This window comes from Oncorhynchus tshawytscha, linkage group LG01 (assembly GCF_018296145.1).
Source record: "Oncorhynchus tshawytscha isolate Ot180627B linkage group LG01, Otsh_v2.0, whole genome shotgun sequence".
In the NCBI taxonomy this organism is placed as follows: Eukaryota; Metazoa; Chordata; class Actinopteri; order Salmoniformes; family Salmonidae; genus Oncorhynchus; species Oncorhynchus tshawytscha.
Genome location: NC_056429.1, coordinates 27570868 through 27715046, shown reverse-complemented (window position 1 = coordinate 27715046; position 144179 = coordinate 27570868). Strand labels below are relative to the sequence as shown.

Genomic DNA, 144179 nt, shown 5'->3' with positions numbered 1-144179 from the left:
TAGACATTTGAAGTACAGTTTACGCACTGTCTTCCGCCGAAAACACACAGACCCCCAATAGTGTAGGACAGGAGAGAAGGAGAGGGGGAGAGAGAGGTGGGAGGTTGGAGCACACACAGTAGCCCTCTCATTCAGACTTATACACCCCACCTCTCCTCCCTTTCTCTCCCTCCCCCTCTCCAACAACAGCACGGGTGATGTGTGAGAGCGAGTGATTGTGTGAATGAGTGGAGCAGCTGGATTATTTCTCCACCTCTCCTTCTGTGGAGAATGTTGAGGCTCTACTTCCCCTCCTCTGGTTTGATGGCCTGGGGCTTGATAGGGCCGGTCCGGATGGGCTTGCCCACCGACAGAGAGGATTTGTCGGGCTCAGGGCGCTCCACGACTCCTATGGTCTGGTGGTTGGGGGGCAGGATGTCGAGGGGGGGTTTGCATCCCCCCTGGTCGAGACGAGTGGGTTTGGAGACTGACGGAGCCTTGAGCTGCTGCTCTGAGAAGAACTTATGAGTTGACTGGAGCACCTCGGCTCGCTGCTTCGCCTGAGGAACCGACAGGAGATCAACCAGTTAATACAGCTATCAAATCAATCACGTCGTACTGCTGGATTCATTTAGGATACATCAGGATTTCACCACCAGGCACATTCAGGTTCAACCAGTCAACTAATCAGCAAGCAGGACTAGAGCAAAAATGTGTCACATTGGGGTTACTCAAGGGCCGAAGAAACACGCTTGTACAGAGATCACCACCCATGTAGAGCTCAAATACATCTGCACTACAGTACCCATAACCCTTCAGTACTATACCTTGAGGTCCTGCTCTGCCTGGTTGCCTCTGGGACCTGGTGGGCCTCGAGGTGCGAGGGGAGGAGGAGGCCCTCTGGGGGGGTGGGAGAGGTGCTGCTGGGGGAACTGCTGCTGCTGCGGTAGCGGCCGGGGGTGAGGCATCAGCCCTCCTCCCAGAGAGGGAGACATGGGTGGTGGGCCCATTGGCGAACGCTGCATCCCTCCACCAAATGAGTTAGCATGTTGGGTGTGGGGGGGAGGGCGCACCAGAGGAGAGACCATGTTGGGCTGAGACAGAATCTGAAAGGAGGGAGAGAAGGAGAAAGTGTTAATGTCAAGCACTTTTTCTTTGGATTTCTTTCTAATAAAATGGGTCAGTGTTAGGCTCTGGTCTATCCCTCTCCAGTGTGTGTGTCTAATACCTGTGGGTTGAACTGTCCAGGGAAGTGCTGTGTGACCCTCATGGCAGCAGAGCTGGGCTGGAACTGTTTCTGGTACAGCATGCTGTTCATCTTACTGGACTGGCTGCTGGGAGATGTAGAGCTGGCCCTGACCAGACACAACAAAACATCAGCTCTTGGCACACTCATAAACAGGTAGAAGGTGTGCATGTTACCTGTAAGGACTAGATGTAGGAGTAGTGTGTGTGTTACCTGTAAGGACTAGATGTAGGAGTAGTGCTCCTAGCGCTGTGAGGAGGAGTTCCAGGCTTCATGTCCATCCCACTGCCAAACAGCTTCAGGTCCATCTCACACATCTGGATAGAAACACACAGAGCAGACACATTACGTCATGTACTGCTAGCATCTCACCAACACAATGCTCACACACAGAACACAGGCAGCTACAATATAATAAGGCTTGAAGACATACAAACAAGCATCTCTCTCTCACATACGCAGAGCTTTTGATTGGTTCCCTGGTGTACCTTGCTGGAAGGAGGCTGCATCATGCTGTGTGTGGGCCCGGGCCCGAATGGACCCCTGTAGGGCTGGGAGATGGGGGGCTGGCGGCTGAGGCTGGGGGGCTGAGCCTGGGGAGGGGTGGGGGGCAGCGCCAGGAGGGGTTGGCCACCCCCAGAACCATAGTTAGGAAGACCTAGCTGGGAGCCCGGCAGAGAGACTTGCACCTAGAGAGGAGAGAGCGAGAGAGGTGAGTTAGTCCCAATGTCATGATTGTCTGTTTTGACAATCATCTGTTTGAAAGTGTGTAAATAAATGTGTATACCTGCTGCATGGCAGAGCTAGGAGACTGTGTGTTACTATAGTAACTGCTCTGTCCGTGTTGCTGCACCTGCCCCGAGTACAGGTTAGAATGCTGACTCATCCCCTGACGCTGGAGAGGGAACAGGGGGGGGGGTTGTTAAGACAATATTCCTTACAAAGCTCTCAAGCTCTTGTATAGTCACATAGAACTCGAGCATTTACCAGGATAACATGAGTTCTCCCACTTAACAGTTATAAGAACGTTGCTGCTACGTTGTGTGTACCTTTTCCCATACCTGCAGTAGGTGTGTGTCTATCAGCTGGGATCCTCCCATGCCAGAGGGCTGGTTGAGCTGTGGTTCAAACATGATCGGGATGTGTGTGTTGGAGGTCTGCTGGTAGGCCAGGCTGGACTGAGGCTTGCCCAGGTCAGGGCCCCCAACCCCAGGGTAGCTGTGGAGAGACGGCCCTGATAACATCATGGGGCTGGGCTGGGACAGGCTGCTCTGCATAAAGGCCTGCTGAGACCTACAGGACAGAGGAGTGAGTTGAAATAGTGTGTGATCAAACACACACACACCTCTTACCGGTCAGAGTGACTACACATCCCCCAAACAGCATTGTTGGATAAATACACAAACATCAACATATCCTGCTGAGTGTGTGTTACCTGTAAGGCTGCAGTGAGGAGCTGAAGAGGTCCTGTGGCTGGGAGACGGGAGGTCCGGTGCTGAGGCCTAGCTGGGCCTGGTGAGAGTGTGTGTGTTGGTGTGTGTGTTGGTGCTGGCCCTGCAGGGGAGCATAGATGGGGATTGGAATCTGCTGCACCGCTGCCTGCTGGAGGGGAGAAAATAAGGCCTTATAAGGCTTCACAAGGGAAGAATAAGGTTTTATAAGGGGAGAGTAAGGCTACATAAGGGCAGTTTAAGCTTTAAGACAAATTAAAGAGATCCTTGTAGTGTTTACCTGTGAGAGTCTAGGCTGGTAGCCCTGCTGCTGTGCCAGAGAGGGAGGTGCCAGGCGGGGGTTGCTGAACAGGTGACTGGTGTCCATGTAGAACGCTGGAATCTGGGCTGCAGAACCCACAGAGACAGAACAAGAGAGAGAGACAGAACGAGAGAGAGAGAGACAGAACGAGAGAGAGAGAGACAGAACGAGAGAGAGAGAGACAGAACGAGAGAGAGAGAGACAGAACGAGAGAGAGAGAGACAGAACGAGAGAGAGAGAGACAGAACGAGAGAGAGAGAGACAGAACGAGAGAGAGAGAGACAGAACGAGAGAAAGACAGAACGAGAGAAAGACAGAACGAGAGAAAGAGACAGAACGAGAACAAAAGAGACAGAGAACCAGAGAGAGAATGAGAGAGCGACAGAACGAGAGAGAGAACGAGAAAGAGAGAACGAGAAAGACAATGAGAAAGAGAGAACGAGAAAGAGAGAATGAGAAAGAGAGAACGAGAGAGAGCGAGAACGAGAGAGAGCGAGAACGAGAGAGAGAATGAGAACGAGAGAGAGAATGAGAACGAGAGAGAGAATGAGAACGAGAGAGAGAACGAGAACGAGAGAGAGAACGAGAACGAGAGAGAGAACGAGAGAGAGAACGAGAACGAGAGAGAGAACGAGAGAGAGAATAGAATCCGGGAGAGAGAGAAAGAGAAAAGGGATCAAAACTCCTAAATTCACAAACTCACCAGAGAACATTTGAATCACTAGCATTACCTTCAGTAATAGCAGAGCTGTCTCCATCTCAGATCACATAAGGATTGTGAATGCAGTGACCTTTCTCTGTTCCTGTGGGCTCAGCTCTCTCTCTGATAGACGCTAATAGCTGACCTCCCTACGGGGCCTACTGTACTGCACTGTAGTCAGTTCTATAGCTAGCATACCAACGGGAGGGTCACTCAGCAGTCACTGATACGACAAGAGAGGAGCACAACACTCAATGGCTGTCTCGTCATAAAAAGCTAATAAGCCTCCATACCCACTCAACAGAACTGTTTTCATTCAGGTTTAGTAGTATCTGCTACACTAACTAGGTACACACTTTTTCCTGGTGAGGTCACCTAGTTAGGTAAAAACCTTGGCCCTAGTCATTATCTCTAAGTGCATAAAAGCTTCAGATGTGTTGGAGGTCTCACCTGCTGCAGACTGGGAGACGTAGACCTGTGGAGTCTGTTGCTGCTGGGGAAGCAAGGGGGCCACACAGCCCAGCTGGGAGAAGCTGGTCCCACTCATGGATCCAGTCTGCAGCTGCTGGGGTTTCACCTTGCAGATGTTGGGGGGGTCAGAGGCCGTGGTGGTCTTAGTGCTCAGAGAGGACGTGGTGTAGGTCCCAGCACCTGGGCAGGGGTGGGAAAGGAGATGTCACTACACCTGGTTGCTGTTGCAGTTTATGCGGGTGATGTTGCCCACCAATCCATTTATTAGACGGAAAACTATTTTTGTTTAAAAAAATATTAATGTAACAAATACTTGTGTAAAAGCATTGTATAAAAAACATTAAATCAGACAGAAATATAAACACTGTACCTGTCAGAGAGGTGCTTGGCGTAACAGAGGCCACTGGTATCTGAGGCATGGAGGCAGAGGAGAAGGAGGAGTAGGAGGAGGAGGTGCAGGAGGTGATGGGAGAAGAGGAGGTGACAGGAGAGCTCTTCTCTACCAGGCTGGGGGAGTTCTCCCACGCTTTACGAGCTGACTCCATCTAAACAGAGAGAAGGTCAAATGAATTCATTAGAAGACCTTCTGTCTGAGGTGTGGTTCAATGTTTCCTCTGTTTTCCATGACTGAAACTGATCCATGACTGATCTCAGATCAACGGGGAAACGTTTTGGCTCGAGTGCCAAACATTTCTTTATGACCGATTTGTCAAAAACTATTTGCGGGCATGAAAAAGGTCAGTTATTTAGAAATATATAGGTCCATTATAATTTCGACACACTTTCTATCTAGTTTAGACTTTCATAGTGTGGAGTTACTCAAACCTCACATGTTATCCATATGAGGGAAATCTGTTGCAGTGACAGAACTTCAACCTCTGACATCTGAATGTGCACCACTGCACCGTAGGGAGATGATGGGGAGAAAGTGGTAGCCGTGTGCTCGTGGCTATCATTTGCGCGTCACTGCTCGCTCTGTTTGATACTAATACACGTGGTAAATCAGAGGTTCCCAAACCTTTTTGGCTCGTGACCCCATTTCAATTTTTAAAAAAATGTTTTTTTTTTTTAAATCACGACCCCACTGTGTAATCAAAAGTGATGTCAATGAACAGCCAATGTTATCTTTCTTATTTGCAGCAAGGACAGTCTTCTACAAATCAGTCTGACAGTACTTCAATCTGAAGCGAGTATGGTTTGAAGTGAGTGAAACTACAACAGAACGAAATTGGGAAGTTCAGAAAACCAGGCAATAATTGTGTATGATGTTTTTTCCGCCCAGTCTGATTTGGTGATGGGTCCTGTCCACTCTGTTCTAATGAGTCCTGCACAGCTAGTGAGCACAGCTTGTCACAACCACATTTCTGTCCACTCTGTTCTAATGAGTCCTGCACAGCTAGTGAGCACAGCTTGTCACAACCACATTTCTGTCCACTCTGTTCTAATGAGTCCTGCACAGCTAGTGAGCACAGCTTGTCACAACCACATTTCTGTCCACTCTGTTCTAATGAGTCCTGCACAGCTAGTGAGCACAGCTTGTCACAACCACATTTCTTCCACTCTGTTCTAATGAGTCCCACAGCTAGTGAGCACCCCAACCACATTTCTGTCCACTCTGTTCTAATGAGTCCTGCACAGCTAGTGAGCACAGCTTGTCACAACCACATTTCTGTCCACTCTGTTCTAATGAGTCCTGCACAGCTAGTGAGCACAGCTTGTCACAACCACATTTCTGTCCACTCTGTTCTAATGAGTCCTGCACAGCTAGTGAGCACAGCTTGTCACAACCACATTTATGAGACCAAGCATATAAACCCCCACCAGTCCCGATACGAGACCAAGCATATTAACCCCCACCAGTCCCGATACGAGACCAAGCATATAAACCCCCACCAGTCCCGATACGAGACCAAGCATATTAACCCCCACCAGTCCCGATACCAGACCAAGCATATAAACCCCCACCAGTCCCGATACAAGACCAAGCATATTAACCCCCACCAGTCCCGATACCAGACCAAGCATATAAACCCCCACCAGTCCCGATACAAGACCAAGCATTTAACCCCCACCAGTCCCGATATGAGACCAAGCATATAAACCCCCACCAGTCCCGATACGAGACCAAGCATTTAAACCCCCACTAGTCCCGATATGAGACCAAGCATATAAACCCCCACCAGTCCCCGAGACCAAGCATATAAACCCCCACCAGTCCCGATGAGACCAAGCATATAAACCCCCACCAGTCCCGATACCAGACCAAGCATATAAACCCCCACCAGTCCCGATACGAGACCAAGCATATAAACCCCCACCAGTCCCGATATGAGACCAAGCATATAAACCCCCACTAGTCCCGATATGAGACCAAGCATATAAACCCCACTAGATCATGTAGAAGATATGGGAGGTTACTATTTTGATTATTTACAGATGGTTGGACGTCTGTGACCACGCTGTCATACATCACCGCAACGAGCCATCACATTGATGAGGACTGGGACATGAAGCACCATGTACTGACAACTGAGAACATGGAGAAGCACAGAGACCCTAAAACAACATTAATAACATTGTTGCTGAGTTGGTGGGGGACAGCAGTAAGGTGAGTGCCGTCTGGTAGGTTGCCAGGACTGCAGCAGACTGAACTGCATTGCCCCATAGTAATCACACGCAGGAGCATGTCTGAATTACATCATTTTATGATATCCTTTAAACAATAACTTTTAACCCGCCCAAAAAATGTAACATTTTAACATTTGTCACATCCCTAGTAACTAACCCTTGGACCCCTAGTGAGCGCAACATTATCCGTAGGCTAGTTATGGGTTTCGTAACATTACCTTCAGTGTGAGGTCAACGCTAGCAGGAGAGACCGTACTGAGGCTGGAGCTCTGCTGTAGCGCCTCTCTACGAGGGAGAGGCAGAGAGTGGGGCAGGGGCACGTTGGCTACCAGGCTCTCCTCCATCTTACTCCCTCCAGTAGGAACGCTGTCAGCCAGAGACGACGAAGGGGTGGTGTAGTCAGTCACTGACTCCTGACGTGGGGTGAGAAACAACATTTCGTCAATATAATCGCAATGAATGGAACAGGTAACTGCCAAAATAATGGAAACACTTGATTATTTGAGGGATACACAGTATATTGAAAGCAGGTGCTTCCACACTGGTTAAGCAATCATCATCCCAACATGTATACAATGGGCAGGCCGTTATTTTGGATACGGTAATTATGCCCCCATAGGATGACAAAACCCCCATCCACAGGGCACGAGTGGTCACTGAATGGTTTGATAAACATGAAAACGAAGGAAACCATATGCCTCGGTCACCAGATCTCACAACCCAATTGAACACTTCTGGGAGATTCTGCAGCGGTGCCTGAGACAGCATTTTCCACCACCATCAAAAACACCAAATTATGGACATTCTCGAGGAAGAATGGTGTCACATCCCTCCTATAGAGTTCCAGACTCTTGTAGAATCTATGCCAAGGTGCATTGAAGCTGTTCTGGCTCATGGCGGCCCAACACCCTATTAAGACACTTTATGTTGGCCGGGGCGGCAGGGTAGCCTAGTGGTTAGAGCGTTGGACTAGTAACCGAAAGGTTGCAAGTTTGAATCCCCGAGCTGACAAGGTACAAATCTGTCGTTCTGCCCCTGAACAGGCAGTTAACCCACTGTTCCTAGGCTGTCATTGTAAATAAGAATTTGTTCTTAACTGACTTGCCTAGTAAAACAAAGGTAAAATAAAAAATAAATAAAAATGTCCTTTATTTTGGCAGTTACCTGTACATTCCTATTTAAAGCAGAGTTCTGAGGTGGAAAGACTGGTTGCCATATCGGGTATACCATTTCAACCAACCAACCCCATCCCCTCTCACCTTGGAACTGCTGCCATACTCCGCAGAAGCTATGGTGATCATCACCTCGATGTCACCCCCCAGCTCAGGAACAGAGGTGTCGGTGTTGGTGGGGCTGGAGTCCACCGCTCTGCTGGCCCCTCCTCCTGGTACTATCCCCCCATCCAGACCCTCTCCCTCCCCCCCGTGGATGTCCTTAGCCTTGCGGTTACGGAGGGAGCGTTCTTTACCGATAGGGCCAGGCTTGTACTCCTTAGGCTCCATGTCAGGGAGCTGGGGAGGGAGAGGGGAGAGATACAGTTAGAGTTTATAAAAAACTATGAAGAACCATAACTTATCGATCTATTGATTTTCTGAGGATTTCAGTCAGTGTGTGTGTGCACACACATGTAGTACCCTACCTTCTGTGTTTTGATAGGTCCAGCACGGGGCTGTTTCTGTCTCTGTTCTTTAGGAGCAGGTAGTTTGTTGTCAGGTCCTGTCTCTAGCATGGCTGGTACACCATCACTGTCTGTACTGCCAGCTGAGGACGGGGCTCCAAACTGGATCCTGTCCATCCCCAGATCCACACTGCCTTCTGAGCCAGGTTTGACTCCCTACAACACACAATACTTTCTTTAGATCCACAATGAAACAGAACAGACCCAGAGCTGGTCAGTCTGTTATACAAAAGGTTGTGAAACACTGTGCAAGATGGCTACCAGGCAAAGAAAGAGGGAGGTTTGTACCTCAGGAGTGACGGCCCCAGTGAAAGTGGTGAGAGGTTTGTTCCAGGCACTGACTGAAGGAGGCTGAGGAGGGCTGATAGGTCCAACTGAAACACACACAACATGTAACACCAAGCCTATATATGAAACACTAGCCTACCTAGTCATAAGTTGGAACGTTTTCACTAATAAAATGCTTTGGTGAAATATGACTGTGTCTTGAGGTTGTTTGACTCACGTTTCTTGACGTCGGGCAGGACGGTGGATCCGGCCACCTTGTTTTCCCAGAGTTCCGTACCCAGAGTGCTGTGGGGCTGCGTGGCCAGGGCCACAGCTGGCAGGGAGGTCTTAGAGCTGAAGTCCACGATGGTAGGGGTCAGGGCGGAGGGTAGGGGGGTTAAAGAGCCCTCCAGAGTCTGAGGAGAGGCAGCAGGCTGGGAAGGGGGAGGGAACTGGGGGGCAGAGAGATGTGGCTTGTTTTTTTTGGGGGGGGGTGGAGGCTGTGGCTGTGAGGCTTGCTGTTGTAGCGATGCTTGTTGCTGCTGCTGCTTTTTGGCGAATCTGGGCGGCAGCTTGCCTCCTCCTCCTCCTCCTCCTCTCCCCTTCTCCCCTGATCCTTTCTTCCCGTAGTGCTGTAAACAGACACACAATGCAACATACAGGTTAGGGATGTCAGATGTTATGGTCCTCAGTTTGAATAGGAGTCTTGTGTCAATGTGTCCCTACTCAATAAAGGAGCAACTGCCTCCCAGTGGTGAAGTGCATACTCCCTCTCTCCCTCCTCCTTCTCACCTGTGTAGTCTGTTCTTCTTTCTTCCTCCTCTCCTCGTCCTGTAGTCGTTTCTGTTGTTTACGTGAGACCACTTCAGTGAAGCCGTCGTCTGCAGTGTTAGACTGGGTGTCCTCTAAGGTAGTCACCTCTGGATGGTCATCTATGATCACCACACCTACAGGACAGCACACAGGAAGGGACATCACATCAGTTCCACAGACATGGTACAAGTTCTAGAACAATAGAATCGGAAGAATTCTGTATTGGGCCAATATGATATTACAGTACTCGTGGCATATTGGGAAAAAAAAACATTTCAAGATGGACACTAGATAGCCTCAATGGGTATGAGCAGGTGTGTGAGACAGGTGTGTATAGGAGACGTGTGTGTGTGTGTGTGTGTGTGTGTGTGTGTGTGTGTCTCTCTCACTGGCATAGTTGTTGAGGTCAAACTGCAACAAAGCATTCTCCTTCTCCTTGGGTTTCTGTTTGGTCTGTTTGGCCTCGTCCTTCCTGCGTCCAGATGGATCTTTACCCCCGGGACGCACTGCTCCCCCACCTGAGGCTGAATCTGGGTTAGGGGCAGCTCTGGAGGAGAGGAGAGAAATGTTAGACACACACAAGGCCACTGTATAGAGAAGCAGCAGCTTCAATAAAAAAGGGTGTCTAAAGACTACAGGATCATCAGTGGTCTACAGTCCAGGATGTAGTGATGTAACGGAGGACATTGCTTTCACATCAGTGAACGTGAAGGAGAGGAGACGAGGAAAGGAAACCTCTTTAGACTACTGTGATGCCACCAGAAAGGGAGCGATGATGAGTACCCAGTGTATTTCTCCTCCAGAGGCCACAGTAGAGGGTAGCAGTCTGAAAATACACCCTGACTCGCTTCAACAATTAAAACAGGACACGAAAAGAGATGAAACATTTGTCCTTCAGGAAGATCATGTTTCCACACCTCTCACTCTCTCCCACACACACACACAGCCTATGGGTTGTATAATATGATATTGTTCAATATGTTAACCGTGAGTAGATCTAACATGCAAACAGTCAAGGCATAAGACTTAAGGCCAAACCAAATCAGTGTGTATGACTCACCCTCTGCGTCCAGCCTTGGCACCTCCTCTCCTCTCTCCCTTCCCCCCTGTGTAGCCGCGGCCTGGTTTGGGTCCGCTGTTCCCCCTGCGGTTCTGCCTCTCCACCGGACGCTGACTGGAGAAACTCCTCCTGGCCCAGGCAGGCCCCGCTGCTTCGCGTTTGGGCGTCATCCCTCCCTCGGTGGGGGTCCTACTGGGGGGTGCTGAGCCTTGAGGGGGTAGCGGGGCTGGGGCCGAGGGCTGGGTAGCTGCGTTAGCAGCCTCCAGCGCTCCCCTCCTCTCCTCTCGTTCTCTCCGTTCGTTAAAGTCACTGCTCTCTGACGCCGTCTCCCACTCCTCGTTGGCCTGGTCAGAAGAGTTCTGGTTGGAAAAGTCAGGTGACTTGGTGCCCATGGCAGAGGTGGTGGGAGGGGTGGCATCAGGCAGGGCTGGGTCAGAGGTCAGGTGCAGGTCAACGGCTGTGGGTCCCCCCTCTACAGGCATGGTGATAGGGGTCCCTGAAGCTCTGGAGAGGGTAGGGGACAGGGAGACAGGGCCAGGCCCAGAGGCACGCACTAAGGCTGGGAGGGAGGCAGTGGAGGTGGGTCCAGGTCCTGTCTCTCCTCCAGCTAAGACAGCAGCCTCTCTTTCCTTCAGCCTCCGGAAGCGGGGGGGTTTGTCCTGTCTGGGGGGTCGGGCTGGGCGAGGACGACGGGGCCTCTCTCTGTCTCTGCTACTCTGGGGTCCTCCCTCCCCAAACTTCTTCACCTCGAAAGGACGGTCTCTGTCCCCTCGTACAGGCCGTCGGTCAGAGTGGGTGTCCCGATTGTCGTAGCGTGATGAGGGTTCTGTGTCCTCAGGGCGGAAGGTCTCCATGGGTTTAGAGGGCCACTGGGAGGACAACTCTCTGGTTCCTGGTCGTCTGAGAGGAGCTGACCTAGGACCTCCTCTCTCCCTGGCTCCCCCTCGCCTGCTGTACAGGCCCCCTCTCCCCCGCCGTGACGGCTCTCCTTTGAGCAGGAAGCCTGGCTTGGGCCTACCCTCCTCGTCTCCTCCCCTGAGCCCTCCTTTCTCTCCCAGGTGAGGGGGTCCAAAGCCAGGTTTGTATGGTCCGGAGCGGGGCTCTCCTGGTAGTTCCCTGCGGAGCGGTCGGGGTGGTTTCGCGCTGGGCTCACGGTCTGAAGCCCCCGTGTCGCTAGCGGACTCCCGTCCTCCTTCACTCTCCGATTCGGTATTGGAGCCACGGCGCCTCCTGCGTTTGGGCATCACCTCGAAGTCAGAGCTCTCGCTGCGCGTCTCACTCTCTTCACGGCAGCAGCGGAAGGCAATGCCGCCACCGGTGGTTGGGAGGTCTGAGCGCGAGCGTGGCTCCCGGTAAGGGTACTCCCCTCGACTACGACCCCGGCCACCTCTATTTCGACCACTGTAAGTCCCCCGGAAACTCCGTCCTCGCGAGTAGTACTCCCCTCTGCCTCTGGCTCGAAAACCATCAGCCGGCCAGTCTCTCTCTCTGTCCCGCTCCATCTCTCTTTCCCGATCCCTTTCTCTTTCTCGCTCCCTCTCTCTCTCCTCACGGCGGTAGGCCCTTGGAGGAAGGTTGGACTCCTTCCTACAGGATAGTTTAGGTTCGGGGTGTTTATCATTGGTCATTGGTTTGTCTGTCTTGTTGTCCTGGGAGGCTGGTGCCTGTGCTCCTGATAGGGCTTGTGTGTCTCTGGATCTCTGGGGGCCATTCACAGGCCCTTCCTCAGTCTCAGGGGCCTCCCTCTTCCCATCCCTCTCCCTGTCCCTTTCTCTTTCTCCCTGGGGCCTGTCCCTGGGACCCCCAGACACTGCAGCAGGCGCGAAGGCAGCTTTTGCTCCTCCTCGCTCCTCCTTCTTGGGTCTCTCCCCTCTTTCCCCTCTCTCTCTGTGTCGCTCTCTCTCCTCCCGCTGCTCTCTCTCTTCCTTCATGTCTCGGAGTACAGGTTTCTTAATGGGTCCAGACCTGCGTACAGGCCTCTCACCCCCTGGCCCTTCCCTCCGGCCGGCCACTGACCTCCCTCCCAAACGCAACTCAGCCTTCTGCTTGCTAGGGACTGACAAGGGCAGCTTCTCTGGCTTGTGGAGGCTGTCAGATGGAGGGGTGGGCCTGTTGTTGGCCACAGCAGCCTGGGAGAAAGGCTCTTTCCTAGGCTTCAGTTCGTCTGGGCCTGGCCTCTCCCCTGCATCCTGGAGCTCAAGTGTCTTTGTGCCCAGGGGGAGGCTGTCGAACCTAGGCTCGTCCAGTTTGAGTGAGTGGCTGGAGCCCTGGGAGATGGTCCTCTGTAGCATGGCCTGTCCCAGAGCCTCAACTTCCTCTCCAGTGGGCAGGCCAGGCTCCTCTGGCTCAAAGGGGGACTCACCAGGCCCTCTCTCTGTCTGCAGGGATCCTGGAGCCTCCTCGGGGCCCGGGCCAAATGCTGACAGGGGTTCTGTGGGATTTCTGAATAAGTCAGTCTTGCTGCGGGGTTCAAGAGGACTGATATCCTGGCTGGGGTAAATAACTGGTAAACCCCGGTCCAGCTCCAACCCAGAGTCCAACCTGGGGAAAAGCGAGAGAGATGTTTTAATCAAAAACTCTGCAAACAACAGAAGTGACTGCCTCTCATTCATATGCCCTGTGGAGGTGAGGAAACCAGGTGTGTACTGAGATGTAGCCTGATTGGTGTGTTGTCCCCTCACCTGGTGTCCTTGTCCTCCCATCCTTTAGGGGGAGTGGCAGAGGTTAGGGGATCAGTTTGTGCGTACGGGTCAGACCCCCACACTGTACGTGGTTCAGAGGGGAGACTGTGGTCCCGTATGGGCCTGGTCAGGTGGTCAAAGGAGTCAGAACTGGAGCTGGACTTGTCCCCTGCTTCTCTACGAACTATCTGCTTAGGACCCATCCGCCCTGGAAACCAGATAGATAAGGGGACGGCCGGTCAAAATGATGACCTTTTACAGTTTATATACACTATACGCTATTATAAATATATGTCTACTTACAGCACAACACACACAGGGCAACAACACCCACAGAAGACAAGCAAAACTAAACTCTGAAAACACACAGGGCAACAACACCCACAGAAGACAAGCAAAACTAAACTCTGAAAACACACACAGGGCAACAACACCCACAGAAGACAAGCAAAACTAAACTCTGAAAACACACACAGGGCAACAACACCCACAGAAGACAAGCAAAACTAAACTCTGAAAACACACGTATCAGTATATCATTATCTCCGTACCAGGTCCAGGGTGCATGTTTGGCATGTCGAGCGGTGGTCTTCCAGACATTATGCGGGGGTCCATGTATGACTGCATCATGAGCCAGCGGGGGTCAAACCCCATGTTAGCCAGGTGCTGCTGATGGTGAGGGGGGCCGATGGGCTGGTACAGGGAGCGGTGCTGCTGCTGGGGGGCAGCTACACTTCCTCCTCCACCCGCACCTCCTCCTGATGGGGACACAGTCCCACCACCACCTCCTCCACCACCCTGCTGCTGTTGCTGCTGCCACTGCTGCTGCTTCATCTGCTCCTGCAAGGACAGAGAGGTAAGAGTTGGATTCAGGGCATTTCTCTTCAAAATAACATGGACAACATTAAAAGTTCACAATTCCATAGTCCAGAGATTAAATTGAACTTCATTTGGTAACTTGACTTTTCCCAAGAGGAACATTGGATGTGACATTGGGTATAAAAAAAATCTAAGCAACACCAGTCCAATACCTGCTGCCTGAGGAAGCGTGGGGGCAGAGACTTCTGGAATTGTTTGGAGTAGCCCGAGGTGAGAGAGGGGCGTATGGCTGCCTCTCCCTCCAGGTCTGGGGGGGCCACCGGGATGTCCTCTCCAATGGGGGGGTCCATACGGGGCAGAGACAGGGGCACACGCCCCTCCACTAGAGAGAGAGAGACAGTAGTCAGTCACACTGTAAACCTTCATTGAAATATATAGAAAGTGTTGCTTTGCTGGGAGTGAAACTGTGGGAGGTGAAGCAACTGGTTCATTTATGTTGGTGCAAACACAGGGCTCTGCCAGGGGGCTCACCTCTACTCTCATCGGTGCTGAAGTACTCTCGGATAGGCATGGGAATCAGTCTCTCAGTCTGGCTCTCATCCACCAGGGGGCTTACCTCGCTCAGGGGGCCCACCTCACCTAGGGTGCCCTCTCCGAGCTGAGGCTCTGGGGGTATGGACTCTGGTCTTTGAACCGGAGGGCTTGGCTGGCGAGGCACAAACTGACTCTCCTCCGCACTAGGCTCTACTCTTTCCATCCTCTTGTTCTCGCTCTCCATCCTCTCTCTTTCCATCCTCTCTCTTTCCATCCTCTCTCTTTCCATCCTCTCTCTGTCTTGGAGAGGGGCTGGTATGGTCAGGGGCTGTGGGAGAGGGTCAGCCTGAGAAGGTGCAGGGCTAGAGATGGGGGGAGGAACAGACAAAGGGGGTGTGTCTTCACACACAGCTCCCATCTCTTCATTGGTTGTCTCCCCGGGAGGGACGGACGTGGCCTCTGTTGCTGGGCGGAGTTTCTCGTTAAGGCGCTTGAGTTTCTCTGCGCAGGCGGCGAGTCTCTGCTCTTCCATCCTCTTCTCCTCCTCTTCTCTCCTCCGCCTGGCTCTTTCTACTGCTTCCGACAAGTCCTGCTTCTTGCGTTGCTGGCGCCAGGCCTCTGACTCCTCCTCGCCAGAGGGAGCTGCGGTGGGGGATTTGGCCACGCGAGGGTCTCTGCTGCCTACCAAGCGCACACCTGGCTGACCCTGGAGAGACGGAAAGAGACATGACATAAGTTCTCTAACATCCAAAAGGAACTTGTATAGTAAAGCTATTGATGGCGCATCAGTCCAGGATTCCCTCATCAAGCCAAAGATACTCAGCCTCACCTGGTAGTCCTGTGGTGGGCCGGTCTTGTACTGCCCTATACTGCCTGGGGAGGGCGCCCTGGGGTCCCTTCCATCTACCCATGAGCCTTTGCTGCCCTCCTGGCCATCTGAGGGGCGCAGAGGCCTCATCCGCTCCACTTTACCGATCCACTCCCTGAGAGAGCGAACATGATGGTTAGTCGTTTGTTAGTGCTACATGGTAATGCCTAGGCTTAAGCTCAGCGGGCTAACAGTCTCGAGGAGTACAGATAACCCAGGACAAACACAGTCTGTCACATCCAGATAGTGAGGCAGAAAACGAAGCACCTTCGTCAGTGAGACTCACCAGTTTTCTCCTTTCTCCTTGGCGGCTTGGTTCTCCTCATCGTCACTGAAGTTGAGTTTCTCTGTGTAGTCTACCTCCATCTGAGCTCCTGGATAACAGACCGGGAGAGATGAGGGTTACCATTACATGTCGTTCAAATTCAATTCTATTAAAACGTCATGTAAAAAATGGTTTTGTATAAATACAGATGAGTATTACCAGCCCAGCCCTCGTCAGCTTCAGTGTCCAGGTTGTCAAGCTCTTTGAGCTCTGTGGCGCTGATGATGGAGGGTCTGTCTGGATCCTTGAGCCAGGCCTGGGGGGGCCCCTGCTGGGGACGGACCCTCCTGGGGACACAACACACACAGGAGCGTCAGTCCACTGGGGACTGGATGAAGAGAAGTCTATGAACTCAAAGTGATGTGGTAATAATGATGAGTGTGTATGGATGTAGCAGTGTGTGTGTGTACACTCACCTGGCTCCATCCTGTGGAACAGGGTATCTTATGTTCCCTGGCAATGGAGCAAAGGGCATTCTGGGGTATGCGTGGAACATCTAGAACAGGAATACAAGGCCATTACCAAGAGAATCCTACTCTGCAAAGTCATAGAAATTTCTGGCAAACTAGCAACTACTGTCAAGACAACAGCCCATATCAGGTAAGTAATTCCATGTTTCTTTATACCCCAAGTAAAATCAATAACCCTAGAAATCAATACAGCATTCGTTCCATCACTTACATAGGGTGGCATCATGCCCCTGAACTGGGGGTGGAACTGGGGAGGCACCCCGGCAGAGGCCTGCTGGCCCCCGTTGAGTTTAGGCTGGGCAGGCACAGAGGAGGAGGATTGTAGCTGGGGCTGGGAGGAGAGGGGTGCAGGCTGGACAGACAGGGGCAGCCTCTCCCTGACTTCTCCCTTTTCATTAGGGGGCACCCTGCCACCCTCCTCCGCCTCCCCAGGGGGTGAGGGGGTGCTGAAAGCCGACCCTCCCTCCTCTGGCCCACGGCTGTCCATCTCAGAAGGGCTGGCTCCTGTGGTCAGATTCCTGCCCCCGCCCTCTCGCCAACTACCAACATCTAGGAGAGGAGAGCACGGTGGAAAATGTACTTTTTGTTCCACCAGCCACTTAGATTTTTTTACCAGGTAAAATATTCAATATTTCTCGGCATAATTACACACAACAAAAAAGAAACCCACAAAATCGACGGATGAAGACGCTACGTAATTTTTTTGTTTGTTTGTTTATGCTTTAGAATGTTCCTAAAACAGGAAATGTATTACTAGTAAGAAGTAATGTGATATATAGCTCAATTCAATAAAATGTTTGTGACCCAAGTCTTTTAACCCATAACAGTCTAAGCCGGGGTAGAGTTTTAGCCAGGTCTAAGCCGGGGTAGAGCTAAATGGAATTGTTTTAAGAAGGTTATACCAAGGCTCATTTGCCCATTTGATTTTGAATTTTAAGACCCCTTGAAGTATATAAAAAAAAAAAAAGCTTTGTAAAAAAACAACAACAAAAACAGATTCACTGCAACGGAACAACAGATAGTTCCCCACCCAAAAATTTGTGAAGGGTCTGTCCTATATCTGAGACAGTGTCTAGACTTGACAGTTTATGTAGCTTTAGTATTTTGATCAGAGTTCTGATCATGGAATTTCAAACGCGTCATGCATCTACACCTACTTCTAAATGCGTCTAGTGTGTCCGGAATCACTATTCCCACGCTATACTCAAATGCCAGTAGGTATTCTACAAATGGTGGAATAGGCTAAATATGATAACACAACTGATGGCAGTAGCTAACTAGCCAGTCAATCTCTGTAGCTAGCAAGCAACGCTAAAGGGATTGCAAACAGGTTAACATAACTCTAGCCAAACCCCAATTATTATTTTGTTAATTAGCTAGCTGGCTAGCATTTATGAGGAGGCCAGCAAACACGTTCCTCACACACTAGGAACGCATTTCCTCCAACGTTATAATGAAAAAAGTGCCTCTCGGTCCCAAAACACAAGTTTTCTGGAGACTGGTGGAAGGAGTGCTGGTGACGCAGCCCAATTGATCCAGACTGAGGAGAAATCTGCACAATGCATCCCTGAACACCTTCTGAAGTTGTCAGCCTGATCTGAACACAATAAGACAGCAAAGCGACTTTTGTGTGTATTGACTCGTCTTTTCAATTTGATCTTTGTATTTTTGATAGCAGAAGTCGCATGTACATGTCAAGTGTAGACACAACCTGAGAGGTATAAGCAAGAGCAGGAAACGTTTGATGAAACATTTAAATTTGGCCTTACTGCTATTAGCCCATTCAAATGCATTGAATAACAGATTCACAACATGTAACAAAAAGATAGTCCCCCCCAAAAAAAATCTAAAGGAAGTCTGTTCTGAAGTGTCTGTCCTATATCGGAGAGATAAGAAATATAAGGAAATACATGCATACATATCAATATATATATACAGTGGGGCAAAAAAGTATTTAGTCAGCCACCAATTGTGCAAGTTCTCCCACATAAAAATATGAGAGAGGCCTGTAATTTTCATCATAGGGACACTTCAACTATGACAGACAAAATTAGAAAAAAAATCCAGAAAAATCACATTGTAGGATTTTTAATCAATTTATTTGCAAATGATGGTGGAAAATAAGTATTTGGTCAAAAACAAAAGTTTATCTTAATACTTTGTTATATACCCTTTGATGGCAATGACAGAGGTCAAACGTTTTCTGTAAGTCTTCACAAGGTTTTCACACACTGTTGCTGGTATTTTGGCCCATTCCTCCATGCAGATCTCATCTAGAGCAGTGATGTTTTGGGGCTGTTGCTGGGCAACACGGACTTTCAACTCCCTCCAAAGATTTTCTATGGGGTTGAGACCTGGAGACTGGCTAGGCCACTCCAGGACCTTGAAATGCTTCTTACGAAGCCACTCCTTCGTTGCCCAGGCAGTGTGTTTGAGATCATTGTCATGCTGAAAGACCCAGCCACGTTTCATATTCAATGACCTTGCTGATGGTAGGCTTTGTTACTTTGGTCCCAGCTCTCTGCAGGTCATTCACTAGGTCCCTCCATGTGGTTCTGGGATTTCAGTGAATTCTATGCGTTACAGCTAGATGAGTTAGACGTGGCGGGCCTGGCACAGCTCCTGGTATACAGTGGGGCAAAAAAGTATTTAGTCAGCCACCAATTGCGCAAGTTCTCCCACTTAAAAAGATGAGGCCTGTCATTTTCATCACATGTACACTTCGACTATGACAGACAAAATGAGAAGGAAAAAAATCCAGAAAATCACATTGTAGGATTTTTTTTATGAATTTATTTGCAAATTATGGTGGAAAATAAGTATTTGGTCACCTACAAACAAGCAAGATTTCTGGCTCTCACAGACCTGTAACTTCTTCTTTAAGAGGCTCTTCTGTCCTCCACTCGTTACCTGTATTAATGGCACCTGTTTGAACTTATTATCAGTATAAAAGACACCTGTCCACAACCTCAAACAGTCACACTCCAAACTTCACTATGGCCAAGACCAAAGAGCTGTCAAAGGACACCAGAAACAAAATTGTAGGCCTGCACCAGGCTGGGAAGACTGAATCTGCAATAGGTAAGCAGCTTGGTTTGAAGAAATCAACTGTTGGAGCAATTATTAGGAAATGGAAGACATACAAGACCACTGATAATCTCCCTCAATCTGGGGCTCCACGCAAGATCTCACCCCGTGGGGTCAAAATGATCACAAGAACGGTGAGCAAAAATCCCAGAACCACACGGGGGGACCTAGTGAATGACCTGCAGAGAGCTGGGACCAAAGTAACAAAGCCTACCATCAGCAAGGGCATTGAATATGAAACGTGGCTGGGTCTTTCAGCATGACAATGATCCCAAACACACCGCCCAGACAACGAAGGAGTGGCTTCGTAAGAAGTATTTCAAGGTCCCGGAGTGGCCTAGCCAGTCTCCAGATCTCAACCCCATAGAAAATCTTTGGAGGGAGTTGAAAGTCTGTGTTGCCCAGCAACAGCCCCAAAACATCACTGCTCTAGAGGAGATCTGCATGGAGGAATGGGCCAAAATACCAGCAACAGTGTGTGAAAACCTTGTGAAGACTTAAAGAAAACATTTGACCTCTGTCATTGCCAACAAAGGGTATATAACAAAGTATTGAGATAAACTTTTGTTATTTACAAAATACTTATCTTCCACCATAATTTGCAAATAAATTAATTAAAAATCCTACAATGTGATTTTCTGGATTTTTTTTCTCTCATTTTGTCTGTCATAGTTGAAGTGTACATATGTTGAAAATTACAGGCCTCTCTCATCTTTTTAAGTGGGAGAACTAGCACAATTGGTGGCTGACTAAATACTTTTTTGCCCCACTCTGTCTGTTACGTTTATGGGGGTTCAATTAAGGAAGACATCTTCTCTGCAAACCACTGGAAATCAGGTCAACAGGAAAGGATATTATTTAAGTACTCAACAGCTTTGTGACATCAAATGGACTGGTCAAGATGTGTTGGTATCTGTAGTGATGGTGCAAAAGCCATGAGAGTGAGACATAGTGGAGGGGTAACGCGCTTCCAAGCAGTTTCTCCCGTCTCTACTTGGGAACACTGCAGCATCCACTGACAGGCTCTTGCTACCAAGGGAATGCCTGACAGCTTGAAAGACATTTTGGATACTACAGTGAAAATGGTTAACTTTGTTAAAACAAGGCCCCTGAACTCTCGTATATTTTATTCATTATGCAATGACATGGGCAGCGACCATGTAACACTTTTACAACATACAAAAGTGTGCTGGTTATCAACTGGATTCATTATCCCTTTCATGCCCTGCCTCCAGTCCATTTACCGATATCTGAACAAGAAATCCTCATCGAAATTGCAACAAGCGGTTCTGTGAAAATGGAATATAATCAGAAGCCACTGCCAGATTTCTGGATTGGGCTGCGCTCAGAGTATTCTGCCTTGGCAAAACGCAGTGTTCAGACACTGACACCCTTTGCAACCACGTTCCTGTGTGAGAGTGGATTCTCGGCCCTCACTAGCATGAAAACTAAATAGGCACAGACTGTGTGGAAAATGATTTAAGACAGACTCTCTCCAATACAACCCAACATTGCAGAGTTATGGGCATCCTATCAAGCACACCAATCTCATTAACCTGTGTAGAGTTACACAATTTTCGATGAACAAATCAAGTTTTATATGCAAGATGAATAAATAAAGAGCAAAATTGACTATTATTTGTGCCCTGGTCCTATAAGAGCTCTTTGTCACATCCAACGAGCCGGGTATGACAAAAACTCACACTCGTTTTTATGTTTAATAAATGTATCGAATGGTGTGTGTGTGTGTGGCATACTTACGATGGCAAAAAACAACATTTGAGAGTGCATTGACCCTGGTGCTAGAGGGGGTACGCAGCTGGAGGTTGAATGTTTGAAGGGGTACGGGGACTATATCAAGTTCGGGAACCACTGCTCTAAGGGGTTAACCCATGTTTGTTAAAATAAACAATTCAGATACAATAGTAACAATAGTAAAAACAGAAACAGTTCTACAACTAAACATCAAGAATCAAAAAATTGCCTGACACAAAATGCTGAGTGATATGGCTTATTATAATTATTATTATAGCTTTGGGCTCTACACTGACATTTAAAAAAATAATAATAATTACAAGGAGTACATGTGCTCCTAAGTTGAAATTTAGGAGAACACTAAAAGTATGTGTTTTAATGATAAAAAATAACTAACTAAAAGTTCACGAATTAAAGGTTTTTGGAGTGTTCCATGCTCAACAGGACAAAGACCCTAAGCACACAGCCAAGACAAAGCAGGAGTGGCTTCGGGACAAGTCTCAATGTCCTTGAGTGGCCCAGCCAGAGCCCAGAGTTGAACCAGATGAACATCTCTGGGAAGACCTGAAAATAGCTGTGCAACTTCCTGTTTCCATCACAGCTGTCACGACTTTTCTGGCATAAAAACTGAGGATGGAAACATGGTTTGAGTGAGGGAAATGCTGTAAATTAAGAAGACTACAGTGCATTTCAAAGGTATTCAGACTTCCCCAAATTTTGTTACATTACAGCCTTATTCTAAAATGTATTCAATAAATGTTTTTCCTCAACCTACACACACACACACACACACACATACAATACTGCATAATGTTAAAGCGAAAACAGGTTTTTAGAAATGTTTTCAAATTTATTCAAATTAAAAACAGAAATACCTCAAATAAATATTCAGACCCTTCCCTAACATACTCGGATTTGAGCTCAGGCGCATCCTGTTTCCATTGATCATCTTTGAGATGTTTCTACAACTTGGAGTCCACTTGTGGTAAATTCAATTGATTGGACATGATTTGGAAAGGCACACACCTGTCTATGTCAGAGCAAAAACCAAGCCATGAGTTCGAAGGAATTGTCCATTGAGGCACAGATCTGGGGAAGGTTACCAAAAAAAATCTGCAGCATTGAAGGTCATCAATAACATAGTTGCTCCAGGGTTCCTCTGTGGAGATGGGAGAATCTTCCAGAAGGACAACCATCTCTGCAGCACTACACCAATCAAGCCTTTATGGTAGAGTGGCCAGACGGAAGCCACTCCTCAGAAAAAGGCAGGACAGCCCGCCTGAAGTTTGCCAAAGGCACCTAAAGGACTCTCAGACGAAGAGAAACAAGATTATCTGGTCTGATGAAACCAAGATTGAACTCTTTGGCCTGAATGCCAAGCATCACGCCTGGAGTAAACCTGGTACCATCCCTATGGTGAAGCATAGTGGCTGCAACATCATGCTGTGGGGATGCTTTTCAGAGACATTGACTAGAAGACTAGTCAGGATTGAGGGAAATATTAACAGAGCAAAGTACAGCGAAATCCTTGATGAAAAGCGCTCTGGAGCAGGTTAGGAGCTCAGACCGGGGCAAAGGTTCTCCTTCCAACTGGACAACCACCCCAAGCACACAGCCAAGACAACACAGGAGTGGCTTTGAGACAAGTCTCGGGAATGTCCTTGAGTGGCCCAGCCAGAGCCCGGACTTGAACCCCCTGGAGAGACCTGAAAATAGCTGTGTAGCAACGCTTCCCATCCAACCAGACAGAGCTTGAGAGGATCTGCAGAGAAGAATGGGAGAAACTGCCCAAATACAGGTGCGCCAAGCTTGTAGCATCATACCCGAGAAGACTCGAGGCTGGAGTCGGTGCCAAAACTGTTTCAACAAAGTACTGAGTAAAAGGGTCTGAATACTTATGTAAATGTGATCCGTTTTTATTTATTTTTATAACTTTGTAAAAATGTCTAAAAACCTGTTTTTGCTTTGTCATTATGGGTATTGTGTATAGACTGCTGAGGGGGAAAAAAACAATTAAATCAATTTTAGAATAAGGCTGTAACATAACAAAATGTGGAAAGAGTCAAGGGGTTAGAATACTTTACAAATGCTCTGTATGTATTTTGAAAGGTGAGATGTTGAGGATTATAAATACCACTTAGATATCATACAAGCAAACAACCATGAGTCCAAATGTGCACTTCACATTTCCATATCATAAACTCATGTCATATAGTGTCAACGCTTATGATCACTATTCTTGATGTACAATTAAATAAAATGACATGTCATACCCTGGGTTGTTTTGAACAAAATGAGCCTGTGCTTGTCTATTGTGAAAAAAAATGTACAACGGCACACACACCTGAATGCACTCAAGACTCGTTTCTATGCGCACCAAAATGATTTGTTTCCCTGAATTGCACTGTGAAAGCCTAACATTAATACCGTATTTTATAATTTGGCTGGTCATGTTGGCAAAATAACGGGTTTTCAAATTATGACCACCTGCTCCAGATTGCAATTTATAATGAACTGTTTTTGGATTGCGTAAACAGTAATTGTGTGATGGTGGGAATGCAGGGTTGTGTTCCAAACAAAAGAAGAGAGCTAAAAAATACATTTTAAAAAGAGACTGACCAGGTAAATCCAGGTGAAAGCTATGATCCAAAATTGATGCCACTTGTTAAATCCACTTAAAATAGGTGTAGATGAAGGGGAGGACAGGTTAAAGAAGGATTTTGAAGCCTTGAGACGTGTGTGTGTGTGTGTGTGTGTGTGTGTGTGTGTGTCAAACAGAGGGTGAATGGGCAAAACAAAATATTTAAGTGTGGAACGCTTTTGACACCTTGGAGTCTATGCCCTGGCGAATTGAGGCTGTTTTGAGGGGCAAAAGGGGGTGCAACTCAATATTAGGAAGGTGTTTTGTACACTCAGTGTAGTTGAATGTTATTTAAGCCAAAAGTGCAATGAAATGACTTAGGAACTGTGCACACTTGAGGTGTGTGGCCACTTACAGATACCAATTAGTACTCACTCAAACCTTTGTAATTTATTTGTCTAATTTTGTACTTGCCCCACATATTCCAGGAAATATGTTACTGAATGTATCCAGAGTATTTTCAGATTTAAACAAATGAGGCGAAAAGGTAAAATGCACATCAAATCAACAGTGTGATGATTGGATTCAGACTTGTGTCAGGGAAACGGTTGTGTCCTCACCTTTGGTATAATCATTCTCCCATTATCTCCAAACTGTTCCCTTTCAATTGCTACTATTGTTATGCATATTTCTTCTGTAAGAAATATTTCAATTTTGCCCTAACTATTTAGGTCAATTTCCAGGAGTGTAAAGTGTTAAGTAGCCTTTTGGGTCAATTAAATTGATAAAGAGTGTTCCCAAACGCTCTGTGTGACCACCCGCCAACGTGGCTGGTGAAATAGACATTCTTACTCGCCAACGCCAAAATCTACCTGCATTTGGCAGGTGGTGGGTGTTAATTTCCCACCCTGGATGAGAGACAACTCAAGACAACACAGGTGAGTCATTTCTGTTGTAGAGTGACAACTTTTGGGTCAGGACGTTTGGTCCATGAGTAGCAGGTAGAAAGGAGTAATGCTCATGTTCTGAGGACTGAAACTGGGGAATGTGCGTGTGTGATTATGTGAGTGTTCATACTCTGAGGTCTGAGACTGGGTCCAGGTCCATAAGGCTCCTCCTCCTGCCCCTCCCCTTTCTCCGCCTCCCCAGCCGCCTGCAAACTGGGGAACTCCTGGTGGAACTGGCTGCTCACACGAGGGGCTCCTCCTTCTAGCTGTGGTGGTGGCTTGCTGTTGGCCCAGGATCTGCTGCCCCCTATAGAGGACGAGACCTCTGGGGGTTGGGGGGCAGCGGGCTTAGGCTGGGGAGGGGGGGTCTCAGACTGCCTGATACACACAACAAAGAGGAGAGAGAAAGAGATAGTGGAGAGAAGTAGTTTATTATTATTATTATTATCATCATCATCATTAGGGCTGAGAAACAACCTGAGGACAGGCATGGTATTAGTGCGTTTAGATTTCATTCAGGGGCAGCCCTGGTATCTCACCTATCGTCTCCTCCCTCAGGTCTGGAGGCCCAGCCACTGCCGTCCTTGGGGACGATGTTAACGTTGGGGTCGTTGCCCTTATTCTCTGCCTTCAAACTGGGCAGGTTGGCAGGGGGGGGCATGCGTCGACTGACGGCAACCTTTCCCAAACTCTGGAGCCCATGTCTGGCAGCAACTGGACCGAGGGAGAGGAGAGGGCATAGAACATTTAGACATTAAGCTAGAAGCTGAATTTATTATAGCAATCCCAAATCGACCCCTAGCCCCTGGACAAGATGAGGCAGACATGAAGTGTGTATGTGAGTGAGTGTGTGTTTAGCTTGAGCATACCTGCAGTTTTCTGGGTCTCCAGAGACTTGCCCTTGTATGTGTTGAAGAGGCTAAGGGTTGCATACTTGGTCTTGCCATCCTTTGCCTTGGTGCTCTGCCCTGACTTCTCTGACATTTTCCTGGAAACTCATTGAGTCTGGTCCTCCGGTCTCACCTCCAGAACCAGCCTCCTGCAATAAAATATCAAAAAATGTATTTAAACACTGATGAGTCTGGTTTTATTATTACTCATTGCAGATTGATGGGGCATGTCGTGTTCTCATGCCAACCTCCCACAAGACAACAGGGTTAACCAATGATGTGTATAAACCCTGGATGACTGACTGACGGGGGGGGGGGCGTGCATATTGAAGACACCTCACAGCAATCTTGGCACTCCAACTACATTGTATAGATTTCATAGATTGTATAGATTTGAAGCTATAGAAATGTTTTTATTATTGTCTGCATACATTGACACATTTTATTACAGACTCCTTAATACATACTTTTAAAATGTGAGCTAAACATAAAAATGAAAGTATAACATTTTTTTCTTAAAGTATGCACTGCTACATTATGATGTAGTCAATGCCCAAATGGTAATTCAGGAACCACTAATTGTTGTGGCAGACATCTTGAATACAAAACCTAATGTTTTGATCTACTGAAATTGAATGGACATCTCCTCTAGGCATTGAGCAAACTCACTGTATAGGAGCAAAAGCAAACTCGCATAAACACACAACTTCCTAGCCACCCTAAGATAGCAGACGTCTGCCAGCTGAGAATGCAGAGGAGCTGGGAGAGGGAAGGAGTGAGTGAGAGATAAGAAGCAGAGCCACTTCCTCCACAAGGCAGCCCGGGCCAGACCCTCAGCCCGTGCGTGCCAGAGCCACAGTGGGAGGTGCCCCAGAGAGGGACAGTCAATCAAGGACACAGAAAGCAGCCTAAACAGACACTATTTTCCTCTCCTACTGTCATTTCCATCCCCCCTCTCCCTAGGATTTTCTGACAAGGTGGTATTGGTGTAGATCTAAGCAGTGGTGGAAAAAGTACCCAACTGTCACACTTGAGTAAAAGTAAAGATACCTTAATAGAAAATTACTAAAGTAAAAGTCATCCAGTAAAATTCTACTTCAGTAAAAGTCTAAAAGTGTTGGGTTTAAAACATACTTAAGTATCAAAAGTAAGAATAATTCTTAAAAATCCTTATATAAGCAAAACCAAACAGCACCATTGTCTATTTTTTTTTTACAGAAAGACAGAGGCACACTCCAACACAGACATCATTTACAAACAAAGCACATGTGTTTAGTGAGTCTGCCAGATCAGAGGCAGTAGGGATGACCAGGGATGTTCGGTTGATAAGCGCGTGAATTTGGATTATTGTCCTGTCCTGATAAGCATTCAAAATGTAAAGAGTACTTTTGGATGTCAAAGAAAATGTAAGTAGTAAAAAGTACAATATTTTCTTCAGGAATGTAGTGAAGCAAAAGTAAAAGTAGTAAACAAATAGAAAGTACAGATACCCCCAAAAAACGACTTAAGTAGTACTTTAAAGTATTTTTACTCAAGTACTTTACACCACTGGGCCTAAGGAAGTAGGATAACTTTGTTTTTTTTAAACCTGCAACTGCTATTTCCTAAATCCTAGAGTATTAAATTACATCAAACAATATCGCCAACACAAAACATTTCTCTAGGTAAAATGGGGTAATGATTATTCTAATTAAAATAGGTGTCTATGTGGACATTCTGGTGAAAATGTAAACGGTCAAAATGTTGTTTAAGAAGCAATTCTTTAGAATAATTCAATTACTGGCATTGAACGTTTCTGCAGACTTTTAGCCCCCCCATAACTGGCTACGGGACTATTGCAGCTCCTGGGAAGAAAAGCTTGTTTTATAGAGAGGATGGGATCCACCCAAATCATTTGGGGTACTGGATCATTTCACAGATTATAAGGCTGAGTTGAGACAATGACCCAAGCCCAGCTCAATTAATCCCTACCATTGTGCCGCTGAGTTGTCATAACGCTTCAGCAAATGTACATTATCCCAGGGGCGTTGGAAGACAACGTAAGTAACCTAATTTATGTCTCTCTGCTGATCCTACAGCTATTGTATGCAGTAATCATGTGCCTATGAAACACAGTTATACTGTTAGCACTGAGGCAGTGTGCCCTAGTAGGACATCCACTGTGGGTAGCTCACCCTGCACCAACATAAATAGCATGAGCACATCTACTTCTGCTAAGCTTTCCAGTAAGTTGGGAGATAGCTTAGCAGTTAGAGCGTTGGGCCAGTAACAGAAAGGTTGCAAGATCAAATCCCAGGGCTGACAAGTTAAAAATATGTCGTTCTGCCCTGAACAAGGCAGTTAACCTATTGTTCCTAGGCCGTCATTGAAAAAAAAAAAATTGTTTGCCTTGATGACAGCTTTGCACACTCTTGGCATTCTCTCAACCAGCTTCACCTGGAATGCTTTTCCAATAGTCTTGAAGGAGTTCCACATTTGCTGAGCACTTGTTGGCAGCTTTTCCTTCACTCCACAGTCCAAGTCATCTTAAACCATCTCAATTGGGTTGAGGTCAGGATTGTGGAGGCCAGCTAATCTGATGCAGCACTCCATCACTATCCTTGGTCAAATGGCCCTTACACAGCCTGAAGGTGTGTTGCGCCATTGTACTGTTGAAAAACAAATGATAGTGGGACTAAGCCCAAACCAGATGGGATGGCGTATCGCTGCAGAATGCTGTGGTAGCCATGCAAAGCAACCCCACACCTCCATGCATCACGGTGGTTACCACATGCAGAGATCATCCATTCACCTACTCTGTGTCTACCAAATAGGGATATCTTCTGTATACCACCCCTACCTTGTCATAACATTTATTGGCTCAAATGCATTGATAAAAGAAATTCCACAAATTAACTTTGATTAAGGCACCCCTGTTGTTAATTGAAAAGCATTCCAAGAAGCTGGTTGAGAGAATGCCCAAGAGTATGCAAAGCTGTCATCAAGGCAAAGGGTAGCCACTTTGAAGAAATACAGATATAAAATATATTTTGATTTGTTTAACACTTTTTTGGTTACTACATGATTCCATATGTGTTATTTCATAGTTGAAGCTTGACTATTATTCTCTAATGTTTAAAATAAAATCAAACCCATGAATGAGGTGTGGCCAAACTTTTGACTGGCACTGTATGTAACTTAAGAAACATGGTTCATGAAATAAAAAATGTGCTGTAGTAACAGATGACATTCATATTCTGACAATCTCTGAAACGCACTTAGATAATACTTTTGATGATACAGTGGTAGCAATACATGGTCAAGATCTACATAAAAGACAAATGCCAAATGGTATTGTCGTTTATATTCAGAACCACATTCCTGTAAAGCTTAGAGGATCTCATGTTAAATACTGTTGAAGTAATATGGCTACAGGTACATCTGCCTCACCTTAAGCCTATTCTTGTGGGAAGCTGCTATAGACCACCAAGTGCGAACAGTCAGTATCTGGATAACATTTGTGAAATGCATGTGATATCAACAAAGAGGTATATTTTCTGGGTGATTTAAATATTGGCTGGCTTTCATCAAGCTGCCCACTCAAGAAAATGCTTCAAACTGTAACTCATTCCTGCAACCTGGTTGAGATTATTAGTCAATATACCAGGTTAGCTACAAACAGCACAATAATTAAATAATCAACATGTATTGATCACATCTTTAATAATGCTGCAGAAATTCTCATTAAAAGCAGTATCCAAATCCATCAGATGTAGTGATCACAATATAGTAGCCATATCTAGGAAAGTTTGGACCTAATATAGTGTACAAGAGGTTATATAATAAGTATTGTAGTGATTCCTATGTTGTTGATGTAAAGAATATTTGTTAGCCTGTGGTTTGTAATGAGGAGCAACCAGATGCTGCACTTAACACATTTACAGTGCATTCGGAAAGTATTCAGACCCATTCACTTTACAGCACGATCCTAAAACATATTATTTCATTTTTTCCCCAACAATCTACACACAATACCCCATAAAGACAAAGCAAAAACAGGTTTAGGAATGTATTACAAATAAAAATGAAATATTACATTTCCATAAGCATTCAGACCCTTTACTCAGTACTTTGTTGAAGCACCTTTGGCAGTGATTACAGCCTTGTGTCTTCTTGGGTATGGCGCTACACGCGTAGCACACCTGTATTTGGGGAGTTTCTCCCATTCTTCTCTGCAGATCCTCTTAACCTCGGTCAGGTTGGATGGGGAGCGTCGCTGCACAGCTATTTTCAGGTCTCTCAAGAGTTCGACCGGGTTCAAGTCCGGGCTCTGGCTGGGCCACTTAAGGACATTCAGAGACTTGTCCCGAAGCCACTCCTGCTTTGTCTTGGCTGTGTGCTTAGGTTCGTTATCCTGTTGGAAGGTGAACCTTCGCCCCAGTCGGAGTGCTCTAGAGCAGGTTTTCATCACAGCTCTCTGTACATTGCTCTGTTCAGCTTTCCCTCGATCCTGACTAGTCTCCCAGTCCCTGCCGCTAGAAAACATCCCCACAGCATGATGCTGCCACCAACATGCTTCACCATAGGGATGGTGCCAGGTCAACTCCAGATGTGACGCTTGGCATTCAGGCCAAGAGTTCAATCTTGGTTACATCACACCAGAGAATCTTGTTTCTCGTGGTCAGAGTCCTTTAGGTGTTTTTGGCAAACTCCAAGAGGGCTGTCATGTTCCTTTTACTGAGCACTTCACTGCCTGATTGGTGGAGTGCTGCAGAGATGGTTGTCTTTCTGGAAGGTTCTCTTATCTCCACAGAGGAACTCTGGGGCTTTGTCAGAGTGACCATCGGGTTCTTGGTCATCTCCCTGACCAAGGCCCTTCTCCCCCGATTGCTCAGTTTGGTCAGGCGGCCAAATCTAGGAAGTCTTGGTGGTTCTAAACTTCTTCCATATAAGAATGGAAGGTCACTGTATTCTTGGGGACATTCAATGCTGCAGAATCTTTTGGGGCACCCTTCCCTAGATCTGTGCTTCAACACAATCCCGTTTCGGAGCTTTACGGACAATTCCCTTCGACCGCATGGCTCGGTTTTTGCTCCAACATGCACTGTCAACTGTGGGACCTTATATAGACAGATGTGTGGCTCTCGAAATCATCAATTGAATTTACCACATGTGGACTCCAATCAAGTTGAAGAAACCTCTCAAGGATGATCAATAGAAAAAGGATGCACCTGAGCTCAATTTCAAGTCTCATAGCAAAGGGTATGAATACTTACGTTATTCAGGCATCTGTATTTTTTTTAACATATTTTTTATATATATACACATTTGAAGGAGAGAAAAAAATCACTTTGTCCTTATGGGGCATTGTGAGCAGAATCCATGTTAGAATAAGGCTGTAAAGTAACAAAATGTTACTAATAAGCATGGACCCATTACAAAAATGACTAAAAACGGATACATCCCTGGGGATTGATGAGGAATTGAACAACTGTATGGTTGAGAGGGATGAGGCAAAATTCTGTCTGCACAACAGATAGGCAAACGTGCTGAAAATTGAATAATCAAGTGACTAAACTAAATTATATAAAGAATGATAGTAAAAAGATTAAGCACCTTAACTTTTTATGGCTGCAGGGGCAGTATTGATTGAGTACCTTGGATGAAAGGTGCCCATATCAAACAGCCTGCTCCTCAGTCATAGTTGCTAATATTTGCATATTATTATTAGTATTGGAAAGAAAACACTCTGAAGTTTCTAAAACTGTTTGAATGATGTCTGAGAGTATAACAGAACTCATATTGGCAGGCAAAATCCTGAGTTGAAATCAAAACAGGAAGTCAGAAATCTAAGCTTGTATGTATTCACCAGAGTCCCCAATGAAATCCCCTTGAGATGCCTTGCGAAAGTATTCGGCCCCCTTGAACTTTGCGACCTTTTGCCACATTTCAGGCTTCAAACATAAAGATATAAAACTGTATTTTTTTGTGAAGAATCAACAAGTGGGACACAATCATGAAGTGGAACGACATTTATTGGATATTTCAAACTTTTTTAACAAATCAAAAACTGAAAAATTGGGCGTGCAAAATTATTCAGCCCCTTTACTTTCAGTGCAGCAAACTCTCTCAGAAGTTCAGTGAGGATCTCTGAATGATCCAATGTTGACCTAAATGACTAATGATGATAAATACAATCCACCTGTGTGTAATCAAGTCTCCGTATAAATGCACCTGCACTGTGATAGTCTCAGAGGTCCGTTAAAAGCGCCGAGAGCATCATGAAGAACAAGGAACACACCAGGCAGGTCCGAGATACTGTTGTGAAGAAGTTTAAAGCCGGATTTGGATACAAAAAGATTTCCCAAGCTTTAAACATCCCAAGGAGCACTGTGCAAGCGATAATATTGAAATGGAAGGAGTATCAGACCACTGCAAATATACCAAGACCTGGCCGTCCCTCTAAACTTTCAGCTCATACAAGGAGAAGACTGATCAGAGATGCAGCCAAGAGGCCCATGATCACTCTGGATGAACTGCAGAGATCATCAGCTGAGGTGGGAGACTCTGTCCATAGGACAACAATCAGTCGTATATTGCACAAATCTGGCCTTTATGGAAGAGTGGCAAGAAGAAAGCCATTTCTTAAAGATATCCATAAAAAGTGTCGTTTAAAGTTTGCCACAAGCCACCTGGGAGACACACCAAACATGTGGAAAAGGTGCTCTGGTCAGATGAAACCAAAATTGAACTTTTTGGCAACAATGCAAAACATTATGTTTGGCGTAAAAGCAACACAGCTCATGACCCTGAACACACCATCCCTACTGTCAAACATGGTGGTGGCAGCATCATGGTTTGGGCCTGCTTTTCTTCAGCAGGGACAGGGAAGATGGTTAAAATTGATGGGAAGATGGATGGAGCCAAATACAGGACCATTCTGGAAGAAAACCTGATGGAGTCTGCAAAAGACCTGAGACTGGGACGGAGATCTGTCTTCCAACAAGACAATGATCCAAAACATAAAGCAAAATCTACAATGGAATGGTTCAAAAATAAACATATCCAGGTGTTAGAATGGCCAAGTCAAAGTCCAGACCTGAATCCAATCGAGAATCTGTGGAAAGAACTGAAAACTGCTGTTCACAAATGCTCTCCATCCAACCTCACTGAGCTCGAGCTGTTTTGCAAGGAGGAATGGGAAATAATTTCAGTCTCTCGATGTGCAAAACTGAGAGAGACATACCCCAAGCGACTTACAGCTGTAATCGCAGCTAAAGGTGGCGCTACAAAGTATTAACTTAAGGGGGCTGAATAATTTTGCACGCCCAATTTTTCAGTTTTTGATTTGTTAAAAAAGTTTGAAATATCCAATAAATGTCGTTCCACTTCATGATTGTGTCCCACTTGTTGATTCTTCACAAAAATACAGTTTTATATCTTTATGATTGAAGCCTGAAATGTGGCAAAAGGTCGCAAAGTTCAAGGGGGCCGAATACTTTCGCAAGGCACTGTATTATGTTGCACTGCCTAGGGGTTCCACTAGATGTCAACCATCAATAGAAATTATAAATGAGGCTTATATGTTGTTGTGGGAGTGAATGAGAGCAGAATATATCAGATGTCCATCAAGCAGCCATTTTGTGATCGCATTTTTTCCTCATGGTATTTACTTGCGTTCCATTACTCACGTAGACATGAAGGAATATTCTGGTTGGAACTTTATTGAAGCTATATGTTAAAAACATGCTAATGATTGATTCTGTACTTCGTTTGAAATGTTTCTTTGACCGGTAATATCACTTTTTGAAGTTTTTGTCCGATATAACGATGACCAGAATTAGCGTTTGGATATGTATACCAAACACACTAACAAAAGAAGGTATTTGGACATAAATAACGGACATTTTCGAACAAAAACATTTATTGTGGACCTGGGATTCCTGGAGTGCTTTCTGATGTAGATCATCAAAGGTTAGGGAATATTTATCATGTAATTTCTTGTTTATGTTGACGCCATCTTTGCGGCTGTGGTGTTTTTACTTTTGAGCGCCGTCTCAGATTATTGCATGCGTTTCTTTTTCCGTAGAGTTTTTAAAAAATCTGACACAGCGGTTGCATTAAGGAGAGGTATATCTATAATTCCATGTGTATATCACTGAATCTATAACTTGTATTGTCATCTACATTTATGATGAGTATTTCTGTTGAATGATGTGGCTATGCAAAATTACTTGATGTTTTTGGAACTAGTGAATCTAACGCACCAATGTAAACTCAGATTTTTTGATATAAATATGAACTTTATAAAACAAAACATGCATGTATTGTCTAACATGAAGTCCTATGAGTGTCATCTGATGAAGATAAAATTAATCACTAACCTAACCCAATTATCTTTATTTCTGGTTTTTGTGAATGCTGTATTTTGCTGGAAAATGGCTGTGTTTATTGTGGTTTGGTGGAGACTTAACAATCGTTTGTAGTGCTTTCGCTGAAAAGCCTATTTGAAATCTGACACTTTAGTGGGATTAACAATAATATTACCTTTAAAATGATATAAGACACATGTATGTTTTAGGAATTGTAATTATGAGATTTCTGTGGTTTGAATTTGGCGCCCTCTATTTTCACTGGTAGTTGTCATTATCGATCCCAGTATTGGGATTGCAGCCATAACAGGTTAAATGGAATTCTGAGCAAAAAGGCAAACTCCACATCATCATTGATTGAATCAGCTGACTCATTCATCACAAAACCCACTGATTTTGACAATTACTTTAATGATTCTTTATTTGGAAAGATTAACGAATTTAGGCATGAGACGCCAGCAACAAACACTGACACTACACATCCAAGTACAACCGATCAAATTATGAAAGACAAGCATTGTAATTTTCAATTCTGTAAAGTGTGGAAGAGGGGAAAAAATGGTTGTCTACCAACAATGACAAGCCACCGGGGTCTGACAACTTGGATGTATAATAGCGGACGATATTGCCACTCTTAATTGCCATAACTTCAATCTAAGCCAACTAGAAAGTGTGTTCATTCAGGCCTGGAGGGAAGCAAAAGTAATCCCAATACCCAATAATAGTAAAGCCACCTTTACTGGCTAAGTTAGCCAACACATCAGCCTGTTACCAACCTTTACTAAACTTTTGGAAAAAAATTGTGTTTGACCAGATACAATGCTATTTTCATGGCAACAAATTGACAACAGACCCCATAACAGTATGCTTATGGGGAAGGACATTCAACATGCATGGGACTTACACAAATGACTGATGATTGGCTAAGAGAAATTGATGATAAAAAGATTGTGGGGGCTGTCTTGTTAGACTTCAGTGCAGCCTTTGACATTATCAATCATAGTTTGCTGCTGGAAAACTTGTGTTACGGCCTTATACTCCTTGCTATATTGTGGATAAAGAGATACCTGTCTAACAGAACACAGAGGGTGTTCTTTAATGGAAGCCTCTCCAACATAATTCAGGTAGAATCAGGAATTCCCCAGGGCAGCTGTCTAGGCCCCTTACTTTTTACCAATGACATGCCACTGGCCTTGAGTAAAGTCAATGTGTCTATGTACACGGATGACTCAACATTATACACGTCAGCTACTTCAGCGAGTGAAATCACTGCAACACTTAAGAGCTGCAGTTATTTTCAGAGTAGGTAGCAAGGAATAAGTTAGTCCTCAAAAAAATATTTCAAAAACTAAAAGCATTGTAATTGGGGCAAATCATTCACTAAACCCTAAACCTCAAATAAATCTTGTAATAAATGTGGAAATTGAGCAAGTTGAGATGACTAAACTGCTTGGAGTTACCCTGGATTGTAAAATGTCATGGTCAAAACATGTCAAAACAACATGAAGAACAGGAGCTAAGAGGAGAAATATGTCCATAATAAAACACTGCTCTGCCTTTTTAACAACACTATCAACAAGGCAGGTCCTACAGGTCCAAGTTGTCGCACCTGGACTACTGTTCAGTTGTGTGGTCAGGTGCCACAAAGAGGGACCTCGGAAAATACAACTGGCTCAGAACAGGGCAGCACTTAAATATACACGAGAGCTAATATTAATATGTCAATCTCTCATAGCTCAAAGTGGAGGAGGGATTGCCTTCATCACTACTTTTTTTTGTAAGAAGTGATGACATGCTGAATGCACTGCGGTGTCCGTTTAAACTACTAGAACACAGTTCAGACACCCATGCATACCCCACAAGGCATGCCACCAAAGGTCTCTTCACAATCTCCAAGTCAAGAACAGACTATGGGAGGAGCACAGTACTACATAGAGCTATGGCTACATCAAACTATTCCACATCAGGTAACTGAGGCAAGCAGTAGAATCAGATTTGAAAAACAGATAAAAAAATACACCTTATGGAAGTGGGGACTGTGAAGAGACACACACAGACACATAAGACAAGCAATCTACACACAGGTGCACATGGATTTTGTATTGTAGATACGTGATAGTAGAGTAGTGGCCTGAGGGAACACAATTTGTTGTAAAAAGTGGAATGAAATAGAATGTATTTAAGTTTCCCCATTACAAGTGATTTCAATGGGTCTTTCTCCATTCTGTTTGTGTTATACTATTCAATCAAAAAGTCAGCATTTTCATCCATTTCTGCACTTATTTGAGATCATTTCCACGTAGGGCTGCACAATATGGGCAAGCTATCTGGGGCTTATTTTTTACCAAATGTTGCAATTGCGATTTGACTTGCGATTTAGAGCAAAACCCTTGGGTGAACTGGTCCTTGCTGCTGTTCCAGTTTCAACTGTTCTGCCTGCGGCTATGGAACCCTAAACTGTTCATATTTACTCGAGGTGCTGTCCTGTTGCATCCTCTACAACTACTGTGATTATTATTATTGGACCCTGCTGGTCATCTATGAACATTTGAAAATCTCAGCCATGTTCTATTATAATCTCCACCCGGCACAGCCAGAAGAGGACTGGCCACCCCTCATAGCCTGGTTCCTCTCTAGGTTTCTTCCTAGGTTTTGGCCTTTCTAGGGAGTTTTTCCTAGCCACCGTGCTTCTACACCTGCATTGCTTGCCGTTTGGAGTCTTAGGCTGGGTTTCTGTACAGCACTTTGAGATATTAGCTGATGTACAAGGGATATATAAATACATTTGATTTGATAGAGGACTGAGGGTCTTTCAAATATTGAAAGTGTGTAAATACACTGCTCAAAAAAATAAAGGGAACACTAAAATAACATCCTAGATCTGAACAAAATATTCTTATTAAATATGTTTTTCTTTACATAGTTGAATGTGCTGACAACAAAATCACAAAAATTATCAATGGAAATCAAATTTATCAACCCATGGAGGTCTGGAATTGGAGTCACACTCAAAATTAAAGTGGAAAACCACACTACAGCCTGATCCAACTTTTATGTAATGTCCTTAAAACAAGTCAAAATGAGGCTCAGTAGTGTGTGTGGCCTCCACGTGCCTGTATGACCTCCCTACAAAGCCTGGGCATGCTCCTGTTGAGGTGGCGGATGGTCTCCTGAGGAATCTCATCCCAGACCTGGACTAAAGCATCTGCCAACTCCTGGACAGTCTGTGGTGCAACGTGGTGTTGGTGGATGGAGCGAGACATGATGTCCCAGATGTGCTCAATTGGATTCAGGTTTGGGGAACGGGCAGGCCAGTCCATAGCATCAATGCCTTCCTCTTGCAGGAACTGCTGACACACTCCAGCCACATGAGGTCTAGCATTGTCTTGCATTAGGAGGAACCCAGGGCCAACCGCACCAGCATATGGTCTCACAAGGGGTCTGAGGATCTCATCTCAGTACCTAATGGCAGTCAGGCTACCTCTGGCGAGCACATGGAGGGCTGTGCGGCCCCGCAAAGAAATGCCACCCCACACCATGACTGACTCACCGCCAAACCGGTCATGCTGGAGGATGTTGCAGGCAGCAGAACGTTCTCCACGGTGTCTCTAGACTCTGTCACATGTGCTCAGTGTGAACCTGCTTTAACGTCCTGCATGGTGTTGGGCTGTAAGCACAACCCCCACCTGTGGACGTCGGGCCCTCATACCACCCTCATGGAGTCTGTTTCTGACCGTTTGAGCAGACATGCACATTTGTGGCTTGCTGGAGGTCATTTTGCAGGGCTCTGGCAGTGCTCCTCCTGCTCCTCCTTGCACAAAGGCAGAGGTAGCGGTCCTGCTGCTGGGTTGCTGCCCTCCTACGGCCTCCTCCACGTCTCCTGATGTACTGGCCTGTCTCCTGGTAGTGCCTCCATGCTCTGGACACTACGCTGACAGACACAGCAAACCTTCTTGCCACAGCTCGCATTGATGTGCCATCCTGGATGAGCTGCACTACCTGAGCCACTTGTGTGGGTTGTAGACTCCATCTCATGCTACCACTAGAGTGAAAGCACCACCAGCATTCAAAAGTTACCAAAACATCAGCCAGGAAGCATAGGAACTGAGAAGTGGTCTGTGGTCACCACCTGCAGAACCACTCCTTTATTGGGTGCGTCTTGCTATTTGCCTATAATTTCCACCTGTTGTCTATTCCATTTGCACAACAGCACGTGAAATGTATTGTCAATCAGTGTTGCTTTCTAAGTGGACAGTTTGATTTCACAGAAGTGTGATTGACTTGGAGTTACATTGTGTTGTTTAAGTGTTCCCTTTATTTTTTTGAGCAGTGTAGTTACCCATGTTATTTTTAAATGTATATATTTTTTTCTTCATATTTTTTTTCAATTTTTGGGGGGGTGTGTTAGAATACTATTTTGGCATTTTGTATATAGTTATTTGTTTCTAAATGTGTACCTTCACCAATTTGGCCACTTGGGTACATGATAAATGTCATGTAGCACACTCATTTTGGAAGTTATCATTCTGAAACTTTGCACAAGTACTGTTGCCCTCTTATGTTTTTCACTGAAATTGTCCCCATCATCCTATCTGAATGTTTTTTATTTTTTTTATCTTGTTCATTTTAAAGATACAACAATAAAAATAAAAAACGTATGTTTTTTTCCGCTGTATTATCTATACCAGATCTATTGTGTTATATTATCCTACATTCAATTCACATTTACACAAACTTCAGAGTGTTTTCTTTCAAATGGTACCAAGAATATGCATATCCTTGGTTCTGTGCCCGAGCTATAGTCAGATTTGGGTATGTCTTCAGGCGGAAATAGAAAAAAGTAGGGGGGGGGGGGTAGCTCTAAGAGGTAAGCAAAGTGAAAATAGCATTGTTGCATTGACCAGACTCATGTGAGGCTCCCGAGTGGCGCAGCAGTCTAAGGCACTGCATCTCAGTGCTAAAGGCGTCACTACAAACCCTGGTTCGATTCCAGGCTCAATCACAACCGGCAGTGATTGGGAGTCCCATAGGGCGGCTCACAATTGGCCCGGCGTCGTCTGGGTTAGGCCGGAGTAGGCCGTCATTGTAAATAAGAATTTGTTCTTAACTGATCTGCCAAGTTAAATACAATTTTTTTAAACTGTCTCGCGGTTCAGGAACAACACATGTGCTCGAGTGACAGGGGGCGGGAATAGGTCTGTGTGGAAAGCAGCATAGAGAGAGAGCGCAGTCAGCGATGACTCAAGTAGCGAAGTAAACTATAAAAATAGACGTTACACATGTCGTATCACATTTAACAAACCAAACATTCAAATACCATTATAGAAGGTAAAGTAAAAACACAAACCGGTCCGTGCAGCAATACAGGTATATCATAAAATACCCTAATCAGTGGTAACAGACAAAGTGGAGAGCTTTGATTTGGATCCCCGTTAGCGACAGCTACTCTTACTGGGGTACGACACAACGATCTATCTGCAATATTAAAGCTGATCTACCAATAATAAAAATAAAACACTGCCTTATTCTGTCAAGTCCCACATAACCCAGCCAAGCAGAGGTTGTTGCCCACCTGCTCTATACAGCCACAAACCCAGCTTCAGTTCAAATCATGTCCAGTAGTTTCTCTCTGCAATCCAGTCTCCAGCCTTACCTTGCCTTATATTTGGATTAAGACGTTTTTATCCAAATTGACACATACACTGAGTGTACAAAACATTAGGAACAACTTCCTAATATTGAGTTGCACTTCCTTTTGCCCTCAGAACAGCCTCAATTCATCAGGCCATGGACTACAAGGTGTCAAATGGTTCCACAGGGATGCTGGCCCATGTTGACTCCAATGCTTCCCACAGTTGTGTCAAGTTGGTTGGATGTACTTCAGGTGGTGGACCATTCTTGATATGCTCCAGTTTCTTGTGTATAAGAAACACAGCAGCGTTGCAGTTCTCAAACCGGTGTGCATGGTGTGCAAACCGGTGTGCATGGCACCTACTATACCTCGTTCAAAGGCATTTAAATCACACCCTGAATAGTACACACACACACACAATACATATCTTAACTGTCTAGGCTTAAAAATCTTTCTTTAACCTGTCTCTTCCCCTCATATACACTGATTGAAGTGGATTTAACATCAATAAGGGATCATAGATATCACCTGGTCTGTCATGGAAAGAGAAGGTATTCCTAATATTTTGTACACTCAGTGTATAGCCCTTATAACAGTAACCCTGTCCCTTTGCCTCCAGGGAGAGCTGAGAGAGGAGAGGAAAGATGAGGAGCAGAAGGAAGGAATGGGATGTCACCTCTAGGCAGTAAGCAGATAGATGTCCTGAATTATTCCTTTGTTATTTGCTTTCACCAAGTACTTTCAGATTGCTGGAAATTATGGAAATGAAACAAGGAACCCCTTTTAGACTATTGAGATGGGCCCTATGGCAGGAAGCTACAGATGGACATAAAACTGTGCAGTGCACTGTGCCAGTTGAGGAGGTGGATAATCAGCTGAGTCACCACTCACTGCCTCACAGTGATACAACAGCAGTCAGATGATAGAGATGTGCACCTTTCCCTTTCGAGGCAATTAAATATGCATCTAAATACATGGGCTCCGATACAGGAACGATAGGTTTTAGTTTGAAACGATACAATTGAATTGGAGAACAAATCGATGCAATACACTAACATTTGTTGCATAAACACATTCATTTTCCATTCTAAATTAAAATCGGCTGCTGAGCTGGATCTGTCTGAGCTGACTGGTGTGTGTAAATTATGTATGTCTATGGTGTATGTAATATATAGGCACCTGAGCTGAGCCATATCAGATTAGGGGAGGGAAATGTAGTCTATTTTTTTAATCACCATAACCCACTACTTGTCATTTTTTTGGTTAAGTGTTTACTAGTAATGTATCAATATTAATAATTTACAAATTAGCTATGACATAGACAATGAATATAATGCACAACTTTGGATTTTACCCTTTTGGAAGTTTACGAAGTAATCTCTTCTCGCTTCGGCCATGCGCCCCGCAAAAATGATTGACGTCCTGGTTATGAAATTATCGATTTGACCCTACATAAAAAAACATGAGCATATACACTGTTTAAATTAGGGGGGAGCTTTAAACGGTAAAACGAAATTAGGCTCCTTGGAAATCCCTAACTTAAAAGATACATTCTTCACAAAATATAACTAACAAGTCCCGATCATTACCGGAAAATAAAAATTCAACGAATTCCTTTGCCACACAGAGGCTCTAGTTTTATGACTGTAGCCTAGTGCCGGTTTGATGACTTGTTATTGGACAACAACAGCAAGCAAAACACATCACCCGTGAAAAGCAAGAACACCAGCAGCCTAAATGATTAAATTCTCTCTCCCCGCGGGAAGCGCGATGTAGACTATCTGCATTGTGAATTCACATGGAATTTTCTATATTTCTGTTATCGCTTTAACAGAAAAATTATTTAAAGACTGTTTAAACATTAACAAAAATTGTCCATCCGTTACTTCCCTAGTTCAAAGCAAAACTACCAAAACTATTGTTGATGGTTAAGTTGTGCAATCAAAATCAAATCTATTTAAAGCCCCGTTCAGCAGGTACAGTATAGCCAGATGAGTGTTGTGTGTCTGGTAGCTTACTTTTATTCTTGTAAAACAAGTTTACAGCACATTATAACAATGACCTAGGCAAATTACATAGGTTGTCACTCAACTAATAAAGCCTAATATCACGCAGGCCATATTAGCATTTGAAAGCTGGGCACAGTGCGCAGTTTGACTAGGCTACTAATAATCGCCTGGGGTTGTTTGGCATGCAAAATGACTTGTAGATCAATTACTGTCAACACAGTTACATGTAGTTTGACACTGAAAGTTTTCACAAAATCGGAGGTATTTTCGAAAGGTAAAGAATGCAATATGAGCCACAAAAAAAACGGAACCAGTGATTCTAACGTTTGAATCGATTTTCTGACCGATGCATGCTACATTTTGATCGGTTTGGGGTCCGCGGATCCACGTACTTGAATAGGGGATTACCGATACGCCATTACATGCCTACCAGAAAGCCATGCTGAACACACAAACCACACACCTACACTGATATTAAATAAATGGGGCTAGTAACAGAGTCCCACAAAGGGCTTAACCTGCAATTTTGATTTTATCCATCTTGGTTTAAAAATCAGTAGACACAAGGGAGAGGAGATGCAGTGATGTAAGCCACTTTATACTACTATTGCGATGCAGCCCATCCATAGTATTGAGCTGCAGCCTCTTGGGAGGAAGGAACATCAATATCTCCCAGTCCGTAGGGGGATGGAATTAGATGGTGCCTATCTTTCCCAGTAATTATGGAATAAGGCCTGCAGTCATCTTCATATAACAAATGACAGAAAATATGTAATTAAATATGGACTTAAACCTACTTTTGAGCAATAAACAAAGTTGACCTATGGGTGAACTATACACACTTTTAGGATTTCCAATGTGAGACAATCAGTTGAAACAATTTACTCTCCTATGAAATGGCCTCAACTGACCAACTCTGGAGATTCGGAAAGACACGCACACAAAAAACCTTGGTCAGACAGGGAGGATGAATCACTTCTTTTCACCATCTCCTCTGACACCACAGTCTGAACATTCACAGATGCACTCACTTCCTCATACACCCAAGGCCAGGTCAAATCGCTGCCTGGTCATTTGCATACCAGTCACATAGCAGAGTGCTCAATAAATACATCTGCATCGTCAGTCATTGGGATCACTGGTACCTGAGGTTATCAACATACATTGTGGTTCATATAACTTACTAATGGACATGTCCGGCAGTCAGGATCATTGTCAACACAAAACATGTTAAAACCGGTTGACTGTGTGGTTACCAATTGTCTAGGTGAACGTGTTTGAGTTGTGCATCATCGATGAAAGGATAGTCAAAAGAATAATAATTTCTAAACTGGGGGGGGGGGCATAGACACAGTCACGTTCAAACCACAATAGTTAAGGTAATGTCTATGCAACGTGTTCAACCCTCAAACACAAATTTGTAATATCAGCAATGTTCAAGGCTTAGAGATTTTTGTAGAATCTCAGCCAAGTAGTGAAATGGTAACTAGTTCACCGGCAGGAAGATGCCTGGCTTCATGGACCATTTTAGGCAGGGTGGGTCACATTGGCCCGACGCAGGGGCCTCTTCTAGCATAAAGCACCAAACCTAATCGAACACAAATTCACGATATCAAACATGATTCCTCAGCCCAGTAACAGTATATTGGATTGTTAACGGGCTTCAATCGTTCAGATTTAAACTACACACTGCAGTATGGTGGGTTAACCATCTACCTAGTTGAAAATAGTCCGAGCGTTCAGTTTCGGTTTTGAATTCCATTTGCCATCACATCGATATTCGGCTTCGCTAACCTGGCTTTCACCACTAACTATTTAGCTAGAACATCATTGACATGGCGACCTACCCGTCACCGCCGGTCCCTTTCTTCTAGTCTGTCGTATGCCTCGTCTGGGTTCGGCCTGTTTTGTGCGAGTGTGTGTGTGGCCGGCGGATTACAAAAGCTACCTTGCTAGTTCGGCTAACGATATTAGCTAGCGTGGAAGCTAGCATCCAACAAGCTCCTCTCGACTTGCACGGGCCTGATGCGTTTCTGTTGCCTACACCGTGCCCTTTCTTCTTCCCCGACGTGTCCTCCGTTATTTGGACGTTAACAGGCACTCGGCTTGTGTTTCTGTCTTCTTGCACACCCGTTGTCTCGTATGAGACAGTATTGAGTGAGTGAAGGCGCCGCGGCCTGTCGCACAATCAAAGATGGCAGACCGCCAGTCCACGATCGTCACTAGTTACCACAGCCACAAAGTCAGAATTATGTCTAAACTCCGCCCTTTTCTACAATTTATCTTCTTAAAATCTGACTTTAAACCTTAACCACACTGCTAACCGTATGCCTAACCTTAAATGAAGACTAAAAATCGAATTTTTGTTTTCATAATTTTTTACGATATAGTCAATAAATACTTTGTGACTGTGGTAACTAGTGACAACCCCAGTTCCACGGGTGTCTGACATCATCACCCACCCACAGAAGACGGCGGCTGCGGAGCAATTCAATTCAATTGCGGAGCATCAGTCTTGAAAAATATTAATGATATACTGACAAGATACATGTCTCTCCGTCCTAACAATGGGAGTCGTTGTCCACAAAGCGGCACGGCGGTACTAGCCTCATACCATGAATATTCATGGTCATCGAGACAACTCCGTTATATAAAGAGTTTCTTCTAAAAGTGGCCGGGATCTCACGTATCCTACATATCAGTACATTCCTAACAACTTTATCATTACGAAACATCCAATAGATCAAAAAAACATCACGTAGCAAATAAGCCATACATTTTTCAGTTGACTAAATTCGACACTCTCATTGACCTCCGTACAAAAACTCCTTGCTTGGTGAGCGAAACAACGAAAAAGCGCCACCTGCTTGCTGGAAGAAGACAGTTATTCCGCTGAGTTTGGCCTGTTCTTCTTCCTCTCTTGTTACATTTTAAAACTCTGTGGTAGGATGAAGCCACAGGTGAGCAGACACTGGCCGTGTTCGAGAAGATCAAAACCGTAATGTATCATGGGTAAATTGTGACTGACTGACAGATTTACAAATAATAATGATCTGTAGATTATTATTTATGATGCAGGGTTCTTTGCGGATCTGTCAGTCTGCAGTTGCCTGCAATGTCGAACAAGCCCACTGCAGTAAGGTTGGTTTGTCATTTTCACTATTTAAAAATTAAAGACTAAGGACAGTGTCGGGAGAATGAACGGGCAACTTCTAGCTGGAACAAATTGTTTGGAGTGCTTGGCTTGGTACCCTACTGTACCTCATCTCTGCACCATTAGCCCACATGTGATAAGAACACCCCGCTGTCAGGAGTGGATTGGACATCTGGCAAATGGCAGATGGGATAGACCATTTTTTTGCTGGGTGGGCTGGTCGAAATTGACACACACACAAAATATTTGTATATACACTACATGACCAAAAGTTAAACACGCCATCAGCAAAGAGACCTTCTACGACTTACAAAAAAACATAAAGGGTGCATATAAATGTAGAAAGAGCACGTTCTACGTTGTCACTTCACTCTCCTCTCCCCCCATGCACTCAAGATTTGTTTTTATCAGATCGTATAACATTTCATAATGCCATTGCAGGATAAACACAGCTTTGGAAGCCTTTCTCTGTTGAAGATAGGAGGGTCTCAGCTTTCTGTTGGTATAATTTGTATTTCTCAACTCTCAATATTCAGCTAAATAGCAACTATTTTACAACCTTGATATTTGATATGGCTTTGAGATGTGGAGTTTTTTGTAGGACATTCACTGTACTGTTGGATGAATACATACATGGCTACTAGCAGTGTGTATTATATTTAGAGTTAGCGATCTAGTTAATGTGTTTTGAGTTTCCACTTCCTAAGGTGTTGAACCCCAAATGAATTAGCCTATGATATTAATTAGTGCACATAAAGATGTATGTAATTCATCTCTATTTTGACAGTAAAATATAGCAACTATGGTCCAGATTGTCAACTCCAAATTCCTGACAATCTGGACTATGTTGCCCATCAAAATATCTTGAATCATGCATGCCTGCTTAGACTTGTTAGATTAAACAATTTAATTATTGAATACCTCAGGAGTCAATTTATTATAGTTCTTTATTATAGCACTATGAATGACTTTACAAATCATGGGCTGGCGCCACCAACCATAAAAGTTAGTGGCATCAGTGACACCAGGGGAAATGTTAGTGTAGAGCCCTGTAATCGTAATTAACACCTAGGGTAAGTGTTGATTCAGGGGAGCACATATGACAGCCATTAATTTGCAATGGAGCCTAAGTCGTTAGGTTTAATTTTAGAACGTGTATGGCTTAAGCGTACAGACAGAGAACAAGAAGACCGTGTGGATAAAATGCCAGTGCCAAATTCTTGTCCAAGTCCGCCCATGCCTCCTGTACAGTTACAGTGGTTGTTTCTAGTGAGGGGATGATTGATACATACAGGAGCTCCTCCTCCTTCTTCTTCCATGGTGCTTTAGAGGTGCTTGATGCCATCTACTGTATGGGCTGTGTCTTGCCTACTGTCCTGGAGTGTAAATTCATTACACTATGTGACACAAAAAGTGGAGGGAAAAAGGAAAAACAAATTGCCCTACCAACTAACCCTACACCCATTAAAACATCACCACTATTCCACTACTTGGCCCTATTTGATCCTACACCAGACCTGCACACTATCGTTTAACACACCATGTAACTCTTCTGCAGTAAAATCTTGTACACTCAAGTATTTCTCTGCAGCTGCCACCACAAAATCTATTTTCTATCATTTACGTTCCATTTCTGCAGTACAGTTGATAACCATGACTAGGAACGCTAAGAAGCCAACCTTACTGAATCACATAATTATTCCTATCACTCTCGGCCTCTGCCTACTCACAGGGATCCTCTTAGGACCCATCTTCCTCTACTACTCTCTTCACTGCCTCAGCATACAATACATTCTGTACTACTCTGACCCTGGCAACCTCAACCTGCCTTTCTCTCACCGGACAGCAACATGGGTACCCCTACAGTTAACACACACAGCTTTTTCCACCGATACTACACATTCCTTTGCCTCATGTCCTCCTGCATACTTCTCACATCCAGGAATCTCCCTCCTACAAATTGCTGCAATATGCTTGGCACTTAAAACACTGTAATGGGTTCGGGACAAAGCTCTCACGGGATAACTGGCACATCCTAACTTGACTTTGTCAGGTAAAGACTCTGCTACAAAACTCAGCAGGACAGACAGTGACTTCTCTGTTACACCACACTCTCCACCGGGTCTGCTTCGCACCAAATGGCGGGTGTCACAGACACTGGGAATCTTACAATTCAGTTGGTCCTTCTCAACACTTAACACCACCCCAGTTATCACTTCTTTCAATGGTGCCCTTCTCTGGAGAGCAAACCCAGCTAACAACAAATGTTCCCACAACATTAGAGAACGTTCCCTTAAGAGTCTCATTAGGTCATAAACTAAAATTTTCATAGGAATGTTCCCATGAATTCCAAGGAACGTTTCCAAGAGACCATTCACTTAATGTCAAATAGAACTTACCCAGAATGTGGTTACCATGTACTCATGTTCTAGACACGTATTATGGTAACATTGCAAGAACATTCATGTGTCCAGTTTTTTGTGGGTTAGGAGAATATTCCATCAACGTCCCACCTAACATACACAGAACAAGTGTGTAGACATGTGTCATGGGAATGTTGCAAGAATTCATTACACATCACATATTGTTACTGTTGCCAAGCCAATCAAGGCCCTGATTGGTAAACCACTGATTCATTCATAGCTTTTTATGTTACAAATTACAATTCGTATTATAAGTTATGAATTTGCAAACGTATGATATGTTATGAATTCTAGCTAGGTGGCTAATGTTAGCTAGCTGGCTAACGTTAACTAGGCTAGGGGTTAGGATTAAGGTTAGGGTTAAATTTATGAGTTGAAAAGTTGCTAATTAAACTAAAGTTGTCCGTAATGATTTTCTAACTCACAACCTTTGGGTTACTAGACATTCGCGATATACATCCACCCAACCATCCTACTTTTGTTTTTGCCTTAAGTAAGCATCTGTCTTATGTAACCATACCAAACTTGACATACTAATTTGAGTGTCCCTGGATTTACATTTACTATGTAACATCTAGTCTATGACTCCAGGTTGTACTCACACAGTGTTATCAACTTACATATTTGATATACATGATCACATTATACATGTTCATTTATACAGTAATTATTTTTCAACATGTCCTCATCTGGGAGTTGAACTCACAACTTCTTGGTTCATGACAATCTGATGTTCACGCTACACCACCATGTAGCAGGTAGCAGAAAATCTGTCTATTCTCATCATTGATTTCATTGACTTATTTCAGAAATTAAAGGGCTTTCTGTATAGTTGCCTAAAGTTGGCGGGGCAAATAACCTGTCCTAATGATATTCCTGAATCATTATGATCAATCAAATATTTTCTCGAGTGTACTTTTAACAGAGCTGAGATTTACTTCAAAGTGCATTCACCCTATTGCTTACATCTATCAAGTTGTTTCGTAACTACACTAGCGCATAGGGAGGTGGGTTTAGGGTTTCTTCTGGGCAGGGCCTAACTATACTGGCCCAATAAGCACATGCCCTAGAGATATCCCTTATTGGGACAGTGGTTAGGGTGTTCACCACTTGTGGTGGTGGCCTGGGTCTGAGACCCGCAAGGGGTGTCAGCCTACTCTCACATTTTTAGCAATATATGTTATTGTCGTTTTGAACTGCCTTTATCAGACATTTCGATTGTTGATATGGAACGTTATTTATAACACTTGGTAATATTATTTATGCATCTTTGTTTATTATCATAATCTGTGTTTAGATTACTCCTCTCACTCATTTCTGGAACTTTGTGTCTTTGTGCACGATCTCCAGATGCTTTTTCAGGTTTGATGTGATGTTTCTGGATGAAGAGATCATTCAATGTTTGCATTTGACTAAAAATGTTATCTTTCTCCTCGATTAACTCAAAATAATAGGAGCATTTAGACAAAGAAAAGGTTACACGGGGTAACAAAACAGCTGCCATTTTTCTTTGATTTTTGGCTTGATTATATCCTACTGGAAACTGGTTAGCCTACAGCATGAATTAGCGTGAGACAAGATTTGAAAAAAATATATATATATAACACACCGGTAGAGATATGCTTCTGAAAGTAATATACGGGTTACTTGAAAAGATAACTGTAATAATACAACTATATTTGAAGACAGTACCTCGTTATAGTACTCTGTTACTCATACAAGTAATATATACTGAACAAAATATAAAACGCAACAAATCAAATCAAATTCAAATCTAATTTTATTTGTCACATACACATGGTTAGCAGATGTTAATGCGAGTGTAGCGAAATGCTTGTGCTTCTAGTTCCGACAATGCAGTAATAACGAACAAGTAATCTAACTAACAATTCCAAAAAAACTACTGTCTTATACACAGTGTAAGGGGATAAGGAATATGTACATACGGATATATGAATGAGTGATGGTACAGAGCAGCATAGGCAAGATACAGTAGATGATATCGAGTACAGTATATACATATGAGATGAGTATGTAAACCAAGTGGCATAGTTAAAGTGGCTAGTGATACATGTATTACATAAGGATGCAGTCGATGATATAGAGTACAGTATCTACGTATGCATATGAGATGAATAATGTAGGGTAAGTAACATTATATAAGGTAGCATTGTTTAAAGTGGCTAGTGATATATTTACATCATTTCCCATCAATTCCCATTATTAAAGTGGCTGGAGTAGAGTCAGTGTCATTGACAGTGTGTTGGCAGTAGCCACTCAATGTTAATGGTGGCTGTTTAACAGTCTGATGGCCTTGAGATAGAAGCTGTTTTTCAGTCTCTCGGTCCCAGCTTTGATGCACCTGTACTGACCTCGCCTTCTGGATGACAGCGGGGTGAACAGGCAGTGGCTCGGGTGGTTGATGTCCTTGATGATCTTTATGGCCTTCCTGTAGCATCGGGTGGTGTAGGTGTCCTGGAGGGCAGGTAGTTTGCCCCCGGTGATGCGTTGTGCAGACCTCACTACCCTCTGGAGAGCCTTACGGTTGAGGGCGGTGCAGTTGCCATACCAGGCGGTGATACAGCCCGCCAGGATGCTCTCGATTGTGCATCTGTAGAAGTTTGTGAGTGCTTTTGGTGACAAGCCGAATTTCTTCAGCCTCCTGAGGTTGAAGAGGCGCTGCTGCGCCTTCCTCACGATGCTGTCTGTGTGAGTGGACCAATTCAGTTTGTCTGTGATGTGTATGCCGAGGAACTTAAAACTTGCTACCCTCTCCACTACTGTTCCATCGATGTGGATGGGGGGTGTTCCCTCTGCTGTTTCCTGAAGTCCACAATCATCTCCTTAGTTTTGTTGACGTTGAGTGTGAGGTTATTTTCCTGACACCACACTCCGAGGGCCCTCACCTCCTCCCTGTAGGCCGTCTCGTCGTTGTTGGTAATCAAGCCTACCACTGTTGTGTCGTCCGCAAACTTGATGATTGAGTTGGAGGCGTGCATGGCCACGCAGTCGTGGGTGAACAGGGAGTACAGGAGAGGGCTCAGAACGCACCCTTGTGGGGCCCCAGTGTTGAGGATCAGCGGGGAGGAGATGTTGTTGCCTACCCTCACCACCTGGGGGCGGCCCGTCAGGAAGTCCAGAACCCAGTTGCACAGGGCGGGGTCGAGACCCAGGGTCTCGAGCTTGATGACGAGCTTGGAGGGTACTATGGTGTTGAATGCCGAGCTGTAGTCGATGAACAGCATTCTCACATAGGTATTCCTCTTGTCCAGATGGGTTAGGGCAGTGTGCAGTGTGGTTGAGATTGCATCGTCTGTGGACCTATTTGGGCGGTAAGCAAATTGGAGTGGGTCAAGGGTGTCAGGTGGGGTGGAGGTGATATGGTCCTTGACTTGTCTCTCAAAGCACTTCATGATGACGGATGTGAGTGCTACGGGGCGGTAGTCGTTTAGCTCAGTTACCTTAGCTTTCTTGGGAACAGGAACAATGGTGGCCCTCTTGAAGCATGTGGGAACAGCAGACTGGTATAGGGATTGATTGAATATGTCCGTAAACACACCGGCCAGCTGGTCTGCGCATGCTCTGAGGGCGCGGCTGGGGATGCCGTCTGGGCCTGCAGCCTTGCGAGGGTTAACACGTTTAAATGTCTTACTCACTTCGGCTGCAGTGAAGGAGAGACCGCATGTTTTCGTTGCAGGCCGTGTCAGTGGCACTGTATTGTCCTCAAAGCGGGCAAAAAAGTTATTTAGTCTGCCTGGGAGCAAGACATCCTGGTCCGTGACTGGGCTGGGTTTCTTCCTGTAGTCCGTGATTGACTGTAGACCCTGCCACATGCCTCTTGTGTCTGAGCCGTTGAATTGAGATTCTACTTTGTCTCTGTACTGGCGCTTAGCTTGTTTGATAGCCTTGCGGAGGGAATAGCTGCACTGTTTGTATTCAGTCATGTTACCAGACACCTTGCCCTGATTAAAAGCAGTGGTTCGTGCCTTCAGTTTCACACGAATGCTGCCATCAATCCAAGGTTTCTGGTTAGGGAATGTTTTAATCGTTGCTATGGGAACGACATCTTCAACGCACGTTCTAATGAACTCGCACACCGAATCAGCGTATTCGTCAATGTTGTTGTCTGACGCAATACGAAACATCTCCCAGTCCACGTGATGGAAGCAGTCTTGGAGTGTGGAGTCAGCTTGGTCGGACCAGCGTTGGACAGACCTCAGCGTGGGAGCTTCTTGTTTTAGTTTCTGTCTGTAGGCAGGGATCAACAAAATGGAGTCGTGGTCAGCTTTTCCGAAAGGGGGCGGGGCAGGGCCTTATATGCGTCGCGGAAGTTAGAGTAACAATGATCCAGGGTCTTTCCACCCCTGGTTGCGCAATCGATATGCTGATAAAATTTAGGGAGTCTTGTTTTCAGATTAGCCTTGTTAAAATCCCCAGCTACAATGAATGCAGCCTCCGCATAAATCGTTTCCAGTTTGCAGAGAGTTAAATAAAGTTCGTTCAGAGCCATCGATGTGTCTGCTTGGGGGGGATATATACGAAGAGATTATAATCGAAGATTATAATCGAAGAGAATTCTCTTGGTAGATAATGTGGTCTACATTTGATTGTGAGGAATTCTAAATCAGGTGAACAGAAGGATTTGAGTTCCTGTATGTTTCTGTCATCACACCATGTCACGTTAGTCATAAGGCATACGCCCCCGCCCCTCTTCTTACCAGAAAGATGTTCGTTTCTGTCCGCGCGATGCGTGGAGAAACCCGCTGGCTGCACCGCTTCACATCAGTGGGAATACAGATATGCATCTGTTGGTCACATCTACCTTTAAAAAAGGTATCAGACAACCAGTCAGTATCTGGTGTAACCACTATTTGCCTAATGCAGCACAACACACCTCCTTTGCATAGAGTTGATCTGGCTGTAGATTGTGGCCTGTGTAATATTGTCCCACTACTCTTCAATGAAGTTGTTGGATATTGGCGGGAACTGGAACACATTGACATAGACGTCGATCCAGAGCATTCCAAATATGCTCAATGGGTGACATGTCTGAAGAGTATGCAGGCCATGAAAGAACTGGGACATTTTCAGCTTCCAAGAATTGTGTACAGATCTTTGAGACATGGGGCCGTGCATTATCATACTGAAACATGAGGTGATGGCGGTGGATGAATGGCACGAAAATGGGCCTCAGGATATCGCCACGGTATCTCTGTGCATTCAAATTGCCATCAATAAAATGCAATTGTCTTTGTTGTCCGTAGCTTATGTGCCAGCCCATACCATAACACCACCATCTCCATGGGGCACTCTGATCACAACGTTGACATCAGCAAACAGCTCACCCACATGACGCCATACACGTGGTCTGCGGTTGTGAGGCCGGTTGTACACACTGCCAAATTCTCTAAAGCAATGTTGGAGGCAGCTTATGGTAGAGATATGAACATTAAATTCTTTGGCAACATCTCAGGTGGACATTCCTGCAGTCAGCATGCCAATTGCACGCTCCCTCAAAACATAAGGCATCTGTGGCATATTTTAGAGTGGCCTAATATTGTCCCCAGCACAAGGTGCACCTGATCATGCTGTTTAATCAGCTTCTTGACATGCCACACCTGTCAGATGGATGGATTATCTCTTGGTTAAGGATAAATAATCACTAACAGGGATGTAAACAAATTTGTCCACAAAATTTGAGAGAAATAGCTTTTTGTGCATTTAGAATATGTCTGGGATATTTTATTTCATCTCATGAAACATGAGACCAACATTTTACATGTTGTGTTGATATTTTTGTTTAGTGTATTGCTATTTTTCCACATTAACACTTGGAGATGGAACTCTGTGTTGTGTATTATTTTATATAACTTGCATCATCATTGTTTAAATGATAAATGTAAGAATGTTCAGACATGCTACTGTAAATATAGACATTTTACATATTCTGTTCCTCAACTTTGAAATTAGATCCAATAAGTCAAATGAAGTAAACGAAGACAACAGTTGTCTTGACTTTAAATGTCAAGTCAGGATAACTACAAATCTGTACATTGACTTAACTTACAAAATTAAGTTAAATCGGCTAAGACCTATGTCTTTCTTTAACTTTTAAGTCAAAACCAAGAAGTCCAATCAGTGGTCTGTGCAACTGCCTCCGGTGCACATGTACTATTGTGTGGGTTTGAACTTCTTAATTGTTGACCTTATAGTGTACCTATTGTTTAAAAGTGGAAACCATTTTTTTATTTTTGAATTTGTGAGTGTTTTTGCCTTTCCACATTGTGATTGGTGAAATATGCTTTATTTTTATACCCCAGTTAAAGGGAGTCATGGAAGTTCATTTTTTCATAAGTAAGAATCCCTATGGAGTGCCAACAATTGTCACAATTGTCATTTTGTGGATCAGTTTGTTTTAAATGGAATTTGATGGGGGCAACTTTACTGGAGTGACTTCCCCCATATTCCTTGCAGCCAATAAATTTATTTTTTGTCTCTGAGGGCAAAAGTCACATGCAATATCTCTTTCTCATTTCTGTCACCACTGCAGCAAATGTTGATGAATATGGAGCCGCATAGCATGAACTGTGCCAATTGTATCGGCCATGGGTTCATATTGTGTTAGCTGAGGGTTACAGGTTTTTACTGCATGAAGGTCTACACATGTCTATCTAAGGCCAAGCTGCTTGATTAGCAAGTAGGCCTATTGCTTATTCCTGTAAGACTAATTGTAAGTCACTCTGGATAAGAGTGTCTGCTCTCTGAATAAATTGTAAGAGAATGATTTACATTTACTATTTCTCTGTGCATGCACATCTACTGGGCCTAAGCTTTCATGGTTAGCCATTTTTTTTTTTTTACTAGGCAAGTCAGTTAAGAACAAATTCTTATTTTCAATGACGGCCTAGGAACAGTGGGTCAACTAACAATTCGTGTTTGGGGAATGCCAATGTAGTGTAAGTAATATGTGTAATGTTACAATTGGTTATAAAAGAGATGAACTACAACAACATAAAACACTTGGAATGCATCAGATGACCTATCCCATGGTGTGATGTTTGTGTAGTTTGCTCCTTGTTTGCACATTGATAGGGGATACAGATCAAACTTAATTTTGTTTAGCACTTGCTCCTTGTAATTCTAGTAATCAATTCATTCTCAAACAGAAGTGTATAATGTTTAGAATCAAACATATTTTTTATTTACTTAAGCCTTGTCATACTAGCACAATTTATTTTAGAACTCAGTGGTCATTTTTGGCAGGGGTGCATTTCAGGAAGTGGCTTGATCAAGACCGTGCTTCAGCAACTCTACTGCATTCAACAGCTTTCCAAGCGGGAGTGAGTAGCTTGGCAAAAGCTGAGTATCTCCTTTAAAGAAATACAACCACTAGCATGTTATTTACCTACTTGGTTACCTACACGGTATACATATCTATATTTATTGGGTAAGTTAACAAGTACCCTTTATAAAAAAAAGAATGATAACTTTTCAGCACAATAATAGCAAGGGCCACTATGTTACATGCTAGTTAGCTGGTTAGAACCGCACACACCAAACCATGTTATAAAAATTCATTTTGCAGTTAGTAAACAGGTTTACCTAGACAGCACTTTTTATGTAAAGATTATTTTTTAGATTCTTAGAAATCCAAAAGCATTATTCCTTCAATGGATGAAGTGAAACTGTAAGTACTGCAGATTTGACACATCAAATCAACACATCCTTATTAGACATTACAAATTGAAGCTGTGGACATTATGAAAGAACCTGTCCATTACCATGGATCCACCAAGACTGTCCCTGCACCTTTAAAACAGAAATAGCACCCAAGAAGCATTTGACTCAACTAGAGGTCGACTAATTAATTGGAATGGCAGATTAATTCGAGCCGATTTCAAGTTTTCATAACAATCGGAGATTGGTATTTTTGGGCGGCGATTTGCCGATTTAAAAAAAAAAAAATTTTTTTTTTAGACCTTTATTTAACTAGGCAAGTCAGTTCAGAACACATTTTTATTTTCAATTACGGCCTAGGAACGGTGGGTTAACCAATAATTATTGTTATTGCTCAATACAATTGCAGTTTTGACATTTGAAGTGTGTTTGTTATTTGTAACTATGCACAGCCCGTTACTTGCAACAAGTTAACATTTTATGATGTGTGAATTCTATAGTCAAAATTTGAGTAAAAAAGATTACAGAGATTCACAGCACGAGAACGGTTCGTCGGGAGCTTCATGAAATCAGTTTCCTTGGCCGAGCAGCCGTACACAAGCCTATGATCACCATGCGCATTGCCAAGCGTCGGCTGGAGTGGTGTAAAGCTCGGACTCTGGAGCAGTGGAAATGCGTTCCCTGGAGTGATGAATCACGCTTCACCATCTGGCAGACCGACGGACAAATCTGGGTTTGGCGGATGCCAGGAGAAGGCAACCTGCCCTAATGCATAGTGCCAACTGTAAAGGTTGGTGGAGGAACAATGGTCTGGGGCTGTTTTTCATGGTTTGGGATAGGCCCCTTAGTTCCAGTGAAGAGAAATCTTAACGCTACAGCATACAATGAAATTGTAGATGATTCTGTGCTTCCAACTTTGTGGCAGAAGTTAGGGGAAGGCCCTTTCCTGTTTCGGCATGACAATGCCCCTGTGCACAAAGTGAGGTCCATACAGAAATAGTTTGTTGAGATCAGTGTAGAAGAACTTCACTGGCCTGCACACAGCCCTGACCTCAATGCAATCGGACACCTTTGGAATGAATTGGAACGCCAACTGCGAACCAGGCCTAATCGACCAACATCAGTTCCCGACCTCACTAATGCTCTTGTGGCTGAATGGAAGCAAGTCCCTGCAGCAATATTCCAACATCTAGTGGAAAGCCTTCCAAGAAGAGTGGAGGCTGCGAAGGGCGGACCAACTCCATATTAATGACCATGATTTTGGAATGAGATGTTCGACGAACAGGTGTCCACATACGTTTGGTCATGTAGTGTCTCTGATGCTGTCTGGTCCAAAAGAGTATGACATTGTTGCCGCTCGTAGCCTTGAATGCAAGGAAAGCCATCGAGAATTTGGCCTCCCTTGATTAAAAAAAGTTTTAAAAATAATAACCAATCAGCGTTAAGCTAAACTGAGTGAGCTCAACTGTGAATGGTCCTGGCACACACAAAAAAATTGTCACGGGAAGCCAGTTTGGATTTGGCTTCACTCCAAACGCATCGAGTGCATACATTACTGACAGAAACTCTTTGTGCATCTTGTTGTGTTGTTGTCCTCCGGTGTCTAGCTAGCTAGCTAAAATGGTCCCTTTCCTAAATTAGCCATGGATGGAGATAGGGATTTGGACTTATGGTTTTACTTAATTCCCTGTACTGACCAATGATTATAACGGCAATTCTGATCCAACCATAAATTCTGCCCCTGGCCTGAGAGGGTGGAAGTTCAATATGTAGCTAGATGTAGAAGGCTAATGTTAACTAGCTAACGTTGCCCATGAAAGGAAGTTAGGCTAGCGAGCAAGCTTTTTAGCCAGGACAATAAAAAATGAAAGCGTGTACTGTATGACAGAGTGATAGACAGTTTCTTCAACATTAAAGAGGGTGAGTCAACATGTTTCTTCTACTTGCACGCACACACCAGCGCACACACACACATAAATCAGAACCATGAACAGCCACATCTTATTTTGCTTACGTTGATTAGACTAAATCGTTTTTGGTATCTTAGTTGTCACTGTATTAGACTAAGCAGAGGTGATTTGAAGTTGAAATGGTGCTGGAATAATGGAGGCAGCTAATGTTTTCTTTGCGACTTGTGGTAACTCTCCGTGGTTCTAAATCAATAGTTTTTTTAGTGGTCCGGAAATGTGGGAAAAATTAACTTGCTTGACCGTGCTGTAGGTTCCATGCAATATGTTTTATGGACTTCACCAGACAGAGGATGCTCTCCGGTTTTGTGATGAAACAAAGGGGGTTGAATTTATTCTGCCACTGTGTCTTCTTATTGTCTCTGCTTTAGGCTTAAATATCAAGGTCGCAAGGCATATGAACGAACAGGTTATAGAGCAAACAACGCAATTATCACAACACATAGATTGTAATATGGCTTTTTTTCTAGCTTGGCTTCCCCAGTGATTTTACCCATGCACAACTATTAGATTAGAATCTGAGTGTTTTCTTCCTGCCTTTTGTGTTAACTAACAAAGTGCAAAGAAATGTTCATTCAAGATGGGAGGACCTACTTGAATTTGGTTAAAACCCCCTAAGGTCGATGTGCACGCCCCCGTGGAAAATCAAATTAGCATAATAAAAGAATCCCCAGAAAAATCTGTCATTTTAAACTAGAGATATGTTTTTTTGCATCTGGTGGTGGATTGAGACGCATATCTATGCATCTGCGATGAAAGGTGACAGAGCTGAGTTTGTTAGACCATGACACATCCCAAAAATCTGTCTTCTCACGAAATTGTCTGTAGTGTCCGAATGGTTTGGCAAACTACAAACTATTATGACCCCTCTATGGAAAGATGAGACTCTCACAAACACGATGGTGTTCTCGTTTTGCTTTACAATCTGACAAGCGTCTCGGTACTGCCGATCTGCCAACTTCTGTGTGTAGTGTCCGAACAGTTTGGGCTACATCTAGGATGCCCACAGGCCTCACAGGACTTGTCTGAAGGTCCCCCGGTACCAGTTGAGAAAATTAATGGAAGTACTTTATATATGGAGACTGTTTAGTGTCAAAAATGAGGGGTTAAATACATGTAAAAAATAAATGTTTCCTGATCTTCCTCTTCCTCAAATATAGGACGGACACTTCAGAACAAACATACTTTAGATTATTTATTTTTGACTATCTGTTCCATGTAGTGAAACTGTTATTCAATGTGCGGGCTAATAAGGCCCAAAAATATATATATTTTTGATACTTCAAGGGGTCTTCAAATTCCAAATCAAATAGCTAAATTATCCTTGGTATGACATTTTAAAAACAATTCCATATTGCTTCGAGAACTTGCTTCCAACTTCCTGTGTGTATTTTCTCTTAGAGGTTATTCTGAACTGAAGACACATTAAGTCTTATTTAGTTGATAGTCATTTACTCTGTGTATTCTTTAAGGTGTCATGTATTTCATGAACACTAATTGTTTGAGTATTAATTATTTCAAGACTTTTAGTTGAACTGAATAAATGCATTCCTTGTTTTACTGAGTAAATCTTTGATTCTTTAATTTAGTAGGTCTATTGTTAAATATTATTTACACTATACACTTTTATTTAACTAGGCAAGTCAGTTAAGAAGAAATTCTTATTTTCAATGATGGCCTAGGAACAGTGGGTTCAAGGGCAGAACGACAGAATTGTACCATGTCAGCTCGGGGATTTGAACGCTCTAACCACTAGGCTACACTGCCGCCCCACATATGCTTGGGTTCCACCTTGATGTCCCTGATCTACTTGACTCAATAAATTAATGCTAGAACATCGGTCGCCAAGGTTAGCTATTTGTAACTAGCCTCTTAATAATTGCATAACAGTGCAAGAGAGACATGTTCATTATATTCATACTGAGTGTCACTACCTTGACTAGATGCTCCAGAGACACACGGGGCCAATTGCATTTATTCACATAATAATGGATTCAGATTGCTGAATGTAGTTTATTATTATTAAACATCGTATTCATTCATCTACAACAGCAATCCATGCTTTGGTTAAATGGCGGCAGGTAGTCTAGCGGTTAAGGGCATTGTATCCGAGAGGTTGCTGGTCCTAAGCACCACTAGGTAAATAAAATCTGTCTGTGCCCATGAGCAAGGTCCTTAATCCTAATTGCTCCTGTAAGCCACTAGCATGTGGAAACAGTGCCGGGGAAACCAAAGCATGAATTGCTGTCATACCTTGTCCATAGACTGCTAACATGGCAAGGAAACCAATGTGTAATTTAGGTGAACTATTCCTTTAAGACAGACTGATAGCATAGCTAGCCATAGCTAGCATTCACTGGTAGAAGTAACTTTTGTGTGTAATGGAGTTGACTGGTGACTATGAATATATATATATAATTCACAACATTTTGACAGGAGCTATAATCCAGTTGTAATACAAAAAAACTATGTAAACTATGTGTGTCGTCATTGCTTGAATTCAAGCGTGTCTGCATTACTTTCAATGGGGAAAGATTGCTACCCGGCTTCTGTGATTTTAGTTGAAAACGTCACTTCCCCGTCTGGAGCTATACTCGCTGTCTTTTTTGTTGACAATGACATCAGTGAGGTACAAGTGGGGGAATCGGAGCACAATGATGATAGACAAGTTTTCCACCTGTAATTACCAGTTGGAGGGTCATTCAACTAGATTCTTCCCAGTTGTATGTGGTAAATAATACCACATTCCTACTTGGTTATGAACGCAGGATGAGGTTAGTAACAACTGGGGTTAGAGCGAAAACATACAGGAGGGAAGCACTTCAGGAAAAGGGTTGGAGAACCCTGCTTTAATCCATTCTCTTGTACTATTAGTATTAGTCCAGTTGTCTTTCACACACCTATAGTGCATTCGGAAAGTTTTCAGACCACTTGACTTTTTCCATATTTTGTTACATTATAGCCTTATTATAACATATATTAAATACATTTGGTTCCTCGTCAATCTACACACAATACCCTATAATGACAAAGCAAAAACAGGTTTTTAGAAAATGTATTGAACAATTACATAAGTATTCAGACCTTTTGCTATGAGACTCGAAATTGAGGTCAGGGGTATTCTGTTTCCATTGATCATCCTTGAGATGTTTCTACAACTTCATTGGAGTCCACTTGTGGTAAATTGATTGGACATGATTTGGAAAGGCACACCTGTCTATAGAAGGTCCCACAGATGACAGTGCATGTCAGAACAAAAACCAAGCCATGAGGTCGAAGAAATTGTCCATAGAGCTCCGAGACCGGATTGTGTCGAGGCACAGACCTGGGGAAGGGTAACAAAAAAGTGTCTGCCGCCTTGTTGACTCCTTGCTGTCCCCAGTCCACCTGGCCGTGCTGCTGCTCCAGTTTCAACTGTTCTGCCTTATTATTATTTGACCATGCTGGTCATTTATGAACATTTGAACATCTTGGCCATGCTCTGTTATAATCTCCACCCGGCACAGCCAGAAGAGGACTGGCCACCCCACATATGCTCTCTCTAATTCTCTCTTTCTTTCTCTCTCTCGGAGGACCTGAGCCCTAGGACCATGCCCCAGGACTACCTGACATGATGACTCCTTGCTGTCCCCAGTCCACCTGACCGTGCTGCTGCTCCAGTTTCAACTGTTCTGCCTTATTATTATACGACCATGCTGGTCATTTATGAACATTTGAACATCTTGGCCATGTTCTGTTATAATCTCCACCCGGCACAGCCAGAAGAGGACTGGCCACCCCACATAGCCTGGTACCTCTCTAGGTTTCTTCCTAGGTTTTGGCCTTTCTAGGGAGTTTTTCCTAGCCACCGTGCTTCTACACCTGCATTGCTTGCTGTTTGGGGTTTTAGGCTGGGTTTCTGTACAGCACTTTGAGATATCAGCTGATGTACGAAGGGCTATATAAATACATTTGATTTGATTTGATTTAGATCAAATAAACAGCAAACCTGGATTCAAAAAGGGCGGGCTGCAGCATTGAAGGTCCCCAAGAACACAGTGGCCTCTATCATTCTTAAATGGAAGAAGTTTGGAACCACCAAGACTCTTCCTAGAGCTGGCCGCTCGGCCAAACTGAGCAATCGGTGGAGAAGGGCCTTGGTCAGGGAGGTGATCATGAACCTGATGCTCACGTTGACAGAGCTCTAGAGTTCCTCTATGTAGATGGGAGAAACTTCCATTATGATAACCATCTCTGCAGCACTCCACCAATCAGGCCTTTATGGTAGAGTGGCCAGACAGAAGCCACTCCTTAGTAAAAGGCACATGACAGCCCGCTTGCCAAAAGTCACCCAAAGACTAAGACCATGAGAAACAAGATTCTCTGGTCTGATGAAACCAAGATTGGTCATGTCCAAAGGAAACCTGGCACCATCCCTACGGTGAAGCGTGGTGGTGGCAGCATCATGCTGTGGGGATGTTTTACAGTGGCAGGGACTGGGAGACTAGTCAGGATCGAGGCAAAGATGAACGGAACAAAGTACAGAGATCCTTGATGAAAACCTGCTCCAGAGTACTCAGGACCACAGACTGGGGGCGAAGGTTCACCTTCCAACAGGACAATGACCCTAAGCACACAGCCAAGACAACACAGGAATGGCTTCTGTTCAAGTCTCTGAATGCCCTTGAGTGGCCCAGAGAAACTCCCCAAGTACAGGAGTTGGACAAATCATGCCCAATCAATTGAATTTACCACAAGTGGACAATGAAGTTGTAGAAACATCTCAAGGATGATCAATAGAAACAAGATGCACCTGAGCTCTCATAGCAAAGGGTCTGAATACTTATGTAAATAAGGTATTTCTGTTTTTAGTTCTTTATACATTTGCGAAAATTTAAAATAAATAACTTTTTTTGCTTTGTCTTTATCCATTTTAGAATAAGGCTGTAACATAACAAAATGTGGACAAAGTCAGGGGTTCTAAACTTTTCGAAGGCACTGTATACCTTGAATTTGACAAAAACAAAGATTACATTAAATCAGTCATGATTGGCTTGATTTAGTTACACAATTTCGATATGGACAATTCAGGGATATTTGGTTTTGTCCTCTTGATCAGAAATAACCATAGTTAATAAGACAAGTTGTAATTAATGGACGACATAATTTGGGAATTAAAAAGTAATGAGTACACCAGCATTTTTCATTCATATTAGCCAGAGTTTCCCAAACTTGGTCCTGGGGCCCCCCTGGGTGCACATTTAGGTTTTTCCCAAGCGCTACACAGCTGATTCAAATAACCAACTCATCATCAAGCTTTGATTATTTGAATCAGCTGTGTAGTGCTAGGGCAAAAATTAAAACATGCACCTAGGACCCTAGGACCGCGTTTGAAAAACCCTGATATAACCTGTACGATGTATTGCCACAGTATAATTTCTAAACAAGAAAATGCTTTATTTTAGTTGCACTGAATGATTGTGAAATAGTTCAATCACCCCTTAGTCTGCTCGGTTTCCAGGTTTTATTTCTACCGAAGATAATAAATAGCCTGTCTTGGAAAATGTTTGAATAAAGCGAGGCTAAGTTAACACTGACGTCACATGTAGCTCGGCTTTTAGAGAACAGTACATTTTGGAAGCAATTAAGATCAGCTGTGCGGGTGATCTTAATGTGTATTGATAGTTTAATGAGAGATAAAATAGTGGCCAACAGTGGATGCAATAGGACCATAGTGTTCATTTCCACCCCCATATGATCTCAGGTAGACTGTATATCTTATAGAGGAGGCCTGTGGGGAGTGATGAGAGACTGTGTCTGGTATAGAAGGTTGTTAGTAGAACAGTGCCAGACAGAGTCAGTATCAGACTAGATGAGGCTCTGGTTCTGCTCTCTGGTTGTGGCGACATCCTGGTCCTGAAGGGCTGGGCTACACGCTCCCACTGGGTGAGGATGGCCTGTCGGGCTCCGTCCCACTGTCCTGGCCCTCTCAGACGGTACTGGTACGGGGTGCAGGGCCCCAGTAGCACACGCAGCCCCACACCAGGCTCCCTCAACAGGAGCCCTAGGAGATTAGGACGAACCCCCAACTCCTCTGCCATGGAGTCCATGTAGGGGATATGGTCCACCTGGAGAGGGTGACGCTCCAAACAGGCAAACCTGGAGGGAGAAGGAGGGTATACACACGCAGGTGTTTTGAAAGTGCTTATACCTCATTTAAAAAAATAGTTTACCTATTGGCAAACGAATTACAGTATGTGAGTGTAATAACACATGGATGTTGTCCCACCTGTTTTGCAACGTGCTGGTATCTCTCTTTACGTCCTGCAGCATGGCTTCTTGTGAGGGTCAGTGTTAGTAACCCTGGAGCAAGAAATCATGTATTCATGATGTACTCCTGACCCCTCCTGTCTCAGCCTCCAGTATTTATGCTGCAGTAGTTTATGTGTCGGGGGGCTAGGGTCTGTTTGTTATATCTGGAGTACTTCTCCTGTCCTATTCGGTGTCCTGTGTGAATCTAAGTGTGCGTTCTCTAATTCTCTCCTTCTCTCTTTCTTTCTCTCTCTCGGAGGACCTGAGCCCTAGGACCATGCCCCAGGACTACCTGACATGATGACTCCTTGCTGTCCCCAGTCCACCTGGCCGTGCTGCTGTCCAGTTTCAACTGTTCTGCCTTATTATACGACCATGCTGGTCATTTATGAACATTTGAACATCTTGGCCATGTTCTGTTACAATCTCCACCCGGCACAGCCAGAAGAGGACTGGCCACCCCACATAGCCTGGTTCCTCTCTAGGTTTCTTCCTAGGTTTTGGCCTTTCTAGGGAGTTTTTCCTAGCCACCGTGCTTCTACACCTGCATTGCTTGCTGTTTGGGGTTTTAGGCTGGGTTTTTGTACAGCACTTTGAGATATCAGCTGATGTACGAAGGGCTATATAAATACATTTGATTTGATTTGATGTATTCCACACATTACTATTGACACAAACCTCATCTTCCATCGCTCGCATTCAAATACACTAGGCTACCCAACTTCAGACACAGAGCTCTGGGATGAATCAGGAAAAGGGGAGTTAGTGAGGGAGTTGTTATTTATTTATTTTTATTTCACCTTTATTTAATCAGTTAAGCCAGTTGAGAACAAGTTCTCATTTACAACTGCAACTTGGCCAAGATAAAGCAAAGCAATGTGACACAAACAACAACACAGTTACACATGGAATAAACAAACATACAGTCAATAACACAAAAGAAAAGTCTGTATATAGTGTGTGCAAATAAAGTAAGATTAGGGAGGTAAGGCAATAAATAGGCCGTAATGGCGAAATAATTACAATTTCACAAAAACACTGTGTTGATAGATTTGCAGAAGATGAATGTGCAAGTAGAGATATTGGGGTGCAAAGGAGAAAAAAACAAAAAACAAATATAAATATACAAAATAATATGGGGATGAGGTAGTTGGATGGGCTATGTACTGGTGCAATGATCTGTAAGCTGTTCTGATAGCTGATGTTTAAAGTTAGTGAGGGAGATATGAGTCTCCAGCTTCAGTGATTTTTGCAATTCTTTCCAGTCATTGGCAGCAGAGAAATGGAAGGAAAGACGACCAAAGGAGGAATTGGCTTTGGGGGTGACCAGTGAAATATACCTGCTGGAGCACACGCTACGGGTGGGGGCTGCTATGGTAACCAGTGAGCTGAGATAAGGTGGGGCTTTACCTAGCAAGAACTTTTAGATGACCTGGAGCCAGTGGGTTTGGCAACAAATATGAAGCGAGGGCCAGCCAACGAAAGCATACAGGTCACAGTTAGTTGTTACCTTTAAAGACCTGGGTGGCCCAGCGGGCCTGCATCTCAGCCAGAGGGTTGATGGCTCCCAGGTTACAGATGAAGCCCACTACAGCCAGACTGGGCCGAGCCAGCCCCGGGGGGAACACATGACGGTACAGACACAGGCGGTGACCACCATTAGTCAGCAGACCCGAAGGCAGGAAAGGAAAGTCATAGTTGTAGCCAGTGGCAAACACCACAACATCCACCTAGGGAAGAGAGGGAAGGTAGGGTAGAGGGGTTAAGGGAAGAGAGAGTGTGTGTGTGTGTGTGTCTTCACCTTTTCCACGACGCTCCCATCCTCAAACACCACACTGGAGCCTTTGATCTCCCTGATGTTAGGTTTGACCAGAACACGACCAGAGATGATTCGACCAGGTAGATCATCATTCAACACTGGGATCTGGGCAAAGAACCTGAAATAGATGGATGGATCAATGGATGGATCAATCAATCGGTCAGTAAGTCAGTCAGATATGTAGAGATTTTACCTGTGTTTTGGTTGTAGGCCGTACAGTCTGTGGTCGAAGGTTCTGTTCAGTTTCTTCTCCATCATCATGGTAATCCAGGAGGGGAAGAGCTTCTGCACTAGCCTGTCCAATCTTGAAGTGCCCACCAGGTCACCTGGCAGTCCCCCCGGCCCCACCCTGCTGACCACCCATGCCCCTTTCCGTGTGCTGAGGTACACCTGTAGACCAGGAGAGAAAGGGTTAATGATCTTTGGCAGAGATGGCCAACTCTATTCCTGTTCATGCTAGCTAGTAGTTTTTCATACTTCCGTCAGGGTTTCTTCAAAGACGGGACAATCTCAACTTGGCTACGCCATTTCCTAGTTGCTAAAATTCTAATAGTTTGCCTAATTTATCTTTGTGACAAAACAAGTAACTATAGTGTAGCTCAGGTATTCCCAAACTGGGGTACGCGCAATGCAGTCCGGGGTACGCCAAATAAAAATGTGATTCAAATTTAGTGTTCAGCAAAAAAACAATACATTGTCAAATACAGGTAGCCTAGTCAAATAATTAACATCCAATCACATTAACCGTTACTCTCTCGCGGGAATTCCACTAACGGTCCGTAATGCGTCCATAGAGACACATACCTGCTCTACTGGTAGTACTGCTACTACCTGCAGTACTACACCTGCACCTGTCGGCGACACAAGTTGTTCTGCTTCCACGAGCACATCCAATGCTAGCATCAGTAATTATATATTTGTTGTAGCAGAGCTGGTTAGGCTGTTTTCATGTTATCCAGGGCGTTGGTGACTAACTGTGCTGCTGGCAACAATTGAATAACTTTTTGTTTTGCCGACGTTTACTGACACCGGTCATGTTCAACGGGTGTTGAGCGTTCGTAAATTCATCAGTTATTTTGTGCGAGAGTGCTCTGAAATCGGAGTAGATATGCAGAATTAACTATGTCCATTGAATAGCAAGACTATACCACTTAGCTAATGATGTGCATAATCAAGTCAATAAACGTTGGGTAGTTAGTTAGATAGCAAATAGTTAATATACTGCCTGGCAAGTTCAATGTAATAGTAGCCAACAAACATTAGGTAACTCGCAGTACATACTGCTGTAATGCTATGCGGTACGTAACTTATTTGAAAAGTCATTACTTTATTACATTGCTCAATATTTTCTTAACATTTGTCACAATTAGTTAAACCATTGAATTTGTATTTGCTCTCGTCGGACTTCCGCAATTTTCTTCCAATCTGAAAAGTTATGAAGCCACGCCCCTTTTCAGAAGAATTGGATTATGGGCCCTAAAAGCACAACAGTGTCCACTACATGTATACTTCGTATTTTGCCAAATGTAGTATGACATCCGGGAACTTTTGGCACGATAACTATATCCATACTATGACAAAAACAAACAAAAGTTTTATTAACAACAAATCAATACATAAAGCACATGCGGGAACACAAGCATACATAGATTACAAACAATGGACAATCGAGGTAGGAGGTACAATATCACATTACAATTACACAAGGACCTTAAGGGACATGCATATACTTACAATTCTAACAGCTTTTTTGTTAGTAGAGCATTTAACCGTCTTAAAATACAGTTCAATTTCTTTTTGTAGGGTACGAAAAATGTACATTTGTGTATATGAAATTTGGCCAAAAGAATAATGAAATCAATTGCATAAAAATGTTTCAGCTTATTTCTATTGTATGTAAAGAATCAAAACAGTACATCTCTCCACAATAGTGTAAAATCTTCATACATGTGTTCAAATAAGCATACTATATACTCAATTCACATCATAAATAGTATGGTTAAGTGTGAGTATTCGAACACAGCTATAGAGAAGGGGTCCTTATGGTATAGCTGACCCTGCTCATTCCTGATTCATTTTAGACAAATCTGATGGAGTTGATCAACTCTTTGGACACAATTTTTAGGATTCAATAATATTTTAAGCCACAGAGGGCTATTTCAAGAAACTACACAATATCCCATTTTCAGTTAAATATTATCGCCATAATAATTATTTTTTTAAACACTTTTTTTTGAGAGTTTGAAATTGGGATCCTTTGCGCTGAATAAGGGCATTTATGGGCATAGTGCTGACATGAAAATTAATAATATTGAAAATATTTAAATTCCCAAAACAATTACTTTTTTATTTATTTTTATTTCACCTTTATTTAACCAGGTAGGCCAGTTGAGAACAAGTTCTCATTTGCAACTGCAACCTGGCCAAGATAAAGCATAGCAGTGTGAGCAGACAACACAGAGTTACACATGGAATAAACAATTAACAAGTCAATAACACAGTAGAAAACAAAGGGGGGAGTCTATATACAATGTGTGCAAAAGGCATGAGGAGGTAGGCGAATAATTACAATTTTGCAGATTAACACTGGAGTGATAAATGATCAGATGGTCATGTACAGGTAGAGATATTGGTGTGCAAAAGAGCAAGTAAATAAATAAAAACAGTATGGGGATGAGGTAGGTGAAAATGGGTGGGCTATTTATCAATAGACTATGTACAGCAGCAGCGATCGGTTAGCTGCTCAGATAGCTGATGTTTGAAGTTGGTGAGGGAGATAAAAGTCTCCAACTTCAGCGATTTTTGCAATTCGTTCCAGTCACAGGCAGCAGAGTACTGGAACGAAAGGCGGCCAAATGAGGTGTTGGCTTTAGATTTCCCACTCACCTGCTCCGCTACTCTGCTGGCATCCACAGCGATGTCACCTCCAGAATTCCCAATCCCAACCACCACCACCCTCTTCCCCTGCAGCCCCTCAGCACTGAGGTATTCCCAACTGTGAAAGTACCTGCCCTCAAACTCTTCTATACCTGGGAGGATCAGATAATCAAATTATAAATAATGATACTTGTGGTAATTGATTGATGATGATGATGATTGAGCATGATATTCAAATGATACTTTGTGAGAGCTATGAATGGGATATACAGTGCCTTCAAAAAGTATTCATACCCTTTGACTTTTTCCACATTTTGTTATGTTACAGCCTGAATTTGAAATGCATTAAAGTAATATGTTGTCACTCACCTCACCTCCATAATGTCAAAGTGGAATTATATTTTTAGACATTTTTACAAATGAATAAAAAATGAAAATCTGAAATTTCTGTATTGACTCCCTCATCTCTGTACACCACACATACAATTAACACAGGTACAACCACAAAGATCAAGGAGGTTTTCCAATGCTTCATAAAGAAGGGCACCTAGTGGTAGATTTAAAAACAGAGCATAGAATATCCCTTAGAGCATGGTGAAGTTATTAATTACTCTTTGGGTGGTGTATCAATACATCCAATTTACCCATGACTCCCTGGAAAATAGTGGCAGTTGTTACTGAGTGAAGTATCCTGGCTAAATAAATTAAATGAGTCACCGCAAGATACAGGCATATCATGTTATGGGTATGCTTGTCATCAACAAGGACCAGGCAGTGTTTTAGGATAAAAAGAAACAGAATAGAGCTGAGCTCAGGCAAAATCAGAGGAACACCTGGTTCAATCTTCTTCCCAATAGACACTGGGGGACAAATTAACCTTTCAGCAGGACAACAAGGCCAAATATACACTGCACTTAACTTACCAAGATGACATTGAAGGTTTTTGAGTGACCTAGTTACAGTTTTTACTTGAATTGGCTTGAAAATCTATGGCAAGACTTGAAAATGGCTGTCTAGCAATGATCAACAACCAAGTTGCCAGGAGTGTGAACACTTATTTCTGAGAATAGATATTTCTGTATTTCATTTTCAATAAATTTGCATTTCTAAAAACATGTTTTCACTTGTAAATTATGGGCTATTGTGTGTAGATCGCTGAGAAAAAAATCTATTTAATCCATTTTGATTTGAGCCTGTAACAGAACAAAATGTGGAATAAGTCAATGAGTATGAATACTTTCTGAAGGCACTGTGCACATGATGTATGTATGCATGATGAGAATAGGATTTGAGTCTATATATCTCCAGTGATAGTAGCATATAAATGGGAAATAATCAAATACACAATGACAATGGGGACTATGATAGGGATAGCGAATTTAAAGTTACCTGGGAAGTCATTGAGAGGCAAGTGTGGTTGTGTAAAGTGACCGGTGCAGACCATCACAGCATCAAAGACCTGAATCTCCCTCTGACCTTCTCTCCTCTCTGTCTCCACCTCCCACTGGCCTGACACTGGGAAGTCTGGCCTCTGACGCACACTCACCACAGTGGTCTGACACATGCAGGCACGCACGCACACACACATTAAATGAATCACTATTTACCGTCGAAAGGGATCCTAACATAAGATGTGACTGAATAAACATCCACTTCCTTCCTTCATGCCCTCTGACCTGGAAGTAGATGTGCTTGAAGAGGTCAAAGGTCTGAGCGTAAAGTCGTAGGTAGCTCAGCAGCTGGGGGTGGTGCATGTTGTTGTATGACGCTGTAATCGCTGTATGACATCATCTCCTTGGAGCTGTTGATGATGACAGACTGGTAGATGTTGGCCCTTCCTGGGTCTGGATGCTCCTAAAGGACAAGGACAGACTGAGGATACGCACTAATATGCCCAATACATTAGATATTGGAAGAAAGCCAGGGTAATTTATACTGGATAAACGTTAGATATTGAAAGAAAGCCGGTGTCATTTAAATATGGATCTCCAGCAGTAGCAGACACACACTCTCCCAGTGACTGAGATGTTCTCCCTGTATCTTCTTACTGAGACAAACACTCTAATCCACTATACTGGTTAATCAGGCACCAGGTTCCTCAGCCAGCTCCTTCACCTTGAACCTCCACAGTCCCCCGATGTCATCACTGCCCTCGAAACAGGTGGGCTCCAGACCCTCATTCAGACAGCTCTTGATGCTGGTCAGACCTGAGGGACCCGCCCCGATCACTGCTACTGTACACACCATGATGGAACTACAGAGAGAGAGAGAGAGAGAGAGATGGTTAGTACCAATGAAAGTGCCATTGGAATAACTACAACCAATAACGAATACATAAGTTACAATATCACTCTCACTTCTGTCCACGCACACCATCACACATGTCCACTTGTGACGAGATTGAGGAACCCTGGCCTGTACAGGCAGGGGAGGGTCGTGGTCAGACCAAATCAGTGTCTGATTGGTTATTGGGGAGTGGCAGTGTCTCAGGGGGATGGTCATGAAAATGTTCAGCTCGGTGCCAAAGTCTTGACCCCTTGACTATAGGCCATGGTGGGGGGAAGGGCATTGGAGTGAGGTGGGGATGAGAGAAGCACAGCACCACTGGAAGTGGAATTGTCAATGCTTTCTAATTAGTTGTATTTTAACCATGTTGTTATGTTTTAACTGTGAAACAGAGAAACAGGGAAAAAAAGCTTGAAACAGTCATTTGCTTTTCTCTGAAGGCGCTGATTGGCTTTTCAACCCATACACAATTTTCAATCAATAAATGATTGGCTTAGAGACCTACAGCTATTTAAGTGGGTTTGAGTAAATCTGTACTATAACTGTACATTCATCTCACCCCTTTAACCTTCATCTGAGAGAATGTATACCTTAACATGTAGTTTATCTACAGAGAGAAGCAGCAGTTATGTGAATGTGAACTTTGGGCTATTTTCTTTTATAGCTTCTGTCCTGGTCTCCACTCCTTGAGGGCATGAGGCAGCGAGAGGTTAAGGGGCAGTCTCTATTGCACTCCACACTGCCCTCTCCCACCTGGACACCTGTGTGAAAATATTGTTTATAGACAACAGCTCAGCCTTCAACATCATAGTGCCCTCCAAGCTCATCACTAAGCTAAGCACCCTGGGACTGAACACCTCCCTCTGCAACTGGTTCCTGGACTGCCTGACGGGCCACCCGTAAGTGGTGAGAAGTAGGCAACAACACATCCGTCACGCTGACCCTCAACACAGGGCCTCCTCACGGGTGCATGCTTGGTCCCCTCCTTTACTCCGTTCACACACGACTCCAACACTATTATTAAGTTTGTCGACGACGATGAGGCCTGGCAGTGTGGTGCCAGGACAGCAACCTCTCCCTCAATGTCAGCAAGACAAAGGAGCTGATCGTGGACTACAGGAAACAGAGGGCTGAGCACGCCCCCATTCATGACTTGTGTTTGTTAGTGACAGAGACATGGTTGTTGCATTCAATCGCTTTCAATGGCCTTCAGCAAGTGAGGGCCTACGTGAATATGTTTTAATTCAAATTAAACTCTTTATGACATAACAAATACCTTACGGTCTTACGTTGACAGTCTAGTTTTACTCTAGCACACTGGGCCCGGTTTCCCAAAAGCATCTTAAGGCTACGTTCATCTTTAGAACCTTCATAGGAACATCATTACATCTCTGAGCTGTTTCCCCAAATCATTGTTACTAACATTGCACCACTTTAACAGCTTAGTGTGTTATTAGATACGTTTGTTCTCTACCGAGTCACTTTATACACAGAAGATATCTGCTAAACAAAGAATCAACATGTTTATCTGTCTCTCTGTGACTTCTGGTAGCTTCACAATGAAGCTCACTACAAATAGAAAGTTGCCAATGACACACCTCCTCATTCAATAGTTCTTCTTAATTTTTTTGTCTTTTCTACATTGTAGAATAATAGTGAAGACATCAAAACTATGAAATAACACATAATGGATCATGTAGTAACCAAAAAACTGTTACACATATCAAAATATATTTTATTTTTGAGGTTCTTCTAAGTAGCCACCCTTTGTCTTGATGACAGCTTTGCGCACTCTTGGCATTCTCTCAACCAGCTTCACCTGAAAAGCTTTTCCAACAGTCTTGAAGGATATGCTGAGCACTTGTTGGCTGCTTTTCCTTCACTCTGTGTTCCAATTCATCCCAAACCGTCTCAATTGGGTTGAGATCGGGTGATTGTGGAGGTCAGGTCATCTGATGCAGCACTCCATCACTCTCCGTCTTGGTCAAATAGCCCTTACACAGACTGGAGGTGTGTTGGGTCATTGTCCTGTTGAAAAACAAATGATAGTCCAGCTAAGCCCAAACCAGATGGGATGGCGTATCGCTGCAGAATGCTGTGGTAGCCATGCTGGTTAAGTGTGCCTTGAATTCTAAATTAATCACAGACAGTGTCATCAGCAAAGCATCCCCACACCATCACACCACATCTATGCTTCACAGTGGGAACCACACATGCGTAGATCATCCGTTCACCTACTCTGCGTTTCACAAAGACACGGCGGTTGGAACCAAAAATCTCACATTTGAACTCCTCAGACCAAAGGAAAGATTTCCACTGGTCTAATGTCCATTGCTCGTGTTTTTTGGCCCAAGCAAGTCTCTTCTTCTTATTGGTGTCCTTTAGTAGTGGTTTCTTTGCAGTAATTCGACCATGAAGGCCTGATTCATGCTGTCTCTGAACAGTTGATGTTGAGATGTGTCTGTTACTTGAACTCTGTGAAGCATTTATTTGGGCTACAATCGGAGGTGCAGTTAACTCTAATGAACTTATCCTCTGCAGCAGAGGTAACTCTGCGTCTTCCTTTCCTGTGGGGGTCGTCATGAGAGCCAGTTTCATCATAGCACTTGATGGGTTTTGCAACTGCACTTGAAGAAATGTTCAAAGTTCTTGAAATGTTCCGTATTGACTGACCTTCATGTCTTAAAATAATGATGGACTGTCATTTCTCTTTGCTTATTTGAGCTGTTCTTGCCTTAATATCGACTTGGTCTTTTACCAGATAGAGCTTTCTTCTGTATACCACCCCTACCTTGTCACAACACAACTGATTGGCTCAAATGCATTAAGAAGGAAATTACTACATTATTCCATATATGTTATTTCATAGTTTATGTCTTCAGTATTATTCTACAATGTAGAAAATACTAAGAATAAAGAAAAACCCTGGAATGAGTAAGAGTGTCCACACTTTTGATTGGTACTGTACGTAACAAGTATAGGCTACATAAGCCTACGCTGTATAATTCAATAATATTGAAATCAATTTCATGTTCATTCCATTTAGTCATTATTTTGCTAATTGTAGGCTACTGTCTGTAATTTTGACTCATATATTTCATGATGTGTAACAACACAACAACGCAATTATGTGCCAAATCTTGATTCAGTGCATCATTATAGGGTAAGCATTAGAATAACCTCCCTCAGTATTTGCAGCCATAGGTGATGATATCTGTGATGATATCTTTAAAGGAGCTGATCCATCATCAGTATTGTGGAATAATTATAATGTTAATTCTTTGGAGTCTAAGACGTTGGGGGAGGGAGGAGGCAGTCCTAAGCTGACAATATTGTTTTAAGACAGTCATACCATGGATCCTTTAGCTATTTGATTTGGAATTTTATGACCCCTTTAGGTATAAAATGTGTTATTTAAAAAAATGTATTTGTTAAAATATTGATTTTGGCTTTTACTACTAAAGCCCATAGAAATGCATTTAATAACACATTTATAAATGGCAAAAAGGATAGTCAAAACAATGTATCATAAGAAGCAAGGTTTTGAAGTGTCTGTCCTAAATCTAGGAGATATATATTTTTTTAAATCAGGAAATATACATTTTTGACACATATTACACCTTCATACCCCTTTCTTCATAGTTGTATTATTATTATTTTAAACGGTACTGATTACCTTCAGAGGAGTCCTGTGACACGTGGGGGTCCTAGAGACAAAGGGAGAACACCATTTTGTTCGTGAGAATCTACCCTTTCCACAGTGCTGTCACAGTACTTTTGTAGCCCTAACAGTATGAACGCTACCAAACAGAACTTGGCACATCGACGGTACTGACTTCAGACGACTCTCCTGACACTTGTGGAGGTCGTATAGCAGAACAGAGAACACCATCATGTTCGCGAGTCTCTATTTCCATAATAATGTAGATCAAACCGTTTGGACGCTACAGACATTTGCATGAGAAGACCGATTGATTCCGTACAATTGTACAATTGATTGAGATGCACAATGCAAACCCCCGATATCACTAGCTTAAACTTGACAGATTTTGATGGGGATTTTTATATTATGTAACTTACATTGATGTATTGGATGGAAACATTAGACAATTGTATGTTATTGTATGTTTGTGTAGCATAAAATCAATCAATGTAGATGTAAAGCACAGATTTTGAAACAAACAAAAATATCTACCTGAAATAGATCATAACGGTTATTAACACCAACACATGGGTTCTTATACACCACTAAGAGTTCATTTAACTCCTGAATCAACTCTAGAAATGTTATAATGAACATTCATCACTAAGTAACACTGGCCAATTTGTTGTGTACAAATATTCCCATTTTACAGTCAGGTCAAAAATTATTGGCAAAGATGAGCAAAAAAGCTTCAGTTTTCCCGATGTCAAACTCACTACTAGTGTGAGCGACCAAAGAGCATTTGACCTTAGCACTGCCTTTGGCCACGCACACCAGTGGCAGGTTTGGTGTCAAAAAACTGAAGCATATGCTGAAAAGTACCTCAGACCCACTGTAAGAAGATCCCTCCCAATGTGTTCTCCAACCTCATGACTAGAGTATTTAAAACAGGGGTGCCAATAATTTTTACACCTGTGTCTTTGAAATTTGTATTACTTATTAAACAAAATCTCTTTCTCTGAGCAATTGTATTAATATAAAAAAAATTCCCCAATTTTTTGGAGCACAAAATATACCTCAGTATTTATATTATTTATTGTGTAGTCTTTTTTACTCATCTTTATCAAGGGTGGCAATCATTTTGGACCTGACTGCAGGTACAGTTTAAAACATCTTTTAAAACATATAAAATTACTTCAACCTCTGATGTTGAAGTTAAACACTGAGATACACTAATCCCTAATGCTCGGTCACTATTTACAAAATGTGAAAAAATACAATGAAAACACATATTCAGATTCAGAAGGTGCCCTTGTCCTACATACAGACAGACAGGGATATGACACAGGAAGTTGCTAACGGGAGGACGGCTGATAATAATGTCTGGAACGAAGCAAATGATGTATTAGATTCCATTACACTTATTCCACTCCAGCCATTGGACTAGCCCTTCCTCCCTAATTAAGGTGCCACTAACCCCCTGTGGGATAGGATTATGCTGCCAAGCGAGAAGGGGGAGATAGAGAGAGAGAGAAGGCCAACGGAAACAAAAGCTGTTTTGCAGACAGACCAGAGATACTGGAGACTGTCGGTGTAAGCCGAAGAGAACATGGCACAGAGCCAAAACAACACTGGAAATCTTATATGGCAACTCAACTAGCAGTCTTTCAATCTTCTCGGTGTAACAGTTTGTATATTAGACCATTCCTCCATATAGAATCTTTCCAGATCCTTGATATCCTTCCTAAGCACTTATGGACTGCCCTCTTCAATTCAAAACACAGGTTTTCAATGGGGTTCAAGTAAGGAGACTGAGATCACCATTGCAAAATGTTGATTTTGTGGTCAATTAACCATTTCTAAAATGTCCTGGTACTTGTTAAAGTTCATGACACAGTTGACCTTAATGCCCCCAGGATCAGTGGAAGCAAAATAACAACATAACAAAGATCCACCGCCATATCTTACAGCTAGCAGTCTTTCAATCTTCTCAGTGTAACAGTTTGTATAATAGGACAATTTAGAGTACAACGCAGTTCTCATCCCTAGATTGTGGTACGCTTTCAGAGCCATATCTCTCTCCGTCTCCGCAGTCTTAATCTACACAGGAAGCCTGTCTCACCCTAGTACAGCTCTTAGCAACCAGGTCGAATCTACTAATAAACAACATGCTTTTCCAGAATATTTAAAAGGGACAGTTGCTCACCCAATGCTCTTCTTCTTTGATTAGTCTTCAAGAGCAATAAACACAATGGACAACAGAAATAACTTTGTCAAACAGTAAACATTGATGATTAAGAAGTTGTGCTTACCTCTCTATTCCAGTAAACAAAAGGGCGGAAATGAGCCAAAATACAAACCCCGGAGCTTCTTGCCTCTCAACCCCTCCCCCAAATCCTCCAGCTCTGTCACTCAAACCAGCACTGAATGGTTCATTTCACCAGCCGTGTGGTCAACTGTGTGAGACTGATTAGTCAACAGAGTGAATCAAGTCAAGAGATGAGACAAACCCCGAACCTCATCACACACTGTTTTACATTTCCTTTGTCGCTGTTTAAATGCCAAAGACATATCTTTCTAAACTGCAACAATGCCTCCTTCAGTAGGACGTTGCTTTGGTTGAACGTTGAACAGGTACAGACAGAGGCTGGACATAGCTTCAAGTGTACAAACTAGAGGGTAAAGGCTAACAACTATGAAGGATGGTTTAATGTTATTTAACTTTTATTTAAGCAGGGAGTACCATTCATCTCAAATGTATCTTTCTCAAGGGAGCCCTGCATGACAAGATCAGCAGCAGTTACACAAAAATGTTAGACACAGATAATACAATCAAGGGAGCACAAGAAACACACACATTGGCAGTGGAAGGCGAATAATAATAACTAGAAAAGTACATTTCCTGAAGAAAATGTGTGTGCTTGCTAGCTTGTCTTGAAGTATTGATTGATTGAAAAGGATAGGATAGCCAGAACATGTTCAAGCTTGAACGGTCCAAGAGTTACTATTGGTTATTTATGCTAATTTAGGCTGATTTTAATAGTCATCATTTATAAAGTTTGAAAATGTTAAAGTTGTGGTCATGTTTGTAGCGGAAATGGTTAAAGAGCAGTTTCATTTCAATTGTCTACCTCTGTGTTCTTAAATTTGGAATAATACTGTGAAATTGTGAAAATTATGATAATGCCCTTTTAGTGTAAGAGCTGATTTAAAAATAAATTAGTTAATAGACCAATATGAAAGAGCGTTACAAACCTCTCTGCCAATAACAGCTAGTTCAGTTTTCCCCTCCCCACTGAGACTACTCCCAGACAGTCCTAGCAAAATTCTAGCTATTTTTGTTTCTTTTTGACCATTTTCATTTACAACAATCACAGTAAGGTACTTAATTGTTACCCAGAATTAATTTGATACTGAGATAAAAAAAGAAAAAGGCATCATTGTACCCTTAAAAGGATGGAGGAATTAAATAATCTATGAATGTGTGAAGTGTTTCCATCATCCTGAAATTGGTTTTGGTGTTTCTTGCTTGAATGGTTAGAAAGCAGTGTTACTGTGAATATCTACCTCTCATAGAAACCACTGACTGTAATGTATATTATGCACATTTTAAATGATTATAGGTCAAAAAGTATAAACAGTAACAAAATGTAGTATGTAAACAATCTAAATTGGGTCAGTCTGCACATTTCAATGTTGGTTTGGAGTTGATGGTGGTTCAAGAATAGTAGCGTGTCCATTTTTATGATTTTTAACATTAAAGTCTATGGCCCCTTGATTGCCATTCAAATGCATTGTGGTTGATCTTAAATGTTGATGTAGTTCAATTATATATGGTAATTTCCATGTAAAAGGACTCATGAGCACCAACATGTGAAGTTCACAGGAGCATATCAAATTGGGTGTAAAATGAAAGCTAAGAGTCTATATTTTTGGGAAATTAAGGCATTTCTATTTTAAAAATGAGGCATAAGTAATGGCCTTGATTTCTGGTCAAAAAGATGGAAAAGGGGTCTTAGAAAATATCTACCAGAAAAAGTCTTAAAAGGTATTAGAAATACATCAAAACACAATAATGTTGAAGTAAAGACCCCTGACAACTAATATCAACACATTTAGTTTGAGAAATGATTTGCCTATAAGTTTAACAACTAATATCAACACATTTAGTTTGAGAAATGATTTGCCTATTGTTTAAGAAACATTGCTTTGTGCCTTGTAATTCCATTACCAAAACCCTACATATCTATAAGATTGTTTATTTTCTCTCCCTCATGAGTTCACGGAAATAACAAGTAAAGGTAGACCTACCAATTAGTAAATAGTGTTTTTACTGTTTGTTACCAAATCGGTCAGTCCTCAGATGTCGTTTTTTGGGCTGGTCCAGAACCGCGTGGATTTTAATTACCACAAACGTAGATTTTTGGTCCGCTCCATACCGGCCTTAATTTGGCCCAAACATAGACATCCATGATCGGTGACCTGTTAATTGAAATGCATTCCAGGTGATGATGCTGGTTGAGAGAATGCCAAGAGTGTGCAAAACTGTCATCAAGGCCAAGGGTGCCTACTTTGAAGAATCTCAAATACAAAATATATTTGGATTTGTTTAACACTTTTTTGGTTTCTTCATGATTCCATGTGTTATTTCATAGTTTTCATGTATTCACTATTATTCTACAATGTAGAAATAATAAAAATAAAGAAAAACCTTTGAATGAGTAGGTGTGTCCAAACTCTTGACTGGTACTGTATATATACAATCAACAAGATAAAAGCTAGACAATCAGGCCCTCGTTGATTTTTTAAAATAATATTTGAGCATAAGAAAACAGCATTAGCCATGTCAAAATACTTAGAACTGTAGGAAATTAGCTTAAAGACTGCAATTTTTTCTCTCAGCATGGTAAAATGCATAGAATTGCAGGACATTGGCTTTAAAACGGCTAAATGTTCTTTCAGCTCCATTACAGGATATGTGGAATTGCAGGAGATTAGTTTTGAAATTGCAACATTTTCTCTCCGCTGCAAGGATGATATTGTTGACTTATTCTTTGGTCTGTGTATATTTCTTCACCACTCAACGCTTATGGTGGGTCGCTACTCAAAAGACACCTCAATTGGTGGGTCACAAAGCAAAAAAGTTTGGGAACTCCTGCAGTAGAGTATAGTACAGCAAAGACAAGTAAAGTTGAGTATAGTACCATACAGTAGGCCTACAGTCAAGTAAAGTTCAGTATAGTACAGTAGAGAACCCTAGATTCCACTATAGTGTATTGCACTATACTCCAGTGAACTATACTTGACAATACTCTACTGTGATGTGCTGTGCTGTGCTGTACTGTGATGTCCAAACTTGTGAAACATAGATGTCTATAATTGGTTCAGATTTGGTCTGGTCCAGACCAACCAAATATGGTCTTGTTAAGGGCGGAGCTCATTAGAATAATAGCCAGTGTGTAGAATAATACCCATATGATATTGCATATTTCTACCTTTGTGTTCCTATTCAGGATACATCATTATCCATGTTGTCTGTGTAGTACAGATCAGGGACCCATGATGTAATTCAAGTTCAATTATCAAAATATTTTTTTGAAACTCAAGGTGTCATGTCAAAGCTGACACCCCATTTTCTTCTGCAAACATCTTTGAATCTTAATTCAGAGCAGATATTTATCATATTTATTTATCAAAAATAATTTCTCAAGCAGGCTAAGTCGGGCCGTCTGTACATTTTAAAGTTGGTTTCATGTTAATAGCTTAAGCGGTTTAAGTGTTAGAGCTAACCAAAGAAATCAAATAAGAGTAAGAGTTTTAGAGAGGACTTCCTTTCAGCAAGCACACCTAATGAGTGTTTTTGTAAGACAACAAAAGCAGTCTGTTAGGTCAGATACAGCCTAACCTTACGTAGCAGGCGTAAAAGAAATGCCTGAAAAAAGATCCCCCACATACTGGTCTTGACGAGAAGAAAACAAAGAGCCTGGTCGATAGTGGAGGCAATAGAGTATTAATGTAGATCCTAGATCTGTTGCTATATAGGATGCTTCTACTCCGAGCCTCACAGTAGTGCTGAGAGCCAGTCCAGCAGGTGAGTTGAGTCCTGTAGTAGGTCCTGTAGACATAAGGTCAGTTTACACTGGGAGAGGACCACAGCTAGCATCACAGCTCCCACGGACAGCGTGATCAGCAAGGGGGACAGAAGGACCAAGGGCCTGGGGGGTTCTGGCTCCAGCCTGGAATAGAATGAATACATACAAAATAGGAGATGATATTCTATTGATTCCCAAGGGGAAATTAATCTGCCTGTCTACCCTTTGGGCTACCTACCTGGTTCTGAAGGGCTGGGCTACGCGCTCCCACTGAGTGAGGATGGCCTGTCGGGCCCCGTCCCACTTTCCCGGCCCTCTTAGGCGGTACTGGTAAGGGGTGCAGGGCCCCAGCAGTACACGCAGCCCCACACTAGGCTCCCTCAGCAGCAGCCCTAGGATGTTGGGACGAACCCCCACCTGCTCAGCCAGGGAGTCCAGGTATGGTATATAATCCACATGGAGAGCTGCCTGTCTGGGACACAGGTAACTGAGAGAGAGAGAAGGGGAGAGAATGGAGGAGAGGGAGAAAGAGAGAGAGAAATTGGGAGGAGAGAGAAGCTGTTTGTGACCTGTAGGCCTTCATTTCACTTTGAACAGCCTAGGCCCTAGATTTGGGAACTGACAAGTCTGCAGTTCACAGGCAAGGTAATCACTCATGACAAAGCAAGGCAAATGGCCACTGGTATTGAGGCAGATCTTCTTCATGTTGTTTACCTCTTCATGTTCCTCTTCGTCTCCGTCTCAATTTTGGAAAGCATTGTTTTCCGTGGTGGGAGCTGGGTCAACCCTTCAACAAACAATCATGAAGAATTCTAACTTTGCTGTGTTTGCCAGGTATGTATGTGTTTGCCAGGAATTCATTTTGAGACAGGATTGTGTCATTCCAATGTGTGTGTGTGTTTACACCTAATCTCTTCTGGACAGACTATGTAAAATAATTGGTATTGTAGTTTGTGAGATTATAGGGTTTGGGTTGCCAAGATTAGTTTAGACCAGGTGTGTGTGTACCTGCGATGACCCTCGTGACCCAGCGGGCCTGCATCTCCACAGCAGGAAAGATGGGTCCTTTAGTCTGGAACAGACCCATGATGGCCAGAGTGGGGCGCTCGAGAGCTGGAGGGAACACCCGTCTCGAATAAAAGAAAACAACCTCTTTTACCTAAAGCAACGTCAAGTTAATTATACAGTATGACACCATTTCCCCCCTGGCATCTACTAAGTGTTGATCTATCTTCTGTATCTTAAAGGTGCAAATCCTAACATCCACTTGGGGATGGTTAGAAATGTACTGGGAGGGGAGAGAGGGGATAGGTAGACTGGTCCAACTCGAAGTGTCATTAAAAAAAATATATACTCATGTGACCCTCCCATTGTACTGTAAAATAAATTGCACAACCTCCCTCCCCCCTCATGCTCATTAAGCTCAGCGCTAGTTCATACAGGGAACGGGTGCATCAGCTGACGTTGCACCAATCATATTCTACAAACACTTCCTACCTTCATATGGCGGTCAATTTAGCTGATCAGTTTTACTCACTCATTCTCTGCTACCTCTACTGCTGTTTGTTGATGGATAGTATGCAGTTGCATTTTCTTGCATCCACCCAACACCACCACCACAGCCTCCACCTGTTTGGTTCTGTGTTTCCTTCCTGCAGGGAGATTGGTACAGCGTAGCTTGCTCACTGCCTGTGATTATTATTAACTTAACATGATTAATACTCTGGTGGTGAGCTATCCCGAAGGAGTAGAGCCTAATGCCAAGACTAACGTGTTGCATGTTATAATCTTTTTCTAATAAATGGTTAAACAAATACGTGGTGTTTCCTATCTGAAATAGAATTAACTCAAAATGACGTTCATGACCACAAATAACAAACCCTGTGTTTATGAACGTGGCTATCTACTTTGCCACTTCAGCATGTTTTCGTGGCCCAGTCGATGCCAAGCAGGGCTACAGGCCAGAAGGTTGAGGGTGTGCCGACCAACGCAGACGTGCTAACTCTCCCTGCCTTTTTCAGTACACTATAGTCAGAGCCGGCTGCAGACAATGATCAGCTAGGTAGAAATCTGATTTGCAACATTTTGATGCTATATTTATAATTATATAAAATATATGCAACAAATAGAATACTATGTCAATCTCTACAAAAAGAAAATAGGCCTACATCCCTCCCTACCTTGCAGGCCTACCCAGTATCAAAGGCGTGGCAATCTCTGAATGTCATTACACTTTTTGGTGTTTTCTAACAGATGTCTCTTTCCATTCATCAAATGGCCACTGCACAGTTTGGATGCTGGAATTATATTTTGGACGAACGTGTTCAGGTACAAGAGCCTTTTGAATTAGCCTAATCAGATTTTAAAAAATTGTCACTGGTTGTGTTTATGACACACATAAAAAGTTATACATTTTAAAAGTTAAGACAAATATTTAGGCTATATTGAAGCGTTAGGTTCTGCATGCGCAAGGAATAGCCGCTCGGATCGGAGAGGAGGCAGAGCATGCATTCCTGAATAACTGGGCCTGCTGGGGACACGTGGCCACATTATTATAGGACAACTTGGGAGAATGATGATCCACAACAGACAGCACATCTCAGGATCAGAACTTAAAATACAGCCAGACTTACCTGCTACTGTGCCTTTCTACACCTTAAAAACTGTTGAGAGTGAATAAAAACAATTAGGGGGAGCTTATATTGTCCTGTTTCACGCTACACTGATGTACAAAACATTATGAACACCTGCTCTTTCCATGACAGACTGACCAGGTAAATCCAGGTGAAAGCTATGATCCCTTATTGATGTCACCTGTTAAATCCACTTCAATCAGTGTAGATGAAGCGGAGGAGTCAGGTTAAAGAAGGATTTTTAAGCTTTGAGACAATTGAGACATGGATTTTGAATTGTTACATTGTGTGAAGTTTTCGATAGGAGTATGAAAAAAGGTGCTTGTGCATTGGTAAGCACACCAAAGACAGCATTAACGATAAGTAATTAAATAACGGCACTTCTAAAAGCCTATTTCACACCATAGCCTGCTGAATATTGTAAGATAACTTTTCTTTCATTTTGGCACAAATGAAAATGTAGCACTGTCTCGCCCATGCACGTGCAGTTACAAGCTTGCTAGAGTTCAGTTAGAGGCAGGTGGACAAGCAATATCCACCGGCGTAGTACGGATGAGCCTGAGCTGGAATGTGAAACTAACTGAAGCTGGTTAACTTTAGAAAAACCTGAGTAGATATGGCTTGCTTCATAAGATACCTCTCTTACAAACTATCCACCTATACAACTATTGGTCACTTTGAATGGTGGCTAGAGGGCAGGATAGACAGACTGGTAGACTATATTGACCTGAGGTATATTTAGCATGTGGAAAAGCGTAGTGTATATGGCAGGGCTATACAACTATATTCTTACGTGGGTGTCGTGTCTTTGGCTATGCCGGATTAAGTGATATGACATGCTATTCTATAAAATCCTTTCTCCGTAATTAATATTACCTGATTGAGCTAATCATGTAAATGTAAATAACTAGAGAGTCGGGGCACCACGAAATAATATTTATAAAGCTGTTATCTTCCAAATAAACTCTTAAAGACCTAGTAATATTTTACACCAATAGCAGTCGATATTAATCGTCACCCTAATTCAGTCTCATCTGAAAGTTGTAAATTCTTGGTTATCTTCACGAACCCTGGCTAACAAGTTGAATCAGCAATACAAAATTGGGTTTAATTATTTATTTACTAAATACCTAACTAATCACACAGAATTACATATACAAAGAATGAATCATACCTTGATTACAAATTGTGTCATAAAGGAAAACGTCCCGAGCGGGTGGAACAGATATGGCAGCTGGTTACACAAAAGAAAAGGGGCTTGGGTTTGAGTGAAAGAGTGGGAAGACTGAGGGACAAAGGGCGAAGCTGTGCTATCGTAAATACAGTAACTTATGCATTCTAAATTACCGCCCATTTGGAAAAGGAAAATGCAATAAATATTTACTCTGAGCTGCGCTTCGGTAGGTTGGTGGTAGATGGAAGGCCGTGTTGCCCAACCGAGTCCTTTGAAGAATGTCTCTGCTGGTAAATTGAATACGTTGTAGTAACGTCATTGTGTGGTAGACGGGATACTCTGTCTGTTCCTTCCTAGCCCTTGCTGCTGTGGCTAACTCAACGGCTAGGAGGTATCACTTCTGTAGTGAATAAGAGTTCAAAGTTTATACCATTCGCAATCAAAGCTCACGCTGAGGTTGGCTTAGTTCTGTAGTTGACATGCTAGTCCTTTTAACGCAGAGGCTGGGAGAGGAGGGCGTGTTTGAAAAGTTTTATAACCCATGTCCCTTCACAGGGGCGGGCCACTGATTGAGCAGAGCCCAAATCTGCTCACTGATTGAGCAGAGCGCTAACCTTATGAACACCCAGATCTCTCATTTGGAAGCTAAAATTACATTTCATCTCTTCACCAATACTTTTATATTCAAACATTTCAATTGAACATCAATTCCATGTGAATCCGATAACTACAATGTGCAGATTTTCCACTGTAGAGTTTATGTCATCTCATCATTGATGAGAATGTCTCAGATGACAACCGAACTGACATCATATTCATTAAGTACCACCGCATATGTTCAATTGGTTGGATTACCAGAATATAGTTAATTTCCCCCCACCTTCTGATGTTCCCAGAATCTCTATGTTAACCAAGGGGTTTTCAAATGTCACATCAGTAGGGTAGAGAGAGGAAACAGGGGGGAAGAGGTATTTATGATTGTCATAAACCTACCCCCCAGGCCAACGTCATGACAGGGGCCAGATGAATTGCAGGAGGAACGGACATTTACCACAAGTGATTATTCTTCAGAAGAACTGTATAAAAAAATCAATGTACACACACACAGCAGTTTTCTTACAATGAAATGTTGCTAAAAGTAATTAGGAAGGAAGTGGAGGGCATTCAACCAGAAAGTTGAGGTGTAACCCCCAAAATTGTTGTAGCTTTAAGGAATGGGGTCATAATATTTTGTTGCTTAATCCAGTCAAACACTAGAGCCAAATTAATATAAAGCAACAATTATCAACATGCCACATAGGCGCTAGAAACCACTAAAAACGACACTATAGACAACTACAATAGTGCTTGTCATTTTGGCACTGAAAGTCAGATTTTGGCGGGGATTTATTTGCAGATATTTTACTAAAGGGTCAGAATTTATCAAAGGGCTAGTCTAAGTTGAATGAACGAGCCAGTCCTGGCATGCAGGCCGCCAGTTGAATAGCCTGAGCATAAGGGAAGTACTAAAACACCTTGATTTAAGGTGGGAGCATGCAAGCAGATGAGGAAATTTGGCTAGGATGGAAGACATTACATCATAAAACCTGCAGAAGGGTGAATGCATTACCCTTCCCTGTGCCCGATTTTAAAAAAACACACAACCCTCCCAAAAAGGTTTGACAACCCTGTCCTATGTTGGACCAAACCCCCCGCCCCACTAAATTTCAAACTGTCCCTAAAGTTGAAATGTAACTTGCTCTATTGACATCAATACATGACTGAGTGAAAATGTAACTTAAGTGGAAGTAAGGATTTGACGACCTGTCCAAGCCAGTATTATAAAAGGTACCTGTACAGGTTGAGATCCCCCTGAGGTCCTGAACATAGTGACGGGGGAAGGAAGGAGAAGGTGCCATTGTATCCAGTACAGAAGACCACTGCATCGATGTCCCCCTCCATGGTTCCATCCTGGAACAGCAGTCCGGACCCCTGGAATCCTCTCAGGTCTGGCTTCAGCACTACTGCCCCCTGCAGGATACGGCCTGGAAGGTCATCGTTGATCAGCGGCTTCTGCTCTAGCAGCCTGGGAGGACAGAGAGAGAAATTAGTGATCGTTTTTTTTTTTTGGCTTCGTTTTTTATATTTTCAAATGTTGCCATAGTGCAAACTCTCAAATCCGATCTGATATTTGTCACACCTATGTTTTGGGCTGTAGTAGGGTGCTGGTCACCTATGTGCGGGCTGTAATAGGGTGCTGGGCACCTGTGTGTTGGCTATAATAGGGTGCTGGGCACCTGTGTGTTGGCTGTAATAGGGTGCTGGGCACCTGTGTGCGGGCTGTAATAGGGTGCTGGTCACCTGTGTGTTGGCTGTAATAGGGTGATGGTCACCTGTGTGTTGGCTGTAATAGGGTGCTGGGTACCTGTGTGCGTGTTGTAATAGGGTGCTGGTCACCTGTGTGTTGGCTGTAATGGGGTGCTGGTCACCTATGTGTGGGCTGTAATAGGGTGCTGGGCACCTGTGTGCGGGCTGTAATAGGGTGCTGGTCACCTGTGTGTTGGCTGTAATAGGGTGCTGGTCACCTGTGTGTTGGCTGTAATAGGGTGCTGGGGACCTGTGTGCGGGCTGTAATAGGGTGCTGGTCACCTGTGTGTTGGCTGTAATAGGGTGCTGGCACCTGTGTGCAGGCTGTAATAGGGTGCTGGTCACCTGTGTGTTGGCTGTAATATGGTGCTGATCACCTGTGTGCAGGCTGTAATAGGGTGCTGGTCACCTGTGTGTTGGCTGTAATAAGGTGCTGTTCAACTGTGTGTTGGCTGTAATAGGGTGCTGGTCACCTGTGTGTTGGCTGTAATAGGGTGCTGGTCACCTGTGTGTTGGCTGTAATAGGGTGCTGGTCACCTGTGTGTTGGCTGTAATAGGGTGCTGGTCACCTGTGTGTTGGCTGTAGGCCATAGAGACGGTGGTCATATCGGTGATTAAGTGTTCTCTCTGCAGCCCAGTTGACCAGCGCTCTGGGCAGCATGGAGGTTAGCAGGACCGTGAACCGTGAGATGGCCGTCATGTCCAGTGGGAGACCGCTACTGGACATACGAGCTAACACCCACGCCCCCTTACGGGTACTCAGGAAGGTCTGGGATGTAAGAGAGAAAGGGAAAGGGAGAACAGAGAAGTAGAGAGACAGACATGAATGGCCAAACTCTCTTTACAGTATGAGAACCACTGGGTTTGAACCTGGGTCGCTTTTGTACTTCAAGAAAGTATTAGCTTAAATATGTCCTCCTGTGACAGGTGAGCCCCACCTTCTCTGCAGCCCGGCTGATCTCCACAGCGATGTCTCCTCCAGAGTTCCCAATCCCCACTACCACCACCCTCTTCCCCCGGAACGCTTCAGCATCCTTATACTCCCAGCTGTGTAGGCAGCGGCCAGGGAATGACTCATGGCCTGCATGGGAAAGAACACTCAGGTGGTTGAAGAGGTATTGTACCTGTTGGCTACACACATCCAAAACACTTCACAGATGTAACATAGGCCATAGAAAATAAAGAAAAAAAACCCACACACAGTATTGCCGAGGACCTTATGGTCAAAACGTTGACACATCTATGGGTTGTCATGACGTTGGCCTGGGGATAGGTTTATGACAGTCATAAATACCTCTTCCCCCCTGTTTCCTCTCTCTACCCTACTGATGTTACATTTGCAAACCCTTTGGTTAACATAGAGATTCTGGGAACATCAGAAGGTGGGGGGAAATGAACTATATTCTGGTAACCCAACCAATTGAACATATGCAATGGTACTTAATGAATATGATGTCAGTTCGGTTGTCATCTGAGACATTCTCATCAATGATAAGATGACAAACTCTACAGTGTAAAGTCTACACATGAGAGTTATCAGATTCACATGGACTTGTTGTTCAATTTTAATGTTTGAATATGAAATTATTTGTAATGGGATGAAATGTGATTTTAGCTTCTAAAATGTGAGATTTGGGTTTTCATAAGGTAGGGCTCTGCTCAATCAGTGGCCCGCCCCTGTGAAGGGACATGGGCTATAAAACTTTTCAAACACGGCCTCCTCTCCCTTCCTATATAAAGCCTTGACGACAATATAACCTCCTGTTCCGAAGACGGCGGTCCGATGTCAGAATTGTTCAGATAATAACTACAGAACAAAGCCAACATCAGTGTGAGCTTTGGTTGCGAATGGTATGAACTTTGAACTCTTATTCACTACAGAAGTGATACCTCCTAGCCGTTGAGTTAGCAACAGCAGATGCAAACGCAGGTTAGGAAGGAACAGACAGAGTATCCCGTCTACCACACAACGACGTTACTACAACATATTCAATTTAACCGGAAGAGACATTCTTCAAAGGACTTGGTTGGGTAACACTGCCTTCCATCTACCACCAACCTACCGAAGCGCAGCTCAGAGTAAATATTTATTGCATTTTCCTTTTCCAAATGGGCGGTAATTTAGAATGCATAAGTTACTGTATTTACGATAGCACAGCTTCGCCTTTGTTCCTGTCTTCCCGCTCCTTCACTCAAACCCAGCCCTTTTCTTTTGTGTAACCAGCTGTCATATCTGTTCCGCCCGCTCGGGACGTTTTCCCTTATGACGTCATTTGTAATCAAGGTATGATTTAAATATGTGTATTTCTGTGTGATTAGTTATGTATTTAGTAAATAAATAATTAACCCCAATTTTGTATTGCTGATTCAACTTGTTAACCAGGGTTCGTGCAGATAACCAAGAATGTACAAGTTTCAGATGAGACTGAATTAAGATGATGATTAATATTGACTGCTATTGATGTAAAATATTACTAGGTCTTTAAGAGTTTATTCATGAGATAACAGCTCTATAAATATTATTTTGTGGTGCCCGACTCTCTATTTAATTACACTTACATGATTAGCTCAATCAGGTAATATTAATGACGGAGAAATATTTTGTAGAATAGCATGTCATATCTTGCAGACTTGTTTACGTGTTGCTGTGCGTTTTGTTGCCAACCTATTTTGCTACCTGACAACTTTACGGTTTTTACTTTTTAATTACCGTTTATATTTTTGTTTTTTCCCTAAACTTTTTCACTCCGGACACTTTATCTGGACATGGTTCGTCAGGACCTCCAACAGCCGAAGCTAAGTAGTAACATTAACATGATGCCTTCTAATTACAGTCGCTGTACTCATAATATACAAAACGTTGAACGATCGCCTTATGGCGAGGATAGCTGTACTACAAGCCCAGCTTCAGACGCAATCGTTAGGCAAGGGTAATTTCAGTGTAGGAAAGGATGAAACAGCATCTGTGCCACCAGTAAGTACAGATAGTATAAATCCCCTGGCACGGTCCCCGCAGCCGGACAACTTTCTCACGGTTTCTGGAGGGAAATGCTGTAGGAATGCTCAACCGGTGTCGCTCATTCAGCCGACAGAAACTTTCAACCGGTTTTCCCCATTAAGCAGCGAGTCGGAGTCAGAGGCCGAGCCTTCTCTTGTCTCTACTCCTCCCGTTACGGGGTCTGAGACGCCGAAGCTTCCCACCATTAGCTCTGACAAATTGAAAACTCTAGTCATTGGAGACTCCATTACCTGCAGTATTAGACTTAAAACGAATCATCCAGCGATCATACACTGTTTACCAGGGGGCAGGGCTACCGACGTTAAGGCTAATTTGAAGATGGTCCTGGCTAAAGCCAAAACTGGCGAGTGTAGAGAGTATAGAGATATTGTTATCCACGTCGGGAAAACCAACGATGTTAGGATGAAACAGTCAGAGATCACCAAGCGCAACATAGCTTCAGTGTGTAAATCAGCTAGAAAGATGTGTCGGCATCGAGTAATTGTCTCTGGCCCCCTCCCAGTTAGGGGGAGTGATGAGCTCTACAGCAGAGTCTCACAACTCAGTCGCTGGTTGAAAACTGTTTTCTGCCCCTCCCAAAAGATAGAATTTGTAGATAATTGGCCCTCTTTCTGGGACTCACCCACAAACAGGACCAAGCCTGACCTGCTGAGGAGTGACGGACTCCATCCTAGCTGGAGGGGTGCTCTCATCTTATCTACAAACATAGACAGGGATCTAACTCCTCTAGCTCCACAATGAAATAGGGTGCAGGCCAGGCAGCAGGCTGTTAGCCAGCCTGCCAGCATAGTGGAGTCAGCTCAGCTATCCCCATTGAGACCGTGTCTGTGCCTCGACCTAGGTTGGGCAAAACTAAACATGGCGGTGTTCGCCTTAGCAATCTCACTAGGAGAAAGACCTCCTCCATTCCTGTCATTATTGAAAGAGATCATGATACCTCACATCTCAAAATAGGGCTACTTAATGTTAGATCCCTTACTTCAAAGGCAATTATAGTCAATGAACTAATCACTGATCATAATCTTGATGTGATTGGCCTGACTGAAACATGGCTTAAGCCTGATGAATTTACTGTGTTAAATGAGGCCTCACGTCCTGGCTACACTAGTGAACATATCCCCCGTGCATCCTGCAAAGACGGAGGTGTTGTTAACATTTACGATAGCAAATTTCAATTTACAAAAAAAAAAATACGTTTTCGTCTTTTGAGCTTCTAGTCATGAAATCTATGCAGCCTACTCAATCACTTTTTATAGCTACTGTTTACAGGCCTCCTGGGCCATATACAGCGTTCCTCATTGAGTTCCCTGAATTCCTATCGGACCTTGTAGTTAATGGTTGTACAGTCATCTCAAATAAAACTGTGAAGGACCTCGGCGTTACTCTGGACCCTGATCTCTCTTTTGAAGAACATATCAAGACCATTTCAAGGACAGCTTTTTTCCATCTACGTAACATTGCAAAAATCAGAAACTTTCTGTCCAAAAATGATGCAGAAAAATTAATCCATGCTTTTGTCACTTCTAGGTTAGACTACTGCAATGCTCTACTTTCCGGCTACCCGGATAAAGCACTAAATAAACTTCAGTTAGTGCTAAATACGGCTGCTAGACTAGAACCAAAAAATAATTATCATAAAACTCCAGCGTTAGCCTCCCTACACTGGCTTCCTGTTAAGGCAAGGGCTGATTTCAATGTTTTACTGCTAACTTACTGCTAACCTATCTATCTCTCTGATTTGGTCCTGCCGTACATACCTACACATACGCTACGGTCACAAGACGCAGGCCTCCTAATTGTCCCTAGAATTTATAAGCAAACAGCTGGAGGCAGGGCTTTCTCCTATAGAGCTCCATTTTTATGGAATGGTCTGCCTACCCATGTAAGAGACGCAAACTCGGTCTCAACCTTTTAGTCTTTACTGAAGACTCATCTCTTCAGTGGGTCATATGATTGAGTGTAGTCTGGCCCAGGAGTGGGAAGGTGAACGGAAAGGCTCTGGAGCAACGAACCGCCCTTGCTGTCTCTGCCTGGCCGGTTCCCCTCTTTCCACTGGGATTCTCTGCCTCTAACCCTATTACAGGGGCTGAGTCACTGGCTTACTGGGGCTCTTTCATACCATCCCTGGGAGGAGTGCGTCACTTGAGTGGGTTGAGTCACTGATGTGATCTTCCTGTCTGGGTTGCCCCCCTGGTTTGTGCTGTGGCGGAGATCTTTGTGGGCTATACTCGGCCTTGTCTCAGGATGGTAAGTTGGTGGTTGAAGATATCCCTCTAGTGGTGTGGGGGCTGTGCTTTGACAAAGTGGGTGGGGTTATATCCTTTCTGTTTGGCCCTGTCCGGGGGTGTCCTCGGATGGGGCCACAGTGTCTCCTGACCCCTCCTGTCTCAGCCTCCAGTATTTATGCTGCAGTAGTTAATGTGTCGGGGGCTAGGGCCAGTTTGTTATATCTGGAGTACTTCTCCTGTCCTATTCGGTGTCCTGTGTGAATTTAAGTGTGCTCTCTCTAATTCTCTATCTTTCTCTCTCTCGGAGGACCTGAGTCCTAGGACCATGCCTCAGGACTACCTGACATGACGACTCCTTGTTGTCCCCAATCCACCTGGCTGTGCTGCTGCTCCAGTTTCAACTGCTCTGCCTTATTACTATTGGACCATGCTGGTCATTTATGAACATTTGAACCTCTTGGCCATGTTCTGTTATCTCCACCCGGCACAGCCAGAGGAGGACTGGCCACCCCACATAGCCTGGTTCCTCTCTAGGTTTCTTCCTAGGTTTTGGCCTTTCTAGGGAGTTTTTCCTAGCCACCGTGCTTCTACACCTGCATTGCTTGCTGTTTGGGGTTTTAGGTTGGGTTTCTGTACAGCACTTTGAGATATCAGCTGATGTACGAAGGGCTATATAAATACATTTGAATTGATTTGATATCACTTAATCCGGCATAGCCAAAGACACGACAGGGTGTATCAAAGCTGTATATAGAGTATAGTGTATAGTGTTTAGATGCTTTAAACTGACCTGGGAACTGGTCTAGCGGTGAGACAGGCTGTGTGTAGTGTCCTGAACAAACCAGTACCCCGTCAAAGACGTGTCTCTGCTCCTGTCCCTCCCTGTTTTCTGTCACCACCTCCCACTGGCCTGAACGACTGAAGTCTGGCCTCTGTCTCACAGTCAGCACGCTGGTCTGAAACACACACAGTAACAGATCATAGAAAGTCGTGTAGAGGCTAAATGACTGGTCCATCAAGGTGAGGAGAAGAGGGGGAGAGAGAAAAGACTAAAGAGAGTTGTGACCTGGAAGGTGATGTGTCTGAGGAGGTCAAAGTGTTGAGCGTAAAGCCTGAAGTACTGCAGCAGCTGGGAGTGCAGCATGTAGTTGGGGTAGTCAGCTGGCATAGGGAAGTCACTGAAACACATCATCTCCTTGGAGGTGTTCACCACCAGAGAGCGGTAGATACTAGAGCGGCCCGGCTCAGGGGTTTCCTGTGGACACACAAATTACTTTATTTTCTATTAAAAGGGCCTTTTCCCCCTGAATAGGGCTCTGAGTAAGGTGTAATTTCGGGTGCAACCAGGAACACTGCTGGTGATGCAGTTACGACGGGTGCATCTCTATAGTCCAAAGTGGGTTCCTTTCCTCATATCCTCACCTTGAACCTCCACAGCCCCCCGATGTCATCACTGCTCTCGAAGCAGGTGGGCTTCAGACCCTCATCCAGACAGCTCTTGATGCTGGTCAGACCTGAGGGACCCGCCCCGATCACTGCCACACGTTGGGACATACTACCTGTGTGACGGTCTGTCTTTCTGCAGAGGACTGGAGACACAATAGGAGGCTGATGTGACAGACGCTCTAATTCAGTTTCCACTGACTGAGCCTATTGAGAAACCATTGCATCACCCCATAGATCCCTGTTATATTTCCTCTGTCTGCAGTGGCAGGTTAAACCAACAAATGTCCAACTCATTCTACCAACAGAATCACTACAGATTTTTTGGGGACAATTTCATAAACCTGAATAAGAATGCAAACTCATCAAAATCAGTTGACTATCAACCAGCGACTGTACTCACCTGATCCATAGACTCCCTCTCAGCTGGAGTAGTTCTGACTGGAACTGGGTATTAGCAGAGTAAAGTTCACAAATTAGGAAGTGAACCAAAAGCAGGGTAGGGGAGTGTCCTATAGGTTAACCCTTTACTTGACACAGTTACATAAAACATGAGTTTGTTACTAGCCCACAGAGCTCAATTGAATCTACCTGAGATTCATTAACATGAACTCATCTTACCATCCACAATGTTGCTTTTAACGTGTTTTGACAGAATCCCCTAGAAGGGGTGGACATGTAAGATAGTGCTGACAGCAGGGAGTTATCATTTATTTATTCATGTTTCTTTCCACACAGAAATATTGGGAAGATCTTTATGGGATTAAAAATGAGGTGAAGCAGCATTAAATACATGCTTCTTAGTTACTTTGGCAACTAAGAAAATATTTTCTAAACATCCCGCTTTGGGCTGGATGTGTCAATGTGTAGTTCATACATGCATAATCTATGAGCAGAATTGCTGTTTACATCAATTAGCCACAAAATTCCTAATTTGAAAGTGACTGTTTTCTTGAAGCTGTGCTGCATCATTTTACATAAATTTCCCCTGGGCCAACGCCCTAGCAATTTGAGTTCTAGCCTCACATTTGAGTGACAGCTAGCAAGAGGCCACCCCAGCGTATCCAACCGGCTCAGTGGACGGACGGACAGACAGAGATAACATGGTGCACATATCTGCACATATGTCACATAGTATGCCATTTTCGGGGACCACTTTTAGCTCGTGAGTACTACTTTCAGAACTACATGCTAAAAAGTATACAAAAGTACCAGAGAATCTCTTTAAAGGTTTGTCTTTCTACTTAGTTCTCATGTACAAATATCATACACACAGTCCATTTACATTACATTTGTTGACAGTCTTGACTACAATATAAACTTCTCAGCAAAGGAATGACAGAATAATGTTTGCAGATCATGTAAAACAGGAGAGGAAGTGGGTGGTGTCCGGGTGGTATTCAGGCTCTCGGTGGGTTGCTGAGGAGAGGAGGGGTGTGGGTGTACGGGTGAGAGGAGGGTGGTGTTCAGGCTGTCCTCGAGTGAGGTTGGAGATAAGGTAGATGAGGGAGAAGGGGGATAGAGGTTGAGGTAATAGGATAAGAGTAGGCTTGGGCTGGAGACCGCAGCCAGGAACTGTTTTTTTTAATACCATTGAAACTATTTATTTTATGTTTTTCAATTAATGTTAATATTAGTAGATACTTTTTAAGTAAATACCTGCAGTCAACTTGTGTAATATGTTAGGAGATAAAGCAGATCAAATTCTTCATTTCACCTGTCACATTATTTTATATCATGAAGCTTACCGTAGTTCCCCAAAACAGTTGAACCATGTGTTTGTTTGTAAATAGCACAACTGGAGAAACGGGAACAGGTGAGTCAAACTGTGTATTGACAGGGGTCACATCCCCTGGTCTGCTCCCCTTCTCCAAGCAGAGCAGGTAGGCCAGTTGCCCTAGCGACTCCAGACTCCACAAGGACACAGTGTGTACACATGCTGCTCCAGAGCCAGTGCTGCTCTTCCTTCAGAAAAGCATGGGTCAAAACTTTGTTTATTTGCACAATGTCTCTCATTCACATTTGCTTGTAAATGTCCAAACTCACCAAAAATGACATTCGGTAGCGCCTACCTATATGTATAACTTTATGAGCTGGATTGCCTGTCTTTGCAATTTCTTTATTTTCTTTTGCACTTGTTAGCATATTTAGCTACCTCTCACCATCATCCTACTACCTCCCTCCTCTCACCATCACCCTACTACCTCCACCTCCCTCCAACACCCTGCTACCTCCACCTCCCTGCTACCTCCACCTCCAACACCCTGCTACCTCCACCACCCTGCTACCTCCCTGCTACCTCCACGCTACCTCCACCTCCCCGCTACCTCCACCACCCCGCTACCTCCACCACCCGCTACCTCCACCACCCCGCTACCTCCATCTCCCCGCTACCTCCACCTCCCCGCTACCTCCACCTCCCCGCTACCTCCACCACCCCGCTACCTCCACCACCCCGCTACCTCCACCTCCCCTGCTACCTCCACCTCCCTGCTACCTCCACCTCCCTGCTACCTCCACCTCCCTGCTACCTCCACCTCCTCTCACCAACACCCTGCTACCTCTACTTCCTCTCTCACCCTACTACCTCCACCTCCCTCCAACACCCTGCTACCTCCACCTCCCTGCTACCTCCACCTCCAACACCCCTACCTCCACCACCCTGCTACCTCCACCACCCTGCTACCTCCACCTCCCTGCTACCTCCACGCTACCTCCACCTCCCTGCTACCTCCACCTCCCTGCTACCTCCACCTCCCTGCTACCTCCAACTCCCTGCTACCTCCACGCTACCTGCTACCTCCACCTCCCTGCTACCTCCACCCACCCTGCTACCTCCACCACCCTGCTACCTCCACCTCATCTCACCAACACCCTGCTACCTCTACTTCCTCTCACCCTACTACCTCCACCTCCCTCCAACACCCTGCTACCTCCACCTCCCTGCTACCTCCACCTCCACCACCCTGCTACCTCCACCTCCCTGCTACCTCCACCTCCTCTCACCACCTCCCTGCTACCTCCACCTCCTCTCACACCCTACTACCTCTACTTCCTCTCTCACCCTACTACCTCCACCTCCCTCCAACACCCTGATACCTCCACTTCTTCTCCTCTCACCCTATTAGGAGTGAGAGGAGAAGAAGTGGAGAGAGCAGGGTGTTGGTGAAAGGAGGGAGGTGGAGGTAGTAGGGTGATGGTGAGAGGAGGTGGAGGTAGCAGGGTGATGGTGAGAGGAGGTGGAGGTAGCAGGGTGATGGTGAGAGGTGGAGGTAGCAGGGTGATGGTGAGAGGTGGAGGTAGTAGGGTGATGGTGAGAGGTGGAGGTAGCAGGGTGATGGTGAGAGGTGGAGGTAGCAGGGTGATGGTGAGAGGTGGAGGTAGCAGGGTGATGGTGAGAGGTGGAGGTGGTGAGAGGTGGAGGGAGGGTGATGGTGAGAGGTGGAGGGCAGGGTGATGGTGAGAGGTGGAGGTAGGGTGATGGTGAGAGGTGGAGGTAAGAGGGAGGTGGAGGTGAGTGAGGGTGATGGTGAGAGGTGGAGGTAGAGGGTGATGGTGAGAGGTGGAGGTAGTAGGGTGATGAGAGGGTAGAGGGTGATGGTGAGTAGGGTGATGGTGAGAGGAGGAGGGGAGGTGAGAGGAGGGAGGTGGAGGTAGTAGGCTGATGGTGAGAGGTGGAAGTAGCAGGGTGATGGTGAGAGGTGGAGGAGGGTGATGGTGAGGGTGGCGGTAGCAGGGTGAGGAAAGGAGGTGTTTAGGAGTTCTGGAGGGGAGGTGTGGAGGTCAGGAGTTCTGAAGGGTGGAGGTAGTAGGGTGATGGTTAGAGGAGGTGGAGGTAGTAGGGGATGGTTAGAGGGGAGGTGGAGTAGTAGGGTGATGGTGGAGGTGGAGGTAGTAGGGTGATGGTGAGAAGAGGGAGGTGGAGGTAGTAGGGTGATGGTGAGAAGAGGGAGGTGGAGGTAGTAGGGTGATGGTTAGAGGAGGGAGGTGGAGGTAGTAGGGTGATGGTGAGAAGAGGGAGGTGGAGGTAGTAGGGTGATGGTGAGAAGAGGAGGTGGAGGAGGTGGTGAGAAGAGGGAGGTGGAGGTAGTAGGGTGATGGTGAGAAGAGGGAGGTGGAGGTAGTAGGATGAGGAGAGGAGGTGTTCAGGAGTTCTGAAGGGTGAGTTTGGAGAGGAGGGAGGTGGAGGTAGTAGGGTGATGGTGAGAGGAGGGAGGTGGAGGTAGTAGGGTGATGGTGAGAGGAGGGAGGTGGAGGTAGTAGGGTGATGGTGAGAGGAGGGAGGTGGAGGTAGTAGGGTGATGGTGAAAGGAGGGAGGTGATGGTTAGAGGAGGGAGGTGGAGGTAGTAGGGTGATGGTGAGAGGAGATGAGGTAGAGGGTAGGATGAGGAGAGGAGGTGTTCAGGAGTTCTGAAGGGTGAGTTTGGAGAGGAGGGAGGTGGAGGTAGTAGGGTGATGGTGAGGTGTGGAGGTAGTAGGGTGATGGTGAGAGGAGGGAGGTGGAGGCAGTAGGGTGATGGTGAGAAGAGGGAGGTGGAGGTAGTAGGGTGATGGTGAGAAGAGGGAGGTGGAGGTAGTAGGGTGATGGTGAGAAGAGGGAGGTGGAGGTAGTAGGGTGATGGTGAGAAGAGGGAGGTGGAGGTAGTAGGGTGATGGTGAGAAGAGGGAGGTGGAGGTAGTAGGGTGATGGTGAGGAGAGGGAGGTGGAGGTAGTAGGGTGATGGTGAGGAGAGGGAGGTGGAGGCAGTAGGGTGATGGTGAGGAGAGGGAGATGGAGGCAGTAGGGTGATGGTGAGAGGAGGGAGGTGGAGGTAGTAGGGTGATGGTGAGAGGAGGGAGGTGGAGGTAGTAGGGTGATGGTGAGAGGAGGGAGGTGATGGTTAGAGGAGGGAGGTGGAGGTATTAGGGTGATGATGAGAGGAGATGAGGTAGAGGTAGTAGGATGAGGAGAGGAGGTGTTCAGGAGTTCTGAAGGGTGAGTGTGGAGAGGAGGGAGGTGGAGGTAGTAGGGTGATGGTGAGAGGAGGGAGGTGGAGGTAGTAAGGTGATGGTTAGAGGAGGGAGGTGGAGGTAGTAGGGTGATGGTTAGAGGAGGGAGGTGGAGGTAGTAGGGTGATGGTGAGAAGAGGGAGGTGGAGGTAGTAGGGTGATGGTTAGAGGAGGGAGGTGGAGGTAGTAGGGTGATGGTGAGAAGAGGGAGGTGGAGGTAGTAGGGTGATGGTGAGAAGAGGGAGGTGGAGGTAGTAGGGTGATGGTGAGAAGAGGGAGGTGGAGGTAGTAGGGTGATGGTGAGGAGAGGGAGGTGGAGGCAGTAGGGTGATGGTGAGGAGAGGGAGATGGGGGCAGTAGGGTGATGGTGAGAGGAGGGAGGTGGAGGTAGTAGGGTGATGGTGAGAGGAGGGAGGTGGAGGTAGTAGGGTGATGGTGAGAGGAGGGAGGTGATGGTTAGAGGAGGGAGGTGGAGGTAGTAGGGTGATGGTGAGAGGAGATGAGGTAGAGGTAGTAGGATGAGGAGAGGAGGTGTTCAGGAGTTCTGAAGGGTGAGTTTGGAGAGGAGGGAGGTGGAGGTAGTAGGGTGATGGTGAGGTGTGGAGGTAGTAGGGTGATGGTGAGAGGAGGGAGGTGGAGGCAGTAGGGTGAGGAGAGGAGGTGTTCTGAAGGGTGAGTTTGGAGAGGAGGGAGATGGGTTGGTTGGTTGAGGAAGCGGTAGTATGAGGCTTCTACTCCCACCATGGATGTGAGGCTGAGCTTCAGCAGACGCCCACCCATGTCTTTCCTTCACCTAGGACAGGCATGGACAAACATAGCATAGTATAAGAACCTTTTCAATATCAATAGAAAATGATATCTGCTTAGTATGATTATATCTTAAATACACAGAAATATACACTACCGTTCAAAAGTTTGGGGTCACTTAGAAATGTCCTTGTTTTTGAAAGAAAAGCAAATTTTTTGTGCATTAAAATAACATCAAATTGATCAGAAATACAGTGTAGACATTGTTAATGTTGTAAATGACTATTGTAGCTGTAAGCGGCTGATTTTTAATGGAATATCTACATAGGCGAAAATAGGCCCATTATCAGCAACCATCACTCCTGTGTTCCAATGGCACGTTGTGTTAGCTAATCCAAGTTTATCATTTTAAAAGGCTAATTGATCATTAGAAAACCCTTTTGCAATTATGTTCGCACAGCTGACAATTGTTGTCCTGATTAAAGAAGCAATAAAACTGGCCTTCTTTAGACTAGTTGAGCATCTGGAGCATCAGCATTTGTGGGTTCGTTTACAGGCTCAAAATGGCCAGAAACAAATAACTTTCTTCTGAAACTCGTCAGTCTATTCTTGTTCGGAGAAATTAAGGCTATTCCATGAGAGAAATTGCCAAGAAACTGAAGAGCTCATACAACGCTGTGTACTACTCCCTTCACAGAACAGCGCAAACTGGCCCTAACCAGAATAGAAAGAGTGGGAGGCCCCGGTGCACAACTGAGCAAGAGGACAGGTACATTAATGTCTCGTTTGAGAAACAGATGCCTCACATGTCCTCAACTGTCAGCTTCATTAAATAGTACCCGCTAAACACCAGTCTCAACAGTGAAGAGGCTACTCCGGGATGCTGGCCTTCTAGGCAGAGTTGCAAAGAAAAAGCCATATCGCTGTTCCATGTCTGTGTTCTTTTGCCCATCTTAATATTTTCTGTTTATTGGCCAGTCTGAGATACGGCTTTTTCTTTGCAACTCTGCCTAGAAGGCCAGCATCCCAGAGTTGCCTCTTCACTGTTGACGTTGAGACTGGTGTTTTGCGGGTACTATTTAACAAAGCTGCCAGTTGAGGACTTGTGAGGCGTCTGTTACAAATATTTACTGTATTTATAAAAAATGTTTGCAATGCAATCATTCTGGAGTATATCTCCACAACCCATAGAAGAAACAGTCACATTTGCTACCATATACAGTCAACCCATTATAATATAAAGCGTTAGATGAACACAAAATGTACATACATTGACATTCCACTTCATTAATTTGACATTACAGATGAAAGATTACACAATAACACAACAGATTAAAGTTATAATTCAGTGTATCAAGCTGGTGAGATCTTGTGAAGTAGCGTTTGAGTCTGCAGACTTTGTCTTTGAATGTACAGAGGTGGAGATGCCCAGACTAGTGGGCACAGTTCCAAACAGACTCCTAGCTCCAACCCCTGGGCCCATAGGGCTCTGATCAAAAGTAGAGCATTATGTAGGGAATATAGTGGCATTTGGGACACACATTTAGCCTATACTGTAGATCTGAAAAGTCTAAACTTTCCCTCTGATAGGGTGGAATGTCAGCCATATTGCTTTGATTGGGCATAACATTTTCAGACATTCCCTGGTGAGTAGATAGATAACAAAAAAACAGAAGAACAACAATGCATTCTTCCTTATTGCGATGAGAACCATGATTGCTTTTGGCTGGGTACAGGAAGCAGTTTCTGGGGAAGCCATGCCATTGGTCAAATCGTACCAATTCAAGAACCACTGACTGGTTAGCTCTAGTCTCTACTACTGGATTATTGCAGAAAAAATACAGTATGTATGAAATAGATCAGAGAGAGTTACTCAATGGATTATTTACAACAGTCAGAGAAATAGAGCTGCTAATGATATAGACCATCCCTCAGAACAGTACGTGAAGACTAATCAAGATCAGCTGATCATGTGTAGCTACACTCACTGCATGGCAACATATGACCAAATCCTCCGCAGCTAAAGACTTCAACAAATACATGTTTGGTGTGGAGTCATACTTGAGCCTGGATGCTACAGAAGACTAGATGAGCGAGGGGAGGTAGAGTTCCAGGGAAGAGCGGGGCGGGTGAGTCCGGGGGAGTAGAAGGAGGAGGTAGTGGTTCACCAAAATGAAAGATCAACAGTGAATCGCAACTGAAGAACGGAGAAGAGGTAATTGAGTCTGACTCTTCTGTGAGCACAGAGAGAGAGGAAAAGACAGTAAAGAGAGAATGAGAAAAGAGAGACAGCGAGAAAAATATTAAATAGAGTGAGGATGAAAGAGAGACATGGCTAATAAGCTGCTCCTCCATATTTAATCAGAGCGGAGGTGTTTGAGTGGTTGGTCTCAACACACACCTCTTCCCGGTTTCTCTCAGCTACAGCATAATCCACTCATCTGAGAGGAGAGGAGGACAGGAGAGAGAGAGAGAACGAGAGCAAGAGAGAACGAGAGAGAGAGAGAAGGACTATTTATTATTAATCCGAGTCAACAATAGACTGTTGATTACTGTCTGTGCGGGATATTTACAATGTGCCATCAACAACAGCCAAACGTCAATACCTGCTATGGCATAAAATTGCTGCTGTCTGTGTAAACACACAGAAACGCTTTGTAAACACCCAGGACAGCTGAGAACTGGCTCACATGCACATTGCTCACATGCACATTGCACCAGAGCATGTACATTCATAGAGATTGGAGGCCATGGTGCAGGTGCACCAGAAGTCAGAGCAGTTTCGCAGTAGGGCAGTTAAGGACAGGGTGCAAAGTACTTCACCACAAGATCCACCCCACACCCAACTTTTGTTCAGGGCACACAGCATGATTACGCCATTACTACAGCTGGCCTCACTCAGTAAAATGTCTGTGTGTGTCAGTTACACCTGTATACAGAAGAAAACAGCAAACCGTCTTTGACATTCACTGTGTGTTCTCTTCCTGAAAGGTAAAAAAGTCTATTCTACTTCAATCTCTGGGCAAGAACTATAAAACCTGCCCGCTCTCCTGTCTTCCCTCCAACCTGTTCAACCTGTTGCAACCCTGGCTGTTGCACAACTAATCAGACAGTCACCATAGAGCTTCAACTCTCCATGCTGATATGAAGAGGATCACTATGTACCTCCAGGATGACGTCTCAGAGCCATGGATACGGAGAGATGACGTGGTCTGGTCAGCCTAGCCAGAGGTTTAACACATTAAAAGGTCATGAAATAATCAACTGCAGGTTTGATGTCAGCGTTGCTGTTAAGTTGTTGGGGAACCTAATCTGGAGTGAAAACCATGCCTGCTGTCTCTGGTTAAACCATCCTCACCAGGTAATTATTATTGAGCATGCAGCAATCTGTAGAAAACTGGAACTATTTCTCAAGACCCGCTAAAACCCCTTCAGGGTATGTATACTGAACAAAAATATAAATTCAACATGTAAAGTGTTGGTCCCATGTTTCACAAGCTGAAATAAAACATCCCAGAAATGTTCCATACACACAAAGCTTATTTCTCTCATTTTGTGCACAAATGTTTACATCCCAATTAGTGGGGATTTCTCCTTTGCCAAGATAATCCATCCACCGGTCAGGTGTGGCATATCAAGAAGCTGATTAAACAGAATGATCATTAAACAGGTGCACCTTGTGCTGGGGACAATAAATGGCCACTAAAATGTACAGTTGTGTCACACAACACATTGCCACAGATATCTCAAGATGGAGCATGCAATTGGCATGATGATTGCAGGAATGTCCACCAGAGCTGTTGCCAGATAATTAAATGTTAATTTCTCTACCATAAGCCACCCCCAACATCATTTGAGAGAATTTGGCAGTACGTCCAACCGGCTTCACAACCGCAGACCATGTGGCCTGCCCAGGACCTCCACATTCAGCTTCTTCACCTGTGGAATCGTCGGAGAACAGCCACTGGACAGCTGATGAAACTGAGGAGTATTTCTGTCCATTATAAAGCACTTTCGTGGGGAAAAACATATTCTGATTGGCTAGGCCTGGCTCCCCAGTGAGTGGGCCTGGCTCCCTTGTGTGTGAGCCTATGCCAGGGTTCATCAACTAGATTTAGCCGGGGGTTGTTTTTTTTCCTGAAGCGAATGGTCGGCGGGCCGGAACACAATTACAAATCATTTGTAGACTGCAAATTGACTAAACAGATATGTTTGACTAAAACATAATTGTTTCAAACCTTGCTTACATTTGTATAACATCACGTCTCTCTATTATGCGTGGGAATACTTGGGAACAAATTTCTTCAATTAAAATCACTTGGGGCTGATTTCCTTTTTTTTTTTACAGTCTTTTATATCCAACAATGAAAATTCAAAAAACAATTGCTCAGAAAACTTAGGGGGACAAATAAAACCACCCGCGGATAAAATGTCTCCGCCTGCCGCCAGTTAAGGAACCCTGGCATTGCCCTCCCAGGCCCACCCATGGCTGCGCCCTTGCCTAGTCATGTGAAATCCATAGATTAGGGCCTAATGACTTTATTTCAATTGACTAACTTCCTTATATGAACTCAGTAAAATCGCTGAAATTGTTGAGTTTATATTTTTGTTCAGTGTATATTTCACAGTGGGAAATAAAAAAGACATACCATTCAATTTTCAGCCTTACATACCGTAACATTTTAAAATAAGTCAATACAAAATGAATCCTCCATAAAATATGCTCTTTTCAGAGCGACCCGCAGACACCATAATCAATTTAAGTTTTAATCTATTGCTGTCATTTTCCCCTCTAAAAGAACACGTCTCTCTTTCTCTCATATCACTGCAGAGCCCCAAAGCTGGAAGAAGAACAGAAGACTGTATTGGGGGTAACACTACCCCCCCCCCCGGCTTATTAGACCACATTAATATTCCACACACACTTTTTTTCCAACAGCGAATTACAGTAGAGTGGAAAGGGTTCCAGGTCTTTGCAGCAGTGCTGTGATGCAGTGTAGAGGAGCATCCTGCTCCTACTGTAGGTGCTTCTGATTGCAGTTCCATGTGGATGGATGATTAGTGGGTGGCAGCCATTGTTGTTGCCGTTGTTAGTCTTGATATGATGAGTTACCACAGTGTCAGTATGGGGCAGGATCAGTCAATGTTTCAAACATTTTGAGACAGGATCTCCCACCAACCACACCCTCTTTAACCCATCTCAATATCCACTCCTCCTCCTCATCCTCCTCATCCTCACCCCTGGATGAGTCCCAGCAGCCCCTGAAGGCCCAGTGATGACACCCAGAGCATTTCCACCAGGTTGTACTGCCAGTAGCCCATTAGGAAGCCAAACAGCACGTCGGTCACGTTGTGTCTGCCCAGCAGCACCCGGCTCAGCCCCACCAGACCAGACCACAAGAACACCAGCACCCTGAGGGGTGCGGCCAGGACCAGGTGGGCCAGCAAGAAGCGGGCACACATGGCTGCGCGGGTGGCGTGCCCCGAGGGGAAGGAGAAGCGGTCCACGGAGAAGGTGGCGAACATGTCCATGCGGTTGTGGGACGGGCGGCGCCGACGGACGACAGCTTTCACGATGCCAACCAGGATCAGGTCTATAATGAGAGCTGAGGGGAGGGAGGAGAGAGTTGGGGGGTAAGGGGTGGTGAAAAAGGGAGGTGAGGAGAGAGAGGATGCAGAGTGTGGAGGGAGATGAAAGAGAGATAGACAGTCAGCAAACAGTAGGTCTACACAGCACACAGTTGGAAAACAAACAAATGTATGCACACACACACACACACTAATGAATACACAGACATCCAGCATTAGCAGCAAAACACTTTGCACACACTAATAATATCCCATCATCTTTCCACCAAAATAAAAAATATCTTGGACAACTATTTTCCCCCTGGGACAAGTGGATTGATTGAGTGTTATCTCTCTCCATCCTACAAACCGTAAAGGGATCATGAACAAGCTGTGGCTGATAATAAAGTCATCTTAATTCTAGCAGACATCATTGTGAGACACCATTAACCTCTACACCGGTTTGATCCTCACCTCTTCCCAAACATCACGCTGTCTCACACACAGACACACATGCAGTCTCACACACACATTCTGTCACATACACACACACAAGCTCAGTGACAGCTTTGGCCTTTTGCCAGAGAGAGGGGAGAGAGGAGAGAGCTGTGGTCTTCATCTTAGAGGTGTCCTCCTCTGGGCTGTAAAGGAGCAGCTGTCTTTGGCTCCTGCAGCTCCTCTGACTGCATCACATAGCAACAGACTACCACTGACTACCACTCAGTCGGCACACGCTGCTACTGTACTGATCAGACCCCGTATACTGCAGGGTCATTCCATGTCATTTCAGCACACCATGACACCCAGCATCTCAGATTGTTCTGAAATCGTTTCTGTAGTTGGAAACAGATAAGATTAGCATTCCTGAAATATAATTTTGTTGAAATATAATTTGATCATTTGAAATTAAGCTAATGGATTGGACCCAAATTGCCCATTTTAAATGATAGGACTCATAATATTCAATAAGTATAGCACATAACATCCAATTTGGACAAAAACAATGAGTAAGACATGAGGATTCCAAAGAGTTGGTCAAAAGACACCCATGGACTCCCCTTACCAATGCCAACAACAAGTAAACAATATCACTTCTCTGTGTTTCTTCATCTTCATTCTCAGTGAGTTTTATATTTTTTTCCCCTGTTCAGAAAAATTAGTTGCTAGGTTTATGTCCCATCCTACATCCTGATATTTAAAGCATCCCCACAATGTTAAAGGGATAGTTCACACAAATCCCAAAAGGGACATCAGCAACCCATGCTTTGGTTTTGTTTTCCTAGCCAATGTTTTAAATGCTAGTCCATGGTACCTATATCAGCATTTTAATTGGATTTGTGCCAAAAATGCTAAAAACGTTTGCATTTTAAAACAGTGGCAACGTAAACAAAACCATTTAAAGCATGGGTTGCTGTCGTACCTTGTCCATAGACTGCTGACAGATTAAGGAAACCAATATGTAATTTGAGTCAACTATCCCTTTAACATTGAAGATGTGGGATTATTTTCTTGTATCCCTTAAAAGCAGGAACAGTACTATCTAGTGGTCTGAACCTGGTAATATTAGAATGCAGGAAGGAACATAAACCTGACAACTTGAATGCCACATTTTTCTGAACGGGGGGGGAAATATCCCCAAATTCACTGAAAATGCATTACAGAAACAATACTCCAAGCCGCAGCTCCATACTACTTGTCAAACACAGAAAACTGATACTGTATACTCGTTGGCGGCTTTTGACTATTTCCTCATGTCTTACTCATTGTTGGAATTTTTGGGGGTCCAAATTGCAATTAATTAGCGAATTAGAGCTCTAATTATATTTCAACAAAATAATGTTTCAGGAATGCTAATCTTATCCGTTTCTAACTACAGAAATGATTTCAGAACAATCAGATGGTGATTGTCAAAATCCTCTTTCTTGTGCTTTTTGATGTGGAACAACCCATGCACACTGCAGAGGACCTCTGGCTGTCTCTCTGGCTGGCTGTTTATTTTTCTGTCCGTCTTTCTCCCTCCCCACCACCACTACTACTACACAGCAACAGGGGAGATTGTCTGTCTCTTCAAGAGTGCCTGACTGTTTATAGAGCTGGAAAACTCCAGATGACAATTCTCTGCCTACTCTCCCCTGTATGTGTGTGTGTGTGTGTATGTGTATTTCTAGCATTAGCATTGTTAGTGTGTGTACACGTTTACTCAGTGTGTGTGCACGCATCTGGGATCAGAAGAGTGTGTGTGTGTTTACTGAAGTCCCTGAGTCAGACATCTGAGTTCTAGGTGTCTGTCTGGCTTGGCAACCAGTGCCTGCACAACAATCTATTGTAATACTCAGCTAGGCCTAATCCCAATAATCTCCTAAATATTGCCTCAAGAGGAGAGAAACAGTGGAGGAGAGAAACCAGTGGAGCCCAGGATGAACAGTGGGATGACAGTAACAGGTGAGAAGGAGCTGGCACCGAAGGAAGGAAAGGAAAAACAGAAGACATAAAATATTGTGGAGGGAAGGATGAAATTGGTGTATAGTGGGTGTGTCAGCTGTAAGGCTGGACTGGGGTTGATGAGGGGACGGATGCATGCTAATTAGGATAAAGGAGGTGCGGGCCAAATCCTTTCCTTCCCTAATCTCATCAGACTTCTCTGTACTGATATTCATCTGAAAGCGCGAGATGGGGGTGAAAAACAACAGGGTGGATGCATACATCTACCTGTTCTAACATTATTACAGAAAGACAAGAGAGGAAACCATTTCAGAATATTTCTGTAGACTACCCACAGATCTAATAAAAACACCAACATAGACATTCATTATTTAGAGGTTGAGTATCACGCCTTCCTGGCAGGGTGAGTCAGCGTGTGTGTGTGAGCAGTAAAAATGGCTGGGGATGGAGATGCATGACAATAAGAACAGGCGGAGGCATTCTATGGAGGCAACATAATAGGAGCTTTCCGGCTATGTATGGGAGGCTTCCTGTTAGAATGAGGCCATTATGAATAATACAATTAATATGATATCATATTTACCCATGAAGAGGTTTAGCATAACCTCCTGTCCTGCTGCACTGTCAGCCTTGTACAGGCCGTAGGCTGTCCCGACCAGCCATGGTATTCCATGTCCAGAAATCTCTATCAGTTTCATCAATGGTCTAACGCTGCCCCAGGAGGAATCTTCACAGGCACACACCCCCAGCCGCTTGGAAAGCCACAGGTCTATGGCGAGGAGGGAGCTGAGGGCTATCCCGATAAATGAAGGGTTGAGCCGCATACAATCCTCTTCGGGCATGCCTGTGTTGGAGGAGGTGGAGGACCCGGAGCCCCTTCGCCGGGTAGGGCTCTCAGATGCCCGCAGTCTGGCTGCAGCGGTTGGGTCGGAACCCTGCCGTTGGAGGAGAGTGGGTGGAGGGGTTCGGTTCAGCGACATGAACTCGTAGCGTCCGTTGCCGTTGGTGCTGCCACTGAGACCTGCGCTTCCACCTGCGCTGCGATTTGCACTGTTTTTGGTTTTAGGAGAAGGCATTTTGTTTCGTTTCTGGTTATTAAAATCAGGTGTTAATAAATCGAAGGGGACGTTTATCAAAATAAAGGTTTTTGTGCCGCTCAACTCATCGAGTTTCAGGTGACAATTTCTCTAACGTCCGCTAACAGTTTCCTGAATTGCCATCTTTGTTTTCTTCATCTTCTTCATCTTCTTCTTCTTTTTTCTTTTTTCTTCTTCTTCTTTTTCTTTTTCTATGGTATATTGTCGATCGCACAATGTAATATACATCCTGCCACCTACTGTGCGGGATGATAACAAATGATTATTTACAATGACGGCCTACCACAGTCAAACCCTAACCCAAACCCAAATCCCCTAACCGGGACGTCACTGGGCCAATTCTGCGCCGCCCTATGGGACTCCCGATCACAACAGGTTTTTTGAAATATCTTATTTACATAAGTATTCAGACCCTTTCCTATGAGACTCGAAATTGAGCTCAGGTGCATCCTATTTCCATTGATCATCCTTGAGATGTTTCTACAACTTGATTGGAGTCCACCTGTGGTAAATTCAATTGATTGGACATGATTCAGAAAGGCTCACACCTGTCTATACAAGGTCCCACAGTTGACAGTGCATGTCAGAGCGAAAAAACAAAGCCATGAGGTCTATTGAGTTCTGAGAATATGAAAATATACTTATTCATGTCACTGATGGAGTGCTAAGGTTTAGAGGGTCTACATCAGAAGCAAATGGTTATAGGAGGAAGGTATATAGTGTGTGCAACTAAGCTTGGAATGTGTTGAGTGCAGGGAAGAGATTACACATGGAAGGCATTTGATAAGGGGAGACGGGTGGAGATCTTAGAAACTAACAATGTCACTGAGGGAGAGAGGGTAATGTATAACATTTACATTATGTCAGAACCCAATGGTCACCCTGACAGACCTCCAGAGTTCCTCTGTGGAGATAGGAGAACCTTCCAGAAGGACTTATGGTAGAATGGCGAGATGGAAGCCACTTCTCAGTAAAAGGCACATGACAGCCCGCTTGGAGTTTGCCAAAAAGCACCTAAAGGATTCTCTGCTCAGATGAAACCAAGATTGAAATCTTTGGCCTGAATGCTAAGCATCATGTCGGAGGAAATCTGGCACCATCCCTACGGTAAAGCATGGTGGTGGTAGCATCATGCTGTGGGGATGTTTTTGAGCGGCATGGACTTGGAGACTATTCAGGACCGAGGGAAATATGAATGGAGCAAAGTACAGTGTTCCTTGATGAAAACCTGCCCTGTTAGAGCTGCTCCAGTCAACTGTAAGTGCTGTTGTTGTGAAGTGGAAACATCTAGGAGCAACAACAGCTCAGCCCTGAAGTGGTAGGCCACACAAACTCACAGAAAGGTACCGCTGAGTGCTAAAGCGTGTAGTGCGTAAAAATCACAATAACTGTTCGTCAGGAGCTTAATGAAATGGGTTTGCATGGCCAAACAGCCACACAAAAGCAATACGCAATGCCAAACGTCGGCTGGAGTAGTGTAAAGCGCTCTGCCGTTGGACTTTGGAGCAGTGGAAACGCGTTCTCTGGAGTGATGAATCACACCTCACCATCTGGCAGACCGACGGGCGAATCTGGGCTTGGCGGATGCCAGGAGAACGCTACCTGCCCGACTGCATAGTGGCAACTGTAATGTTTGGTGGATGAGGAATAATGGTCTGGGGCTGTTTTTCATGGTTCGGGCTACTACCTCAGTTCCAGTGAAGGGAAATCTTAGCGCTAGAGCATACAATGACATTCTAGACAATTATGTGCTTCCAACTTTGTGGCAACAGTTTGGGGAAGACCCGTTCCTGTTTCAGCATAACAATGCCCCCTGTGCACAAAGTGAGGTCCATACAGAAATGGTTTGTCAAGATCAGTGTGGAAGAACTTGACTGGCCTGCACAGAGCTCTGACCTCAACTCCATCAAACACCTTGGGATGAATTGGAACACCGACTGCAAGCCAGGCCTAATCGCCCATCAGTGCCCGTCCTCACTAATGCTCTTGTGGCTGAATGGAAGCAAGTCTCTGCAGAAATGTTCCAACATCTGGTGGAAAGCCTTCCCAGAAGAGTGGAGGCTGTTAATTGCAGCAAAGGCGGAACCAACTCCATTATAATGCCCATGATTTTGGAATTCGATGTTCGACGAGCAGGTGTCCACACACTTTAGGTCATGTAGTGTACATGTTGGCAAGTATCCGGCCAGCAACGTTCACTTGTCAGCGGCAACAGCTTTCACAGGCTCATCATTTGTACAAATACAGAAGGTAAAACACTTCATTATTTTGATAAATTGTTTCACAATTGGGTTATCACATTTGTGTAAACTGACATTATTTTCTACTTCTTAGATGCATATAATGTCCAGGGCATAACCTATTCTGGTGGAACCAACCTGATCACTGTGTTCACCATTCTATTTCACTTCACATCTTATGATATCTTTTTGTGAAAAAGAAAGGTGAACGCAGTGATAAGGTTGGTTACACCAGGCTAATCATAACCTCCATTGGTAATGTAATCAGTGCTTTGTGTGTGTGTCTTTATGTGTGACAGACCAGTATCTTTGATGAGCGGCCAGGAGCTGATCCATGCTCATCAATGGGGCTCTGGCAAAGAGCCTTCATCCTCACCTCTTTCTTGCCTGTTCACCAACTGTTGTCCATGGAGAGAACAGAATTAGTTAAGTCTGACTTGTTCAAACTTCAACATAGTATATGTTAGTGTCAGATATCACTTATCCCTAACTGCCATTGGTAATAGAACAATGACGGTGTGTATGTGTTCACAGATACATGAGATGCAGAGAGGCCTGGCACTCAACACATCCACTCAACACATTCACAATGAGGTGATTACTAATAGTACATTACAACACAAATGTCCAGTAATAGCAACACCCTTTTCATTCCATGTGTCACTGCTGAAATCTGCCAATTTCTACAGATGGACAGGAGGTGCTTTTGCCAGACGGCAGCCTCAGTCATTTGATGGGGAGACCATAATTGAGTAGGTTTTATCTGACCTGTTTAAACTTCAGCATTGTGCCTGTTTGTGTGTCATATATTACCAATCCTATCTGCCATAGGTAGTTGAACAGTGACTATGTGTGTATGTGTTCACAGAAACATGCATGGGGCAAACCTTGTGTATTCTGCACCAAGATCAGGGAACATGGGGAAGGTAGCCCTACTACCACTAGACAAAATGCCAATAGGCACAGTATCTGTATCGGCTAGGAATAACAATGAAAGATGAAAGGTGCACATCAAATAAAATAACATTTTATTTGTCACATACACATGGTTAGCAGATGTTAATGTGAGTGTAGCGAAATGCTTGTGCTTCTAGTTCCGACCATGCAGTAATATCTAACGAGCAATCTAATCTAACAATTTCACCAGAACTACCTTATGCACAAGTGTAAAGGAATGAATATGTACATAAAAATATATAAATGAGTGATGGCTGAATGCCAAAAACAAGACTCAGTAGATGCTAGAGTACAGTATATACATATGAGATGAGTAATGTAGGGTATGTAAACATTATATAAAGTTGCATTGTTTAAAGTGGCTAGTGATACATTTATGAGAGCGGGGTGAACAGAAAGTGCCTGTGGTTGTTGTCCTTGATGATCTTTTTGGCCTTCCAGTGACATTGGGTGGTGTAGGTGTCCTGGAGGGCAGGTAGTTTGCCCCCAGTGATGCGTTATGCAGACCTCACTACCCTCTGGAGAGTCTTGCGGTTGTTGGCAGAGCAGTTGCCGTACCAGGCGGTGATACAGCCCGACAGGATGCTCTCGATTGTGCAGCTGTAAAAGTTTGTGAGTGTTTCTGGTGACATGCCAAATTTCTTCAGCCTCCTGGGGTTGAAGAGGCGCTGCTGCGCCTTCTTCACCATGCTGTCTGTGTGGGTGGACCATTTCAGTTTGTCCGGGATGTGTACGCCAAAGAACTTAACTTCCCACCTTCTCCACTACTGTCCCGTCGATGTGGATAGGGGGGTGCTCCCTCTGCTGTTTCATGAAGTCCACGATCATCTCCTTTGTTTTGTTGACATTGAGTGTGAGGTCATTTTCCTGACACCACACTCCGAGGGCCCTCACCTCCTCCCTGTAGGCCGTTTCGTCGTTGTTGGTAATCAAGCCTACCACTGTAGTGTCATCTGCAAACTTGATGATTGAGTTGGAGGCGTGCATGGCCATGCAGTTATGGGTGAACAGGGAGTACAGGAGAGGGCTGAGAACGCACCCTTTTGGGGCCCCAGTGTTGAGGATCAGCGGGGTGGAGATTTTATTACCTACCCTCACCACATTGTTATATTAGCAGAACACTGCTTCTATGGTATAATGTAAAGGGTTGTTTATTGTACATGGACTTGTTCCTACATTTGAAAGTTATCAAAACACTTAGTTTAGAATATATTTTTACTTATAACTCATTGTGTTCCTTGTGTATTCTTTTTCTGTAATTTTTCTCTGCATTGTTGAAGGGCATTTCACTGTTAGTCTACACCTGTTGTTTACGAAGCACGTGACAAATAAAACATTATTATTATTTTTTTGATCTACATAAATTCAGCAAATGCATTCTTATTTTACTCTGTAGGCTACTGACCTATTCAAAGCTTCATCTGACATCTCACCTTACATCTGCCTGTAGTTATTTAACTCAACCTGCAGGAGGTTTGTTTGTTGTGATTGATTGTGGGAGGGGCAAGGTTCTGATAGATGGGTGTATCTTGGTGGTGGTAAGGACACCTAAGGAACACCCACATAAAACCACACTCCCAAGCCAACTCAGGTTTGGCTTCTGTCATTGCAGCCAGCATTTCTTGAGGAGCAAGCATAGAGAATGACAGAGGCCTCTAGTGGCCAAAAGGCCATTTAGCATGGGTAGCGCTATTGAGGGATTCCACCATTTTAATGTTAACAGGCTGGGTCTTTCAACTTCATTGGCTGATCCCTCCTGGTGACCCTGTTGTAGTCATGTCCAACACCTCCTTTGGCGACATTTCCTTCCAGTTCGCTGCTGCCAATGACTGGAAGGCATTGCAAAAATAGCTGAAGTTGGATACATATTTCTCTCACTAACTTTAAACATCAGCTATCCGAGCAGCTAACCAATAGCTGCAGCTGTACATAGCCCATCTGTAAATAGCCCATCCAATCTACCTACCTCATCCCCATATTTTTTAAATGTACTTTTCTGCTCTTTTGCACACCAGTATTTCTACTTGCACACCATCATCTGCACATCTATCACTCCAGTGTTAATTTGCTAAATTGTAATTACTTCGCTACTATGGCCTATTTATTGCCTTACCTCCTAACGCCATTTGCACACACTGTATATGGACTTATTTTTATTTATTTATTTTCTATTGTGTTATTGACTGTACGCTTGTTTATTCCATGTGTAACTCTGTGTTGTTGTTTGTGTCGCACTGCTTTGCTTTATCTCGGCCAGGTCGCAGTTGTAATTAAGAACTTGTTCTCAACTGGCCTACCTTGTTAAATAAAGGTGAAATAATAATACATTAAAAAAACAGATCATCAGGAGGGATAAGCCAATCGTGAATAAGAAAATTGACTACTTCAAAATGGAGATTGCCTTAATGGCGCTGCCCATGCTCCCATAATGGCACAGATACAACGATGAGTCTTATATCTATCTCGATGGGAGCAAGCAAGCCCAAAAATGAAGCCAAATCAGAGGGTGCTGTTCCCCTTTAATTAGTTAAGTCCAGCGTTCCCTTCCAGCAATAATAATTATTCTCCTCTTTGACTGTGTATTTTTATCAGTTCTTACTTTTGCCATTAGAGAGCGATCAAATTATTTCTGGGGTTCTGTACTCTGTATTCCCGAAGTTGTTGACTGTTTTTGTGCTTGCCAGTTAGCTCGCAGATCTCAGCTGTTAGCAGTCAATTGCTAGTTGGCAGTTTCTTACTGGCGCTAAAAAATGGATGATAGACATCATTTTTTCCAGTCATTACTGAATTATTTAATGCAAGGAAGAAAACATTAAACGTCATAAACAATTCATGGTCATTGATGGTAACCTCGTAAACAATTCATTTAGACCCTGTGTTCATTTGAAACAGTTTTATTTGCTAGAATGTGTGCTGTTGCCGGCTATTAAAAGGGACAGGTGGCTATTTGAGACTGCGTAAATTTGAAGTTTTACTGCATTGTAAATGTGTGTGGGCCTTATTATGAACAAAACTTACAGCCAGATGTTGGTTTTTCCTATACTATGTAATCAGAGCCAATAATAGGCTAAGTTTGCAATACATTTTATACTAGGGCTATTAGCCTAATCTTAATAAAATGTAACTATATAAAAATGAATTTGGGAAAATAAATAGTAAACTTTACACTTGTCACCTGTGCCTCGATAGGTGGGGATGATTTTAGGTATGAAACGTTGACCCCTCCCCTGTTGTCCATTCATTCATGGTGGTGTGTAAGCCAAATAAATTCCCCTTTTGAAGCTGGAACAAAAATAAAAATAAAAGGCTCAAGCGCTCCACCATGTAATGGGAAAATGGGATTTAGGGGAGATTTGTTTTGAATGCAGTCTTGTGCCACAGATGAGACAGAAATTTCACCGGATGTACAAATGTGAAACATCCGCTTGCCGTTTCAACTCGTTACCAAATATGGAAGCCCAGTGGCCGCCAGTGGTGGAAGACGGAAAGAGATGTTGGCCGATATTCTACATATTTTCTCATCTATTAAACATTTGATCTAGATACTGTTTTATATTCCTAAAACTACAATATGTTATAAACATAGTGGGCTAAGTTTTGTAGACTTTACCCTTTGGCAAAGTTTTTTTTTTTAATCCCGTTGTTTAGAAGGAGTGCAAAGGCGCACATCACAGAGTAGACGTTCCCTAACGGAAACTGTAGATATATGATAGAAAGGGCCAATAGGATATCGCTAGTACCTGCTTGGCTTCTGCCTAGCCTGGTTTAGTTTGCATACGTTTCCTAGTTTACCCCTGTACAGTTGTTGGCGGTAATGCACTATAAATATTGGATGCAACCCGCTGTGAAACTCCACCGAAGAAGAAGAAAAAAAATACTCGTCACCTTGCCCTGGAAAGAGAACCATGCCTGGGATACTGCTAGGAGACGTGTTCCCTAACTTCGAAGCTGAGACAACGATCGGCAAGATCAAATTCCATGACTTTTTAGGAAACTCGTAAGTGCTACTTTTGTAGGCTAAAAAGTCGGTGTGATCATCTGCTATTACTTTGTATCTGCACTGCATCAGCGTACTCAATTGCAAACAGTAGCCTAATTTACTGATGGTGAATTTGTGTAACATTTTAATGTACAGACAATAACAGACTTGGTTGAATGTTCATTGCCACGAGCTCAGCGTGAAATTAGTCATACATTGAAGACACAAGTGTCATAACATGATGGTAATTATAGTCGCTAAGCACCGGTCCAGGACCAGTTTCATACAAAAAGCGAAGATCTGATCCCACATCAGATCTTAATAATTCGAACATCTACGGTAGGCGAGGCTTCACGCGGGCATCGTGGGTTTTTAAACAACGGTTTGTTACAAAATATGTTGTCCAAAATCCACATTCAAACACTATTTCAGACACATTTGGTTTGTATATAAATCCTTCCTGTTTAACATATACACTCTTGACCTTGCCCAGGTTTCCAGATAGCAATGTTTAGTATTGTAAAATCTACCAAAAAATAATACATTCTTATTTTTTATTTTATTTCAAGTACAAATGACATATCACGTGAACATTGAAGAGGGGACTCTGGGATGCTGGTCTTCTAGGCAGTTGCAAAGAAAAAGGGATATCTCAGACTGGCCAATAAACAGAAAAGATTAAGATGGGCAAAAGAACACACACTGAACAGAGTAACTCTGCCTAGAAGGCCAGCATCCCGGAGTCGCCTCTTCACTATTGACGTTGAGACCGGTGTGTTGCGGGTACTATTTAATGAAGCTGCAAGTTGAGGACTTGTGAGGTGTCTGTTTCTCAAACTAGACACTAATGTACTTGTCCTTGCTCAGTTGTGCACCAGGGCCTCCCACTCCTCTTTCTATTCTGGTTAGAGGCAGTTTGAGCTGTTCTGTGAAGGGAGTAGTACACAGCATTGTACGAGATCTTCAGTTTCTTGGACATTTCTTGCATGGAATAGCCTTCATTTCTCAGAAAAAGAATAAACAGAGTTTCAGAAGAAAAGTCTTTTGTTTCTGGCCATTTTGAACCTGTAATCGAACCCACATGCTGATGCTCCAGATACTCAGCTAGTCTAAAGGCGGCCAGTTTTATTGCTTCGTTAATCAGAACAGTTTTCAGCTGTGCTAACATAATTGCAAAAAGGTTTTCTAATGATCAATTAGCCTTTTAAAGTGATCAACTTGGATTAGCTAACACAGCATGCCATTGGAACACAGGAGTGATGGTTGCTGATAATGGGCCTATGAAGATATTCTATTTTAAAAAATCAGCATTTTCTAGGTACAATAGTCATTATCAATGTCTACACTGTATTTCTGATTTTAAAAATAAAAAGTTTTTCTTTCAAAAACAAGGATATTTCTAAGTGACTCCAAACGTTTGAACTGTAGTGTACATCTCACTCATGCGCACATCCAGACAAACAGTTGGCTTGGTCAAAGGTTTGGCTGTTGCATAAGCATGATCCAACAAACTCTTCCAAAGTGGAGGAGCAGTGCTAACAAAAGTTAACCTAACAAAGCAGAATTATACCTAATGTATTCCAGTGTTTTTATAGCTCAATCATTAACATGGGCCATGCTTTTACTCCAGTATTCATGGCTATAGTCAAATAATAGAATATAAAGTGGTAGGGATAACTGTTGGCACAGGGGAAGGCCCTCCAACATGGTAGATTGGGGGGGGTGCTCTTTCTCACACACACAAATTATTATATTGCATAACTTTTGCTTTGCAAAGCCATGTGTGTGTGTGGTGCAGCCAGAGGGGGGACTAGAGCATTTCCTGCCGCAGTTTTAAATGATCGTGCAGAACTAGAGACAAGTTCAACTTCCCCCTCTAGGGGATTTAAGTTTCTACCGAACAGAGCAAATGATTTTAGTTTTTCTACTGCCATTGCTGTGGTCCAATATGGAGGGATGAGGAGTGGTAGAGGGAAGAATATAACTTGAAACTATTACAAGTCTCAAGATAAACTGGTTTACTGTGTTTTGTTAGGGTAGCTATTTCCTTTACTCTGTAGCTAAAAGACTCATTTTGATATTTTGGCACTCTGTACAGATTAGCCAGAGATTATTCTGTTATTGCAACACCCTAACAGTCCCCCACTCAAACACTGGTGGTTGCCACAGCTCTGTTTCTAGTGCAACGGTTTTAATACATTTTCTTAAACTATTGCCATAATACAGAATGATGTGCAAATGATTGTGGTACTTCAGTAAAAACCATTCACAATAACTGTATTGTCCTACAGAAGAACACTTGTTGCTCTTCTTTGAAAAAAAATGCGAACCTCCATACTGTCCCAGTCTGACACAATGAGTGGTGGGGGAAAGGAGGAGAGTTTGTATTCCAGGACCACGTCTCTATTATTCGGATGTACTATGACACTAAAAAGGTGTGGTTCTACAAAGCATCCGTTAACAGAACCTCTAGTTTTCCTGTTCTTTTCTTCACACTCTCTACCATACATTGTTGCATCATTGGTGAACCACACATTCCAGAGACTAGTCACATGTTTTTCAGTCTTTCCTTCCACCTTCCCTCACATAGTCAGATGGTGACACTGCCTCTCATTTAGTAAAGGTTAACTGATTAAATAAAACTCACACTTGTCTAGTCTGTTTTCCTCAGCAGAGACTTACTCTCCTCCCTCTCTCCTCTCCTCCAGGTGGGGAATCCTGTTCTCCCACCCTCGGGACTTTACTCCAGTATGTACCACAGAGCTGGCCTGTGCTGCCAAGATCAGCAATGAGTTCAAGAAACGCAACGTCAAGATGATCGCGCTGTCCATCGACAGCGTGGCCGACCACCTCGCCTGGAGCAAGGTCTGTCTACCCCTCTCTCTGCATCCATTGCCTATGTGGTTCAAATGTAGAGAGCACATTCCCATACATTGCATAACTACCATATGGACAGCCTCTCACACAGGTTTACTACCATATCTGAACGCTGTCAGCCATGTCTAAATCAATATTGCACGCATACACATACCCCATGTAATCCCCCTGAGACTGCTTTAGCCTGCACAGCTGTTACACTCCATCTCAACTCCATTCACAGATGGTCATTTCTCTACAGAAATATATTGTGTAGAACATATGTTTGTCTGTGAAGTATAACAGGGAATAGTGTTAGCTTTTTATTACATTTCTATCTGCAAGTACTGAATGTTTTACCTCCCTTAAAGGCCTCTCTTGGGTCCAACAGGGGAACAAGTTCCTCTGGACTGCCAAATTCTCAAGTCTTACACTGGAGCATTAGTGATTGGACAAATGGCTTGATTGCTAGGTTACAGAAGCACCACCCCCCTCAAGTTCTCAACAAGTTGTTTGGGATGAAAAGTTAATCTCTGAAGTTCACTGAACAAATTAATCCGACCCCCTTATATATACACACACACACACCCACCTCTGTCTGAACCTGTGTGACTAATGGCAGCCTTCCTTCCCACAGTGAGGCGTATTAGTTTTGTCTGATGTCCAGTTTTTGATTAACCACACCAGCCATTACACTGCTGTCTATACTTCTGTAATCTCGGTTAACCCAGAACTAAAGTCTCACATAATTGGTCAGCTGCTCGATTTAAGTTCTGGGTCCATCCACGTTAAGAGAAGAGATCAAGAAATGCTAGAAAAAGGAGTGGAACTGGAATGAGGAGCTCCACCTTCGCTCTTTGCAAGGTACGGGCCGAATGTACCCTCCCCTTCCGGAATTTGAAAGATGCTAAAACCTGCGAAATCTGTCCAAATAACCACTGACGAAAAACCCAAATACCGGAACTGCTGCTGCTCTTATTTTGCGCATCCATTCAGTCCCAACAGATTCTCTCTGTTTACACACAGAATCTTTCCACAAGATTAACACTGCTGCTGTGAACACCAACTATCTCTACCATTTTAACATTTCTTTATAACAGACATATAACTACCCAGACTAATGGCCCCTTTTTACAATAATATTCACTCTGGCCACAACCTGCTCTAGCCCAGTCACCCTGACTGTTGTCTGTGAAAGACCTGATCTGAGCCACTCAGATCAGAGTCCGTGGTCGTCACAGGGTCAGGTTCTTTACAGATTATAGTTCTCATTGCTGTATATTATACTACATACAGTCACTGATTCTGCTGTTTGTAGTTCACATCATGAAAACAGGAGAGTGAGTTACTGAGCAAAGCAAGGACACGTTTACTCTAATATCAGTTGTGAAGGCTAAAGGCGTCACTGTTGAAAATCACAGCCAGTAAAGGTGACATGGCCCCCTGCCCTGATCATCACTGACCCCTGACCTCTCTCCCTCGGTCTGTAGGATGTGATGGCGTTTAACAGTGATGGTGCGGACTCTCCCCTGCCCTTCCCCATCATCGCTGATGATAAGAGGGAGCTTTCAGTTCAGCTGGGCATGCTGGACCCTGATGAGCTTGACAAGGATGGCATTCCCCTCACTGCACGCTGTGTGAGTATGAGGTCACAGACACATCCAGGAGATGTAAACTGCAAAATTTGTGCTGTAGAAAATGAAGATCAAATTGGTGTTTAAGACCCCTCTCCTTCGGTCCCTCCCCCAGGTGTTTGTGATTGGTCCAGATAAGAAGATGAAGCTTTCAATCTTGTACCCTGCCACCACTGGAAGGAACTTTGACGAGCTGCTCCGTGTCATCGACTCTCTGCAGCTCACCGCTCTCAAGAAGGTGGCCACACCTGTCGACTGGAAGGTACACACACACACACACACACACCTGTTGATTGAAAGTTGGTCACATCTTGATATTAGACCACTTGAAAACGTCTGACTAACTTAGATTTTGGAGAGAGTGGAGACTATGTACCATATTGTTTTTTTACTTCATATTTTTCTCTTTCTCTCCCTCACTCTCTCAGCCTGGTGAGAAGTGTATGGTTATTCCCTCCCTCTCTGATGCAGAGGCTGCTGAACTTTTCCCCAATGGCGTCACCACCAAAGAGCTGCCTTCTGGAAAGAAATACCTCCGTTACACACAGCCCTGAGCCTCGGGGGGGGCACACAAAGTCGTCCCGGACACAACCCAAAGCCCAGATAGGCCCACTGCCAAAGTATCAGCACATAGTAGTTCTATCGTTAGAGGACTTATAGCGTAACCAATCATCCCTTCAAGAGTCTTGTAGGTTTTGATGCACTAATTAAAGTATCTCACAACTTACATATTCAGTAAGCATCCATTAATCCATTCATAGTAATGTCTTCTGAGGAGCAAGGCTTTGACATGAACTTAGCATTGTACAGTGTTACTACCCCAATAAACACACTTTTGGAAGACCACTGTGGGGGGTGTTTTTTGTTGGTGGTTATGATTATTTATATATATATATATATAAAATTAGTTCTGCTTCAATACTTAGAAAATGCATCCTTCCTTCCAGTAACTGAATGTTAACTTTGCTTTCAATTGAATTATTTTGAGTTTAAAAAAAACTTGCACCGATCACATCTAATCTACAGATCAGTGTTGACCTCACGGAAGGAAAGAAACATCTGTTTGACCAGTATACAAACTGGAGGTAATTGCTTCCTGTAAGGATTCTGTGCATCAGATAAAAGCTGAGGCCTTAGAATAATGGACAGTGTTTTGGTTTAGTACTTGAGTCCCAAAAGCCAAGGGGCCTAATTTATCAAATGTAAGAAAACAAGTCTGTGCATAAACCATCAATGGGATAATTTCCACCCAAGTTGTGAGATTTACCAATATGAATGTTTGCTTAAGTGTGCATAAATGTATGCATGGCCATCGTGCATATGCACAGTTCCAAGTGGTGGAATAAGGGAACTACTTGTCAAGCATAGCATTGAGTAATACTTCAAAATCATTTATCAATATCCATTGTGAATTCATACATCTTGACATGCTATATAATTCGACCACATTGCATTTAACAATAATCCGTATAAAGTACAGTAATTTGTTAAATGAGAGGTACGTGTGAAAGTTTTACCAATGTTGAAATACTTTAGACTGAGAATGAGCGATTGCTCTGATTTGGCACACGTTACATTTCGCAGAGAGCGTGTTTTTTTTGAGACCGATGTGGCTTTATCTGCAGAAAGCATCAGATATAATTTCCAAAAACGACCTTATAGGATTTTTGCGAGGATTTAAGACCTACTTTCAAAAGGCAAACTTATGCCATTCCGTTGCACATCTAAGTGCTATCCCGCGCGGCTCAGTTGGTAAAGTGGTAGAGCACGGCACTTGCAAGGCCAGGGTTGAGTTATATTCCCACGGGGGACCAGTACAAACAAAATTGAAAATGTACACACACTACTGTAAATCGCTCTGGATAAGAGCGTCTGCTAAAATGTCTATCCACCCTCGGGTATTTGACAATAGGCAAGCTCCTGCTGAAAAGTGCCTATCGGCATCTCACAGCCCTCGATGAGCCAATGTTTTGGATGCAATCATCAGTAAAACGAACAGTAACGCACCATTGCACAACAAGTTGAAGTCAAGAGGGATTTATTCGCCATTATGCCATCAATGGGTTCCCAAATACGAACGGATCAATAGACGGACCCCACATCGACATACAATCACCATCCCAAAACCATTTCAATTATGTGAACAGAAAAGGCTTCCACTCTTTATGTGCAGGTTATGTGATGAGCAAAAGACGCTACTGAATGTAGTGGCAATGGTTAGGTGGAACACATGACTAGTTCATTCTGCAGAACAGCAATGTTGGGAGCTGTTGAGGATGGACGGCTTAATGGTGAGTGTTGTCTACTCCGGTGAAATATATTTGCCATTGCTAAAGTAACTTCATTGTCCTAATGGTCCTCTCTTTGTAGCTACAACTGAGCGAGCCAAATAAAACCTTTTGGCTGTACTCAATCTCTGACACTTGCACCTCTATTTCAGTCTGAGTTTTTGGTAGCTTTGTTTAGTTGCGCCTTCTACGCAATTTTGATGTGGCCCCAGAAGGTTTAGGTGGTTTCAAGCACCCCAAAAGGTAAGAAACATTGCTGAAGAGCTGTTGTTGACAGACACTGTGCTGAAACCCTCCAATGCTTTACTCTATTTTACCAACAGATGGCAGTACATCCACGGTAATGTAAACGAGGACTTCAGCGCCATGGGGAGATTCTCTTTTGGGGAACCATCCTCTCTTTGACTCCTCCATACTCTCCTCCTTGACCTGGAAGCAGATAAGTGGTCGAGTGGCCAAGGAGAGTATCAATTAGTAAGTAGGCGAACGCAGGTGTGTCCCTACCTCCTCCCACTGAGGAAGCAAATGCCCAGAGTCCATTGCAGAACAGTTTTGACATATGCCTCATCCTCTTTGAATCGGCTGTTGTTTACTTGGGGGAGAAAAGTATGCACATATATAAAAGGGATATGCTACTTATCCCTTTATCTATAAAATGTCTAGCACAACTAGCTAAATGTATTTGTACAACTACACATGTAATATGGGAGTCCACCCTTGTAAACACAATTTGCATGATGCCACATGAGTGAAGGAGTCTCAATTCAAACAAGTGCATTTGTTTCTATATTTTCTTTCCCCTCCTTCTCGGTTACCATTGACATTTTTCAAAAGGAGGCGAGGGTAGAACGGAGGAGTTGAGCAAACCAATTGAGAATCTCCCATAGATGGCTACAGTACACTAGAGTTTGTCTTGGATTTAGTTTGAGATGTAAAATTGTAATTGTAATAAAAACATAGTTTAGAACTCAATGGTTTTGCTTTGTTTCCTGGGAATATACTTGGACTGGGACGGGGGAACTAGCTTTCAGTGCTGCTTGAGAGGAACTCTAGTTAATAATTGACATGTGAACCGGATCAAGTGTTTTAACTAGACCATGGTGTGCGTTACCTAACAGGTATTCAACCCACATAGCTGGGGATCATATACCACTGTAAAGGACCTCAAGGTATGAACACACTCACACCCACGTACGCACACACAGAGGACGCCTGCTACCAAGGACAAAGAGGGGATTCCCTTTATGTGAAGAAAGATAGACTGTGTGAGTTAAGAATGTGTCTGGAATGTTTCTTTGAAGATTTAGACTACGCCCCTGACCCATTCTGTTTCCAGGACACTGCGAATCAGAGAGCACGGCATTCTTCCACAGTTCTACCCCACTAACCTCTTGTCTTATACCCACACATTTGACACGCAATACATTCCTCTGGTACTCTTGATAACTGTATGCTCTGGTTTAGTGCACACGGTTACAATAGTCCCAAGTACCAGTAGATGCATGGAGTTGACTGTATTTGTATGACCAAAGTCAAATTGATCTGTGCTGGGGTATGGACAGTAAACTAGTCCTTACATGGTGTATCCTCTAGATGGCAATGCTGCTACAGCTGATTGACTGAGGCAACAGTCAATGGTACATCCCAAGGTTCAAGTGAAAGGTCGTCCAACAAGAAGTTATGGAACAATCTTCCCTTTAATGAGATGAATGAAGTTTAGATCATAGCAGTTAATTTATGTCACTGAGCAGGTACACTCACACACAGCAGTGGAGCTGCAAGACCCACATTCCCAGCCCCAACAACACCACCCCAATCAACAGCAGCAGATGTGTGTGTAATATAGCCCTTCTCCTGGGCATGTCACACTGGACAACTAATACACCACCAGCAGCTGCTAGTAACACACTCGCACACCTGATCCATATCCAATGCTGATTGTCACAACAAAGTATATTTCCAGTGTATTCTCTGTGTTATTGTTACTCAATCATCAAGCGTGGTGTGAGTGTGAGTGAGTGAGTGTGAGTGAGTGAGTGAAAGTGTGTTTACTACAATCTCAGCTGCGGCTCAAACGTGGGAACAAAGGACAAAGTGCAGAAGTTCTGGCTGGGGGAGCACTGTGTGTGTGTGTGTGTGCGTGCGTGCGTGCGTGCGTGCGGATTTGTGCATGTATGTGTGTGTAGGAGAATGTTATTCCCATGTTGTGCCAGAAATTGACTTCAGTAGTTTAACCCTATCCTAAATCGTGCCCTTACCGTAACCATTTGGAATGAGTGCCTAAACTTAACCCTTAACTTCGAAGTTTAACGTTTGGAGAAATGGAACGATACAGAGCAGCAGGAGCAACAAAAACGCTTCAAAAGTTGACGTTTGAAGCAACTTCAAAATGTGGTGTTTGGAGAATGTGGATGAACATCTAATTCTGCAGTGAGACTTTGAGAGCTTGTTGCTCCATCACCTGAAGCTGCCAGTGACCCACAGGTTAGCAAGCCATAGACCATGGAGGGAAAACACACACACACACACACACACTGCTCTGATGCTTTCCAGACTCTCTCTCTCCCTTCCTGATTGCCTGGCACTCTCACCCCTTTCTCCCTCCCCCATCTCACTCTTACCACTCTTATCTGCCTCCACCTCCCTCTACCTCCACTCTGCTCTCTCGTACTACAGAAACATACACGTTCAATCAGTTTTTTTCTCTGCCTACCACTCCTTAATCTTCTTTCTTTTTAAAATCAACTTCATCCAAGCAGCTTGCAGACAGAAGGCCATTGTAGACACACTGTAGTACTCTTAGAAAATGCAATGGCTGATGGTCATTTAGTTAGCTGTATGAACCCTGTGATAAATGTCAATGTAAGTGCTATTATTCACTCTCTCTCCCTCACTCCTACACCCCCACACACACACACATAACCGGGACACGTACATAATCAGTAGTGGCGTATCACCTGAGTAATGTCTAAGGGTGTCTGGACTTTAAAACACCAGCCAGCACTAATGTCCAGGACTATATCACAGCCACAACGCAAATAGCTGTCACTGTGTGTGTGTGTGTGTGTGTGCCCTGCTGTCTGATCATAATAACGAGGAATTTGTCATTAAAAGGATACATAAAACACAAGGTAGTAAGGCTCAGACAGGCCACAGAGCAGAGTGCCCTCGTGGAGCACTTTCTGGAAGGAGAGAGGGAGACCACCATGTCTGGCATACAGACATAGCCTACACATATGCATTAATATACATATTGTATAGACAGATAGATAGAGAGACAGACAGAGAGGATATAATGTATATTTCTTGCTATGGTAACTGTTTGGGGTTTTGGCTCCAGTTCCAAACCATAAAGACATTTTAGTCGGTACTGAAACCAGCATGGCTTTCTTGGCTCTTACACTAAGGTGGCTTTCACCGAATCAAAATAGTATTTTCCAAACTCTGGTGCGTTTACCACCTTAGTTCGGTTTGTTTGGACTGGTGTGAACACTCTATCTGCACATGGAGCTCACTAAACAGCGCACCTTGGTTCATTCAGAAAGGGTGGTCCGATTCCACTCATATCATGGTCTGGTGTGAAAGCAGTCCGGAACAAACAGAGAAAAAGAACCAAAGGCGCTGCAGGCCTATTATTGGTGAAATGCAGTAGCCTACCATAACTTGATAACTGTGAAACATTCTGTCAGTAGCAGCATATTTACACTGAGTGTACAAAACATTAAGAACACCTTCCTAATCTTGAGTTGCCCCCCCCTTTTTATTCGTCGGGGCATGGACTCTACAAGATGTCGAAGCGTTCCACAGGGATACTGCCCCATGTTGACTCCAATGCCTGTCTCAGCTGTGTCTAGTTGGCTGGATGTCCTTTGGGTGGTGGACCATTCTTGATACACATGGGAAACTGTAGATTGTGAAAATCCCAGCCGTGTTGCAGTTCTTGACACACCGGTGCACCTACTACCATACCCCGTTCAAAGGCACTTAAATATTTTGTCTTGCCCATTCACCCTCTGAATGGCACACATCCATGTCTCAATTGTATCAAGGCTTACAAATCTTTCTTTAACCTGTCTTCTCCCCTTCTTCTACACTGATTGATGTAGATTTAACAAGTGACATCAATAAGGGATCAGAACTTTCACCTGGATTCACCTGGTTAGACTATGTCATGGTAAAAGCAGGTGTTCTTCATGTTTTATACACCCAAAGTATGAGCACATCTGATGCAGATTAGAGGAGATGGGGCTATAGTCTTATCAAGCCTATTCACGTTGGATTTGGAGGGGCTATTGCGTGGCTTCCTGCTGCATGTTGTTGAAAAACCACATTTAAATGAAAGTAATATAACGTTTGTCACACACAAGTTATGCTTCTTGAAAGTCATAGATGGATTTAACATGAGCATTTTTCTCCAGTAAATAAATGACTTGCGTAAACACGTGGATTTCTTTAGGCATTTTATTTTATTGGACATTTGGCAATATGAAACCAACTGGACCAAATGGAAAATAAAATACAATGTAGGTAGGTCTAAAAAAAATCGGTCAGCGGCCGTGGAGTTGACGTACCAGGCTGTGATGCAGCCCGACAGTATGCTCTCGATGGTGCTCCTGTAGAACACTGTGAGGGCCCTCTGGGACAGGCCGAATTTCTTCAGTTGAAGCGTTGCTGTCATGCCTTCTTCATCATGGTTTCTGTGTGGTTTTACCCTTTCAGCTCCTCTGAGATGTGTACGCCGACAAAAGTTTTTTTGAGTTTTGTGGAAAAGTACTGTAAATGATTATGTGTGCAAAATATATCAGATAACGAGGACCAGTCCTGGTTACCTGGATCCACTGGTGAAGACCAATCAAGTCACATCTTATTGTCAAGTACTTGCAGGCTTCTCACACAATGAAACGGCGACAAAAATGACATAGTAATCAAATAAGTAACATAGGAAAGAGATCAAATAAGTGACTTTGTAAATATATAACAAACTAAATCAAGTACAAGAGGCATGCAGATACAGTAAAATAAGATGGAAATGTAAATAATAAATTAGAATATATAGTATGGCTATGGACATTGTTTACCCGTGTGCATAGTGAGTGGAATAAGTACAGTGCAGTTGCAGCATAGAATGATATGAAAGTATACACAGTGCATTCGTAAAGTATTCAGACCCCTTCCCCTTTTCCACATTTTGTTACGTTACAGCATTATTCTAAAATTGAATACATTATTTGTTTTACTCATCAATCTACACAATACCCAATAATGACAAAGCGAAAACAGGTTGTTAGAATATTATGCAAATGTAAAAAAACAACAACAACAGAAATACCTTATTTACATAAGCATTCAAACCTTTTGCTATGAGACTCGAAATTAAGGTCAGATGCATCCTGTTTCCATTGATCATCTTTGAGATGTTTCTACAACTTGATTGGAGTCCACCTGTGGTAAACTCAATTGATTGGCCATGATTTGGAAAGGCACACACCTGTCTATATAAGGTCACACAGTTGACAGTGCACGTCAGAGTAAAAAACCAAGCCATGAGTTTGAAGGAATTATCCGTAGAGCTCTGAGACAGGGTTATGTCGAGGCACAGATCAGGGGAAGGGTACCAAAACATTTCTGCAGCATTGAAGGTCCCCAAGAACCACAGTGGACAAAGAAGTTTGGAACCACCAAGACTCTTCCTAGAGCTGGCCGCCCGGCCAGACTGAGCAATCGGGGGAACCCGATGGTCACTCTGACAGAGCTCCAGAGTTCCTCTGTGGAGATGGGAGAATCTTCCAGAAGGACAACCACCTCTGCAACACTCCACCAATCAGGCCTTTATGTTAGAGTGGCCAGACGGAAGCCACTCCTCAGTAAAAGGCACATGGCAGCCCGCTTGAAGTTTGCCAAAAGGCACCTAAAGGACTCTCATACCATGAGAAACAAGATTCTTTGGTCTGCTGAAACATGATAACATGATGCAATCACCACTATGCTTGAAAATATGGAGAGTGGTACTCCGTAATATGTTAGGGACAAGTCCAATACCACACAACACTTTGTATTCAGGACAAAAAGTCAATTGCTTTGCCATGTTTTTTTTTGCAGTATCTTGTGCCTTAGTGCCTTGTTGCAAACAGGATGCATGTTTTGGAATATTTTTATTCTGTACAGGCTTCCTTCTGTTTACTCTGTCAATAAGGTTAGTATTGTGGAGTAACTACAATGTTGTTGATCCATCCTCAATGCTCTCCTATCACAGCCATTAAACTATGTAACTGGTTTAAAGTCACTATTGGCCTCATGGTGGAATCCCTGAGAGATTTCTTTCCTCTCCGGCAACTGAGTTAGGAAGGACACCTGCATCTTTGTAGTGACTGGGTGTTTTGATACACTATTCAAAGTGTAATTAATAACTTCACCATGCTCAAAGGGATATTCAATCTCTGCTTTTTTATTTTTTATCCATCTACCAATAGATGGGTAAACCTAACTGGTCTTTGAGGTTGAATCTGTGTTTGAAGTTCACACCCCTTGCCGAAGGGACCTTACAGATAATTGTATACGTGGGGTACAGAGATGAGGTACTCATTCAAAATCATAATACACACTATTATTGCACACAGAGTGAGTCCATGCAACTTATTATGTGACTTGTTTAGTACATTTTTACTCCTGAACTAATTTAGGCTTGCCATAGCAAAAGACTGGAATACTTATTGACTGAAGACATTTCAGCTGTCATTTGTAATACATTTTTAAACATTTCTAAAAACAGCATTCCACCTTGACATTATGGGGTATAAAGGCCAGTGCCAATTATGGTTGTGTATAGGCCAGTGCCAAAATAACTAAATTAAATATATTTAAAATTCAGGCTGTAACACAACAAAATATGGAAAAAGTCAAAGGGTGTGAATACTTTCTGAAGACACTGTAGCAGCTAGCAACAGCCAAGTTCGAGTTTAGCTAATGTTAGCAAGCTAGCTAGCCAAGTAACGTTAACTAGCTAGACTTGCTAGCTAACTTGTGTTATTGTCATCATTGACATTAATGTTACACAAGTAAAACTACTCACAAATGTTACACAAGGAAACAGTAACATTGTTTATTTGAGCAAACACACTTTACATTTCATATGGTGCATCAACAGATGAGAACTTGAATTGGAAAAAAAAAACTAGCTAGCTAGCCAATGAAGTCTATTATCTCCGTGCATGATTCAAAATCCAGGCTAGCGAGTTGGTGCTCCTTCTATTGATATCAACTGAATGGGTGCCGCTAGTGTATTATTGTTCGGTATCTCAAAACATTCGGTGGTGATAAATACAAACAATGAAAGGGTTCTTTATGTAACAACAATATTTTGCAGTGGGGACACTAATGTGTGCAACACTCGTTCCTAATGTTGACTGTTAATAAATAAAACTTAAGCAGCTGAAATGCTGTCTTTTGCCATCGGGAGACTGTGAGTAGCAAACTTGAAAGTGGCTTGCCAACAGTAAGCTATGTAGCTAGCTTGGAAGTGTCTTGCCAACAGTAAGCTATGTAGCTAGCTTGGAAGTGGCTTGCCAACAGTAAGCTATGTAGCTAGCTTGGAAGTGGCTTGCCAAGTGGCTTGCCAACAGTAAGCTATGTAGCTAGCTTGGAAGAAACCCACCGAAGCAGCTTACGGCAGAGAGAAACCACATTGCAAGATGGAGAGTGCACTTGAATTAAAACCACCATTGACATTATGCTTGGACACAAACAACCTGGCGAAGAGTTGGAAATCGTGCAAAGAGGAGTTTACACTACCTGGCTCTTACACTAGCAGACGTGAAAGAGATCGTGAAAGTGAAACTTTTCTACTATCACATTGGAGAGATGTAGGGAGATGTGTGAGATACTGATGTGTTCAACGTTGGCAAGGAGCTTATTGAGGCATTTGACGCGCATAGCAACCCAAGGTTGAATGAGATTGTTGAGAGGTATCGTTTCTTTGTAAGAAATCAAGAAACTGATGAAGGTATTGATGAATGTGGGACAGATCTTAGTCCTAGCCAGTACATGCCATTTCAGTGATATTAAAGAATTATTTATGGCACATGCAACTCCCATCTTAGAAAGAGACTGCTATTAGACACATGTATGCAGATATGGAGAGCTGCTGAGTTGTCACGTGAGAACAGTAAAACAATTCAAGGAAACAAAGTTGAGGAAGTACATGCAATGAAACATACAGCAAAGAAAGAAAAGGACAAAGATACAATCTCATGCAAATTCTGTGGGAAACCACATGAAAGGAATACAACTGCATGCCCAGTTTTTGGAAGGCAATGGACAAAGTGTGGGAAGCACAATCATTTTGCTGCAAAGTGCATGGCAAAGCAAAGGAGAGGATAACCAGTGCATAACGTGACTGAGACAGATGAGAAATACGAGGAAATTCTGTGTGTTACTAATGAGACTGTAAATACAGTGAAAGGCAGTACAGACAGCAATGCTCATTGGCAAAGAACTAATGATATTTCAGTTAGATTGTGTAAGCTGTAATATTATCCCAATGAATCTACTGAACCCGGTCACACAAGTTGCGAATACAAACCAAGGCCTAGTGATTTACAACAAGAACACACTACAGCTACTTGGCAAATGCAAGATTAAACTGAGAAATCCACAAAACAAGAAACTGTACCATCTAGAGTTTATGGTGGTTGATGAGGGCTCTACAGTGCCAGTACTAGGCAGTATGGAGTTCAGGCCATGAACCTAGTGAAAGTGTAGTTTGTGAACATTCTTGCTGTGCATGGATAGCATTGCAACAGTGGGTATGGACACAGAGGGTCAATGGACTATGGAGAACAAAAATGGTTTGCTTGGAGCCAGTGAAATAGAGCAGCCGTCAGGTCAGGAGTATTATTACACCCGTGGAGAAAAGCACCGACTGGATAAGCAGCCTTGTGATCGTAAAGAAACCAAATGGTAAGGTGAGAATATGTGTAAACTCCAGACCACTGAACAAAGCACTAAAGAGAAGTCACATTTCTCTACCAACAATAAATGGCATCTTACCAGAACTGTGTTTATAGTGTGTGATGTCAAGAATGATTTCTGGCATGTCCAGCTTGAAGAAGAGTTAAGCTATCTGACCACATTCTCTACACAGTATGACAGACACAGATGGTCGAAGATGCTGATGGGGATTAGCCCAACACCGGACATTTTCCAAAGGAAATTGAGCCAAGTGCTCAAGGGCTTACACGGAATACACATCATCGCATATGATATTTTTATTACGGGAGAGGTTGATATGCTAGAGATAGTGAACAGAAACCATAGCGAGAAACCGAGGTCATTCCTGAACAGATGCAAGCTAAACGCAGACAAGTTCTGCCTGAGAAGAAAATAAGTTCCATACATTGGGCACCTACTGACATCAGACTGAAAATCGGCCTAGAGAAAGTTTGAGGAATATTAGAGATGCCAAGACCGACGGATGTGAAAGGAGTACAACGACTACTCGGAATGGTGACCGATCTGACAACTGTGTGTTACTGAGACAACTGACGCAAAAATAAAATCCTTGGGACTGGACTGAGATGCACAAACAGGTGTTTGAACTCAAACTCTTATACCCATATAGTCTTCTACAACCAGGGATAAAACAAACAAGCCAAGGTCAGATAGAAAAAGAAAAAAAAGTAACCGACTATGACAGATGCTAAGGACATGGGAACATTAAGAGAAGGTGAAAGTGTCAGAATCCAACCTGTAGAACCAAACACATTCTGGAGAAAAGCAACAGGGCTGAAATCTGTTGATGAGAGATAATACCAAGTTTAATTTGACACTGGAGGTATTCTGAGGAGGAATCGTCACCATCTCAGTGGGGATCATAACCCAACCACAGAGCAAAGTCAACCTGGGACTGTAGGGACAAACAGAGACTGTTTCGACTCCAGATAGTGCTACTGATGACACACAACATGCAGGTGATACACAAAAAACGGAAAGACTTGGAAAACAAAACAGACAGAAAAGTCACTGTCAATAATACAAACAAAGAGAATAGAAAAGTGACAGCTGTTTTGTTTTATGTCGTTGGAAGTGAATATATTATTTTTCAGTATTAATTGAGTAATTCTGACAGTTTTGTGACACACTGTACATTTGTGTAATTACGCTATTTTGGTAGGATTTCACACTTGTAACAAATCAAATGAAGGATGTAACAGTAGTATTGTTATGTGTTGCAGTGGGGACACTGTGTAACACTCGTTCATGCCATAATCAACACTTTTCTTCAAGTGGGTGTGGCGGTTTAGGGATTGGCATTTATTGCTAGAGAGGGACTATTTGTATTGCCTCAAAAAAAATAAGGTGTATCACTTTGTGTCATTCTCAATTGTTGTAAATGCATTATGTCCACGTGAGGTTGTATTGTGTTTTTAAATGAGCAAATAAATCTAATCAAATTAAAGTCATAACAAATATAAGGTATTTATAGAAATAACAAAAACAGCTGTGGTTAGCTGGAATAAGACATGTTGAATTTCAGATTAGAGAAATTGCTTGCTATTGTCCTTAAAATGAACTCATGGCTAGATGGCTTGCCTTGGGCTTATAGCTGTCCTCTGAGTGGAGGCTAAACGCCAGAGATACAAAAGCGGCCTGCTAAGGGCTTATAGCTGTCCTTTTCGTGGGGGCTACCCGCCAGAGATGCAAATCATGTCCGCAAACTCCACTTGCCGGCTGGCGATAGGAATTTATAGCCTTGGGTTTAGGGAAAGTGGAAAATAGCACACAGGAGGACATTCTTGCTATCTGGATAAACAAGGTACCATGCATTGTTTGCTCAAAAAGGGTGGTTTCGGTACGATTGAATTCGTACCATGGTGCAGTTCGCTGCAGGTGAGAACCAAGTCCTGTCCAAATACAGGAAAATAACCAGAGTTGCACAGATGCTTGCAGCATCATAACTTCATATCTCTTTCTGAGTGTAGGCAGATTAGTGTTATACCGGTGATAGGCTCTGAATATAGCCTATTCACGTGTAGTAAGAGAAGCTACTGTGCTGTTTCCTCCCGCATGTTGTTCGAACACCAAATATGAAGACTGTGACACAAGTGATGCTTCATGAATGATAATCATAGATGGATTTAACATGACCATTTTTGTCCAATGAACAAATGACTTGCATGGGCACATGGTTTTGTTTAGGAATTTTTGTTTGCTTGACAAACTAAAATATGACCAAAATAAAAATAATACAATGTAACAAATATTCTAACACCGATTTGAACTATAGGCTTAGCTCAAAAATGTGTGAAAATGCCCTAAGGGTCACGTGCATAGGCCACACACACACACACGCACACACACACACACACACACACACACACACACACACACACACACACACACACACACACACACACACACACACACACACACACACACACACACACACACACACACACACACACACACACACACACACACACACACACAGCACACACACACCTGGAGGAGAAAGAAGCACATGTTTTGCTTTAGTAGTTGTTTATGTTCATGCAGCATTGTTGGAGGAGGCTGACAGGGAACCATCAATTAAAACCATGATCAAAAAACACACACTGGTAAACAAACATCACACAGTTGAGAAAGAAAGAGAGAGAGAGAGAAAGGGAAAGAGAGGAATGCTATAAAAGGAAAGAGTTCTTTATTGAATACAGGATCATGAGAGGCCTGTGGTAGGGCAGGATATCATAGTGTAACTGACACAGTGTACCTATGAGGGCATCAGCTCTCTATGGCTAGGACACAAGTCTCTGTTCTGAGAACTCAAATCATACCAAGGCCCTCACTGCCAAAGGTGTGTGTGTGTAATAACTCAGCTTGTTAATGTCCTTAATGTCCCTTTTGTGTTGTTATAATGAGTTCCCCAGGGTCCCCCACCTTTCCCTTCCCCTCCTTCCATTCATCCCTCCCTCCCTCTCTCCCCAAACTTGGCCCCATTAACCCCCCGCTTCCATTCACATATTTATTTAGGTTGGTTTGTAGTTAGAGACAGGGAAGGGGGTGGGTGGTAAGGTGAGGTGGCTGCCTCTACACATGTTTATTTAGGTAGGACTTGTTGGAGGGGGGGGGGGTTGAGGAGGGAAAGGGGTGAGTAAGCTGCTGTTTAGGTAGGAGTAGTTAGTGAGTTGATGGAGAAGAGGGTGGTGTGGACAAGTGGGGCGAGGAGTGGGTGAGGAGAGAGTGTATTGGTGTCACTGTGCTGGCTACATTAGTTAATGACATCATGTCATGTTCCCTCCATCGACCATGTGAGCCCTGTCAGAAACACACAACGCTCAGGTTCCAGGCACTCTTACCTCTCTGTGATGTCTGCCAGGTCTACAGTATACTGTAAGTCAGTACTTTCACATCTCAGAGGCCAGGATGGAGCTCTCACACACAGGGACACACAGCTGACACACACAGGGACACATGACTCCAGCTCCTTGACCCCTTACACCTTGCATCCACTGGGGCTACATCCAGGGTTCAGAGGTCGGAAGCAAGGGGTACTGAGTGTGATCCTTGAGTTTTTTTGTAACATTTTATTTGTGTGCAGTAATGTCACTATCAGGTATAAGGTGATCAGACTTACTGTAAGTTCACATTCTCTGGCAGACTGTTCTACCTCTGGAAGCAATGTAATTGCAAGAAGACAGAGAATGCCACAAATACCTCAGGAGATTTCACATTTCAAAGAACTTGAACTGATTAGAGATATAATTTGGTTCATGTTTATTTTCAAATCCGTGTAAACATACACACAGTCAACAAATTTGTGTCAGTCTTGTGTTCACACACACACACACACACACACACACACACACACACACACACACACACACACACACACACACACACACACACACACACACACACACACACACACACACACACACACACACACACACACACACAGGTTGTTTATCCCTGAGATTAATGAGGGCCATGCTACCCTGTGACTGATTCAAATCCAATTTTATTGGTCACATACACGTGATTAGCAGATGTTATTGCGGGTGTAGCGAAATGCATGTGCTTCTAGCTCCGACAGTGCAGTAATATCTAACAGGTAATATCTAACAAATTACACAACATATACCCAATACACACAAATCTAAGTAGGAATGAATTAAGACTATATACATATGTATGAGCAATGTCAGAGCGCAACGGACAAAATACAGTAGAATAGTATAGAAAACATATACATATGAGATGAGCAATACTGTACTGACCTCACCTTCTGGATGATAGCAGGGTGAACAGGCAGTGGCTCGGGTGGTTGATGTCCTTGATTATCCTTTTGGCCTTCCTATGGCATCGGGTGCTGTAGGGGTCCTGGAGGGCGGGTAGTTTTCCCCAGTAATACGTTGGGCAGACCACAAAACCCTCTGGAGAGCCTTGCAGTTGCGGGCGGTGCAGTTGCCGCACCAGCCGGTGATATAGCCCGACAGGAGGCTTTCAATTGTGTATCTGTAAACTTTTGTGAGGGTTTTAGGTGACAAGCCAAATTTCTTTAGCCCCCTGAGGTTGAAGAGGCTCTGTTGCGCCTTCTTCACCACACTGTCTGTGTGGGTGGTCCATTTCAGTTTGCCAGTGATGTGTACGCCTAGGAACTTGAAGCTTTCCACCTTCTCCTCTGCAGTCCCGTCAATGTAGATAGGGGGTGCTCCCTCTGCTGGTTCCTGAAGTCCACGATCATCTCCTTTGTTTTGTTGACGTTGAGTGATAGGTTGTTTTCTAGACACCACACTCCCAGAGCCCTCACCTCCTCCCTGTAGCCTGTCTCATCATTGTTGGTAATCAAGCCTACTACTGTTGTGTTGTCTGTAAACTTCATGATTGAATTGGAGGCGTGCATGTCCAAGCAGTCATGGTTGTACAAGAGGGGGCTGAGCACGCACCCTTGTGGGGCCCCAGTGTTGAGGATCAGCGGAGTGGAGGTGATGTTACCTACCTTCACCACCTGGGGGCGGCCCGTCAGGAAGTCCAGGACCCAGTTGCACAGGGTGGGGTTCAGACCCAGGGCCTTGAGCTTAATTATGAGCTTGGGGGGTACTATGGTGTTAAATACTGAGCTGTAATCGATGAACAGCATTCTTTCATAGGTATTCCTGTTGCCCAGATGGGTTAGGACAGTGTGCAGTGTGATTGCGTCGTCTGTGGACCTATTGGGGCGGTAAGCAAATTGAAGTGGGTCTAGTGTGGCAGGTAATGTAGAGGTGATATGATTCTTGACTAGTCTCTCAAAGCACTTCATGATGACAGATGTGAGTGCTACGGGGCAATAGTCATTAAGTTCAGTTCTCTATGCCTTCTTGGGTACAGGAACAGAACAATGAATAACAACTATCCGAGACCCCCCCTCCCCGAGAGATAATAATGCCGTTCCCTACCCCCAAGACCCCGTCCCCCAATGCACCAACAAAATGAACAAAAGAGAAACAATGAAAACAGAAAACAACAATGCAAAAACAAAAGACATCAAGCACAACTGAATATGTTTGAATACATTTATGGCACTATTTACATGTGTACGCTAGAAACACCTGCGTGGCATCAGCATCAGGCAAACAAGCATTAGATGTAACAACGTTGCCCCTCAGAGTCATTCAAACAAACTTTTTTTACTAATCTTTGACAGTCATTCTATCCCCCTCCCAGTAGCTCCACTCCCACTTGTCTCCAATTCCACTTCCCAAACCTCAGCTTCCCTCAACCCATCCCATTCTGCTGGCCACCCTCTTCGGATTTCTACGCGCCATATATCTTTCAACTATGCTGATGTTTAACATACAATTTGAAGCTACAGGCAGCGGAGGTTAATAAACCCACCGAAATTAACTAATCAGACACAGGTGATAACAACAACAGACAGACACAAACGAAAAGGAAAAATGGATCGGTGGCAGCTAGTAGGCTGGCGACGACGGTCGCCAAGCACTGCCTTAACAGGGAGAGGAGCTTCCTTCGGTGGAAGTCGTGACACACACTTTATCTTGTCTGGTTAAGTCTGGCTAAATATTTTTTGCTCATATTATTTGAAAAAATAATCATCAGGAGTAGACAGCGCCATAAGTAAGTGAGTAAACTGAGATATGACTAATAGACAGGTATTTACCACTCCGTGGTTGCAGGATCTTTTCTATTTTTACTAGTTTTCTATTGAAATTCATTGTGTGGAGCTCATTTATAAATTTTGTGATACCGTCAGCCCATTGTATAGGTAAACTGTTGGGTAATGTAAAAGTTGTATTTTTTTTTAAAGATCCAATATACTTATCATAATTAAGTTTTAGTCCAGAGAGTCCAGAAAAGTTATCTAGATCTTCATTGAGACATTGCCGGGATATAGCTTGCGGGCTTAATATAAACCTTGAGTCCTCTAATGTTGTTCATTTATCTGATTTTAATAGCTAGCATTTCGATGGCCATAACCAATAGATAGGGTGACAGCTGACACCCTTGTTTAACTCCTCTTGATAATTCAAAACTCTCTGAGAAGTAGCCGCTATCCACTATTTTACACCTGGGGTTGCTATTCAGTACTTTTACTCATTTTATAAGAGACTCACCAACATTTTTTTAAATCCAGACATTTATAAATAAAACCCAGTCTTACTTTATCAAGGGCCCTTTCAAAATCTGCTATAAATACCAAGCCTTGCTTCTTAGATATTTAATGTTGTTCTATTACTTCTAGTAGTTGTCGTATTTGTGACCGACTGCCTTGATTTGATCTTATGTAGCAAAATTTGAAATTGTGTTTTTTACATTGGATAAAAACAGAGACCCAGATCTAAAAAATGGTATATCATACATTGCATCATCATACGTTACGTTCACACCTTTTTAAGCTTTAGCCCTCACACAAACTTTGACCATTTTACTCACCCTGCAGAGCTGGTTAGGCTGTTTTCATGTTATCCAGAGCATTGGTGACTGTGCTGCTGGCAACAATTGAATTATGCTTTTTTGCAGAATATTACTGACACCGGCCATATTCAACGGGTGTTGAGCGTATGTAAATTCCTCAGTTATTCTGCACTCTGGCACACTCAGACGAGAGTGCTCTGAAATCAGAGTAGATGGCCAGACTGAATTTACGAACGCACCTGAAATGGTTACTTGCATAGTGGAGTCTTTTATTAAGACATGTAGCTAAACAATGAACCATAATCCCAAATCATGATGTTACTACCCTGCAGGAGTTTGCAGGTATTTAACCAACCAGGTTCAATGTTAGTTAGCTAACATTAGGCTATAACTAGCAATGCAAATGGCTCTGAGATATGAATAATAAGATCATACATATAACGTTAGCTAGTGAGCCAGTTAGCTAACATTAGCTGGCTAACAGTACACTTTAACTTGAATAGAAACCACTTTCTGTCAATATGAGAAAAATATCATATCTGAAAATGTAGCTAGCTAGACTATCTTACCCGTATGCATGGATGGACACGTCTCCCAGTCATGGAGACAGGTGTTTTCTCCATCTCCTTAGCTATCATACTCGATTTTCCACTGATTTCAAAACTTGGTCCTCCAGAAAGTGGAGAGCAACACTTACGCAGTTCTACTACGCGATACATTTAATAAAAAGCCACAATAGACATGATTACCTACACATACTGACTGGCTCAAATAGACAGAAGTGTGCTATATGGCAGATCAATCCAAACTCATCTCTCGGCATGTTCAGCCCACTCATTGTCTCAGCCAATCAGGGCTTGCGGGAAGGTTGCTGTCTTTTTCTGTGGCTAAACCAACTAGGCTCGTAATTTAACAATTTTATTTGTATTTACAGATTGCATACAAGTTTGTTATTAAGGCACATGAAAGTTCACGTGTTTGAGAAGGCATTTCTGGCAAAAAACTCATTTTGCTAAAAATAAATAAAAGTTTACATTCAAACGGCTCTCCTGTGAAGTAGTAACCCGCGACATCCGCCTAGTTTCCTGAAACGGGTCACATATTTTCCCCAGTGTATCGTCCATTTAAAAACCTGTCTGATCAGAATGAACAATGCCTGGTTAACCCTTCTTAATTCAGAGTGCTATGCATTTTGCTAGTATTTTTTAGATGGACTGGATCTTTATATTTGCCATCTGGGTTTTGTTTAATTAATAGTGAAATCAGACCTTCTTGCTGAGTATCTTGACAGACTGCCATTTCTATAGGAGTAGTTAAAACAAGCTAATAATGGAGCTTTGAGTATATCAAGAAAGTATTGATATATCTCTACTGGTATGTCATCAAGCCCTGGGGTTTTCCACACTGAAAGGATTTAATAGCCTCAAAGTTATTCTGCTGTAAAAAAAACTCTTGAGTTTTTATTGTTAGTGGATATTGGCATAATTCTACCCTGCATTCATTGTTTGTAGTTTTCCTCTGGACATGTAGGAGAATCTTACATGCAGGGTTTTAATGAGGTGTTTGTCCGTAATATTATCATTACACGGGCCAACTTCCTATACAGACTGCTCAGAGCAGTGACTATCCTATACAGACTGCTCAGAGCAGTGACTATCTAGGAAGTGAAGGCCAACTTGTCGGAGGAATTTAAAAGCTACTGTTTTTGTAAACACTGAATGTGGACGACTGACAGTTAACAGCAATCAAGGGTGTACATGATTCTCAAGGAATGTGATTCTTTAGCTACTGTGGGAAAATCTAGGCATTGTGATTGCACACATAATTTAATGTTAAAACACAGTTGTTGTGTTTTAGTACAACTTGATCAAACCCTTTACTCTCTCCCCTTTTCCTCTGGAGACAGAGATAAGGAGACAATACGTGTCTTTGAGCTCAGACACAAGCATTCAGAAACGGAAACACATACGCCCTAGGAAGTTTTGAAGTGTTAGTGACAGATAGGGAGATCCTTTATCTTAATGACATCTGAGCAGGAAACTCTAAATGACATGTCTCTCTCGCTTTCTTTCTCTCTCTCTGTTACAGAACAATTCTGCTCTTCAACTCTTCGGTTGCACAACATTACCAGGATGAAAGGTTCTCCTTTGACAGTTTATGACCGTTTCTGAGCATAAGACAAGTCAATGCAGGCATGTTAACACACACAGACACATGAATGCACAAGCACGCCCACAACACCAGGCCTGTTTTAAGAGACAAGATGTTTTTGATGGAAAGGCTTTTTAACAAACAGGTAGCAAGCAGCTGGAAGAGCACTTTGCCACATGGCATGCTGCCATTTTCCATTTAAACTCTGTTTTCCTCCTCCTCTCCTCTCCTCCCCTACTCTCCATTCCTCCTCTCCTCCACTACTCTCCACAGGTGCCCTTATGTTCCTGTGTGGTCAGGTTTCAGAGGTATAAAACTAAGCTGTTCAGTAATCATCACATCAGAAATGAGAGGTATGCTCCTAGAGACACCATTATCTACAGGTTACCATAGAGGACAGAACGGAGCGGCAGGGTTTGTGTGTGTGTGTGTGTGTGATTACCTGTGTGAACAGAGAGTAGACAACAGGAGATAACAATCAGCAGAACAAACACACCATTTATACTAGACTCCCTGTCAGACAGGCAGAAGACAAGACGGGAGGGAGGGAAGGAGAGGACTCTGGGAAAACTGACTGACCCAGCTGCAGCCTGCCCGGAACTGTCAAGAACTCTGGAATTGGCTAGATCTCTCTCGCTCTCGTTCTCTCTCGCTCTCTCTCTCGCTCTCTCTGATTATTGTGTAGTACCTGCCCAGTGGACCCCAGCCAGTTTAAACAGCCTTCATCCCTCCCCTCCCTTTTCATGTTGTTCCATTAGAGTGTGTGTTGTGGTTTTGGCTAGCAACAGTTGGAGAGAGGGGGAGAGAGGAGAAGAGAGGGATGAGAGAGAGCGAGGGGGATAGTACAAGATGGGACAAACAATGTTTGCTCTGTTGCTAGCTCCGAGCCAACTTTGCCAACATATCCCAACCAGAAACCGTGGGTAAATAGCAATATCAGCAAAAAACTGAGGGCGCATGTGGTGAGACACGTGGCAAGGACGACAAATCATCACAGACTACAAAGGGAAAACTAGCTGCGCGGTAAACACCAATGAATCTTTCCCAGATGAGCTACACACAATACTCGCAAAGCAGCCGGCCCACACGAAATCCCTGGTTGTGTCCTCAGAGCTTGTGCAGACCAGCTGGCTGTTCACGGACATATTCAAACTATCCCTGTCCCAGTCTGATGCCCACATGCTTCAACATGTCCACCAATGTCCCTGTACGCAAGCAAACCAAGGTAACCTGCCTAAATGACTATCACCCTGTAGCACTCACTTCTGTCATCATTAAGTGCATCAACAGGCTGGTCAATGACCACATCAGCTCCACCTTACCCGACACCCTGGACCCCCTGGACCCCCTGGACCCACTTCAATTTGTATACTGCCCCAACAGATCAACGGATGATGCAATTGCCATTGCTCTACACACTGCCTTATACCACCTGGACAAGAGGAACACCTATGTGAGAATGCTGTTCATCAACTACAGCACGACACTAAGCTCAAGGCCCTGTGCATGAACATCTCCCTCTGCAGCTGAATCCAGGACTTCCTGACAGGCACACCCCAGGTGGTGAGGGTAGGCAACAACACCTCCGCAATGTTGACCCTCTGCATGAAGGCCCCCCAGGGGTGCATGCTCAGCCACGTCCTGTACTCCATATACACCCACAACTGCGTGGCCACGCACGACTCCAACACCAGCATGAAGTTTGCTGACGACATGACGGTGGTGGGTCTGATCGCCAACGGTGACAAGACAGCCTACAGGGAGGAGGTTAGAGCCCTGGCAGAGTGGTGCCAGGAAAACAGCCTCTCCCTTTAACGTCAACAAAACCAAGGAGACGATCGTGGACTACAGGAAACAGGGGGGAAGCATGCCCCTATTGTCATCGACGGGGCTGCTGTGGAGAGGGTCAAAAGCTTGTTCCTCAGTGTGCACATCACAGATGACTTGACATGGTCCAATCACACCACCAACAATGCCTCTTCAACTTCAGGCGCCTGAAAAACGTTGGCCTGGGCCCTTGGGTCCTCAAGAAGTTCTACAGCTGCATAATCAAGCGCATCTTGACCAGCTGCATTACCGTCTGGTATGGCAATTGCACTGACATCAACAGGAAGGCTCTACAGAGAGTGGTACCGAGAGTTGTGCGGACGGCCCAGAACATCTACTCCAGGCAGTGTCTGAGGAAGGCCCGAAAGATCATCAAGGATTCCAGTCACACGAACCACGGACTGTTCACGCTGTTACCATCTGCCAAGCGGTATCAGAGCATCGGATCTCGGACTCACAGACTCCGAGACAGCTACTACCACCAGGCCATCAGACCGTTGAAGACCTGCACAGACATGCACCTTAGACACTATATGCACCTCAGAGACTATCTGCACTTTAGAGATTATTTGCACTGACTACCCACACATTCAACCCTTACACACAAACACTGATAAACACACAACACACACAAGCAACCACACGCACTCAGAACTCACACACACGTACACACACACACATTAAACGTTGCTGTTCTATCATATGTATTCCACTACCTACTCTATATTTGTTAATACAGTGTAATACAGTCCATTATTACTATGCATACTACCTCTTAATACTTCTATTACCTGTTATTTTTGACTTGACTGTTTTTATTGTTATTATAGTTATTGACTGATGCACTGCATTGTTGTGGAAGCTAGCACATAGCATTTCGCTGCACCTTTTATACCTACTGTAATCTGTGTATGTGACAAATAACATTTGATTTGAAAGGTTATCCCCTTTAAAGATGCTAACTAATAACTAATCTGAGCAAACAGCTATTCTGACCTCTTTTCATAACTTCAGTTCCCCTCATCTGTTTTAGAGTAACTGGTGAGTGAGAGCACAGGGAGGGGCGTGGTGTATACAGAGTGTTCTATATAACCTTTGACCTCTCCTCTAACTGCTTCCCTGTGTGTGTGTGTGTGTGTGTGTGTGTGTGTGTGTGTGTGTGTGTGTGTGTGTGTGTGTGTGTGTGTGTGTGTGTATGTGTGTCCTCTCCCCTCCCTGTTGTACAGTAGATCAGCAGTCTCAGAGTACCTCAGTGACAGTTATTACTAAATCAATCGAACCCTTAGCCGAACATTCACAAGCATCTGGTGACATGAAACAATATACAGCTACATGACACCTGCTTCAATGGCAGAATACGCAGCATAATCCATCTTTTTCTGTGTATGTCTGTGTGAGTGTCTGATCACCTGCAGTTTTCACAAATATCTCTTTATTTGAAAAATAACTTGTCCTTTCTATGCTCCCAACTCCATCCCCAGGACTCTGCAAATCCTCCGCGTTTCCCCTCGAGACAAATGTGTCTGTCAGGAGATGAAGGGGTTCCACCGAGCAACACACCCTCTGCCCCTCTCCTCTCGAAGACCCCCCACTGGAGGAAACCCGATCCCCTTCATATGTACAGTTCAAACACAAAGAGAAATCTGCCTCAGAAATGCAATCTAACCCAGGCCTGACACCTCAAACAACATTAAGAGGAAAATGAAATGAACTTTGTGGGAAATGATGAAAAGAAATTAGCAGCCTAGCATGTGCTGTGTGTATGAATGTACCCTGGTGTGGGTTCCCAAAGCTGAACCTGACCTATTGATAGCTGGAGGCTTTACTCTGCAAGGGATCCCTGAAGCAGTTACACACAGCAATCAGTGTGTGTGTGTTTGTGCACACAGCAATCATGACTTATCATCACACATAATGAGCCAGTAACAGTCATTACAGTTACAAATAGGTGATTATAATAGCTTTGTAATAGTGCGTTTACACATGGAGAGCAAAGGAAGGCCAACGAGGGTGAGTATAAAACTCAACTGCCAGGATGAATATAGCAGCCCATTCGTTCCCATGAACAAAGACACTGAGAAGTGCTCTACTAAAGCCATAGTAATTTGCAAACATCCACTCTCCTATACAGTTGAAGTCGGAAGTTTACATACACTTAGGTTGGAGTCATTAAAGCTCGTTTTTCAACCACTCCACAAATTTCTTGTAAACAAACTATAGTTTTGACAAGTCGGTTAGGACATCTACTTTGTACATGACACAAAATGACACAAGTCATTTTTCCAACAATTGTTTACAGACAGATTATTTCACTTATAAATCACTGTATCAGAATTCCAGTGGGTCAGAAGTTTACATACATTAAGTTGACTGTGCCTTTAAACAGCTTGGAAAATCCCTGAACATTTTGTCATGGCTTTAGAAGCTTCTGATAGGCTAATTAAACATCATTTGAGTCAATTGGATGTGTACCTGTAGATGTATTTCAAGGCCTACTTTCAAACTCAGTGCCTCTTTGCTTGACATCATGGGAAAATCTAAAGAAATCAGACATTTTTTAGACCTCCACAAGTCTGGTTCATCCTTGGGAGCAATTTCCAAATGCCTGAAGGTACCTTGTTCATCTGTACAAACAATAGTACGCCAGTATAAACACCATGGGACCACGCAGCCGTCATACCGCTCAGGAAGTTCTGTCTCCTAGAGATGAACGTACTTCGGTGCGAAAAGTGCAAATCAATCCCAGAACAACAGCAAATGACCTTGTGAAGATGCTGGATGAAACAGGTACAAAAGTATCTATATCCACAGTAAAATGAGTCCTATATCGACATAACCTGAAAGGCCACTCAGCAAGGAAGAAGCCACTGCTCCAA

The 144179-nt window shown here is 43.7% G+C and overlaps 4 protein-coding genes and 1 pseudogene across 12 annotated transcripts in view; 1 reads left to right on the top strand and 4 right to left on the bottom strand.

The window, feature by feature from the left end:
• The window catches only part of prrc2c (proline-rich coiled-coil 2C), a 45230-nt gene extending 1460 nt beyond the window's left edge, over nucleotides 1–43770 (bottom strand). The window contains exons 1-32 of one of the 6 annotated variants that reach the window (XM_042319829.1): nucleotides 43391–43770; nucleotides 25531–25700; nucleotides 25201–25375; nucleotides 24792–25039; nucleotides 16503–16840; nucleotides 16238–16317; nucleotides 15981–16108; nucleotides 15783–15870; nucleotides 15458–15611; nucleotides 14626–15334; nucleotides 14307–14476; nucleotides 13827–14115; nucleotides 13276–13483; nucleotides 10595–13135; nucleotides 9924–10081; nucleotides 9514–9668; nucleotides 8960–9353; nucleotides 8743–8828; nucleotides 8416–8610; nucleotides 8036–8287; nucleotides 6995–7189; nucleotides 4519–4693; nucleotides 4128–4328; nucleotides 2957–3063; nucleotides 2661–2857; nucleotides 2275–2518; nucleotides 2013–2120; nucleotides 1714–1914; nucleotides 1439–1542; nucleotides 1208–1334; nucleotides 807–1085; nucleotides 1–539 (exon numbers count right to left, since the gene is read on the bottom strand). The exon at nucleotides 1–539 is cut by the window's left edge and continues 1460 nt beyond it. In XM_042319829.1, coding sequence (XP_042175763.1) covers nucleotides 282–539; nucleotides 807–1085; nucleotides 1208–1334; nucleotides 1439–1542; nucleotides 1714–1914; nucleotides 2013–2120; nucleotides 2275–2518; nucleotides 2661–2857; nucleotides 2957–3063; nucleotides 4128–4328; nucleotides 4519–4693; nucleotides 6995–7189; nucleotides 8036–8287; nucleotides 8416–8610; nucleotides 8743–8828; nucleotides 8960–9353; nucleotides 9514–9668; nucleotides 9924–10081; nucleotides 10595–13135; nucleotides 13276–13483; nucleotides 13827–14115; nucleotides 14307–14476; nucleotides 14626–15334; nucleotides 15458–15611; nucleotides 15783–15870; nucleotides 15981–16108; nucleotides 16238–16317; nucleotides 16503–16840; nucleotides 24792–25039; nucleotides 25201–25375; nucleotides 25531–25645 — 8679 coding nt within the window. In that variant the 5' untranslated portion in view covers nucleotides 25646–25700; nucleotides 43391–43770 and the 3' untranslated portion in view covers nucleotides 1–281. The remainder of the gene's footprint in view (nucleotides 540–806; nucleotides 1086–1207; nucleotides 1335–1438; nucleotides 1543–1713; nucleotides 1915–2012; nucleotides 2121–2274; nucleotides 2519–2660; nucleotides 2858–2956; nucleotides 3064–4127; nucleotides 4329–4518; nucleotides 4694–6994; nucleotides 7190–8035; nucleotides 8288–8415; nucleotides 8611–8742; nucleotides 8829–8959; nucleotides 9354–9513; nucleotides 9669–9923; nucleotides 10082–10594; nucleotides 13136–13275; nucleotides 13484–13826; nucleotides 14116–14306; nucleotides 14477–14625; nucleotides 15335–15457; nucleotides 15612–15782; nucleotides 15871–15980; nucleotides 16109–16237; nucleotides 16318–16502; nucleotides 16841–24791; nucleotides 25040–25200; nucleotides 25376–25530; nucleotides 25701–43390) is intronic. The other 5 variants (XM_042319835.1, XM_042319833.1, XM_042319842.1 and 2 more) reach the window with 5 other exon arrangements.
• A 17864-nt stretch (nucleotides 43771–61634) lies between these two features.
• Nucleotides 61635–76927, bottom strand: LOC112248716 (annotated as a pseudogene).
• Nucleotides 76928–79342: 2415 nt separating this feature from the next.
• On the bottom strand, nucleotides 79343–93145 carry si:dkey-239i20.4. Of its 4 annotated transcripts, XM_024417962.2 has the most exons (11): nucleotides 93019–93145; nucleotides 92595–92761; nucleotides 92239–92427; nucleotides 91963–92128; nucleotides 86864–87006; nucleotides 86495–86694; nucleotides 85411–85644; nucleotides 80781–80902; nucleotides 80487–80559; nucleotides 80011–80259; nucleotides 79343–79916 (listed from the first exon to the last, which is right to left on the bottom strand). In XM_024417962.2, the coding sequence occupies exons 2-11, from the start codon at nucleotides 92724–92726 to the stop codon at nucleotides 79742–79744; spliced, it is 1683 nt and encodes a 560-aa protein (XP_024273730.1). In that variant the 5' UTR covers nucleotides 92727–92761; nucleotides 93019–93145; the 3' UTR covers nucleotides 79343–79741. The 4 variants fall into 4 exon arrangements, with proteins under 4 accessions (XP_024273730.1, XP_024273739.1, XP_042175757.1 ...); XM_024417971.2 differs by lacking the exons at nucleotides 79343–79916; nucleotides 80487–80559 and having other exon boundaries at nucleotides 80024–80259; XM_042319823.1 differs by lacking the exons at nucleotides 79343–79916; nucleotides 80011–80259; nucleotides 80487–80559 and adding an exon at nucleotides 81310–81424.
• A 9241-nt stretch (nucleotides 93146–102386) lies between these two features.
• plpp6 (phospholipid phosphatase 6) lies at nucleotides 102387–107741 on the bottom strand. The gene is made up of 2 exons (XM_024417949.2): nucleotides 106946–107741; nucleotides 102387–103958 (listed from the first exon to the last, which is right to left on the bottom strand). The coding sequence occupies exons 1-2, from the start codon at nucleotides 107436–107438 to the stop codon at nucleotides 103588–103590; spliced, it is 864 nt and encodes a 287-aa protein (XP_024273717.1). The 5' UTR covers nucleotides 107439–107741; the 3' UTR covers nucleotides 102387–103587.
• A 6753-nt stretch (nucleotides 107742–114494) lies between these two features.
• prdx6 (peroxiredoxin 6) lies at nucleotides 114495–119971 on the top strand. The gene is made up of 5 exons (XM_024417935.2): nucleotides 114495–114653; nucleotides 117344–117500; nucleotides 118982–119128; nucleotides 119241–119387; nucleotides 119554–119971. The coding sequence occupies exons 1-5, from the start codon at nucleotides 114562–114564 to the stop codon at nucleotides 119677–119679; spliced, it is 669 nt and encodes a 222-aa protein (XP_024273703.1). The 5' UTR covers nucleotides 114495–114561; the 3' UTR covers nucleotides 119680–119971.
• The last annotated feature ends 24208 nt before the right edge of the window (nucleotides 119972–144179 follow it).

Coding starts and splice junctions, on each gene's coding strand:
- prdx6 (XM_024417935.2), top strand. CDS start 114,562: ATGCCTGGGATACTGCTAGGAGACGTGTTCCCTAACTTCGAAGCTGAG. Junction 114,654..117,343: donor CATGACTTTTTAGGAAACTC/GTAAGTGCTACT, acceptor CCTCTCCTCCAG/GTGGGGAATCCTGTTCTCCC. Junction 117,501..118,981: donor ACCACCTCGCCTGGAGCAAG/GTCTGTCTACCC, acceptor CTCGGTCTGTAG/GATGTGATGGCGTTTAACAG.
- si:dkey-239i20.4 (XM_024417962.2), bottom strand. CDS start 92,726: ATGTCCCAACGTGTGGCAGTGATCGGGGCGGGTCCCTCAGGTCTGACC. Junction 80,903..85,410: donor GGGGATCTCAACCTGTACAG/GTACCTTTTATA, acceptor CTTTTATTCGAG/ACGGGTGTTCCCTCCAGCTC. Junction 80,560..80,780: donor GGTCACGAGGGTCATCGCAG/GTACACACACAC, acceptor TGTTTGTTGAAG/GGTTGACCCAGCTCCCACCA.
- plpp6 (XM_024417949.2), bottom strand. CDS start 107,438: ATGCCTTCTCCTAAAACCAAAAACAGTGCAAATCGCAGCGCAGGTGGA. Junction 103,959..106,945: donor TATGCTAAACCTCTTCATGG/GTAAATATGATA, acceptor CCCTCCCCTCAG/CTCTCATTATAGACCTGATC.